Consider the following 108,069-nt stretch of genomic DNA (forward strand, 5'->3'; position numbering starts at 1 on the left):
ACACAGATGGGGAAAAGCATGACAAAATATTCAAAATAGCATCAGGGGTGAGGGGAGAATAATTTTCCTTGACATGCTACTTTTGCATTTTGTCATGCAATTCCTTCACCTAAATTTATAACTGGAAAATTCCCAAGATAATTGAACCATGTGGTTTTTCTGATCATGTAGATCAATGCTTAGTGTGTTTCTATGACAGCGATGCCATTTTGAAACGTATATACTTACATTTAAGCTCACCAATGTAACCCTGAAAGAAAAGCACTAGAAATCAAAGAGAACAGTCCAAGCCAAACAAAAAAAGAGAACAGTCCAAGCCAAACAATATCCAGCTTTATTAAAGGTACTTTTCATAAAACAATCAATCAATGGTATTCAGGCAGGACATGGTCTACAATCTGCAATGTTTTACAACAAATTCCAACTCCCCTTTCTTCTTGGACTACCAAAATGTAAAGTTACTATATAAAACCCAATGAAATCTTCAATTCTTACTTGGAACAGGGAAAGTTTAGAGTGAGGGTGGACACTTTCACATTTAGTATGTTGTTTAACAACTTTTCACAAGCCTACCCTGACTTTTAGAGGAAAACAAAACCGTAGAATTCTTAATTTGAAGATTCACAATATAAGAAATGTGGCTCATCTGAGAGCCATCCTTCCCCCACCCCATAGTATTTGACACCAGAAGTCTGGATTGCCTGACACTGTGAGTACGAATCTGATTTATGAGAGCAAGTATCAAAAGACCCTATGCCACACTCAAAGGAGTGGTAAATGCAATGCAAATGACAATGTGAAAGAACAGACAGAGGAAGTCTAAGTACTGTTTTAAATGTACCTTCTCCTCAGACACAAGCGTTTTGGGAACTTCAGTGTTCACTCAAGTATTTCAGAAACCAAAGATGAACAATATCAGGGAATCCCCCTTTCTTGTGTCCATGTAGACCCCCTCTTGTAAAATTGAAGGGGGGCTTTTAAAAGCCCAGGTTCTAAGTAACAGAGTCAATGGCATTTGTCCCCTCTCCTTCCCCCAAAACACAACAACGAAGCGTTCTGTGTGCTAACAACATAGCTTTAAAAAAAAAGTAAAACAAAATTCTGCATTGTTATAAAACTTGATAAAAAATAGTATTTCAAACTGTACAGTCACCAGAAGTACACAGTTATCAAAAATTCACACAATTCACTTGGCATCCCCAGCACCTTCAGCTTTCTGTGCCTGAAAGACAAAGGCAGTCCCGTCAGTTTTCTTTATGCTAACGCAAGCTTACTGCCCACATAGGCCACTGTCTGCATGAATCTATGTAAATTATATGAAACAGACACACACCCATTAACACAATGCAAGCTATTATGAGAAAGTATTGATGTTAGACTTGAGCAGAAGAACGAAGACAAATATTTCTTACATAATTTTTAAAGCTGTAATCTCATATACAATCGGGAGCATATTATTCCATTCATACACAATCCTTTCACAACAAATTAACAAAGGAGTTTGGAGGAAACATGTTGGTCCATATCACTAAATATATAGTTTAGCAAAGTAAAGAAATCTACTATATTGCTATTATACCTGGTCTGTTTTGGCATCTCCATTTTCTGCAGGATTGTTTCCATCCTTGCCTGCATCAGCTTTCCCCTTCTTCCCCTTAGGTACCTTCTCAGCCTTCTGCCAATCAATGGAAATAATTAATAGTTCACAAACCATAAACATCTGCTGATATAAAGGACTTCACACAATTTAAAACAATTGTTTGAACATAAGTATCTCAGACCAGAGAACAAAGATGTATTCGAGTTCAAATTGCATACAATTTGAATTTTACCTTTGGAGCTGCTTTTTTAGGTTTAGGTTCTGGCTTTGGAGGAGCAGGTTTCTAGAAAAGACAGAACAATTCAAAAGTAGTTCTGAAACAATAAGGTGTTTGTTCACTTTAGTATATGATGTCATGCTTAACAGCCAACTTAATCCCTTTCAGGGTGTCAATGAGTTGACTATCAGTAGTTCTTTAGAAGTTACTACTGCTAACAACCCTAAAGGACATTCCATCATACAACATACTTACAGCAGATAACCTTGCTGATCTCCGCTGTGGCTGTTTTAAAAAAGAAAAGTTAACCATTAGAATGAGTTGTTTCTTTTAGAATAGAGACCTAAAATCCAGCATTCAAATACACACATTACATTCTACTGATACAATTTTCAAGATCAGAAAGCTAACATACTTCTAGTAGCATATCTCCATCTGACAAGTAAGGTTAAAATGAGAACAATGTGGTAAGAAAGCTAGATACATACAAATCTTTGCAAATTACACCACAAGCTTAACCATCTCTACTCAGAAGTAAGCTCAACTGAATTCAATGGGGTTTAGTGGCAAGTGAATACATTTGGGATTTCAGTTTTAGTCTATAACGTAAAAATATATTAATGCTCTTACCTCATCCTTTGCTTTGGCCTTGTCACCCTTGGTATCTCCTTCAGCCTATAAGGAATTTAAAAAGTGAAACAGCTGGAGAAACCCTACGCCATCAATCTAATTTCTTCGGAGGTTTTAAAAACTTGGATAAGCTAATGTTACTTATATAAAGAAAAATATTTAATGCATTGCAAAGCTGACAATCTCATCTTTGTCCGATTCCTTTTCCACAAATTTGAAAATAGCACACACTCTCACAACTACTTAATATTATTTTTCCTCCCTGTATGCAGTACAGAAAGCTGCCATATATAGAATCAAACCATTAGTCAATCTAGCTCAGTATTGTCTAAATTGACTGGCAGCACTTTCCAGGGTTTCAGGCAAGTCTTTCCCAGCCTTATCTGGAGAAGCATGGATTGAACCTGGAACCTTATGTGTGCAAGGCAGATGCTTTACTACTAAGCTATGGCCTTTATATTTTAAATCAAGATGTTGGCATTTTAAATCCTATGCTCAGAAAACCAAGAAACTGCTTGTGAAAAATCAAATACATTTTCTGGTTGCATAAAGAAAATATGCGGCATAGAAGATGCTCCCTGGGGCCATATAGTGTTGTCAGAAGCATCAACTATTGCAATATTCCAATTTATGTTCCTACAGAACCAAGTTTTACTCAATGCAAGTTCCCATAGTTTTTGACAATTATCATTTCAATAAATTTGATATATTACTAGTATCTTCTAATTTTAAAAAATGGCTATATTGTATGCACTTCTGCATCTTTAGTGACCATATGTTCTCCCAATGAGAGATGTGTTTGTGGGAGGGTTGTGTGGATAACAGCATTGCCAGATGCCCCTAATTTTGATGCATTATTCTTTATTCCCCAACACTGCAGCTCTAGGCAACATAATGGCTCCTTTTATTTCAGAACACTATGACCTCTATTGAGTCCGTGTAACAGACCCAAGATCTCACTTATTTCTGGAATTTTGATCTTGCAATTTGAACCTTGCTTGCCTGCCTACCCCTAGTGCCTCTTCAGACCTATGAAACCACTCACTGTGCGACATTTAAGGCTGTACAGACTCTCTTGTCGCTTTAAGCCTTAAGGGATCATCCCTAGATTCAGAGCTCAGGCAACTCCCCTGGGCCCAACATACCCCCTCCTTCAAAGACACAATTGGGAAAACAATCCCGAATGCCTCTTTAAAGTGAAAGGTGGATTTGGCAACCTAAAGGGCTCCAGAGAAGCAAGCCACAACGTGTACGTGTGTGGGCAACTCTAACCCTCCTTCGCCTCTCAACACTTAAGATGGTCACTTTCCCCCTTAGAGAGAAGGCAGGGGGCGGGAAAGATTCGCTAAGGAGCGCATGTAGGGCGGGAGGCGGGGCCTCTCCAACATCTTCACTGACAGGGGAAACCTCCATCCCCCGCGCAAACAACTGACAAGTCTCTCGCCAGGACTCCATAGGGCTGATCTTTCCCCTCCCCCAGGGCTTTCAAAACTACCGCTTTTTTTTTGCCTTCCCGCCTTTTCGGCAGCGCGGGGGATGGCGGGGGAGAAAAGCCTGCGGCCCCCCCCGCCCCCATTACTGTATTTATTTGTGAAGGAAGCGGGGGGGGGGGGAGGCGGATGACAGAACGCGAGTGGGAGTGCGCGCACGCGCCCATTTTTCCAACGTACCCCGCTTTATGTTTGCACGGGCGCGCACGCGCGCGCCCAAACACCTACAACCAGCCACGCACGTGCCTCTCTCCAGCCAACCACCCTCCCGCCAAAAAAAAACAGCCAGCTCGCTCCGGCTAAGCTTAGTCTCTTATCTTCCATATCTTGCTCTTCTGCCCACCCGCTGGCGGGCGCGTGCCCCTTCCCTATTGGTGGGGACTTAAGTGAGCGCGCGGGCGAGAAACTGCCAATGATTAATATTCTCGCGCCCATTCGAGTGCGCGCGCGCGCGCCGTCTCTCTCGCTCTCTCTTCTTCCTTATAGTTCCCCCCCCTCCCTACCCCCGGCGATCAAGAATGCGCGACGGTTAACGGTCGTTCTCGCTCCGCTCCGCCCACTCCTCCTCCTCACTTTTAAGTCCTCAGAAGCACCGTCGAGCCGCCTCGCGCGCCCGCGCTCTTCCCCCGCCTCACAACCGTTAACCGCTCGTGGAGGAGGAAGGAAAGGAGAACCGGGGAGGGTGGGGGGGAGAGGGAGAAAGAGGAGGAGAAAGGAAAGAAAATGGCGGCTGATCTAAATCTCATCCCCGCATAAGCACCGCTCCTTCTGCAAACTACCATGTCTCTTCCCCACTTCCTCCTTCCCCGTCTCCCGTCCGAGCCATTAGGTTCTCTCGCCGCAGCCACGTACCTTTCTCTTGGGCATGTCGGCGGCGCGTGACAGAGGGGGAGAGAAAGAGAAAAAGGAGGCTGGGTTGGAAATATAAAAGCGCGGTCTCTGTAGGAGGGAAGGGAGAAACTCAACCGCCTGTAAAATAAAAAAAAGGAGGGGGGTGCAGAGAAGCCGCGCAGTAAGGTAGAGCAGAAGAGGAAAAGAGAGAAAGGGGGGCTCCGTTTGTTGGGTTCGCTCGTGTCGCTCACGACCCCACTAATTTGAATCGGGTGTTTATAAAGTTTTATATAGAGCCGGACGCGGCCCAACCGGTTCCAGCCGGATCCCCACCGCCCCGGCTGCCTATTGGACAGAGCGCGTCACGTGGCAAGGGCCAGCCAGGGCGGGCGCTGCGAGGGGAGGCGAGGAGCGAAGGGGGCGCGCGCGCAACTAGTAAATCCTCCCTGCAAGAGCTGTTGCTCGGTCTTTCGACCACGGCGCGAATTTGTTTTAATGACAACAATAAATGGCAATACTAAGACCGACCCTCGGCGCCGTATAGAATTTTATTTTTTTAAAATAATAACCCGGACCTCTTTTTCGTTACGTATGTACGCAAGAAAGAAAAATGCATTTCGTAGATTCTCATACCACTCTTGCTGCCTCCCCCCTCCATTAAAAATAATTAAAAAACAGTAATTTCTCTTGGGTTTTAAAAAAACGCACTGCAAAATTAAATAATTAAATAAATAAATAAATCCTCTTGGCTGAGAAGGAGCTCTCTGCGTAATCTTTACAACTCCTCTGGCGCGGTGACTGGACTTGCGCCCAGGTAAGCGTATATAAAGCTTGCGGTCGAAAGTTACCGCTGAGAAGCCAGTGCAGTGTCTCTCTCTCGCTGCAGGAGGGCGAAAGACCGACCTGCGTGGCGCACCTGCACAAGCCATGGCGCGCCTCTCCTGCGAAGGCGCAGGCAGGGAGAAAATGTTTCCGAGAAAGGGCCTTTCCCCTGTTCTTCCTGGCCCTCCAAGCCAATAACAACAACAACAACAAGAAATCTGGGTGGAAGCTTGGGTAGAAGAAGATGGTGGCCTCTTCTAGCGCTCGAAGGGAAAGGAAGGTGCGGTCATTGCCTAGCTGAGGAGGGCAGAACGCAACCCACAGCGCCCTCTTCCTTTTCAACCTTGACTACGAACTGGCAGGGTCTCCCTCAAGAGCGAGCAGCAAAGGGCCTCAGGTGCAGCAGCCACCTCGCCTTCCCCCTCTCCAAAGGGAGAAAGAGGGGAAACGGAAGCATTCTTGTGGCGCGGGGACACTTTTACCGAAGACGTTTCCTTGGCAGGGGCCAGGTGAGGAGCTGTCCTTTTCAGCACCATTCTGTCCTGCTGCTGGTAGAATACCCACCCCAAACCCCAGCAGTTAGAAAGAGGCAGGGACAGATATGGAATACCTGCAAAAAAAGGCATGTTGCCCACATTGGATCTGTCATCGTATGTAGTGTTTCCCTTAACATAACTTGCCTTGCAATGGACACACCATGCAACATCATTACAGCTTGCACTATTAAGTGGTAAAGGTTACATTCAGGGTGAAGTTAAATGAGAGAGTTGCAGTGATGTCTTCACTCGTATGAATAATTTCATGTGGCTTATATAGCATTAGAACACATTCGTCAATTGCACATGAACAGCTAATAATGGAGGATCTTATCGTCTTTGTTCAGAGGCACCGTGCCACCAACTAGGCAATTGCTGAAGGGGCTACTTTTGGAAGCAGAATGCTGAACTAGACACAACTATGTTCACAGGATGTAGTGATGGCTACCAACTTGGGTGACTTAAAAAGAGCATTAGACAAATGTATGGGGGTTGAGGCTATCAGTGGTTACTCCACGGCAGAACACCAAATGGATTTCCAGCAGACATCTGGTCGTGCACTGTGAGAACAGGATGATGGATTACATGGACCATTGGCCTGATTCAGCAGGGATTGTCTTCTTATGACATCCTTCTTCACCGCATTTCACTTGGGAGGTGCTCCTGCCAAGGCACCCAGAGGAGCCTGCATGCTTCACCTGACTGCTGTCCAGAGCAGCAGAGCAACAGTCTGGGGAGCATGTAGGTGGGCAGGTGGGCTCCTAGCCACTCCAAGCCAGAGTGGAAAGGCGTGATTTTTGTGTCCTGCTGTGCCTGCACCCTCAGCAGGGCCAACTTCACAAACTCCTAGATACGCTCCTGAGTTCAGGGATGGGGAACCTTTTTCAGTCTTAGGGCAAAATTCCTTTGTTGGCAACCATCCAAGGCTGCATGGGTGACCAGACACAAGGGTGGGTGGAGCAAAGAGAGAGATTTACTTTTGTACATTAAGCTTCCTCCAGCGATGCAAAGGTTTATAAAATGTATGTGCTTCCCTCCAACCAGGCAAGCAAGAGGCATTATCACAATTCAAGGTCACATTCTAACCAGGAAAAAGTACTCTAGCATGGGCATGAGACTGAAGGAGCCCAGAAGGCCAGACAAAACAGTCATGGAGGACCACGTTTGGTACCCAGGCTCAAGGTTTCCCATCCTTGCTTTAGAATTTTAAACAGGCTGGAAGCAATATTGGTAACTACACGAAGCACTTTTAAGATTTAACATTTCATATGCCAGTTGCCAAATCTAACAATCTTCAACTTTTTTAAATTCCATCAGGATTCTAGTTATATTTCACTATGAACACAGTTACTACAGTAGAGCTAAACAACTTCGCACTCTTAAAAATAACTCAAGTTGGCCTCTTACTCTCATTCTCCAGGAATAGAAATACCCCTTAACAGTAGGTGCAATGAACCACATAACGGCAACACAGCCGCCATTCATTCCAATTGTTCTCAGTGTGATCTACAAGCCATTTAAACAGGCAAGCATGTACTATAAGCCTGTTTAGTCAGATTAAAGTCATTGACATTAAGCACACAGAAGCAAGTTCCACTGAAAACCTACTGGACACCCTGAAAATCTGCTAGAGGGTGATTGAATGCCTTTTTCATTCATAATTTGAGCCACCCAAGGCAGCTTTAAAAAGGCAAAGAATTAAAATCACAAAGCACAAATGTATGCGGGGGGTGAGGCTGGGGTGCAGAACAAGCAAGCAGCAGAGAGTTAGTACAAAACCGGAATCCAGCAAAATGACCCACCATCCAGTCCAAAAGCCTGCCTGCCAGAACTGAGTACGCTCCACCAAGGAGTTCCCAAACACCCAAACATTTTGGTCACTGGAAAGAATCATATGACAGCAGACTGTATTTTAGGTATACTGGTCCCACACAGTTGAGAACTATGAAGGCAAGTGTCCAGCACTTTCAATTGCTCCTGAAATTAGACCAGGCGCTAGTGCAAATGATGTAAAGCAAGAGCAAAAAGCTCCAAAAACACTATGCAGTAGTCTGGCTGCTGCATCTTGTACATCAGGTCTCAGAAGATTCAGAGACACAACATCCCACCACCAGCACATTTAACAGTAATCTAGTTTTGATGTGTGACCAATGCAACCGGCAGCTAGCATGCTTGCCAGCATAGGATGCCACAGTGGCTACACTGATGCAAACTGTTCTGTATACACCCAGTGAGCCAGGTCATTATCTCCCCCACCCCACTGACCAACTTTTGGCAGGTAAGTGGGAATCACCCATCCATCTGTTATCATGATGGAAGTGATATGTTGGTAGGCAGTCCCACTCCCTTATCAAAAATTGACCCATGAGATGAGGTGGGGTGGTGAAGCACCAAGTAGGATTGAACTCTCTGCTCACCTACTCAGGGTTCAGTCAGGCTTCCTGCAGGAGTCTGCTATGGAAGCATGTTCCCCATAGGGAATGCACTGGTGAAGTAACACCCAGCAGGATTTTAAAAAGCCCATCAGCTGATGGACACGTGGTTGTGATTTTGGGGGGAAATGGCACCACAAACCAAATTGGATTCCCTGAAGCACCAAAACTGACCCATGCACTGGAGGCTGCCACCCCTGAGGGGGTTTGGACTGGTGTGCCAACATCTACTTCTAAACCATGTAGACAAAGAAACACCTTTATTAAGGATGTTGGACCTCTTGTTTCCCACAGAACCAACCATTCACGTTTTTCAACTTATTGATTGTAAGTTTTTAATGCAGAAGAAACATTTACTAACAAATATTCTTTCCCACCTCTGAAAAGATAACACATGGCTGGGAGGTTATGTGCATGCCCTGTTCAAGAAACAGGAGAGACATTCCCTTTAGAATTTGAGGTCTTTCTTAAAACAGCTGTTTCAGACATCATAAAAGCTATAAAGATTCAGCTTCTAACAGTAGGTAAAGCCACTGTATGAGAACAAAGTTCCCATAATTTATTGGTCACCATGTATTTCTGTATATATCCTTAACTACTTGCATCGAAAAAGGACACAATTCTTAAATGGTTTGATGATTTACTGTATCAGTTCTCTGACAATTGGCTCATCCTCACCATTTTTTAAAAAGATAATTAAACTGCACATTTCTTCTTTGGATTCACATAGCTTTAGAATTGAAACTTTTAATAATATTCAGCTTATTTTTAAAATCTGTTGTCTCCCCCCAAAAATTGCTTTATTCATGGCTTGATGCCTTAATCAGCCTCTTCACAGCTGTATCCAGCATGCTGAATCTGCAAGTTTTTTATTTTTAAAAAATGACATTTTCTGGTGCCATCTGAAAGTAAAACACTTAAAAAAACCACACACAGAGAGACAGCAGAGTATGCTGTATTAGATACACCTCCAGCAAACTGGAGTGCCCAAAGCTCTGTAGCACATACAGAGCCAAGCAGAAAGAACATTCTCCCAATCTAGTTTTTATTAATTTATGTACCACAATGCCAAAATAATTCTGGGGCAGGCAATGTATGTTTCCTTGTAGAGCCTCACAAGTATGCAGATTCACCAAATTAGGGCAATTCTATTGTTTCTGGCCACACACAGAAAATTGAGACGAGAATTTTTATTTTTATTTAATGGGATAGCCAGTCTTCTAATTAGGCATCAAAAAGCCCATCTAGAACTAGACACCCATTTGTCTGTGTGCATGCAAACAGGGTCCTTGTCCACTTTCCCCAACTGCACCCCTCCCTGCACGGCAAGCAACTTTTCAGAATTCGAAGAAGTTTAAGGAAATTTGTTTAGCTGAGGCACCGAAACACTGCAGTTTGGGAAGAGGGAGTGAAACATGGACAGACCTTCCCAAGAACATCTACTCAAGCTTGTCCTCTTTGTTTGGTTACCTTTATAAACCCACATGGAATTTAGGAAGCATAAACTTATTTCAGACACCGTCATCCCCAACCAAAGCTTGAATAACCAGTAACACAGAGGTGGTAAAGTCTTGTATATGTCTACTGAGAACACAAAGGGAAACAAAACTTTACATTCCCATTAACAAGTGAAGACCACTGGCAGCAGCTGGACTGTTTGTAACTTGATTCATGTCCTTCCTCTCCTGCACTTGACTCCTGGCCCTACAAGTTCCTTTTGGTCATGCTGATGCCATACTCAGTTTTTCCAGGAAGTCCATGTGCTTATTCTCCAGGGCTTGCAAAAAACTCTGGATTCTCTCTTCCCGTTTAGCTCTGCATTCCTGGAGGAGAGTCCGCCGTCTCTGCGCATCTGTACAGGATGCAGAACCTTCCTCTTTCAGCTTCTCCAGCACACAGATCTTGTCATTTTCCATCTGCTGCCACTTCCTTTCTTCCATGTACAAATCCCTGGCTTTCTGAAAAGAAATGGCATATGAGTTGATGAAAATGAAGCAAGCCTAATAGTCAATAGGGGGAGAGTCAATGTGGTGCCGTCCAGATGTTTGCGGGACTACAACTCCCATCAGCCCCAGCCAGCATGGCCACTTGGTCAAGGTTGATGAGAGTGGTGTGCCTTAACATCTTCAAAGCACCTCACTGGCTTCCCTGGAATAGAGAAGCAAAAATTGCTGGAGAAATTTGCTTCTGTTTGGTTCCCAAATGCCTCTCCATCCACCATGCAACAGCTCCCAACAAACAAACAAAGAACACTCAATCCCTGATGCTTCTCAAAGTTAGAGTTTGCTCCCTCTTCCTAAAATTATTTTTCTTCCATACACACTCTCACCAAGCAATTGCATTCCGTTCTACGGCAATGCATTTGTCTTGCTACATGCAAAAATTCAGTGTATTTGGTCACTATCAAATATTTCTGCACTTCTGATTTTTGACTAGTATTTAACTAGTCTAGTATTTTTGACTAGTATTTAACTGAAACAGAAGAAGACATCTGACCCACTTTAAAATCTACCCACAATGGAAAAGCTATCAGAAACATTTCAATAGGTCTGTTCTGCATATGATGAACACTGAACATCACCCAATGTCTAAATCTGTTTCTAGATCACCTAATACCATTTTCACTAGGGGCACATTTGGGCTTAGTTACCTTTTATGATGATGTCATATATTTAACCATTTTGGTATTAGGAAACTTATTTTTACCAGCTTTGAACTAATTCTACGGTCTATCCATAAAACAAACTAGGAGGACCTCACCAAATCCTACTCAAAATTTGATCTCCAGAAATTGGGATCTATTATTATATTATTATTATACAGTATTTTAATATTTTTTTGGAAGCTGCCCAGAGTGGCTGGGGAAGCCCAGCCAGATGGGCGGAGTATAAATAAATAAATAAATTATTATTATTATTATTATTATTATTATTATTATTATTATTATAAAATCTTGTGTTCAGCCCATGAATATATAAATGACATGAGGCAAATAATTTTTGCTCAAGTGTTACAGTTGAGATGGGGAATGCTTGCTTTTAAAGCAATAAGTCTTTAAAAAAACAAAAAAAAACAAAAACTGGCACAGTTCCCAGTCTTTTAAGTCTTGAGAAAGTCAGTTAATATTCATAATATGTCGATGGGGAGTTCTGGGTTTGCCAGATTTGCCTCAGATTTGTGCCCTCCGGGTGTTACCTGCAAAGCATTGTAGTTCATCTGGAACTGAAGGACAGCTTCCCACAAGTTCCAGAAGGAGTAATCTGGCCACAACACAGACTGGAAAACCAAGCATGTATGAGATGTCTGCAGAAAGAAAAACAAGGAGTTTAACAGGCAGCCTGCAGAGGGAAGACCACCACAGAATCAAGCAACGTTGGCCAGTGAAATTATTCTAGCACAAACCCACAAAAGGCCTTTCATCCATATGCTACATACATTCCTATTCATTGATTGCATGGGCTATGTGCAGATACTTTGGACCATGCTGGAATCCTGTAACCTCAAAATTCCACTATAAGAATGTGAAAACAGGGCAGAGAGGTGTTTAGCTTTGCACTATGACCTTTGCAGTAATGAAAAGTGACTTCCCCATTGCCCCACTGCTGCTAATAGAAAGGACTGAGGCTGTGAGGACTCACTCTAGAGTGTGCACATCCAATACCAATTGCCATTCCACCTCAGTATCCTTTTGGCAGTGAAAGGAGCATGATCAGTCCAACACTACAGCTCTAAAAAGTTTTCTGGGTTTTTTTGGGTGGGGGTTGGGGGTAGGAGAAGGAAGGGAATTGAGCTCTAAGGATGTATGCCTGAGGTGACAACCTGTGGTCTACTCTAACACTCTCTCTCTGTCTCTCTCTCTCTGTCACACACACACACACACACACACACACACACACACACACACTCCAGTGGCTCCCTGCTGTGATACCAAAAGCTATTTGTGGCTCCCCCCAAATTTCTCCATAAAAAAAGAAATTAAAAAATCCTCTCCTCTCCCCATCCCAACAGCTCATGTAGGTCCCTCACTGTACTATTGTGATGCCAAATGGCTTGTATCTCTCCAAGCCACCCCACTCCAAGTCATTTTAAAACAATGACTTTAACACTTACTTATAACAATGGTTTTGAATAGTCTCAAGTTTATCAAGAAATATCTAAAATAATTAAATCACCCATACAGGCTTCCCCAGAATTGTCTTTACTGAACATGATGACTGTTCATGTGAAGGCTTGTTTCTCTAAACAACCTTTGGCATGGATGCTAACTGCAGCCAGGATGGTTTAAGAACATATGGACTTCAGCTATTGCAGGGGGTGGGGATAACACTGTTTATCCAGAGGGATGAATGATCCAGATTGCTGGTGGGATTTTATTTCTGGTGGGATTTTATTTCTCATGCTTTGGACTTCGATGACCAACATTCACCATCCACGCCAGCTCAGGAAATATGGATGCCTCAATTTAGACTGGTGTGTTGCCATTTCTTCCTCTTATCCTTTTTTTGTTTGTTTGCTTGCTTGTTTTCTGTATAGTATGATGTGATACCCTGCTACTGAACTTTTATTTGCTAGTAACACTTTTTATGTTACAATAAAAATAACAAAACAACATTATGGGGAAAATGTTTTGGAAGGCAGCCTTGAGAACTACAGTTCTTGTTGTGCACATTTTCCCACTTTGGCCATACCTCCTGGACAACCATGGGGTCCACGTGGCCCTCTGCCTGGAAAAGGTTAGCCAACTCTAATGCAGGCCAAAGAGCACAGATTCTTGCAGGCCTGCTTCTTGCAGTCCTTTTTGTAGCAAAGCACACCCCTCCTTTTCTGCTGGGAAACGGATCATGTTGCAGGAAACCAGCAGGTAGAATGACCCTGGCATTTGCAAAGCAGGGTGAGAGCTGCACTCGCTTCACATTCAACCTACACAATTCACTAGCCTCCTAAACATCAAAATGATAGGTGCCTGTTCAATCTCAGCTGATAACCGATCCCAGAAGGCTGTAGCTGCAAGACTCAAAGCCCAGGTTCTAGGTACAGGCTAAGTGCACCTCTGGGACATGTGGTACTCCCAGAATTCTCCAGCTGAGGGGGGCAGTTGCCAGCTAGGGATATATGGGGTGAAGAGGTCCCTTAGCAAATGGGACATGGAAATCAAAGGGGGAATCCTGAAAGGAAATTTCCCCATTTATAGTTCATGCTTTAGCATAAAACGAAAAGCTGTAATTCAGGGGCAGCTAACCTGCGGCCTTCCAGACACTGCTGGGGTATAGTGCCATTGTCCTTGACCACTCAAGGTGGGGCTGTTGGGAGCTGGTCTTCAGTGGCATCTGGAGGGCCATAGGCTGGCCACTCCTGCTGTAATGTTAGCAGTATGGGAAGTAGAGCTCTGTTGGATCAGACCAAAAGTCCATCTAGTTTAGCATCTTGTTCTCAGAGTGGCCAACCAGGAAGTCCACAAACCTCCCAGCAACAGATATTCAGAGGCATATCCATGGCTTAGGACTGGCACCTGCATGCAGCTTAATCCAGAAGCTGCAGCTAGTGCAGAATGCAGCAGCTAGGTTGGTTGTTGAGGTATTCTATTGACACCATTTGTTGAGGTATTCTATTGACACCATAAAACACCTCTGCTGAGGGAGCTGCACTAGCTAGTGGTACAGTTCAAGGTTTTGCTTTTAGCATTCTAAGGCCTAAAAAACTTGATCTGGAAGGGTGACCCTTGCCCAATATAGCCCTACCAAGCTACTGCTCTGCTCAGATGCAATAGTGTTGAGAGTACCATATGCCTTAACTTGCACTAGAAACCAGACTTTTGGTTCTGCAGTTCCATTTCTCTGGAATCAGTTCCCAGCCGAAATCAGTCACCAGCAACAAGCTGCCTAGGTGCCTACTAAGTACATTTTTGTTTCAGAAGACTTTCTTTGAGGCATGACCCAGTCATTTATGCAACATCAGTTTTATATCTGAACAAGATTTTTGGAGCCCGTAGGAGTGGCTTTATTGTTTTTAAAGCTTGACATTGACTCTCAACATTTAGCCCTGATCTGACAGCTCCTTTGTTCACGCTGGAATTCCAGTACGTGATGCAGGACTGAATATCTTCAAATGTATTTTTATTCTAATGGTTTAATGAAGAGAGATTTAGATTCCACCCCCAAAGCTGAAATGAAAAAATCTTTCCTGAAACCGTACAACAAAATCCCCAGAGCCAAATTATTTCTAAACAAGACCAAGCAGAGCAGGAGAGGTGGATCTCACTCTTCCAACCTCATGGGTAATTTCAGTTCACTGTTACCTGCCAGAGCATGAAATCGCTAAGTCTGACTTCTCCGGAAGTCCTTATTAGGATGTCTGGATGAGGAGATTTACAGGTATACAGGCACTTGTCGATCAGCGACTCTGATACATCACTAAGAGACACAAAACTTAAATTAGGGAGGCAATGTTTATCTACAAAATGGAATGCACATTAGGTGGACCATGAAGACCATCTGGATCAGGCAAAGAAGAAGAGGCCCACTTATTCCAGCATCCTCCTCCACACACTGCAGCCATGCAGATGCCTATGGCAAAACCCATAAGTGGTACATGTGGGTATCAACCCTCACCTGCTGTCGCTCCTCCAACTGGTATCCAGAGGTTTACTGTCTCTGAATTCAGGGGTAGCCTACACTCATCATCATGGCTAGGAGGCAGTGGTGAGGCTCCTAGCCATGAAGACTAGAAAGACGGCACCATGTGCTTATTTCTGCACCTCTGGATCTTAACTTTAAATTATTCCAACCGAGTGCCAATCTCCTTAAAGAAGAAAAGGAGGGCACAGAGAGCAGCATGGCCTACCCACTTAGGAAACTGCCTTCCCCAAGAAGCAAATTCCAAGCATTTTTCTGAAAGCACTGAGGACTTTGTTTGAACTTGCTTTGGGTGGTAAGGAGTAAACTGGCACCAGATACATTTGATAAACATGTTTCATATACAATCAGACTCATTTTATTATTGTTTCTAAAGTGTGGAGCAGATTCTAAAGGGCACAAGGGAGATGTGCCCTTTATTTGGAGTTTCTAAACTCCAAATAAAAAAACAAACAACTCTTGAATCTATACTAGCACTATGCCTAATTGCCCATTCTTTGTTTATGGCACTTATTTTTCTTTTTCATTTCAATACTACTTTTCCGCCAGAGAAGAATGCACCAAGTAGGTGAAGAAGAAATGCAACACAGTTACAACCACAAACACAAAAAGGCAATACAAAGTGTACCAGCATTTAAGACCATGACATCTGTAAGATCATAAACCTAAAATAAATCCACTTGTGTTTTGTCCTCACGCCCTCCAGAGACTTGAAAGAACAGGGAAGTTCTAAAGAACCAGCTCAGTGCATGGAAAAACCTTGTGAAAAAGAGTAACTAGCATGCAGAATGTCTCACCAGCCTCCTGGGGGCTGGCAGAGAGAGATAGAGAATTCTGCTCATCCTCTTTCAGCCTGATTTGGTTTCTTGGGTTTCTGTGCCAGGTGTGGAGCTGCTCCTCCTCCTTCCCCAGTCCACATCTGCCTAAATGGAACTCCATGTGCTTGCACTTGTATGGCTCAGGAAAGGGTGCAGCCTGGGACATGTCACCAGCACTGCTTAGCAACCTCCTATTGAGTACCCAGCGGTCTGTTTCATGCTGTTTGTTGTAGCATTTGCTTGCTGTGTGTTTCTTTTGTTTCTCAAATAGTTTTGCTTGGTTTCAAAAAAGCTATATGGGTAGGTATTTGAGACAGAAAGGTGGCACACTGAGTTTTAGTACACGTGACTTCTCTCAAGAGGTTTGGTCGCACTGGCGCGGGCCTCAGGCCCCGGCAACTATGATTTAGAATGGAGTGTGAGAGGTGGAGGGTTGCCGAAATTTGGCATCACCCAGGGCACTGCTGAAATTTGAGACCCCAAGATCCACCACTGCTTCTCTAAGACATTTAAGGGGTTTCAGAATGGCATTGGACTTCTGTGGGAAGGCCCAGACAGTTGCAGTGGAGAATGTAGACGAGGAGGTGGTGTAGGACACTGGGAGCAAGTCAGCGTGATGCTGGTGGACTACAATCCCATTATCTCTGACCGCTGGCCATGCTGGCAGGGACTGATGGGAGTTGAAGTCCAGAAACACCTGGAGGGCACCATGTAGGCTAGCCTTGCAAAAGTATTATTATGGCTGTGTACAAACAGACTGGAAAACTGTAACCGGCATGAGCTTTCCTCCTGCAGCCTGAGCTTTGCTTTCCCCAACCTTTCCCTAAGCAGCACAGGTAGAGCCTGCGACTCAAGTCCTGACTGCCAGCTTGCCCTTCCGCTGAGGCTTCGGATTTCATGACTGATTTGTTTGCATTTTCAAGAGCCTTGCATATTTATGCCCTCCAATGTTTGCTTAGTGCTTTAAGGTTGCTGGTGTTTTTTGGTTTATTTTATTTTTTGTTTTTTTTAAAAAAAGGTTTTCATGCTTTGAAAACTGCTCTTCATGATTGACACAATGGCCAGCCAATCAGTGTACAGGAATGTGCTCCAAGGAGTGGCGGCGGCAGCAGTATGGGGGTGGGGGATGGGAAAATCTGGTTTCATGTGGGCACAAGGGCCCGATAGTCAGCACTATGATGATCCAGCTCCTTCTGCCAAGCCTAAGGAACAGAGTTCAACCTGGGTCTGAAGATGGTATGCCACAGAGTGGATGCTTCCACTGCAGCCCCATTGCAGAAATCAAACATGCAAGGTTACCTGGGTTGAAGCAGTCCTTCTTCGACTCCCCAAGCCAGCTCTTTCACCGCATTGCTAATCTCTTGTCTTGATGTGTATGCAATACCAATGTTCAAAAAACACCTTTTAAAAATAAAGAGAGAAGAAAAATGATGCACGGTGTTAAGAAAGTTTTCCTCCCTCATCATACCTGAACTTAAACATCCAATTAAACTGGTAGTCTATTCTGAATCTCCTCCTAAAAGGAAGCTGAAAGGAAGTTTTTAATGTTTGATGCTTTATTGTATTTTATATATTCTGTAAGCCGCTCAGAGTAGCTGAGGAAACTCAGCCAGATGGGTGGGGTATAAATAATAAAATTATTATTACTATTACTATTACTATTATTACTACTACTACTACTACTACTACTACACAATTAAAGGCAGCACAAAGGGTTCATAATCCACACAAAGCCAAGATATGGATGGGCCCAGGGTTTCTGATACAATTGCAGAGAGGTTATGTACAGGGAGTGGCCTGACTTAATACCTCCCTGCCCCATTTTGACATTAAATACAGACATGCACAATGAGAGTAATGAATGATCACTTGGTTTTTGTTCAAACATCTGACAAACATGCCCCTACTGATGTTCTGTTTGCTTTTATGGTCTTGTGACGACTCCAATAAAAACCATGTTTTAAAATGGCAAGACTTTGCAACAGGACTCACGTGTTGTAGTGCCTCGTTGCCAGCACAACTTTGGCAATTAGTTCCTGGATATCTTTCGGCAGGAGGGGCAGGTCCCCGAGGATACGAACACACACACCGTGTCTCTCCAAGTTCTCCCTAAAAGGGAGAAGAGGAAGAGGATGGAGGAATTTGACTCACACAACAGACAAGACAAACCCCAGCAATGCCAGCACATACAGTATACAGTCATTATTAACCGACACTCAGTTATTCAGAGATTCTGCTTACATCTTGCAACAAGACACATGGAGGAGTGGGGGAGAGAAGAATACAAGTCACAAGGGTTTTCCACGCAAGCAAGAGTTGGATCTGGGGCCACGTGAACAATGACAAGACAGCAACACATTTGAAACTGTCCTGCCAAAAGCTCCAAAGATGTTTACTATATCATCCAGCAGCCATGATTTCAGCTTACAGTGGTACCTTGGTTCTCAAACGCCTCGGTACGCAAACAAATTGGAACCCAAACACTACAAACCTGGAAGTAAGTGTTTCAGTTTGCGAACTTTATTCGGAAGCCGAACATGCTCCGTTTTGAGTGTTACGCCTCCGTTTTGAGTGTTATGCTGACGATTTGAGTGCCACACTTCTTTTTTGAGTGTTACGATTCTGATTTGAGTGCCACACTTCTGTTTTGAGTGTTACACTGAGGTCTGTCTGTTCTTGCTATTTATTTTGCGTTTTTGTGGCTCTTTTTTGTTTTGTTTTTGTGACTGTGTGGAACCCAGTTCAGCTGATTGATTGACTGATTGATTGTGTGACTGCAGTACATTGTTTATTGCTTTCATTTTATGGATCAATGGTCTCGTTAGATAGTAAAATTCATGTTAAATTGCTGTTTCAGGGGTTGTTTTTAAAAGCCAGGAACGGATTAATCCATTCTGCATTACTTTCTACAGGAAAGCGCGCCTTGGTTTTGGAACGCTTTGGTTTTGGAATGGACTTCCAGAATGGATTAAGTTTAAGAACCAAGGTTCCACTGTACTTTAATGAGCTGTGAATGAACATCAATGAAGTGTATTGTGTGGGTGTTGGTTTTTCAAACCCATTGCATGGGGAAACATTAATTAATTTAGTCTACTGACTTTTACAAGAGGGGACCAGAGTATCTACACAGTTGCACTTTGCTTCAGCCTAGGGTGGAAGGCAAAGGTGCTCAATCCTGCCATCGCCAGGCTCCACTGGCTAAGAGCCCCAATAAAAATTATTGCCTTCAGGGTCCCAACTGAATGCCCCCTCTTCTTAGACGTAACCTGAGAAAAAAATCATATAATCAGGTTTATGCTACAGTAGGAAGAATGCTGTTCATACCCACCCTAGACTAGAATTATATTTACTTTCATCTTGGTCTAAATTGGAGCAGCTCCCCCAAGATTCTAGACAATTTAATATACAAATTAAGCACCTTAATTGTTTCACTTCAGAGGAAGGACACACACTGAAGCTCCAAGAGTGCTGTTTGGGTCTCTGTTTACTTCCTTTACTGGCTGTCCCTCTTATCAGTGTTATGGTATCATTTGAAATGAGTTTTGGTTGTGAGCAGATCTTAGCTCTAGGAGAGCAGTGGAGGGAAAGATATAACTGCTCCAATTAATAAAGTTTGCTTTATACCAACAGATAATTTGAAAATATAAAAATTCCCAATAAATAAATAATAATAATAATAATTTATTATTCCCAATAAATAATAATTATTCCCAATAAATAATAAAAATAATTTATTATTTATACCCCGCCCATCTGGCTGGGTTTCCCCAGCCACTTTTCCCAATGTAAATTATATACCAGCTAGCAGGTTACAGCCAGTTGGGTTAATAATTCCAGTCCAAACAACCTTTTTTCCCATAGTTAACCAGTCAGCTATTGGCAAACCCTGAAGTTTCACTTCAAGTACAGGACAGGACAGTATGAAACATACTTTATAATTAATGTAATAGCTATCATATGACACTTTTCTTTTCTTTTCTTACATTCCACATACAATTATTCTGTAATCCTTATGCACAATCTTGTGGAGTAGGTTACAGCGATTATCCCTATATAAACAGCAGTGGGAATGGGGTTTGGAGCTTGCCCCCAAACCACCCACTGAATTCATGACAGCTGACTAATCTGGGGATATCCTTGTTCACAGCTCATTCTCTTAGCCATCATGCTACCCTCATCTCAATGATAAATAACTTTGGTTTAATTATTTACTTGTGTTTTATTTTGTATTTTATTATGTGATGAAGGACAGTATATAAATTTTATTATTAAATGATGATGATAATGATAATGATAATAACAATAATAGGTAGGAAAGCCTGTGCCCCTCCAGATTTAGTTAAACCCCAACTTTCTTTTCTCATGGCATACATGAGATTCTCAGGTGGTTATCCATCCAGGCCTTGCTCACAATCTGCAAGATGGTGGTCCTCATGTATTTTCAGACCATACCCAGAGGCCCTGTGGGCACCAATGGTTGGGACTGAGGGAACTGAGAGTCCAGCATCATCTCTAGAGAGACCTTCTATCAAGTATAGTCATACCTCGGGTTAAATATGCTTCGAGTTGAGCGTGTTCGAGTTGTGCTCCTCGGCAACCCAGAAGTAACGGAGTGCGTTACTTCCGGGTTTCGCCGCATGTGCAGACGCTCGAAATGACATCATGCGCATGCACAGAAGCAGCGAAAAGTGACGCATGCGTGCGCAGACGTGCCGTCGCTAGTTACATTTACCTCTAGATGCAAATGGGGCTCCGGAACAGATCCCGTTCGTATCTAGAGGTACCACTGTATTTCTTCAGGTCAACTGTGTGCTTGAGAAAGCAGGCATTGTTGCAGCCTGTGGAAACTTGATTCCTAATGGCCATTTTCATCCCGATAATAGCACAAGGATGTGGAATAATCCTCCAAACTCTCCATAGTCCAGCACAGAACTGAAAAGAACCCAGTAAGTACCCACTATTCTAGTTTCTTTCTGCTGCTCTGTCAATATACACTAATGGTCTATTTGACCCTGTAAAATTCAAAACACAACTACATTTCTCTTTTTATCCTGGTACCACTAACAGCTGTAATACAGTCAAGCAGCAGCTATTCACAGGAAGACCTCTAAAAACTCAGGCTGGTTTTATTTTATTTTGTAGTGCAAAAATATGCAGAAACATGAATAATATACCTATAAATATTATACCTCCAGGTTTCTTAGCTTAATTTGTTGCAGGAAGTTAACAATGGGACAACGAAAATAGATTTTCTGTGATTTAATGGTAGCCAAGAGACTGATATGGATACATGATCTCCTTTTGATAATATGATAACACTTGCAACTGATGAACAGACATGTTTACAGACGTAGACTCTGCTTGGATAAATGATAATATTAGGAATGCATTTATATAAAATGTGGTAGGCTATTAATATTTACATTAGTGTTAGAACAGTATCAAATTTATAAAAGAATGTATGGGTTAGGGTATTGTTGTATGTATTCATATATCCCCCCTCCCTTACAGAGTTTTGTGCCTTTTTTTGTTTGTATCACTTTATTGCTTTATAATTTAAAACAGTTCAATAAAATATCATTTTTAAAAAAAGATTTGCTGGTAAACATCCCCTTGGTTTGTTGCAAGAGAATGGTATGTAAATAATTTTATAATTATGAATTAATAAATGTTAGAAATGATCACAAAATTGTAATAATTTTATGCAGGTCTCTTTCTTGCTCTCATATTATCACCACAGGGGTTAATTAGCCTACTAATGTTTATGTGATCAGCACTGCTTTGTAACTGGCCCATGCATGTACATTTAAGCTTTTAATTGTCACAGTCTCTATTTTTTCCATTTCAATTCCCTCCAACATCACTGTTGACCAGATTTTCTTTACCTCCATCCACCATCACCCCACACATGTGCCTCCTATGGCACTTCACAAAGTAGACACTAATCTGCTAAAGCTTAGGCCCTTGAAATTATATACTGAAAATAAAATAAATGGATGAAACTTTGGGAAGGTATTGTTCCAAAAATAAGTTAAAGAACAGCAATATTCCATATCCTCAGTTACTAATCTGTCAGTTCACAGAAACCTCAGCCATTTCCCTGTAGAATTATACAAAAATTTTAGTCACTAAGGAGACTGACAACTAGTGTGACATTTGTTTCCATATGTACCTACCAAGACTCTAAAGATCTTCACCTGAGGTCTTTCTCCAAATTACTAGGTGAAATGTGGCAGGCAGGTAATGAAGATGGGGCCTTTTCAGTGGTGGCACCTCAATTATGGAATAATTTCCCAATATGTTTACCTGGCAACCACCTTGATGTCTTTTTTTGGCAGCAGCCAAGACCTCTATTTCCCCAGGCCTGTTAATTTGTTTAAACTGCTAAACTGTCTTTCTCTCTCCACCAAATGATTTTATGCTGCTTATATAGGTTATTATTGCTTTTATTCAGCGGTATCTTTTTTTATTTTAATAAAAGGAATATTTTGCTTAGGTAAACTGGCTTGGGAACATTTGTGGGAATGGCAAATAAATATGTAAAACAAATAACCAAACCCTGCTTCCAACAGTTTGCCTTTGAGACAATACAAAAAAGCTACTTTAGAATCAAGTATATTTACTGCAATTTCCCCCACCAGGGCAAAAATCATGTTCTAATGCAGGATTAATTCATGGGTTCTTTCCAACTGACTTTTACTCAGAATGGACCCACTGAAATGAACGGCTTTGACTCACTTAGGTCCATTAATTTAAATCGGTTTGTTCTGAGTAAAAGTCAGTTGAATACAATTCAATGTTTCCTGCTGGTGACAGAAGTGATGACTCAAGTCAGGCCTAACTTTTAAATGCATGCAGAAATACATCATGTTCCTTAACAGCAAATGAGGGCAACCTGTGGCCCTCCAGATCTTGCTAGACTACAACTCCCATCATCCCTGACCATTAGCCATGCTAGCTGGGGCTGATGGAAGTGACAACTGGAAGGTCTCAGGTTCCCGGCCCTGGACTTGCAGGTTGCGGCGGAAGGTTAGAACGAAGGAGCTTACTGTTCTTCTAGAAGACGGGTAAATTTTTGCCTTGCCATCTCCATCAGGCCTTCCACTTCTTCCTGGGATCGCTTGAAGTTCTCAATACTAAAGGCATAGACTGTGACTTCCCGGATACCCAGACTCAAGCACCACTGCAGTGTCTGTAGAAAATGAGTTATTTATTCAAAGTGACAACAAACTAATCACTAAAACTAAATTTTTGTTTTTGGGTCGCCCTTCATCAAATAGCTCTAGAGTGGGTTACAGAAACACACGCAAACCTCTCTCCCCATTTGATTTACGGATATCTGCTAAACAGGTAGTTTTTGCTCCCTTTGTGCTCATCAAATAATCTCTCCAATGACCACTGGGGTGCCACCACTGGAAAAGCCCTCTCCCTGGAGGTTACCCACCTCAAGTCATCCAGAGAACCCAAAACAAACCCCTTGAAGCTTTTAAGATTCAGGTAAGTACAGAGGGGAGAAAATTGTATATAAAGTAACTTGGTCCCAAGCCATTTAAGGCTGTAAAGATTAAAGCCAGCAATTTTAATCTGGACCTCAAAAGGAAGAAATTGAGCCCAGGCAGACAGAAAAAAGAACAGGGAACAGGGTGATTAGACACACACATTTTGACCTAGCCAAGGCAAATGTGAACTAAATCTTGAAGCCACCATCTCAGACTTTGCATCCTAAACAGCCACTTGTCTAGAAAAGGTCCTCCTCACCTGTGCTAGTTTTGCAAATCCCTGTGAATGTCCTTCTATTTTTTTCACTTTGTGTTTTTGAGCATAACGGCGGTTGCCATCCATGATGAAGGCGATGTGCTTGGGCATTGGGCCTGCCTAAATGCAAAGGGGGGGGGGAGAAAGCAGAGAAATGATAAGCTGTCAGAAAAATGATAATCAAACTCAATTTCAGCCTAAGCATGTATCATGAGCCAGGGCAGAGATCAAAGGTCAGCGGAATCAGGCACCTGCTGATAGCCCACATTCAAACAAGAGCCACCTGGACCCGATCCTCCTAGTCTTGCTTGTTCACCTGTGCCTCATTCTGGCCCAGAAGGGATGAGCAAATAAAGACCTGCTGCCCACTGCTTGTCTGCCCACTGGTTCTGTCTGGCAAGCAAGCGGGTGGTAGCAATAATAGGTCACAGCAATAGAAGTGAGTGGGTAGACTTGCTAAGGGAGGGAGCGCAATGAGAATGTATTGCTAATGGCCTCCCAAACCAGGACAAGGCATGAACTCAGGCTTGCCCTCCCTAAAGGTGAGACAAAGTGGGGGCGGGGGGGGAAATGGCCCGAAAATAACAGTTGTGTGCAGAGTGCAGGAGCAAAAGCGACACAGATTAAGTCAGCAGTACACCTCTACCCCCCAAATTACAGGGTTTTTTAAAATAATAACTGCTGAGCTTTAGAAGAAAAACACAAACTGAAAGGTGGTCCAGAGCCTAATCCTAGCAGATCTACGAGCACCATAGGAAAGCCTTGTTCATATACTCATAAAGGTTGGCAACCTGCAAATATACCATATTTTTCGTTCCATTGGGCATACCTGACCATAGGGCGCACCTAGTTTTCAGAGGGGGAAATCAAAGAAAAAAATATGATTTCCCCCCCTCCCCAGCTCTGGGAGCAGCGGACAGGCTGCACGCAGCCTGTGCGCTGCTCCCAGACCTTCTCCCTGCTTTTGCGGGAGGTGGGGGAATTCCCCCATCTCCTGCAAAAGCCCACAGGAGCCGCGCACCCTTTAAGGAGTGCAAAGCTCCTGCAGGCTTTTCGACCAGGAGAGAGAAGGGACTGACACAGCCAGTCAGTCTCTTCTCCCTCCTCGGGGAAAAGCCTCAAAGAGGTTGAGGAGCAGCGCAGAGGCGGCACGCCGCCTTCCCACTGCCCCCCGAGCTTGTGGGGCTGGCGGTGGGGGGAAGCACTGCTTTCCTCCACCACCAGCTTCCAAACCAGGTCGGGGAGCAGCGCAAAGGCAGCCCGCCGCCTTCCCACTGCCCCCCGAGCTTGTGGGGCTGGCGGTGGGGGGAAGCACTGCTTTCCCCCACCACCAGCTTCCAAACCAGGTCGGGGAGCAGCGCAAAGGCAGTGCGCCACCTTCCTGCTGCCTGAGCTTGTGGGGCTGGCGGTGGGGGGAAGCGCTGCTTTCCCCCACCGCCAGCTTCCAAACCAGGTCGGGGAGCAGCGCAAAGGCAGCGCGCCACCTTCCCGCTGCCTGAGCTTGTGGGGCTGGCGGTGGGGGGAAGCTCTGCTTTCCCGCACCGCCAGCCTCAAAGATCCCTGAAGCCTTTGGAGCGCAGCAGGACCTCGCGCTGCGCTCCAAAGGCTTCGGGTTCCTTTCGCTGACCCAAAGCCTTTGGAGTGCAGCGCTAGTTCCCGCTGCACTCCAAAGGGTTGAGGCTTCTGGGACAGCCTTTGTAGCCTCCGGAGGTCAGCGGGGTGAAGGCACCCCGCTGCGCTGCAGAGGCTTTGCGCAGCTAACCCCAAGCTAGAAGAACGAGACGGAGTGCTCCGTCTCCCTGTTCTGGTTTTGGGGTTAGCTGCGCAGTGGGGGGAAGCACAGTGGGGGGAAATCTTGAAGGTCTACCAGGCTTGCATTCGCTCTATAGGACGCACACACATTTCCCCTTAATTTTTGGAGGGGAAAAAGTGTGTCCTATAGAGCAAAAAATACGGTACATACATACATACATACATACACACACACACACACACACAGACACAGACACAGACACACACACACACACACACACACCAACCTGCTGAGGAATAGTGGAGGAGGAACAGGGAGTTCTGTCCTCCTTGCAGGAGCCCACATTGTTTCTGGGCTGGGTGCAGAGGACAGGCAGAGCCAGCCAACCCTTCTCCACCATCCCACTCACTTATCTGCCTGAAATTCCTTCCTGCCTATGGCCAAAAGAGCTATCCTCTACGGCAGGGCTGTGGAACCTGCAGCTCTTGGTCAGGCAATACCTGGCCCTTAGCCTAATGCCATGTCAGGTGGGAAGCCTGAAGGGAGGAAACATACGGAGTTCTGAAAGTGATCACTACAGAACTTAGAGAATAGTAATTTGTCTGTCCCCTCGGCAGTACACTATTGGGTGGGGGGGGGAGAGAGAGGTGGGTGCCCCTGCCTATATTTAGCTCTGGCCCATGAGAGATCACTGGCAAGAGAAGGAATGCCACTGCAGAAAGAGGGTTCTCCAGGAGAGACTCTAGGACCAAAATTTCCAGAGGTGTTCCCCTATAGCAGAGGTGGGAATCTATGGCTCATGGGCTTAATGAGACCTGCCAGGCCTCCCCATTTGGCCCATAAGGCTGTTCTGGCCAAGCATGCCCACCTAAATGTCATATATGACATCGCGATGTGCGGTGCTTTGCAAGGTCTCATGGCCTACAAGATAGGGGATCTGGGTTGCCGGCAGGATTCAGCTCTTCACCCTTCAAGCCCTATAGCATCATACATGCAGCAATACTTCTAACACTCACATGCAAGCATCCAAGTCAAATAACTTGTGATAGCATCAGCGTAACACTTACCTTTATCACACTGGCACAGAATCTCTCCAAGATGGACAAATCTCCTTCTTTTATCCAAGACATGGTCTTCCCTTTTCAAGCAAACTTTTTTAAGTTGAAGAGAAAGGAGAGCCTGAAAGTTATGGGAAGGAAAAAAAAGTTTTATTCATCCTTATTAATTAAATTTCTATCCTGCCCTTCATCCCAAAGAAGCCCAGGATTTGGGGGGTGGGGAGGGGTGGGAAACAAAGCAGTGAAACAAAATAGTAAAACAAAAACATCAGTAACATCTAAAAACAGTCACATATCCTTCGAGTTAATACTGAAGGTCTACCAGGCTTGCATGTTGAGCACACTGCTTTGTGGAAGTGAGTTGTGGACAACTTACACTTGCCAGGAGTGATGCTTCAACACCTTCTACATGAACTGCATCAGGAAGTTTTGGGTATCACTTGATAGGACAGAGACTCAAACAAAGATGTGCTCTCCCAAGCCCACATTCCCAGCATGTCAGCACTCTGGTCTCAGTGACATCTACGCTAGCTTGGTCACGTCTACAGAATGGAAGACGGCAGAATCCCCCAGGGCCTGCTCTATGGGGAGCTGGCTTTAGGCACCAGGTCAGTTGGCAGACCATCTCTGTGTTACAAAGATGACTGCAAAGGTGACATGGAGGCTGGCAACATTAATCCCGCCATATGGGAATCCCTTGCAGACAATTGCACTATTAGGAAACAGTCAGGTCGTGTATCCATAGCAATGACCAGAGGAAGAATTACTGCTGGGAGGAATAGAGAGAAGAAATGTTGTGGTGCACCTGCAGCAGCACAACCGGACAATTTTATCTGTCTCTGCTCAACAAAACATGTCTCTCCCATATTGGTCTGTACAGCCACAGCAAGTGCTGTAAGTCTCCAATGGTTTGACTTTACTCACAAAGGTGCACTTTTCCATTGTCTCCCAAGACAGGCGGATGCCAGCTGGAACAACTAACTGCTGGGAACAGTTATCTTTCAGCCATCAAATGCCTTTTTGAACAGGTATGTTTTAAAATACAATCTGAAGACACCGGAATTTTGGGACACAGGGTCGTCTTTGGATGAACATGCATCTTACTGATCCATAACAGAAGGAATGAAGGTTCTCTGGTTCTCCAGCTGTTGCTAGACTACAACTCTCATCATGGCCAACTCCTCACTATACCGGCTGGCGCTGATGGGGAGTCCAGCATCTGGAGGCCCCCAGGGTCACCATGCCTTGTTTCACAGCAGTTATGGAGGAACCTTTGCAGTTTTATTGATTGTAATATGATAGAATATTGGCCCAGTGTATAACCACAGAGCCTAGGGCTTGCCGATCAGAAGGTCAGTGGTTCGAATCCCCGCGATGGGGTGAGCTCCCGTTGCTCGGTCCCTGCTCCTGCCAACCTAGCAGTTCGAAAGCATGTCAAAGTGCAAGTAGATAAATAGGTACCACTCTGGAAGGTAAACGGCGTTTCCGTGCGCTGCTCTGGTTCGCCAGATGCGGCTTAGTCATGCTGGCCACATGACCTGGAAGCTGTACGCCGGCTCCCTTGGCCAATAAAGCAAGATGAGCACTGCAACCCCAGAGTCAGTCATGACTGGACCTAATGGTCAGGGGTCCCTTTACCTTTTACTAACCTGGCTTTTAAAATCCACCTGCCTCTATGTTCTTTCAGGTTTGTTTGGATTTCTGTTTCAATTGCGTATTCTTACGCAAGGCAATTTTCATGGAAGAGCAATATATTTTAAAACCCTATAATAAAATTAATCTCTGCAGAGGATGGCCCTGCCATACTAGCATTGCTAATTGTGCAAGAGTCCATGGGCATGTACAAGGTTCATGGGCTCCTATACAGTACTGCCCACAAAGCTTTTGCCACCCTTTATGTGCAAATAAAGAAGAATTCAGAACTAACTCCTGCAGCAAAGCAGCAATTCCTCATGTAGCCAGCAAGGCTGAAGCAAAAGACGGTTCAATTGACTATTGTTGCTCCAACCAGTTGCTGTGGAAAAGAAAGTTTCAGGGTGCAATTCTGCAGTACTTACCTGGGAAAGTCCCACTGAACTCAATGGAGCTGAATAGACATGTACTGGACTGTAGTGTCAGTTACATATCTCCTCCCTCAGTTACAGCAACCCCTCTAGCAGTACTGGGGCAAAGGGGAAGAAGGCTCTGCCTTCTCTCTTAGCAATTGTTTCAGTGGTTTGAAGGCTGTTTCTCTTCTCTTGGACAGTGCCTTGTCTTTATACATTTGCCCAGCAGCCATAGGAGACCTGGAACTCCACATGAAGTAGGAGGAGGAATGCAGTGCCCCCCGTCCCTCCTCTGCACTCAGCAAAGAAATGTAGTAGGTTGCTGCAAGAGGGACAAAGCTATTCATCCTTCTTCTGCCAACCCCCAGCAAGGTAATAGGGTGTGCATTTGGTTTTTGGGCAGACTAATAACTTTAGTGGGGTTATTTGGAAGGCTGCTACTGGGGCAGTGGAAGGAAAAGGCTGAGGTGGGGTTAGAACACAGCAGAAAAGGAGGGAATGCTGTACTCCATAAAATAAATAATGGCAGCTTCCTGTTTGTGGAATGCTCACCCCAGAGAGGCATGTTAGCACCATCACTATCTGTTTTAGGTGCCTAGCAAATACATTTTTATTCACCCAGACCTGTGGACTTTAATTTTTTGCTTCTTTTAGTAGAGCGGGGTTGAGTTGGATCTTCTGTTTTATACATAATACAGTGGTACCTCAGGTTAAGCACTTAATTGGTTCTGGAGGTCCATACTTAACCTGAAACTGTTCTTAACCTGAAGTACCACTTTAGCTAATGGGGCCTCCTGCTGCTGCTGCGCCGCCGGAGCCGGATTTCTGTTCTCATCCTGAAGCAAGGTTCTTAACCTGAAGAACTATTTCTGGGTTAGTGGAGTCTGTAACCTGAAGCGTATGTAACCTGAAACGTATGTAACCTGAAACGTATGTAACCTGAGGTACACTAGCTTTTAATTTTGTAGGTCAATTCATGTTCTCCTTTCTGAGAAAAAGTGACTAATACTAATAAAAGTGACATAATGATAATTATGACTATACAGTAGTAATATAATATGAAGACTATATACACCTGTAACTCAGGATAATACTTTGTGCATCTGATAAAACAAACTGTGGTCTGTGAAGGCTTACGCCATCATAAACTTTGTTTAAGGTGCCACATGACTTTGTTGTTCTTGCTGCAACAAGATTAACACAGCTGGAAATATGATGGAGGTGTTAGTCATCAATATATCAGCGTTTCTGCTTTATTTTTTTAACTCTGTTTACTGCTCTTGAAAGCCACTTTGAGAATCATTTGGAAAAGATGTCTAAAAAAAACTTGAAGAAATGTAGCCTAGTTTTCACTGAAGTGGCAAACCTAGGAGTGTTCCACTTCAGATTACAAGGCAAGATCTTTCGCATTATTGACTGCTCCTCCCCACAAATAATGATGATACAAAACTCCTTGCCTGCAGAAAAGTAGCACATCAGAAAGAAGCATTCTAGCCTAGCCCTCTTTCAAAATATATATTTTTGGAGTTTCTCTAGCCATTCCTTGTATGAGTTTCTGAACACACCCAGGAAGTTCCTGGTCTATCCATATGGATTATTTGGCAATATGAAAAAGGTAATGGGAGGAACTTCTCTAAAGATGTCAGTAAACTCCCCCGTCCTTCTCATAATTACTGAGGGTGTTGGGAAAAACAAGGTATTTCATCAAAAGAGGAAGATGTAATTATTGTCACCTCTCCCATGACAGGAGGAGGAGGAGAAGGGGGAACCCTACCTTTAAAAACAGAAATCATAAAGCAGGTTCATTTTCATGGCCCAACTAAATGAAGAGAGTGGAAGCAAGACATTCCCACTTAGGCCGTACTTCCTAGCGCTCTCTCTGTGTATAGGTAAACAAATATACATATAACCACCACACATGAATGACCATACTTATCATCAATATTTATATCCTTCCTATAAAGTATCTCAAAGATGAAACCCTTTACAGTTGGAACAGATTCTTCCTTATTCCCTAGTATGTTCCAGGGTTTCTGAAAAAGTGCTTAACAGTTCAACCCTATGCATATCTACTTAGAAGTAGGATATGCTGTAATCCTAGGAACTTACCTGTAAATTCCAGTTAAATGGAGCTTACTTCTGAGTAATGTAGGATCATGTTATTTTTTCATGGGTTTTTTTTTACATATAGTTGGACTGTTGGGGGGCGGGCGGGTTACGGAGGTAGAAAAACTGCAACCTTATACCCACTTATCTCAGAGTGAGACCCAGAATGGGGATTACTTTCCATATAGAGTTGTTCTATAAATCTCCAGCGGTAGCATCAACGAAAGAGTAAAAACAATAGGATTATGTCCTGTAAGAGACTTCAGCTGTCAGCCTAACCCCACTTACCTGGGAGAAAGGTCCATTGAATTCAACAGGACTTACTTCTGAGTAGGCATGCTTAGGACTGCAGAGTGACCAATCAATTACAGCACAACCTGTTGTAGGTTCATAGGAACCCAGAAAACTGCCTCATACCAAGTCAGACCACTGAGCCACCTAGCTCAGCTCGTCTACACTTGGCTGGCAGTGGGTTTCAGGGGAGTCAGTCTCTCCCAGCTCCACCTGAGGATATCTGGGGTTGAACCCATGCAAGGCAGATGCTCTATCCCTGAGCTATGATTCTCCCACTTCACCAGATTCATCAAGAGTCAAACCCATCCCAGGGATTAGCGCTGTAGACCACAAAACCTCACACCGCAGTTTATTCGTTCATCTTTTAAGGCACCACCAAAACTCTTTTGGCACTGCAACAGGCGAATCCTTTTCCAAAAGATGAACATACGGTTCACCATGTCACCCACGGAAACAAACTAAGAAAAGCCATTCGACCTGGAAGAGGGGCCCTCTCTCTTCCCTCCACCTTGAAAAGGGTCCCTCCCAAGACGGAGGGGGCACTGGAACCCCCAAAACCACCGCAGGGAGCAGAAAGAGCCCCGATCCCTCTTCCCGCCTAAGAAGGGCTCCTGCGTGTTTGTCTCTACAGGGCAGTCGCTCCAAAGGAAGCCCCGCTGAGCCTGACCAGTAATGCGCTCCTCTCACTCACCCGCCTGCCGGGTCTGAAGTTGCACCTCTTGGAGCCTCGGCGACTGTTCTGCAAAGGAGCGTGACGTGCCCTTCCGTATATGTCACTGCGACTCGACCCGCCTTCCGAGTTACGTCACCGTCTCGGAAGTGCGCGGCGAGCGCGCGCCCCTTCGCAGGAGGGGAGGAGGATTCCAAGGCCCGGCCCCTCAGAGAAAGAGGGAGTGCGCGTGCGCGCGTTTGGCGTTCTCCTGGCCGAGCGTTGAAAGATTCGAATTGGAACGCTCGCGTTGCAGCTGCAACGGATGGTGCTCGAAGAGGCTCGCGATATTCTGACAACAGCAACGGCGCTGGCATACAATATAAATTTAGCCTAGCATATGTGTATGCATCTTATATCTATCGCGAGCTCTGTGTGTGTGTGACACGAAAATCAATTCTAAATACTGCAGTGCAAAACATTTAAATTCTGATCGTAAAAATAATAGTGATGATAATAATATTCTGCTTGATCTCAAAACAGCATTAACACTTAGCATCGATAATAACTGGAAGTGCAGGCAGAGGTGAAACGATAGGTATAAATGGCGGATAAATGGCAAGCTGATCTTTGTTCACCAGCCTTGAAGTACAGTACAGGCGAATCGCGTGGCACTGTCTAGCAGCGACTGCCAGTGCCACCCGAAGCCTGGCTAGATCGTCGGTGGTTTTAGAAAAAGAGTATCGGGAACAGACAATCCGTCGATCCCACAGTTTGCTCGAAGTAAGTCTCATGGAGTTTAATGGTGAAAACTTGCATAGGGTTGTAGCCAGCAATATTATCACCGCTATCGTTATTATTTACTCTGTCTTTTAGGTTGACTTCTTACTGAAGGTGAGGCTATATTACAAGTCAATATGCAAAATTCAAAATCAGTAATAAAAACATGATCAGTTACAGTGTAATGAAATAATATTAAACAGTGCTGCTAAACAAAAGTTATCTTAAAACATGCCAGGATACACATAAAAACTACAAACAAACCCTAAAACCAAACCAAGATATAACAAAGCAAATGTTTTGTGTGTGTGTGATTATTATTAAGGCATTGTTATGTACTGAGTTGAATAGGATCCAAACTGTAGCAGTCTGATTGGTCCTAGAACAATAGGATCCAAAAGGCAGCAGTCTGATTGGTCCTAGAACAATAGGATTCAGAATGCAGCAGTCTGATTGGTCCTAGAACAATGCAGCAGTATGATTGGTTGGCAGGAACCACCCAATCCTGCTCCAGATAGAAGTGAATCCACAACCTGATTGGCTTACAGTAGAATTCCAGAATTAGCCAATCATGTGCAGCCCATTGTGTAAATAATGTATATAAAGCAGATACTGTGAGGGGACATTTATTCATTCCTCCTCACCACTATGAGCTGAAGAAAGAGCATGAAATCACTTTGCGACTCTGAGTATATTTCACTGGCGATGAAGGTGGGATCCCGCTGAGCTGACTGCCACACACAGCACCGCAGCACCGCCAACTGCCGCACCGCTGCCTCGCACCGTGTATCCAGGCTTCAGCTCCGGGGCACAAGGAACTCAGAATGGCAGCCAACAGCAGCTTCTCGCCATTCAACCCAGCATCTGGAGACTGGGAAGCGTACGCCTCCCGTTTCACCTTCCTCCTAGAAGCCAAAGGGGTCACCGACGAAGAAGACGCCAAGAAGAGGGCGATATTCTTCAGCGTCTGCGGAGAGGAGACGTTTGAAATCGCCCGGGCTCTCCTTGCGCCTGAAGACGTCGCTACTGTTCCATACAAAACAATAATGGAACAGCTGAAGGGGCACTTTTCGCCGCAGCCCTCAGTGGTGGCTCGTCGAAATGCCTTCTACGCAAAGCGGCAAGCCCCTGGGGAAACCATAACTGGGTTTGTGACCTCTCTCCGCCAAGCCGCCCGGTTCTGCAACTTCTCAGAGCTGGAGAACATGCTTCGTGACCGCCTCGTCGGTGGCCTGAAGGATGAGAAGCTGCAACGACGCCTCTACGCTAAGAAGGACCTAACGTTCCAGGTCGCTCTGGAGGAGGCCCTGGCAACAGAAGCTGCCGAGAGGTCGACCCAAGAGGCACGGCCGAGCCTGCCATCCCAACCGAGGGTCCACCATGAAGACCTCACCGACGACTCAGGATCCGACAGGGAGGAGGTGCACCGAGTACAGCAGCGCACTCAAGCAGCGCACAGACCACAGCTGCCTCGACGAGAAGGAGGGAACTGCGCAAGCTGCGGGGAGAGTCACGAGAGGAGGACCTGCCGTTTCCGCAACGCAGAGTGCAGGCAGTGCAGAAAATCGGGACACATCGCCCGGGTGTGTCGGGCTCGGCCCACCCGACACCAGGCATCAGATGACCAATCCAAGAGCCCCAGGTCCCGGGGCCCAACGCACCAAGGCAACTCGACGGAGCTCACGGACTTCCAGGTATACCAGTTGCCCCACCCCAACGTAGAGAAAATTTATGTAGAGGTACAGATAGAGGGGGCCCCATGCCGCATGGAGCTTGACACGGGTTCAACTCTATCCATAATCTCGGCAAGGACCTTAAGGAAACTGTGTCCCACTGGGGGTCCCAAACTCAGGCCGGCCCCATTCACCCTCCGGGACTTCCAGAAACGTAAGGTCCCCACAATGGGGGTGGGGACCTTCAGGGTGCAATACCGAGGGCGGACGCGGCAACTGGACTTGCTTGTGGTCAAGGGCCCCTACATTAGCTTACTGGGATTGGCATGGTTTGGACCACTGGGGCTAGCTGTCACCGGGGTGAACCACACTAGCTTACAAGTGGACGTGGACGCCATATGCAAGGAATTTCCAGGGGTTTTCGATGGGAAATTGGGACAGTATACGGGCCCCCCCATTGCGCTACAGCTTGACCCCGCAGTACGACCGGTCAGGCTCAAGGCCCGCCGGGTCCCGTTCGCCTTGAAACCCCGTATAGACGAGGAATTGGACCGACTCGTAGAGCAAGGAGTGCTGGAGCCGGTGCCTAATGCTCCCTGGGAAACCCCAATCGTCACACCCGTCAAGCCTAATGGTTCGGTCCGCATCTGCGCAGACTACAAATGTACCATAAACAAGGCCCTCACGGCCCACGCATACCCAGTGCCAGTGGTCAGCCATGTCCTTGCCACCCTGGCTGGGTCGAAAATTTTTGGCAAGCTGGACTTGGCCCAAGCATATCAACAGCTGCCAGTAGATGAGGCCACAGCAGAGGCACAGACGATTGTGACGCACAGAGGAGCGTTCAGGGTAAAGCGGCTGCAATTCGGTGTCAGCGTGGCACCAGGCATATTCCAGAATATAATGGACTCTCTCCTTAAAGGGATTCCTGGCGTCACCCCCTTCTTCGATGATGTGTTGATTGCCGGCCCCACACCAGAGGAGTTTGAGGACCGCCTCCGCACCGTTCTGCACCGTTTCCAGACGGCGGGTCTCAAGGTGAAGCGGGAAAAATGTCTACTAGGAGTGCCTCAGGTGGACTTTCTGGGATTTATGGTGGACGCAGAAGGGGTCCACCCGACTGGGGACAAGGTACGGGCCATTTGTGATGCCCCAGCGCCCAAGAGCAAGACTGAACTTCAGGCCTTCTTGGGACTATTGAACTTTTACCATTCCTTCCTTCCCCACAAGGCGGCGGTAGCGGAGCCCCTACACAGACTCCTGGACAAGCGGGCCCCTTGGGTGTGGGGCCAGCGCCAGGAGGCCGCATTCCAGGCAGTCAAGGACTTGCTTGTCTCAAACTCGGTCTTGGCACACTTCGACGAGAGGCTGCCGGTGGTGCTAGCATGCGACGCCTCACCCTATGGCATTGGAGCTGTCCTGGGGCACCAACTCCCGGATGGAAGAGAGGTACCGGTGGCGTACTTTTCCCAGACACTCAACACAACCGAGCGGAACTACTCGCAAATCGACAAGGAGGGTCTGGCAATCGTAAAGGGAGTAAAAAAATTCCATGATTTCTTGTACGGGCGGCCCTTCACCGTGGTGACTGACCACAAGCCGTTGCTTGGCTTGTTTGCCCCCGAAAAGCAGACCCCCCAAGTGCTGTCTCCTCGCGTCCTCAGGTGGTCAATTTTCCTTGCCAGCTACCAGTATGCACTGATTCACCGACCTGGGAAGGCGATGGGCCATGCGGACGCCCTCAGCAGGCTACCACTACCGGAAACAGGCCCTGACCCAGCACCTGCACAAGAGGTTATGAGCCTGGAGCTGCTTCCCGACCGCCCCATTCAGGCACAAGAAGTTGCACACCATTCCAAGAAAGATAGGGTCATCTCCCGGGTCCTGGACTGGGTGTGGAGGGGATGGCCCAGCAGCAGCCCCGGGCCAGAATTCGCCGGCTACACAACCCGCAAACATGAACTGTCGGCCCACAAGGGGTGCCTGTTATGGGGAAGCAGAGTCGTTGTTCCCCAGCCCCTCTGCAAAAGGGTCCTCACAGCCCTACACGAGACACATCCAGGGGTAGTAAGAATGAAGGCCCTTGCCAGGAGTTATGTGTGGTGGCCGGGGATCGATGGAGAGATAGAGGCCTGGGTCAAACACTGCCAGGCCTGCCAAGAATCCCGCCCAGATCCCCCAAGGGCCCCAGTCCAGTCCTGGGAGTCCGCCCGAGCACCATGGTCACGCCTGCATGTGGATTTCGCTGGCCCCTTTCAGGGGAAAACATTCTTCATAGTGGTGGACTCCTACACCAAATGGCTGGAAGTCGCACTGGTACCGTCCACTTCCACGTCCGCAGCCATCCGGGTACTACGCAGGCTGTTTGCAACCCACGGGCTCCCTGACACTCTCGTCTCAGACAACGGGACTGCATTTACGTCAGGAGAATTCCAAACCTTCACAGCGCAGAACGCCATCCGCCACATCCGTTCGGCGCCGTTCCACCCTGCCACCAATGGCCAAGCAGAACGCATGGTGCGGACCACCAAGGACACCCTTCGCCGCATGACGCAAGGGGACTGGGAGTACCGCCTTGCCACATTCCTTCTAGCACAGCACAGCACCCCCAGCTCAACGACTGGCCGGAGCCCCGCTGAACTACTAATGGGTCGGCGCCTTGCAATCAGATTGGACCGCCTTCACCCCGATAGAGCTCAGGATGAGGTAGTGGTGGGGGAAGGCAGGAACCCCCGGACCTTCGAGGCCCAGGACCCAGTGTACGCAAAGAATTTTGGGGCAGGCCCAGCATGGGTACCCGCCACAATCACCAGGGTCACTGGCCCCGTGTCGTACGAGGTGCTAACGGATGGGGGGCAATGCTGGCGCCGCCACTGCGACCAGATACGGCGACGATTCCCGGGAGAAAACCAGGAGGAGGACAGGTCAGAGGAGTCCCAAGGGAACAGCGGGGCAGTGAGGCCCATAGAGCAGGAGGGGCCAGCAGGAGAGGCAGAATCAGTAAATACAGAGAGGACCCGTGAGGCCGAAAGGACACCGGAACCAGAACCACGACTGAGCGAGCCGGTTGCACCAGACCAAACAGCCGCATCACAGCCAGCATCCTTGGAACACGAGCCAGAACCCGGAGCCCGGACCAGGGAACACCCCAGGCCACAACGCACACGTAGGCCGCCGGCATACCTTGAGGACTATGAATGCGACCTCCCGGGCAGGACTGGAACTTAGAGGGGAGGGGTGTTATGTACTGAGTTGAATAGGATCCAAACTGTAGCAGTCTGATTGGTCCTAGAACAATAGGATCCAAAAGGCAGCAGTCTGATTGGTCCTAGAACAATAGGATTCAGAATGCAGCAGTCTGATTGGTCCTAGAACAATGCAGCAGTATGATTGGTTGGCAGGAACCACCCAATCCTGCTCCAGATAGAAGTGAATCCACAACCTGATTGGCTTACAGTAGAATTCCAGAATTAGCCAATCATGTGCAGCCCATTGTGTAAATAATGTATATAAAGCAGATACTGTGAGGGGACATTTATTCATTCCTCCTCACCACTATGAGCTGAAGAAAGAGCATGAAATCACTTTGCGACTCTGAGTATATTTCAGGCATCATTTATTTATTTTTAAAAAAGATTATTTACTATGAATAATTAGTTCTTCAATTTGCTTGTTTTCCTGTTCATGCCCAATATTTTCTCCCTTTTTTATCAGATTCATTCAGGAGTCTTTTTACACCCATCGGCACACCGGGATTTTTCAATGAGTCTTGTGGGCACCAACGCCTCTGGTCATTTCTTTCCCCCCACCACCATATGAGGCACGAAAAGAGCATGCACACCACACACTTCACTTTTCAAAGGATCTGAATAAAAGGCAGATCTAGTATAATTAATCTGAGCACATGGAGCTGAAAGAAAAAGAAGTGACTCTTCCAACTCTTTTCTTCAACTCTGTTCTTTTTGAGGAATAAAAGGGTGACTATCCTTGAAGAGTGATTAGATGGGGCGGTTCAGAGGCTTCATGGGCAATAGGGAAGACCTCAGCAGTGGTGGACTTTGGGCTCTTAAATTTCAGTGTCGCCCTGCGTGATGCTAAAATTTGGTGTCCCCTGCCTCTTGCGCTCTGTTTTACAGCATTGTTGTGCTGCTTGGCAGCACGGTGCCCAGTGCAGCCACACCGGTTGTGCTACCCTAAAACCACCTCTGACCTCAGTATCTTGAAACCCACACTTGCCATGTTGGCAACCCCCTATATCTGATAGCAAGCATATGTGCAGTGACTGTGGTTTTCTTAACGTTTGTACAGGGCCCTAGAAAATTTGGCATTTTATAACGATCGGTATTTCCTGAAGTAACCCTGCTGTCAGTCTGCGTTAAGAACACTGATAAGTGATAGCCTGAATTTGGCAAGCATGAAAGAAAGGATGTAAAATGTTTGCTTTACCTTCAATGAAACTTCACGTTTCTGTCAGTCTAGAAGACATCTGAAGGCAGCCCTGTTTAGGGAAGCTTTTAATGTTTGATGTATCGCAGTATTTTAATATTCTTTTGGAAGCCGCCCAGGGTGGCTGGGGAAACCCAGCCAGATGGGCGGGGTATAAATAATAAATTATTATTATTATTATTATTATTATTATTATTATTATTATATAGTCTCTGTCTTCGAAAAAGAGCTTCCAGCGGCTCCTTCTGAATACCACAGGGCTCTGGAATAGGGCTAGAGAGCCTTTGACCCTTCAGACATTTTTGAACTCCAACTCCCATCAGCCCCAGCCTAGATAGCCAATGATCAGATGATAGGAGTTGTAGTCCAACAGCTTCAGGAGGTTCATTACCTCTAGAAAAGTATCAAAGTTCAGATTTAAGGCTGCTGGCAAGAAGGGCTATCCACTGCCCACTCTTCTTCTGGTAGGGCTCCTGTGCTTTAAACAGCCAGTAGGCAAGTAGAATTTCAACAGGGATAGCTTTTTTTTTCAGCATGGAGAGGCTGTCCTATGGGGAAAACTTTATCCGCTAAAATCTGTCTGCCATGTAGTTGCTAATGCACAGGAGCCTTGCCAAGGGGGGAAATGTAAGAACTCTATTATTATTTTAATTATCACCTATTGTTTGATTAATGTGTACTTCATTCATTAGCATTTTCAAATAACCTGCAATTATGCTTTACAATTCTTGTTATCTTGCATCCTCTTCCAGTGAAATCGATTTACAGGCTGGATCATAAGACCAAATTCCAGAGCAGTAACTGTCGTATCCTTGTTATGATCAAAGCAACAGATAAAGCTAAGATACAGTGAGTGACTTCTTCAAACCACCACTCCCCTTTCCTTCCAGTCTAAAACCAAATCATTCTGAAACACTCACTCCCCCTAACAACCTTGAGTAGAACTTAAGATGTTTCCCATTCAAGCCTTGACCTCTCCAAAACAAAGTGTTGTATATGATGCTAGTCCACAGAGCAGACCCATTGAAGTTAATGGGCCTGACTAAATTAGATTCAGTCATTTTAGTGGATTTACACTGAGTTGAACTTAGTTGGATACAACCTTAAAACTGAATAAATTCTTGCCTCTATCACACTTATTTTATTTATCTGCTACATGAAATAATGGCATTTCATCTAAGACATGGTAGGGATGGAATGAGGGATTAGAAGGGAAATGGAAAGCAAGTAAATTCAGATATTAATTCTTCATAATGTTCAGGGCTTGCATTCCAATTAAAGCAATTTTAATTGATTTATCATAGCAGTTTCCATTGGTTGATAAAATGGGGGGGGGGGGGACAGAGACCAAAACAGTACATATTCCAATTGTTCAATGCCAGTTAAACTTTAAAGAAAAAATATATATGTGAAGTTAAACATGATGTTGAGGTTGGCTTTTCATTTTCATCATCATTATTAATTGTGTCACAGACAGGAAGTTCAAGGAACTGAAGTTACAGCGGTGCATTTAAAGTAACTGTGTATAAGCAAAATTGTACGCAAAAATATTATATTAGGACAAATTCACACTAAAACGTAGGTGAATGTTCACGAGGACTTTTTAAAAAAACAAACAACCCTGCAGATTAACGTGGAGAATTGAATTTAGAAATCAAAAGAAACTGAAATAGACAGATTTGCCCATCGTTACATAGAACCTTCTATATCAGGTGCACAAAGTGGTAACCTCAATGGATAGGAATATACAGAGAGATGATGTGGGGGAGGGAATATTTTTACACAGCCCATAGGTGTGTCCCATTATGATGCAGAGCACCAGTAAAAGTATAAGCCACTCAGAAGAGTAAAAGATCCAATCCGAATGGGTGTGTGACCTGCTGTCATCCAGCAATGAATTGGGAAAGCATCTCATAAGCACCTAGAGAAGAACAATTATTTTCCGTAGTGAGTCGGCCACTCCTAGATCCTATTAAACCTCAGTCTGATTATTTCAAATGTGGGTGATCGTGTGCGTCACCAATATGAGCAGTGAAACCAGTGATTTAAATGGAATAGAATGTGAGAGCCAGTTAGCATTTTAGATTAGGACTGGGGAGGCCCAGGTTCAACTCACGAAGCTTGCTGGGTAGCATTGGGTCAGTAATTCGCTTTTTCAACCTATGTACCACACCATGTTTTGAGCAGGCATCGAAAACAGTACAGTGGAACCTCGGTTTTTGAACGTAATCCATTCCGGAAGACCGTTTGACTTCCGAAATGTTTGAAAACCGAAAACTGAAAGCGGAAGGCTCAATACAATAGGGAAACTCAAAACGGAAGCTGTGTAGCATTTTCGGCTTCTGAAAATCGTTCGGAAACCGGAGCAGTTACTTCCAGGTTTTCGGCATTTGAAAGCCGAAATGTACGATTACAGAGGCGTTCAACAACTGAGGTTCCACTGTACAATGAAGGTGCCTGAACAACATTAACAGGCAGTGAGTTCCAGAGAACAGGTGCTGGGGTTGCCATATTTCAGAAAGTAATGTTCCTGACACACACAAAGTGCATTGCCATACATCTGGCTTGCCATAACTCCTCCCTGACACCATTTTAGGCAAGCCTAACAGGTGCTGCCCCACTATAAACGTTCCAAGTGCAACAACAGGGATAATTCAGTGTTGAGCATAAGGGTTAAATATGTTAATGTTAAAATCCACTAGCCAAGGCCAGGGGATGGGTGGGTTGCTTAGAGACCAAAGAGACATGGTCTCTGCCGAGGTAACACATGCTTTAATTGGATGTGTAGTTCTGATGCAATTTCCCCCGTATGTTTAAGCTGAATGGCTCACTGAACTAAGAAATATAAAATCTTTCTATTCCTTTATCTTAATATTTTACAGTACTTTTGCTGTTTCCTCAGTAAAGTGTTTGCATAGCCCTTGGAATGTAACCCTCACATAAGATGTGATTCCCCTTTACTTGTGGGGTGGGGCTCCTGCACACCATTTACTGCTCTGCCAAAGGTAGCAAAATCCTATATTATTATTGCTATGCTTTTGAATTGCTTCATATGAAACATCTCAGAGACATTTAACATTTAAAAAAAAAATCAGCAATAGCAACCCATATGAAACACTTTCTTGTATACAAATAATTAAAACCATTTACGGTAATATATAAAAAATACAATTACAGCAATTTCAGATATAAAAGCACAATTAAAACAATTTGGTATATAAGAACCATTTCAAATCCAATACAGATACAGACTTGAGCTGGCCCTGAGCATGAGAGTTTGGTGACAAACGTAATTAAAGCAACATCACTGCCACACAGACAGTGTGGTTTCTGTCCTTCTGGAGCTGTTTTAATAGATGCAATCTGTTTTGTAGCTGGAGCTCTTAGAGGTGTCGTCAGCCCATTGGGTGATGGAAGGGGCGGGTTTGTCCTCGCAGTTTTGCAAGATGAGTTGCTTGGCAGCTGGGACTGCTTGGGGAAGTATTTACTCGAGGGTTATGTCCTATAAAACTGGCACATACCCCACCAGCAGAGTGAAGGAAACCTCAAGCACCAAATTATATACAGGTCAAAACTACACCAGAAGGCTGCTGTTGGTGAGCACTCCCACATCATATACCCAAGGGTGCCAGATGGCTGTCTGCCAGTGTTGGCTCCAGGCTCTGGGGCGTCCTTGAGCAAGGTGTTCTCAATAACCCTAGCCTGCTTTTCTTCCTCACGACTGTTGGTGCTGCCCATTTGCTTGACTGTAATGCAACCCAAAGCTGTTGATCTTGTTAGAATTCTGCTCCTTGATTGCAGTCATTGGATTTTTGTCTATCACATGACGGTATATGTTTTGACTCCACAGAGTGGGAAGTGATGGAGACAGGATGTTTGTGTTACTGTGTTCCGTGAAGTGGGACTATTGTCCTTTGTTCTTTTTCTCTTTGCTGTCTGATGCTAGAAAGAGAGGGAGCCATGTTGCAGTGCTCTGTGTGTGTTTATATGTAAATAAAGTAGATTAGTCAAAATGCTGAGTTGCTGAGGTCTGTTACGCATGATGCACAAACTCTGCGGATCCTTAAGTGTGCCGGTGTCAGTTGGCATCGGTTGCTGTGATGTTCGGGCTGAAGAAAGCTTTTGAAGCTTCTGAATGATTGACCAGGAGAGAGAGAATATGCCAGTCGGGCATGTGTCTCTGCCAGGGTCCTACTCGAGTGTGTGACGAGCTCCTGACAGATCTTACCGGGTGAGGCCTTGGCTTTCTAGGGCCTAGCTGATAACTAGGCTTCTTGTCACTCCCATTGCAGCAGATCAGCTCATGGGAGCCCGGGTGATGCCATCACCTCCTGGGCAGGTGACAGGAAAGAGGGCCCAGCCTAGATGGTGAGAGCAGCAGCAAGCTGATATGGCAGTTCCTCCACTATATGTCATGGTGGAAGCCATGTTTATTCTTGTGACTGCTTTATCTACATATTAAGTGGTAGGTGTGGCTAATTTTATCATCAAAATGTGCATATATGTGGGAGGAGCTGAAGACATCTTATAGGTACTGTCAGGGAACTGCCATCGGAGCTAGAGGCAGAGGGAAGGCTCCAGAGGGATGGCGGAGAGGGTCCCAGTAGGGAGAGAGGCAGCCCGTCCGCTGGGGAAGGAAATCAGCGTAACACCAGTAGAGAAGGGGGGCAGATGGGGGAATCGGAGAGGAGGCTCCAAGACTCCTCGCCAGAGACCAGCGGAGAGAGTACGGGTACTCCGCTGCCCACACCCTCCCTGCGCAGAAGACTTCCGCGCAGGGAGAGTAGGAGGAGACTTGGCGTCAAAGAACTTTTGTGCTGGAAGAAGTTTAAGAAACGCCCACTGACGGATTCTGCCAGCGACTGAGACAGTCACGATGCTGGAGGCTGTTCAGTCAGAAAGGGTTTAACCAGGTAACCTCGCCAGCAGTGGCGGCAACTTACGCACGAGCAACCCCTAAATCCATTACAGGTACTTTTCTTCCAACCTGGCTGGTTCCTTGAGCCAAACTGGGAATCTGCTGCCCCTGTGGATCTTGCAGTCTGAGGCAGTCACCTCACATGACTTCAGGTGGGCTGGCCCTACCCGCTCCCTTACCCAGAAAGCAGTCATACCTCCATGTTCTAAGTAAGGATGGGTGAATGTGTCAGTTTCAGTTTCCTCTCTGTTTCTTATTTCCCAATACTAAGTTCAGGACAGGTCTCCACATTTTTACATCAGTCTTTAAAAAAATCTAAGTCCTCATGAAAATCCTGATATACATATTTTTGTATGCACTTTTGCCTACCAGACACATTTTTACAAATAAGTTTCCCCTAATGCATATGTGTGCGTTATTTTCACTAATATATGTATTTTTATGCACATTTTACCTTATCATGTGCATTTTTGTATTAGTTAGCTGGAGAACCGCGTTGCTAAATTCACAGAAGTGCACATTTCAAAGATGGCTGTGTTTTGATCCCCATATTGTTTCAGAAAGTGTGAATTAGTTAGCTTCACCTTGAAATGCAAACTTAATCAAATTACTCTCCTCCCTACTTTTGAGACAGCCACCATTGCTGCCCTCTGCTTTTGGGGGTCTCTCATTTGCCCACTTTCCTCACTCTGATGGTCTTATTGGTGATTCTGGCCTCCTTCCCTCCAAATCCTGACAATTCCAGACCCTCCGCATCCGCCCATCCTCTTGCTTTTCTATCTTTGGAGTTCATTCTTTGGAAGCTTGTAGATGGGTTCTTAGTATTATAAACAGATCATTCAGATTTCAATACAGTGGTACCTCAGTTTAAGTACTTACTGTAATTCATTCCGGAGATTCATTCTTAACCTGAAACTGTTCTTAACCTGAAGCACCACTTTCGCTAATGGGGCCTCCTGCTGCTGCCACACCGCCAGAGCACGATTTCTGTTCTCATCCTGAAGCAAAGTTCTTAACCCGAGGTAATATTTCTGGGTTAGCGGAGTCTGTAACCTGAAGCGTAGGTAACCCGAGGTACAACTGTAAAGCAATTTTAGTGCTAAAACTGAAACCATTCGCCTTCATGTCTCTTCTCTCTCTCTCATCCTTCCACCTATGCATCTCTCTTCCTCAGTCCGGACTTAAGACTAGAAAAATGAGAATAAGCCAAATAAGCCAAGAAACTGAAATGGATCGATTCCTCCATCCCTAATCCTCAGACACTTTGCTCCCACCTTTCACTTTTCAAAGGCATCCGACTCCTTCTTTGCCACATATGTTTGGAGCAGCCTTCCAGAACACCTGTGTGATGACACCTCTCTCTTACTTCATTTAAAGCCCTACTTTGAACCCACGTTTCCCATCAAGCCTTTGGCACAACGCCTATTCTCCACACCCTATGTAACTAACCCTAATCAAGTGGAGCAGAAAAAAATTGCATATTATTTCCCCCGCCTCCAATGTTGAATTTTAAAGATTTGTAAGATCTTTAGACAGGCAACTAGCCTCTTGCATTCTGTGAAGCACTGCACACTAAATACTATGGAACAACAACAACAACAACAATAATAATAGGGTATCAAATTGATGCATCTCATCAGAACAAAGATTTCTTGCTGAACAGGACGTTGACCAGCAAAGCTCTGGTGAAGAAATACAAAACTCCATCTGTGTGAGGAAAACAAGGTCACAGCCACACCATACATTTAAAGCTCTCTTATACCACTTGAGTGGGACGCAGGTGGCGCTGTGGGTTAAACCACAGAGCCTAGGACTTGCTGATCAGAAGGTTGGCGGTTCGAATCCCCGTGACAGGGTGAGCTCCCGTTGCTCGGTCCCTGCTCCTGCTAAGCTAGCAGTTCAAAAGCACATCAAAGTGCAAGTAGATAAATAGGTATTGCTCCGGTGGGAAGGTAAACGGCGTTTCCGTGTGCTGCTCTGGTTTGCCAGAAGCGGCTTAGTCATGCTGGCCACATGACCCGGAAGCTGTACACCGGTTCCCTCAGCCAATAAAACGAGATGAGCCCACCCCACCCCACAACCCAACCCAACCCAACAACTCAACCCAACCCACAACCCAACCCAACCAACAACTCAACCCAACCCAACCCAACACCCAACCACTCAGCCCAACCACTCAGCCGCAACCCCAGAGTCGGTCATGACTGGACCTAATGGTCGGGGTTCCTTTACCTTTACCTTTATACCACTCGAACAGCCATGGCTTCCCTCAAATTGTTTATTTATTTGGTTGTAAGTTTCTTTGGGTTGCCCTGGGCAAGATAAAGTGACTAACAAATATAATAATAATAATAATAATAATAATAATAATAATAATACAACAATGGAACTGTAATTTGTTTATTGGGCTGGGCTGGGAATTGTAGCTCTGTGAGAAGTCTCCTTCCAGCACCCTTAAACTACAATTCTCAGGATTCTTTGCAGGGGGGATGCCATGACTGTTAAAGTGATATGTGAGTTTTTTAAATGCATGACATGGATGTGAACATACAGGATTTTTTTTGGAAATTAGAGCTTGTTTGGTGACAGATATTTTCAGAGGGGGAAGTGTGTGGGGGTAGTAGTAAGAGTCCTTTCTGAAGAGGACACACAAAAGCAAAGGAAGCTGTGTTGGTCTATGGGGCGGGCAGGGGGAAAGAATCTAAAATTCATTCATGGTCAGGCAACATTTTAGGACTAGCCAAAGTGTCACAGAACAATGAGCTGCATTTTCCAGAAAACTTAATCTGGCTGGATGTTGAGCAAAGCAGGGCTGAGAGAGGAGGGGAAACAGTTTAATGAAAAACAGAGCAAGTAGAATGAGGGCTGAATTTCACACACCCCTCCACAAATGCTGCTGATCCAGTTTGCCTCCCTGCCTCACCGTAGTTGCTTTAAAAGCAGTTGAGAGGTGCAATCATGGATTTAATTTATTTTGCATTTATTTTGACTCTTGGCTACTTCTCAACACCAGGGGGCAGGTGTGGATGATTAGTCATCTATATGTGTATTTATTTAGCAGACGTTAGAAGCTACTTTATTGTATAAACTTACAGGCAGTTTACATGAAATATACATTAAAATTATCAATAAAAGTCCAGAGTTAAAATGAAGCTAACCTAAAGAAACGAACAAAAATCAAAATATCAATAAAACCAACAGTTAAAAACATGCATTATAAAATAAAACTGCATGTTAAAATACACACTGACCTTACGTATCTGTGTAGATTTGCCTAAATAACAAAAAAAATTAGCAGTTAAAAAAGTCAGAACTTTTCCTATAAAGCAAGGCATAAGCTCCTTGTGCCATGCTACCCATGCCTCAGTACCAGAGAAATTAAAGCATTTTTAGAAGTGTGGGTTAAAGTCCTAGGCTTGTATATCCTTTAATTCAGGGGGTGGGACCATTTCCCAGCACAAATGGTTTCCTCATGGGGAACCAGGGAGGAGGTGCATGCCAGTCGTGGGTGGGGCAAAATGTCTTGGATCAACTCAATTCTTTCATTTATTTGGGCTATTTATAGCCCACTTTTCAGCAAAGACTCTCAGAGTAGCATACAATAGGAGAATAATCACAATTTATAAGCAATAAAACATGGAAATAATAAAAACTGAAATAAAACAAGACACAGCTGAGCGATACAATAAGGTAAAACGGCAACATTAAAAACCCCAAACACGTAAAAGGCCTGGGAAAAGAAAAAAGGGTTTCAATGGCATCATCACTAACAAGAACCACCAAGGCTGGTTCAAGGCACGCCTCTTGGGAGTTATTTCCAGAGTTAGTGGCTACGTAGACACCATACATTTAAAGCACATTTTCATCAAAGAACCCTGGAAACAGTAGTTGCCATTTACAGAGTTGCCATTCCCAGTGCCCTTTTTTAAAAAAACAAACTACAATTCCCAGAATTCTTTGGGGGAAGTCAAGTCATGTGCTTTAAATGTGTCTTAAATACGTACAGTAATACCTCTGGTTACGAACTGTCCTCCTTGCGAATGCTTCGGGTTATGAGCTCCGCTAACCCAGAAGTAGATCTCCTGGTTGCAAACTTTGCCCTGGGATGTGCATGTGCAGCAGGAGGCCCCATTAGCAAAAGCTCAGGTTAAGAACAGTTTCAGGATAAGAACAGACCTCCGGAACGAATTAAGTTCGTAACCCGAGGTACTACTGTATATGGCACGTGCACAGTCAGCAGGCTTCCATCCTGCCTCTTACAGACTGGCGGGGCAGCCGTGAGCCCAACATTTAGGCTGGTTGTGTTGGCAAAGACTCTCTCTTAAAACAAAGGGTGTAGCTCATCGCTGGGAAGAACGCAAACTGCCTGTGGGGGCTTGGTGAGCAGAGGGCGTTGTGCTGACCAGCTGCCACCATTTCCCTCAGGATGATGGCCTCCACTAGCACAGCAGCCCTGACAGGATCAGGCTCTCCCTCCTCCAGCTGGTCGGCATGCGGGCTGAAGTCAAAGCGGTCAATCATGTCGTTGAAATGGCAGAGCTGGGCAGGCGAGCAGTTGGCACACGGGTTAAGCGGGCAATACCCCCGCCGGTGCACCTCCAGGCTAACCCAGTGGATGTAGGTCTTGCGGCAGCGGGGGCAGTGGTGTAGGCGCTGGTGATCATGGAGGCGCTGGTGGAGTTTGAGGTGGATGTGCTGGGTGAAACGGCTGTGGCATAGGCAGCATGCGTAAGCCTTTATCCCAGAGTGCAGGCGGAGATGGGTTTTGAGGTTGCTGGTACTGCTGAAGCGTTTGGGGCAGACCTAGGGGAGAGATTGGTTTCTTGTTAGCCCAGGCACCAGTGCATTATGGGAAGGAGAAAGCCCTAGACTGGCTCATCTGTGCCTAATTTCCAGAATGATGCGGTTCATATTAAACCTTGAGCTTGCTCCTTTACTTGTCAAACATTAGTTCAGAAATCTCTGAACTATACCTGAAAGTACTGCCCACATGCTAGGTGAACTGAATTTCAGTTTTGGCTAGAACTATGAATGATTTCTAGTTTATTCTCTTACATGTGGTTTCCCCCTCTCTCTCGTTAGACTCTTTGGGCCTTTAAACTTAAAGAACATAATCATCGGGAAAAGGAGATTAAACCATCTACATTCCACTGTATGTATATTTTGATGTTCCCTTAGTCTTTTTAAGCATACAGTGGTACAAATGCTTCAGGTTACAGACTCTGCTAACCTGGAAGTAGTTCCTCAGGTTAAGAACTTTACTTCAGGATGAGCACAGAAATCGTGTGGCGGTGGTGCGGCAGCAGCGGGAGGCCCCATTAGCTAAAGTGGTACCTCAGGTTAAGAACAGTTTCAGGTTAAGAATGGACCTCTAGAACAAATTAAGTTCTTAACCAGAGGTACCACTGTATTTTATAGTTCAGTGCAGCGACTTATAACATTCTGAATGCAGGAAAAAAATGAGCAAGGATTATTTGGATCAACTTGAATTGACCTGTGAATTGAACTGGTTTGTTTTGTAAAGGGATGTTCATGAACGTTCTCTTTTGGACATGTTGATTTTGAACTAGTTTCTTTTTAAAGTTTCCAAGCTCTGAGTATAGTGTAATTCAGCAGTGCTTTTCCTTGTGGCCATACGAAGAAATAAGGCCCACATGACTTTAATTAGAAGCTTTCTCCTTTTGGTTTCTAGTCCTAATTGCTTACAAATTCAGTGTGGCCCCAATGAATCACTGGTGAATTGCATGATAATTTGTAGGTTTCTGTCGCCTGCTGAGACTTTTATTTCCTGCTGCACTGTAATGCAACCAAAGCCGTGTACAAATATAGAACTTTAAAAAAAGCCATGGATACAGTAAATCAAATTTAAATGCAACACACAAATACAACAATCATATATGATAAAAGAATTAAGGAAGTCTGAAATGTGAAGAAAGATTTGGCATCCATTTCTTACACTTAGATATTGAAATATTAATATGCCTAATAAGCTAATGATAAAATTAAGTACAGTGGTGCCTCGCAAGACAAAATTAATTCGTTCCGCAAGTTTTTTCTTCTTGCGAGTTTTTCGTCTTGCGAAGCACGGTTTCCCATAGGAATGCATTGAAAATCAATTAATGCGTTCCTAGGGAAACCGCTTGCCAGGCTGGCGGTGCGGAGAAGGGCTTTTCTCCCCACCGCAAGCCTTCAGGACAGGTACGGGAACAGAGGGGAAGGCGCGCAGCGCTTTCCCTCTGTTCCCGGGGCTTGCGTGGGAGGAGGGTTTTTCCTCCCCACCGCCAACATTCAGAACAGCATTCTGAATGTTGGCGGTGGGAAGGAAAACCCTCCTCCCACCCCAAGTCTTCAGGAAAGCCATCCGAAGCTGGGCGGCGGGAGAAGGTGTCCCCGCCCCCCCGCCCGGCATCGGAGCTTCGTTCCGATGCCGGGCGGCGGGAGGAGGCGTTCCCCCCCCGCCCGGCATCGGAGATTCGTTCCGATGCCGGGCGGCGGGAGGAGGCGTTCCCCCCCCCGGCATCGGAGCTTCGTTCCGATGCCGGGCGGCGGGAGGAGGCGTTCCCCCCCCCCGCCCGGCATCGGAGATTCGTTCCGATGCCGGGCGGCGGGAGGAGGCGTCCCCCCGCCCGCCCGGCATCGGAGATTCGTTCCGATGCCGGGCGGCGGGAGGAGGCGTTCCCCCCCGCCCGGCATCGGAGATTCGTTCCGATGCCGGGCGGCGGGAGGAGGCGTTCCCCCCCCCGCCCGGCATCGGAGATTCGTTCCAAAGCTGGGCGGCGGGAGGAGGTCCGAGGACAGTGGGGAAGATGCGCTGCGCTTCCCCGCTGTCCCGGAGATTTCCCTATGGGCTGTCGTCTTGCGAAGCAAGCCCATAGGGAAATTCGTTTTGCGAAGCGCCTCCAAAACGGAAAACCCTTTCGTCTAGCGGGTTTTCCGTCTTGCGAGGCGTTCGTCTTGCGGGGTACCACTGTATGATTTGATGGCCTGTGTAAAAGTGAACCAGCTGGACAGACACTATCCCAGGCCCTGGCCCTAGAATCTACCAACTGTGTTTCCAGTATTGAGGGACCAGAGAACAGCTTCCCGCTCCATATTTCCAGTCTTATGGTTTGGACAAATTCATATTGACTATTGGGAGAAGGAGAAAAAACTTCTCCCGCTCCACTCCATGTATAATTTTATATCACTATCACTTTCCTCCTTAAACACCATTTCCCCCCAAAGCCCCAAACGCTGTAACCTTTCCATACACACATATCTCCAAGGGGCCATCTCCAATGGTCTCCTTTCCCCACCCCCCACTTCACCTGGCCTTTTAATGAGGAAAGAAAAGTGTCACCTACCAGGCACTTGTGTGGCTTCTCGCCTGTGTGCACCAGATGGTGTTTCTGCAGGTGAGCCAGCTGAGTGAAACGTTTTTTACAGACCTGGCACTGAAAAGGCTTCTCGCCACTGTGCACTCTCAGGTGGACCTGTAGGAGAAAGAAGATTCCACCTAAACATTAGGAAGAACTTCCTGACAGTAAGAGCTGTTCGACAGTGGAATTTGCTGCCAAGGAGTGTGGTGGAGTCTCCTTCTTTGGAGGTCTTTAAGCAGAGGCTTGACAACCATATGTCAGGAATGCTCTGATGGTGTTTCCTGCTTGGCAGGGGGTTGGACTCGATGGCCCTTGTGGTCTCTTCCAACTCTATGATTCTATGATTCTCTATGAGAAGGACAGTTCAGTGTGAGCTTGGAAGGGATGGGAAAAGGGGTGCCTTTAAGAAAGAGAGACATAGAGAAGGGAACAAAAGGGTTCAGTTGTAGTTCGGAACAGAGGAAGCTGCTTTAAAACTGAATTGGACCAGTGGCCCATCTAGCTGACAGGGAGTAGCTGGCCAGGGTTTTAGGCAGGGAACATTCCCAGCCCTACCTAGCAATGCCTTGGATTGAACCTGGGATCTTGCGCAAACAGGGCAGATCCCCTGCTACTGAGTTATGTGTCTTCCCCTAAAAGAAGAGCAACGTTGAAGACAAAGAATCTCCATCTGCAATGGAGGGTATGCCACATCCAGTGCATCAGGAAGGAGTGCAAATAAAGAAAAGTGCTATTATTCCACACCATTTTGAAGTTCCCCTCCTTTTTTCAGCCAAAACCCATCTACCAAGCTGGTCTCCACTAACAGAGAATCTAAGGGTAGTCACAATGTGAACTTCAATAAGGTATACTCAGGGCCGGATTTAAGTTTGATGAGGCCCTAAGCTACTGAAGTTAATGGGGCCCTTTATATGTCCAGCTGTCCTTTGTCAACAACAAATTGTCACTGTTTTTTGTGTTGAATATATGCTATATGGTAACTAAATGGACCTAATAGGTATCTAAAGCCATTTGAACATAATTTTATTTGTTTTTTATCTTATATTTTGGAAATGTACATCCAGGTTTTTTCCCTTTAATATTTTTTTGGGGCTCCCAAGAGAGTGGGGCCCTAAGCTATAGCTTGTTTAACTTATACGTAAATCCGGCACTGGGTATACTGAGCACACACCTGAGTGAACCCTTAGTACACCCACCCACACCCCTAGCATATTACTGGGCTATGTCTGCAACCCCATCTCATAATTCTGATCCCAAAATAAAATTCTGCAGCCATAATCAAACACAATGTCACAATGGAAAGTCCAGTGTTAACACAGGTACAGACACCTAGACTGCAACTGCACGTGGGTGGAGCAAGTGTTTAGGGCGGGTGCGCAGCTGGGTACAAACTGTACAAACTGGTACTTGCCAGCTGTTTGCAAATGCTATTTAGTCACCATGCCCAGACCTTCAGGAAACAGATCTAGGCCATCATGTAAGATGTGGAGAGAGGATTAGACAATTCTGGATGGGGAGGATAATTGGTATGAATTTGTTCTCAACTGGATGTCTCCAGATGTACCTTGAGATTAGAAAGCTGCCCAAAGCTCTTGGAGCAGATATGGCACTCGTATTTGATTTTGCCATTCTTCTTCCCCAGAGGGTACGTCGCAGACTTGCTGCTTTCCTGGGAATCTGGTGGGTTGGTCTTTGGCGTACTGAGGTTGATGGTCTCATCCTGGCAGGCAAGCTGGGAGGGAGTTTTCAGCTGCTGAACTACGGAGCCACATGAAATGGCAGGGTGCCCTTGGTCAGAGTCCAGAAATGAGAAGATTCTGGTGTGGAGGGAAGAGAAATGATTTGGTGGTTTCTGGTCCACTTGTTTTCCATGTGGCAAGATGGGAGGGAAGACAGCTTGAGACATCCCTGGAGAGGGAGGTTGCCTTTTCCCCAGGGAAGACAACTTTAGGGATGTGATTTCTCTAGGACCTGTTAGCGGCAATTCAAATGGAAATGAGAAGGTCTGAGGGGCCAGTAGAGATGTGGGGTGGTGGGCAGCTGAAGTGTTGCAGGCATAGTGATAAGCCTGGGGTAGGTTGCTCCTTGACTGGCACTCTGAGCAGGAGGAAGACGGGTTACTGAGATGGAGTGGAATTTCCTTCCAGAGCGAGGTAGTTGCGTTGTATGGGTAGCAACTGGGGCCATACTGTCTCTCTGGGCCCATGTCTCTTTGGCTTGGAAGACCAGGCTTCTCAGAAGCAACTTCTTCCTTGGATGCATTGTGGGGAAAGTTAAGCTTTGTGGCCTGTTCTTGCATGCTCCCAGGGGTCTGTGCCTTTGAATCCACTTTTTGGTTTTCTGCTGTCTTCCTTGGCGGCATGTCTTGTTCTAGCTCTTCAACATCAATTATCTCTTCCTCATCCTTGTCTATCTTTGTGTAAATAGCTGTGCATTTTTGGTCATCTTTGGAGGCATTCTGTGGTGGTCTACTGACTTTCTCAGGGAAGGGCTGCACCAGGAAATCCCTTGAGATTAGATACTCTGCAAAGTAAGAAGCAAATCTACTTTTAATTGTTGCTCTTTATCTTGAAACACATTAATTTTTACTTAGAGAAATGAAATACAACAGTAACAAAAAAAAACTGACAAACTTTAAATATATCTTCCACAATCATCACCTCTTTTTTTAAAAAAAGGAAAGAAATGAAGAATGCCAAATATATATTTTTAAAACCTCTTTTCAGATTCTATGAGACAAACTAGTTCTGAGTAAAGATGGATTAATAGTTTCCCCAATCTTAAATCCAGTGCTTCACATTGCCACATCAGATTGCAATATAAAAAGTCCTTTTGAAAATCCATCAGCAGTTTGGTTCCAGTTCCTCAGACATTTTTGTTTGCAATTTTTCCAAAGGCACACATTTTTGCAAAGCAATTTATCCTAATAGAATGCATTTTGCATGTTCTTTTCTCTAACCTATGTATTTTTTATGCACACTTTACCCTAGTATATGCACTTTTGTACACATCACTTGGCTGGGGAAAAGTGAATTACAAAATTCAGAGAAGTGCACAGAGAAGGAAAACTACATTTCAGCTGACATACTGAGAACTGCAAATCAAAAATGCACATAAAATTGATTTTCTCCTCTGTCGCTATATCTGAGTCTGTTTCTCAAAAATGAACTTTTTCCATCTCAGCATATGTAGCTGGGTGATGGGGAGTAGGAGGAGATTTATGTGTTTCTGCTGCTGGTCCTGGAACAAAATGGCCCTTGCCTGAATTGTTGCTGTTCAAACTATTGACAAGTGTGGTGTTCAGACCTACAGTGCCCTCACCTGGTTTAGTTGCCAGCTCCCCTGAGAGCAAGCTTTGGAATTCTCTAGGTACCCCATGCATATACCAAACCAAAAGTTCAGCTCCAGCCAAGATGGGTGTTATGGTATAGAAATAGATCTCCAGGTTGCACTGACAAGCCATTAAGTTCTGGGCTGGGTGGGTGGGAGCCGGATTCACATAGCACATCCAGTTACTGCAGTTGGGGTCATTCACGTCAAGGATGTGGTAGAGCTCTCCTTTTGCAGAGAGAACCTGGAGGAGGGGAAAGAGAAAGAAGATCTGGGTAATTGCTGGCATACATATATTTTAACGGGGGACCAATTATTCTGTGTTCCTCTCTCCCAACAGTCTTAATACTTCCTTGAGCCTCATCCATTTAAGGCTGCCGTCTCCTCCTAGACTCCATCTTGCAACTGATTAAAAGCAAACTTCTGTGGCTTAAACATCAAGCCAGCTTTTCTCTTTCTCCCCACACCCCTGCTTTTCACCAAGCAGCTTAATAAAGAGAACTCAGAAGCTTACTCCCCATTTTGTGATGTTTTGCTTCTTCCTAACCAAAGTGTTGCCCATCCAAGTACAGAAAGGGGTTGCTCCTTGAACAAAATTGGATTACAATATCTTAAGTGTCCAGATACGTAGCAAACAGACAAACAAATAACTTTTAAAAATACATTGTAGATTTTATCTGGCCAAACGGGGCCATTGTGTCTTTTGCAGCTGTTACTCACCCTCCAGTAGTGCTTCTGATCCATGTTTTTGGGGATATTCTCTCTGGTGTAGATCTTCCCAACCAGCGGCCCAAAGCGTGTTCCTTGTGGGATATACTCTCTGCTGATCACAGCTATTACCTACAGAAGCACCAAAACTATGTCAGTTCAAGTTAGGCCTGAGTCTTCATGTCCTTCATTTGTACCTGCTAATATTTGGCTGATTTTATAAACACATATTTTATGGCAGGAGAGACTCATGCACATGAGCACACACAGAGAAACCAGGAACATAATATTTTAGACTTGTAATGTAATGCTCCAGAAACCTAAATTGATTAACACCTCTGCATGGTGGAAGAAGAGTTCCCTTGTAAGAAAAGTAAAGGTAAAGGACCCCTGGACTGTTAAGTCCAGTCAAAGGCGACTCTGGGGTTGCAGCGTTCATCTCACTTTCAGGCCAAGGGAGCCGGCGTTTGTCCACAGACAGCTTTCCAAGTCATGTGGCCAGCATGTCTTCCCACCACAGTGGTACCTATTTATCTACTTGCACTGGGATACAAGTATCTACTCTGCATGGGACATGGGTGGCACTGTGGTCTAAACCACTGAGCCTCTTGGGGTGAGCTCCCATTGCTCTGTCTCAGTTCCTGCCAATCTAGCAGTTTGAAAGTTCCCTTGTACAATTGATTGTACTGGTCTCCCAGGTCCTGTGCTATCACTGTAACCACTGCACCATGCTGGCTCTCTTTTTGTCAACCTCCCTGACCTGACCGAGACAGAAGAAGCAAAGCTGATGGAGGGGTCATGGCTAAGTGGTAAAGCACCCCTGCTCTGCGTGCAGAAAGCCCCAGTTTCAAACCCCAGGCAGAGCTGGGAAAAGACCCTTGTGTTGAAACTACAGAGAGCCACTGCCAATCAGCGTTGACAATAAGCCGACTCATTATAATGTCGGGTTTTGTTGTGCATACCTACTTCTAATCCCACTTCCTTTCCACAGCACATCTATGCTATAGGTCCCATCTGCACTATACAATTAAAGCAGTACCGTACAACTTTTAACAGTAACGGCTTCTCAAAAAAAAACAACCTCTTGGGAACTGTAGTCTCTTAAGGGTGCTTAGAGATGTGAGGAAACTCCTATTCCTTCCCAGAGCTATGATTCCCTGGGAAGAGGGACTTCCAGTTAAGCCACTTCAAAAAAGAAATTTGCACCCTGTATGGATTCTAAAAATCCATGTATTACCCTCTGCATAGATTGCTTAACCAATATAAAACCTGCCCTCTTTTTTTCTCCAGCTTATGCTTCCCCCTAGTGGCTTCTTAAGGTTGTGAACATAGCCAAATGCCTTTTCTCTGTGTTTGGAGACAATGCGGTTGGGGTTGGTCGGTTTTAAGAATCACAGGCGGGAAAACACACGCCTCTGCATTGCAGCCTTGGCAGGGGTGGGGACAGGGAGGGCTCCATGTTTCCTTTTGCCCAGCCTTCGCTGACAGGGTGCCCTCTAAATGCTTTGGACTACAACTCCCATCAGCTCTAGACAGCATGTGCTGGTTGGCCAAGGCTGCTCTTGTGAGGGTTTTTTTTAAAAATCAGCAAACCGCAGCATCACAAAGAGCAGCAAGTATGCAGGGAAGGCAAGACAAAATCCTGAGAAAGATTTCCATGCCTTCCTGGTTGGGCACCTGAATTCAGGTTCAAGACAGGTGTAATATCTGCAGAGCTCTGAGGAGCCCTCACAGCCTTCAGTAAAAAGAAGCAGTCTACTGTATCCACAAATACAGTGGGGAATTGTGGGGGGTGATTTATGAAAACCCCATTTGACAAATTGTTGGCATGCATGGATCAGGAAAAGCAGGCTTTGGAGGAGGCCAGTTGGCCAGTGTCCTGTGTTGTCACCAACACACCTCTCCTCAATCCCCAGAAAACATTTGCAACCATTTAAAAACTGTTTGAAGCTCCTTCTAATATGGAGGAAAACACAGGCATATAAATCTGATAGTGCTTGCAAAAAAACCCCCAGTGTATTTGAAAGCATAGCAATAAAATCATCACCTTCATAATTACCAGTGCTTGCAAGAATATAGGTTATTGCAAGCACCAATGACAAGCTGTGCTGTGTCTTGGCCTGTGTGGTTGGATTTTAAACCACGTGGGCAGGGGAAAATGGGTCACCCAAGATCATTGCAATGTCAGGTGATTAACAGGTAAGTTGCGCACCCCTGGTGTAAATGGAAAAGTGTGGTAATATGAAAGAAAGAAAAGGGTGTGCTGGGCCCGGGTGTAACCCGTGAAACGCAGTCCAGGACTGGTCCAGAATCCAAAGGTTCCACTGGGAGTCAGTCCGACAGGGCCGAGGCAGGACACGAGGCAGGAAACCAGGCAAGGACAGGTACAGGATCTCAGGCAGGATCTAGTATACAGCAATGTTGCTTCCGCAACTTGGGGTGGGGTCCGACAGCCTTTTATCTTTGTTGGGGTAGCGGCCGGTCCTGATCCCCCGGCGACTCACCTCCCTGTTTCACCCAAAGGCGAGCACTCCTCCTGCGAGTACTCAGGTCTCTCCTTCTCTCAGACCTTAGTCTCTGCAGCTCGGGAGACGTCGGTGGGTTACTAGACCCAGGGGCCGCCTCAGCCTCCCCTGACCAAACCAGTAGTGGAGCAGCTGTGATGGCCCAGCTGAAGACAACGAGGTAATCCCCGCATCTGGAGCCAGAGCAGGCTCAGGCCCCTGACTCGGCCCAGCTGGTGCTTGTTGCAGGGGAACCTGTGCAGACTGGGACTCTTCAGGTTCAGGCCCCAAACTTGGTTCAGATGATGCCTGAGGCAAAGGATCCGGTGCAGACTGAGTCACCTCTGGTTCCGAGTCCGAGCCTGAGTCCCAGGCCATCACAAAAGGCACCTTATACATAGACCATTTGTCCATCTAACTTGGTGTTGTCTACACTGACTGGCAGCAGCTCTCCAGGGCTTCAGACAGGGAGGAGCACAGAAAGAAGAAACACAATGGTGCACCTTCATCAGCACAACCGAACGCCTTCATCTGCCCCAGCTGCAAAAAACATGTCTCTCCCGTATCAGTCTTTACAGCCACTGCAGGAGCTGTAACTCCTGTTTGACTTCACCCCCAAAGGCACATTCCTCCATTGTCTCCTGAGAGAGGCGGATGCCAGCCAACCAGGAGATGTCAGGGAGTGGACCTGGGACCTTCTGCATGCAACGCACTTGCTCTGCTACTGAGCTCTGGCTCTCCCGAAGGGGTAGCTTGCCTGGAGCATGCAGACTGAAGTGAGACTCACACTGCCTGATATGCTGCTAGCATGCAAAGCTGGGCTCAAGCTGCGGGTGAGGAACCCACTTGTGACCCCTCCTTAAATACTACACCACCCTTCCCCTCTCACATACTTTGGCGAGAGGAAGCTGGGTGTGCAGAGAGGCTGTTAACTCTGCATCTCATATGCCTACAGTCAATTCCACAACGCTTGGAGCCCTCTTTCCTTTCCAGCAGTCATAGTCAGAAAAAGATGACAACTGTGCAAGGAGCACCTGCTAAAGATTCGGAAACCTAGGCGAAGGGATTTTCAGACACGGTTCTTCTGCCAGTCCTGTGAAGACCTGCCACAGTCTGTACCCATTCAGGGCTGGGGCTGGGGAAATGGTAGAGGCTGGCAGTAGTGCAGACCAGGTCACAGAGGATGGTCAGACCGTAGCTGGCCAGGTGGGTGGGCGGGAGGGAGGCCGGGATGTAGCTGGAAGAGAATGAGGAGGGATTGCTTTGTCTCTTGCAAGGATGGGTGAATATGTCAGTTATGATTTCTCTCAGTTGCTCATTTGTATAAGTTCAGTTCTCCAAATTTCCACATCAGTTTGTGATGTGTGTGTGTGTGTGTGTATTTAAAAAAGTTATTGTGAAAATTCATCAGCATTTTTTTGCGAGTTTCCCCTATTATATGCATTTTATATGCAATTTTACACAATACACACATTTTTGCAAAACAAGCTCCCTTAATATGATGCGTTTTTGGATGCTGTTTTCACTAATCAGCATTTTTACTTTGTACACTGGTTCCTATACTTCTCTCTCCCCTACCCCACAGACAATCTGAAAATCCCTGAGGGTCTAGGCAGGCCACTTAATGATCTTTCTGCCTGTTGTAGCAATTGTAGGGGTGCTGTATGATTTCTCATTGTATTTTTACAAAGATGCCATGGAACTACCTGAATGAAGCAGTCATCCATGGAACACAGTTTGGGAACCCCTACTCTGGTATTTGCATTTTTGCATACATTATTTGGCAGGAGAACTGCCCTTGCACAGTTTGAAAAAGTGTGCATTGCAAAGGATGGCTGCATTTCAGTTTGCAGATTGTTTTGGAATTAGGTAGGTTTGCGAACTGAATCGAATTCCATCTCCATCCCGTGTCGCTTGGGGTGTGCGGACAGAGGAAGGGGTGCAAATCAGTCCGGGAGACCATACAATGAAAGGTCCGTCCTGCTGGGCTGGCCACTGGCATTACCTCATTGTTGCTGTTGCGCTGGAAGGCCAGGTTCCGGGGCAAAGAGGCCTGTGCTCGCGGAAGGTTGGCGTGTGGTTCGTACAGTTGGTCCTTCACAATGTAGGTACATTGATCCTCAAAACCCTCCTCTCTCCATGGAATGCTGGTATCTTCCTTCATCCTTCTCCTCTCAATCCAGCCACGGGATGGGGAACAGAACCTGGCACAAGAGTGAAGGATTTTATTTGTTTGTTGGTTTCACAGGGATACATAGCTAAGTCTAGGTACCAGGGGGATCTGTGACAATTCCTGGAATCACTTATTCCCGGAGGCGTACCTAGGGTCCCTTGTACCCTTGGTAAGGAGCTGTACTGGGGAAACTCCTGCCCCCCAAAAAGAATCTGAGAAACAGGCGAGGTTGTCTGAACAGGAGGAACGAGCCTCCTTGGGGCTAGATGGGGACATCCATGCTGCTATCTGCCTGGAAGATGCTCCAAAGACCCCTTTCCATCATCATCATCAGCAGCAGCAGCTGGAAATCCTGGCAGATTCCCTATTCAGGCAAAGCAGGTGCTGGCAAGGTGGCTGCAGGTTCAGGAGGACTCCAATGCCTGAGAGGTGATTTTTGTGGCTCCCCCTGGGCTTGTACCCTGGGGAGATCAGTTTCGCCAATCCCTAACTATGCTTCTGCACATTCTGCCCACCAGTGGGTTTTTTCTGGGGGGACGCAGGGGTACGCATACACCTAAACATTTTGTGAATCTAAGTTTGGTCTCATTGAGGGGCAGTAGTTCAATATGAGTAGGAAAATGAGAGTCCCCCTAAACATTTTTTTGGGGGGGGGAAGCACTGCTGCCCACTAATATCTCACCCCTTTCTCAAATTATTTGTTATTTAAAGTGTTTTTTAAGTAAAAAAATAAAATAAAAGCCCATAGGAAATGAAAATAACATCAATAAATATTTTTATAGCTAATTTGGAATTTCAGAGGTAGAAATAAAGGGAACAAGAGAAGCGGAAAACAGTTTGTTCATATTTATTGTCTGTGGGCACTTCCACTTCACTGTTTTCTGGTGGGATTCAGTCACGCACCAGCAAATTCAGGTAGTGCAATTAAAGTTGCTTTGGTGCTCTTGTGCATTAAACCTGCTCTCCCCACCCACCCCGACTTCCAATTGGAGCTTTTAGTGACCAGAAAAGTGATGAGTAAATGCACTGGAAAGTGTGGGGTAACATTTGCTTGATGTCACATCGTGAACAAGTCGGAACAAATGCTAAATAAGTGGCCAGCATTGTCTATTCTCCCTGCAACCCTACACCAGTGTGGTGTAGTGGTTAAGAGCGGCAGACTCGTAATCTGGTGAACCGGGTTCACGTCTCTGCTCCTCCACATGCAGCTGCTGGGTGACCTTGGGCTAGTCACACTTCTCTGAAGTCTATTAGCCCCACTCACCCCACAGAGTGTTTGTTTTGAGGGAGGAAGGGAAAGGAGAATGTTAGCGGCTTTGAGACTCCTTCGGGTAGTGATAAAGCGGGATATCAAATCCAAACTCTTCCTCTTCTTCCTCTGTGCAAGCAAAATCAGGATGAATTTCCTAAGTCAGCAGGTCGGCTGGGAGTGACCCACCTTCACAAATGGATATCTGTTGCTTGCTCTGCCTTTTGCAGGTTCTGAAGGTATATCTGTCCAAGTGGCGCTGAGCTACTGATCCCCCGTGTTTACATAGGAAGAGCATATGAACAGGTAAGTTGCGTCCATCCTAACTGCAGGTGCACTTCTGTACTGTTGTGATAAATGCAACCCAAGAACTGCTGCTTTATCTAATTAAATCTTGCTCTCATTCATGATTTTGGACCGGTTGCATGAGCAGTTTTGGAAACTAGGGCTGGGCCGGCGCTATTATTTAGGCAGAGAAAGGCAGCTGCCTCAGGTGGCAGATGCTGGTGTCTGTGGACTCTGGCAATGAGGTGCTGGAGGGGACAGAGTTTTGGCTGCTCCACAGCCGGCTCAGCACCCCCTAGGCCAGCCTGCTGATTTCAGGTACTGTACAGTGGAGGACACTGTGCCATTTTGGGGTCCACCTCAGGTGCCAAAATGTCTGGGGCTGGCTTTGTTTAAAGGCACAGTGTGTACAACACCCAGTTCCCACTCCTACTACACATGTGGGGAGCTCCTGCTGCTGGTGTAATTTGGGGCAGGGTGGCTGAGTGACAAACCACTGGACGGGCTCCAGTGCTGAGGCCCAGGCCCACTGATGGTCCCTGGTCCGCAGTTTGATAAACACTGTTTCAATTCATAAACCAGTAACAAAAAATAGGGGGGAATCTTATCCTATCCTAGAGGCAGACTACAATTATACCCCTTCTGCAAGGATTTTTTTTCTTTAGTAACTTTTTTTAACCAACTCCTGTTCTTATGCCTCTAACAAACTGGTCTACTGCTATTAGCAGGTGCTTATATTTATTGCCATGCCCTGAAAAGCTTATTCTGCTGATTTTTCCTCCTCAGGGTTACTTTTAAAGGAACAGGAGCAGTCCATGCCATTTATTTATTTATTTGGGTCACTTGGCAATCTTAACCTTACATCTAGTTTAGCATGTGCTTAGAGGCATGCTTGCAGTTCCCTAGTGATAAAAGTAGCAGTTTTCCCCATAGTACAACAACAAAAATTTGTTAGCCAGTTCATTTATTACAAAACTGGATTTTGTTTTCAGTTCATTTCTTACACAAGGACTTCCATTTCTATAGCCCTACTATTACTAGGAAGCAGAGTGTAGCTGAATCTCATCCATTCTGACAAAAGCTCTGTGAGAAGGGCAGGCCATCTAACAATTCCCATTTCACAGATTGGAGGACTGAGGCAGAGAGACTGCGGTTTGCCCCAGGACAGTGTGAGTTACAAGCTAAGCTGGCATATCAGCTCTGCTGTTCTATGAAAGTGGAGGCAAAGTGTTGTCCACTGGGCTGCTTTGGTCCTCATTTACAGTGGGAGTGCGCAGATTGCTAAACATGCACACCTCCTGCCTCCCAAGACACAGATGAAAAATGTGCACTTACTTTGATTTGCCTTTTTCTGGTGTGGCTGCAGGGAGTCCATGGTGGCCCTGCCTGGCCTCCCGCTCTCACCATTCCATTCCCATCACTTCCCAGGACCACCACCAGCAGATGATTCTGACAGTATGTTTTTGCAAACGCACTTTGCAAGGATATCACGTGGCAGGGGATTACAGGGGATTAGCTGGAGATGGTTCCTGTTTCTCCCAGCAGAAAAAGCGGGTCCAGATGGAGGATTTGGTAGCCCCTCTACTTAGAAGGCTAAGATAATGTTAACGGCAGCAGCCTCAGCAGGAGGGATGCCCTGACCCCGGCATGAACCAGGAGGTGGCCTGTTGAGGTTTTGTCTGACCCACTTGGTGGAAATTAGCATTGCCCATCAGCCAACTCATCCAAGAATGAAACGTTTTCAGTTTGAATGAAAATCAAGATGAAATTAAAGCTTCCTGACCAACCAAAGCTTGCTCGGAGCTACTGGTCATGGCTATATTTTCTAACAGTAGTAAATATGCTTAGCATTTTTAGAGATCCGCAGGAGGAGGAATTGATTGTTAAATCACTGAGAATTGTAGCTCTGTGATGAGAATAGAGGCCTCCTAACAACTCGGACACGACTAAACGACTAAACAACAACAAAACAACTCTCAGCAGTTTTAACAAACTAGACTTCCCAGGATTATATAGGGTAAGCAGTGACTGTTCAAAGTGGCATGATACTGCTTGGAATGCACTGTTTCCCATTTCCTCTATGAGTGGTAGGTGCTTTTCAAAACTCAGATTACTGGATCCAACTTTTACCCAGATCCCTTGGGAGAGTGAAGTTTTTAGGCAGGTCTTTTCTCTCTTTCTGTCTCTCTGTTTGGGGTGGAGTGGGAAACTGATCTGAGGGAGGGGGGAGAAAAGTGCCCACTTGAAATTCCAAATGTGCCCACAGGCCAACATCATCATCATCATCATCATATTATGAAGATTAGTATACATTTGCTGGCACTTGGGGTTGAGAGATAGGTTCAAACATTTTCAAGCAGACAGTGTCCCCCAGAGAACCTTGGGTACTGCTGTTTGTTAAGGGTACTGGGAATTGTAGCTCTGTGAGGGGTAAACTACAGTCCCCAGGATTGTTTTGGAGGAAGCTGTGTGCTTTAAAATTTGATTTAAATGTATGCTGAGGGTGTGGCAAGAGTGACTGGCCCAAGATCCACTTGGTAGGCTCTGTGGTTAGGTAGAGATCCGCACCCAGGTCTCCCTTATCCTAGCTTGACGCTATAACCCAGGCATAGGCAAACTTGGCTCTCCAGATGTTTTGGGACTACAACTCCCATCATCCCTAGCTAACAGGACCAGTGGTCAGGGATGATGGGAACTGCAGTCTCAAAACATCTGGAGGGCCGAGTTTGCCTATGCCTGCTATAACCAATATGTTTAATTCCTGGTGCAGAAGTACCTAGAAATCACTGGTCTCTCTGTGGGTGCTGAGAAAGAGACAGAACAGTATAACTACCCTCGAAGGAATTGCTCTTTTGATGTGGGAATTGCTAGAGAACCCCACAGCAAAGAACATCTACAAACTCTGAGGCCGTCAAGTGTTTTCATGCCTAAAATGTTATACAACAACAAAAGAGAGTCCTCATCATTTCCCACTCCCCATCTGTGGTGTCAGCTAAGAGGTCTGAGGTAGTTTCTTTTTTACTACTCAGGAGTCAGCCAACCCTTCAGCACTTTCGTTGAAAATGGCTAAGCAGCAGCAGCAGCAAGGTTTGCATTCAACAGAAAGCATGATGAGGACTAAATAAATATGTAACATTTCCAGTAAAAGATTGGGGCAGAGGGGTGGGGGTACGAGGTGGAGAAAAGTGTGACAGTAGCTTGCAGGCCTCTGGGCAGTGTTGAGCGAAGTGTTGAGGAAAAGCTTAACAGAGAAAGTAATTACTCACCAGGACAGTGCCTCAAATGTTCCTAGAATAAAAATAATACTGTTTAGCAGACTTCAAACATTCAAAATCATCTCACATACATGGTCTCAGTCATTTTAGGCCTACTGTTAAACAGAGTGAGGCAGCCCTCTCAGGCAACTGATTTGTGGGTGCTATAAAGGGGCAGCAAATTGTTATCTGTTTGATGGACTATTATTACAATTATTATTTTGTGAGATTTCCTGTCTGAGGTGCCAAATTAACTTGACTAGCTTTGCATACTATTAGGGATGGGGCAGAAATGTTACTTTGTTTGCATTTTAATGAGAAACTACCTAATTTGCATTCTCAAACAAGTACACGAACCAAAGAACCGCTATCCAATGAAATTCTTTGTTTTCCAAATCTTGTGGTGCAGTTCTCCAACCAATCAATGTGTGCAACAATCCATATAACTGGGGGATATTGTACATAAAAATGTATATATGTGTGGAAATAACATTCAAAGCTGCATTATATTAGGGGAAATTGCTTGCCAGAATGTGTGTATTAGTCAAGACTGCATACAAAAATGTGGTTTTTAAAAAGAGAAATCAACAATAAAATGCTGATAGCCAGTGTGGTGTAGTGGTTAAGAGCGGTAGTCTCGTAATCTAGGGAACTGGGTTCGTGTCTCCGCTCCTCCACATGCAGCTGCTGGGTGACCTTGGGCCAGTCACACTTCTCTGAAGTCTCTCAGCCCCACTCACCTCACAGAGTGTTGTGGGGGAGGAAGGGAAAGGAGAATGTTAGCCGCTTTGGGACTCCTTAAAGGGAGTGAAAGGCGGGATATCAAATCCAAACTCTTCTTCTTCTTCTGATAGATGTTCCTGATCTTTTTTTCTTCTTAAAAAAACCCATTCTTGCAAATAGCTGCAGAAACGAATTTAAGATTAAAAAAATGGGAAACGGAGAGAAACTGCCCTATACCTGGAGGTCTCGGGGTGCTTCACAGAATAAAATCAAAATATAAAATCAAAAATACATAATCAAAATAAAAATACCAACCCAATAACGCCCCCCCAACCCACATTTTAAAAGGGCATAGGATGTCAATCAAATCAACCAAAGGCCTGGTTAAGAAGGAACGTTTTTGCCTGGCTCCTAAAGGTGTATGATGATGGCACCAGGCAAACTTCCCTGGGGAAAGCATTCCACAGACAGGGAGCCACTGCAGAGAAGGCCCGTTCTCGTGTTGCCACCCTCCAGACCTCTCGAGCTGGAGGCACACGAAGGAGGGTCTCAGAAGATGATCTCATGGTCTGGGTAGGTTCATATGGAAAGAGGCAGCCCTTGAGATATAGCGGTTCTGAGCCATTTAAGACTTTATAGGTCAAAACCAGCACTTTGAATTGGGCCCGGAAACTAACTGGTAGCCAGTGCAGTCGGACCAGGATTGGGGTAATATGCTCAAACCGTCTTGTTCCAGTGAGCAGCCTGGCCGCTGAATTCTGCCCTAGCTAAAGTTTCTGAACCGTCTTCAGAGACAGCCCTACGTATAACACATTGCAGTAATCTAACCTTCAGGTTACTAGAGCATAGACAGTAGTTAGACTATCCCTGTCCAGATAGGGGTGTAGCTGGGCCACCAACCAAAGCTGATGGAAGGCACTCCGGGCCACTGAGGCCACCTGAACCACAATTAACAGCAAAGGATCCAGGAGTACCCCCAAGCTACGAACCTCCTCCTTCCTTCAGAGGATGTGTAACCCCATCAAGAGCAGGCGATCTCCCATCCATCCAGTCTAGAGAACCAGCCACTAACAGTGCCTCAGTCTTATCTGGATTGGGCTTCAGTTTGTTGTCTCTCATCCAGTCTATTACTGAGGCAAGACACTGGTCCAGCACTTCCACTGCCTCAACTGCAGATGTAAAGGAGAAATAGAGCTGACTGTCATCAGCATACAGTGGTGCCTCGCAAGACGAAATTAATTCGTTCCGCAAGTCTCTTCGTCTTGTGAGTTTTTCGTCTTGCGATGCACGGTTTCCCATAGGAATGCATTGAAAATCAATTAATGCGTTCCTAGGGAAACCGCCTTCAGACCAGGTCCGGGGACAGTCTGTCCCCGGACCTCTTCTGAAGGCTGGGGGGGGGGCAAGGGCTTTTCTTCCCACCCCCAGCATTTTAAAAAACCCCGGGACAGCGGAGGACTTCTCCGCTGTCCGGGCGATCTTAAAATGCTGGCAGGCGGCATTTTAAAATCGCCCCGGGACAGCGGAGGACTTCTCCGCTGTCCGGGGCGATTTAAAAGCCCTCCGGGACAGGCAGGCAGGGGGGAGCAAAGACTTTCGCCCCCCGCCCGCCTTCAGAAGGTGTTCCCTCCCCACCGCCCGGCTTCGGAGCACCGTTCCGAAGCCGGGCGGCGGCGGGAGGTCTTCCCTCCCCCCCGCCCGGCTTCGGAGCACCGTTCCGAAGCCGGGCGGCGGGGGGAGGTGTTCCCTCCCCCCCGCCTGGCTTCGGAGCACCGTTCCGAAGCCGGGCGGCGGCGGCAGGTGTTCCCTCCCCCCCGCCCGGCTTCGGAGCACCGTTCCGAAGCCGGGCGGCGGCGGCAGGTGTTCCCTCCCCCCCGCCCGGCTTCGGAGCACCGTTCCGAAGCCGGGCGGCGGGGGGAGGTGTTCCCTCCCCCCCGCCCGGCTTCGGAGGAGCCTTCCGAAGCCCGGCGGCGGCGGCAGGTGTTCCCTCCCCCCCGCCCGGCTTCGGAGCACCGTTCCGAAGCCGGGAGGCGGCGGCAGGTGTTCCCTCCCCCCCCGCCCGGCTTCGGAGGAGCCTTCCGAAGCCCGGCGGCGGCGGGAGGTGTTCCCTCCCCCCCGCCCGGCTTCGGAGCACCGTTCCGAAGCCGGGCAGCGGCGGCAGGTGTTCCCTCCCCCCCGCCCGGCTTCGTAGGAGCCTTCCGAAGCCCGGCGGCGGCGGGAGGTGTTCCCGCCCCACCGCCCGGCTTCGGAGGAGCCTTCCGAAGCCCGGCGGCGGCGGGAGGAGGTGTCCCCGCCCCGCCGCCAGGCTTCGGAGGAGGTCCGAGGACAGTGGGGAAGACGCGCTGCGCTTCCCCGCTGTCCCTGAGATTTCCCTATGGGCTGTCGTCTTGCGAAGCAAGCCCATAGGGAAATTCGTTTTGCGAAGCGCCTCCAAAACGGAAAACCCTTTCGTCTAGCGGGTTTTCCGTCTTGCGAGGCGTTCATCTTGCGGGGTACCACTGTACTGCTGACAATGTACTCCAAACCTCTGGATAACCCCACCCAGCAGTTTCATGTAGATGTTAAACAACATAGGGAATAGGATTGAGTCCTGTTGAACCCCACATTGAAGGTTCCACAGGGTTGAAACGCATTCCCCAAGCAACACCGTCTGGAAACAGCCATCCAAGTAGGACTGGAACCACCACAAAGTGATGCCAGCCACCCCTAGTTTGGACAGTCGCTCCCAAAGGATACCATGGTCAATGGTACTGAAAGCTGCTGAGAGGTCGGGGAGAATTAACAGGGACATGTTTCCCTTGTCTCTCTCTTGACAGAGGTCATCATACACCAAAGCAAATTTTTTTTTTTTGCCAAAACCAGGCCTAAATCCTGACTGAAATGGATCCAGAAAATCAGTTCCTTCCAAAAGTGCCTGGACCTGGTCTGTGACCATTCGCTCTAGAACCTTGCTTAGGAAAGGGAGATTAGCAACTGGCCGGTAGTTAGTTAGGTTTTCTGAATGCAGGGAAGGTTTCTTAAGGAGTGGTTTTACCACTGCCTCCTTCAAACAGACGGGGACCACCCCCTCCCATAAAGAGGCATTGATCACCTCCCTGGCCCAGCCAGCTGTTCCCTCCCTGCTGGTTTTTATCAGCCAAGAGGGACAAGGGTCTAGAGTGCAAGTGGTCGCCCTGACCAATCCGAGCACCTTGTCCATATCCTCGAGCCTTACCAACCGAAACTCATCCAACACAACAGGACTAGACTGTGCGCTGAACACCCCATGAGATTCATCTGCTATAACAGCAGAATCAATGTCTTGGTGGATGCGAGCGATTTTGTCCTCAAAATGCTTTGCAAACAAGTCACAGTGAGCTACCATTGGTTCTACCACCTCCTTTGGGCCAGCCTGTAAAAGGCCCCATACAACCCGGAAAAGGTCTACTCTATACCAATTCAAATGTCTTGGGGTGGCAAGATGACCCCAAACAAAGCAACGTGCATTGTGCCGTGTCAGTAAAAAGACACTTGCCTGCTTCCCTGGGTTGGTATTTGTTTGAAAAACCACGTGGGGCATTTTTCTACCTAAAGAGGCTAAAACTGGCTGGGACAAGAAAACACTCCAACTGCAAAAATCAATAGATTTATCCCCTCCCCACTGTATTTTTCATTTACCGAATCAAAAATCTAAGTGGTAAGTGGCTGCAGTTTGGGGGAATTGAGGAAAACGGTGCAGGAAACAATAAATTAAGAGAACTATGTTGTGGGTCTACTTCTGTGTAAATGCTACAGTGTGAACTGAGTGAATTCCATCCGCGTTTTCCTGGAAGGTGGTTTAAGATTGATTGTAACGGAGCAGAGATGGGGGAGAGATTTTTCCTATCTATTATGTTTATGGTATAGCAAATGAATTATTTTATATCAGTAGTTGAGGTAGATTTTCTTCCTAGTTTCAGAAATATCATTACTCGTGTGATCATTATAGATTCCTAGAACCTCCATAATATTTACAGAACAAGATAGCTCCCACATCAGATGTCCTTTTTATTGTGCATTCATGACAATTTGTGCTTATGTTGGTATCGGGGTGGTAATATGTGATCCTTTCAACCCTGTTTGTCCCTGCAAATGCTTTGGGGTGGGCCTACTGCTTCCTGATCTTTCCTCTCTGGGGATTTTTCCACTAAAACTCCTCCCCAACTGCTTCTCTCTGTGCTGGGAAAAGATGCAGGTAGCCACATCTCACAAGGTTTGATGTCTCGTATTTGTAAGCGCTGTTTTAATTTTAACATGTCAATATATTTAAAACTAATCCCAAAGGAAATACTACAGATACTACATTTCTCAAAAAGTCTAATTATATACTGTAAAGTTAAAAGGGAACTTACACTCTTTTATATCTCTTATCATGTCAGTAGATAAATTCCATACTGCATTCCCACCAACAATTAAAGCATTAAGAAAACTATATTTTCTGCATTATATATTTGTGTTTAGTTTGCTTTATTTCTCTGGCTACCTGTGTTCTCCTCACACCAGGAACGAATAGTAACTTTGAGGGTGTAGGGAACAATTTCCGTTAGGGAAATTGGGGGGGGGGGGGAGTACAGGGAATGCTTTTAGGTCAGGGGTGGGTGACTTGCACCACTCCAAATGTTGCTGGACTCCAGTTCCTATCAGCACCAGTTGAAAAAGGTGTTGTGTGGACCAGTCAGTGCTGGGTTCAAATTCTGCTTCAGCTGTTCCATTGGGGGCTCTAGATAAGCCGCTGCCTCTTATACTACAATCTTATACCTTTCTACTCAGAAGTAAGTCCCACTGAGTTCAGTGGGGCTTACTCCCAGATGCTTGCTCCTTCGTTGCTCCAGATGCTCTCTCATTCTATAAAAACTGTGATTTTCACCTGCCTTTGCTGAGGGCTTATTGTGACAAATAATATTTTGCAAGATGAAGCCTTTTACACAAATTGTCACTCATCCCAACAGTTACGGATTAAAAAATTAAAGCAACCCCCCCCGCCCCGCCGCCGCCCAAGAATCCTGGAAACTGTAGTTTGTTAAAGGTGCTGAGAATTGTGACACAATGGGGAGTAAGATGCAGCTCCCAGGATTGTTAAATATGGGGGTGCACTTTAAATGTATGGTGTATATACACAGCCTTGAAGTGTATGTTATGCCTTCAGAGAGTGTGGAATGGAAAGGGCTATGTGTGCAATACTGGCCATTTTTTGCCTGATTTGCTGCATTCCATTCCGTGCAAAAGTTGTGCATTCTGTTCTATTCATATGTCTTTGTTTGATGTTCGGAGCTTTCTCCTGTGACAATGTGTCCCTCTCCCAACAGCAAGAAATTTCCCCAGTACTACACCATTGCCCTAGTGCGAGGTACCATCATTTCCCAACATGTCTTCACAGGTGATTGGTATCACTTTTTTAAAAGTTTTGAGTGTCTTTTTAACTCATCCAGCCTTGTTCTAGGAACCCAGGAATATGCCTTATACAGAGTCAGGACATTGGTCCTTCTAGCTCAGCTCTCGGTCCACCATAAATTGCCCTTTGGAAGCACCCTTTGTTCCTTATTTACTTATTTTTTTATTGCCATGCTTGCTTTAATATGTGTATTCTTAGCTGCCATGGATTGGTATTTATTTACAAAACAAAAGAGTTATGTCCAAAGTGGATCTTACTCAGAGTAAACCCACTGAAATTAATGGACATGACTAACTTCGGTCCAATAATTTTAAAAGGTCTACTCTGAGTAGAAATTGGTTGCCTACAGCCCATTATTTTTAAAATATTGTCTGCAGATCAAGCTGTTAATAAAGCCACAGGGAAACAGTTGGCAATCTATTTCTGAGCAATTAAAACAAATGAACTATCCCACCCATTTTATTTCAATTGTCCTGTTTCCATCTCCTTTACCTCCCCTCCCACCTTGCTCCTGGCCTGCAATTCCACATTTTTCTATTGCTACATGCAGTTTTTCTCTTTTTAAAATTGTTTCTATTTCCTTTCTTTTCAGTTTTGCAATTGGGGTGTTTGAACAATTTCAGTTACCCATGGCACTACTGTTTGGAGAAGACACCTATATATTTGGGGACAACAAAAAGTCTCAGCAACTCTTGAGGACACACCATAACATCTGAGGTGCTTCCACATGGCAGTTTATTGTAGACTGGATATTGGTCATAGGATACTGGTGGGCAAAGATATCAGTTCTAATTCTCTGAGTTTCTAATTTTTCCGATCTTAAATGCAGTTCTCCACATTTTCACAACAATTTGCATTAAAAAAAACAAGACAAAAAACCTTCATGAAGTTTCACCAGGATTTTTGTACAAATTTCTCCTAATAAACTTATTTCCATATGCAATTTTGACTAATGTACACATTTTCACAAGGCTTTCCCCCCAATACAATGCATTTTATAATTTTATTTTTGTTGTGTATACATTTTTGTACACTTTACTTGGCAAGAGAACTGCACTGCAAAATTTGCAGAAGTGCGGGTTTTGAAGCACTGCTGTGTTACGGGTTGCATACTGTTTCTGAAAGCACAAATTAGGCAGGTTCACTTTTAAATGCAAAATGATGTGACCTTCTCCCTGATTCCTAACTGCTCGTGCATGCAAGGTTTTTGTGGCAATGTTTTAGGATTTTCCATGGAAATCGTCAAATGGGAAAATAATGCAGGGCAGAATTTTGAAGAGGATATCATTGTGATCACTGCGCACAACATGCATGTGCACAGCACCAGGTCTGCAATAAATTGCCACCTACAAGGCCCCCACGACTCTTCAAATTCCGCCGAAACAAATGGCAAAGTGTGCCTATGATACCTTTGCCAAATGATACCTTGCCAAAGTACCCTTGTACCACAGCTGTTACAGCCCCTGGGCTTGTGAAGAGGTCATTCGGAAATCCAAACTTCCTATTGCTAAGAATATAAAATATGGCTATTTCTAATGGGATACCTGGATATAAAGGGAGAGCAAAGGAATGTTGCAAAACGACCCACCGAAAGAGTGAGGTAGGCACCAGAATGGAAAAGCCCTTTGCTTCCGGGGAGCTGGCAGGAGGACCAAAGATTGCCTACCTGGGTTTGGACTGCTGCTTCTTTATCTCTCAAGCCAAGAACCAGTTGTGAGAATGAAAGGGAATCCACTCTGATCTCCTTTTGGGCACGTTATGAATGATTCAGCTGAAGCAACAGGAAGTGTCCTTAATTCTTCGGCTCTTGCTATATGCTGAGAGGAAAGTCAAAGCCACTATACCACAAGGAGGAGGAGGAAGAAGAGAATATTCTCTGAGGTGCTTAGTTTCTAAGAAGAGAGGTGCCAGGGTTCAAGATGGGTTGGAAGCTACCCTGTATGACACAGACACCCAGATGAGACACAGCTGCCCCTGATGATTCACTGGTCCAAAGACATTCTTGCATACTTGGGGGCACTCTTTTCTTCTTCTTCACATTTGCATCCTATGCTTCAGTTCAGCACCTGGGCAGAAAACAGCTTCCAGGGGCTGGTTTGGACCCTGCCCTGATAATAAAATGCAAAAGACCAGCTCCGCTCCCCTTAAAACAAACACAAAAAGCTGCCCACTGTCCCTGGGCATCTCACTCACAGCAAGCACCATGCTGTTTCACATCTTTACACTTCCAATGTGCGTAATTGTATCACAAGTCAACTTGTTAAAGAATCCAATGTACTCTTGGTCACTTACAGAGCTTTGGTTAAACTTTGCCAGGGGCAAACTAAGTCTTAGGTTAATCCTCAATTTGGGTTTGATGGGCACGGGATTGCTGCTTGTGGACACAAAATGAGGTAGTCACATTTTGGTGGCAGGTAGAATTTACCCTGAGACACAGAGCAGGCTCCAGGGATGGTCTCTGGATATTTGTTGGAGATCCAAGACTTCTAAAGGCTGTCGCCCCAGCCATGCTGTTATGTTCACTTTGAATGGAGCAGCCAAGATCATTAGGAGCAGTGTGGGAGAAATTTTAATTCATCTGTCTACTCCTGTGTGGATTTGCCTGACTCTACAGGTCAGCACTGGAGGCCATCTGCTCTATCTCTGTGTGGTTAGGTGAGTAAGAGAGACAGGTCCTGTTTGGTGGTAGTGCCTAAATATGGAATGCCCTCTCAGTGGAGATCTGCCAGGCTCCCTCTTTGACTCCTCCAGACAACCTGTTTATTAAGAATTCATCCTGATTTGCTTGCATAAAACTTGCATCAAGGTTATAGGATCAAGGAGCTGTTGTGGAAAGAGGGAGAGGGGATGGGGAGAAAGTAATCTAAAAGTGGGAGAGAGGTGGGTGGGAGAGATCCGAATGCCAGGCAATCCCACTTTCACATCTTCATCTTCTTATTCCATGGCTGGAAATAAAGTCTTGGGTTATTGCAGGTCCAAAGCGGGACATGCGCAGCCCCATCTGCATTACAGGGCATGCAAGCTTCCTTTCTCCCCCTTGAATCTCCTCTACTTTTGTGAAATGTGATATGGGCAATAAATGCCACACACACTTAACTCAGAGTAATTCCCACTGAACTTTGGTGCACCGTTAGGTCGCTTCCAGACAACCTGTTCAATGAACATCCAGCCTGGTTTGTTCATGGAGAGATTAGACAACATCTTGCCCAACAACTGTTACACCTTCCAGTGCCTTTTCCTAATGCTTTCTGTACCTGAAAATGTATTTGTTTCAGAAGAGCTCCAAACCCACTTTAATGGCGCAACCAGAATGTGCTGGGGAAGTAATTGAATCCCACACAAAAATATTGATAGGCTGGAAGATACCTTTAGCATGCAAAACCTTAGAAGCAGAGCCTTGCTACTTATCTTTGGAGTGAAGCTTTTTGTCTGAGGCTCACAGGAATCCCACAAGTGAGCAAGACATCATCTAAGGATCTCTGAGTTGAGGAACACCACAAAGAAAGTGTGGCACTGCTGAGGGGAGGGCGAGGGAGAGAAGGGAGAGAACAATTGATCAGCTTGAACTGGGGCATCTTTTTAAGGGAAGAGAGAATTCTTGGGAATGACATCAGTAAAAGAGCCCCCAACCCTGTCCCCAAGGGAAGACAAACCATTTACTAGGGGACTGAAAGTCAAGGGCTGATGCATAGAATCCTGGAGCTGGTTTCAAATTCCTGGAATCACAGATGACACTGGGCACCTTCTGAGTTTTTCAGCCTTGATTCCAGTGCTTGCCAATAACATCTTGCTTACAGTGTGAAGCATGCGTCATCATAATAATTAGTAATAATATATATTTTTTATTTATACCCCACCCATGTGGCTGGGTTTCCCCAGCCACTCTGGGACAGAACATATAAACACATAGTAATACAGTCTTGCTGCATCATTCTGATGCCAATTTTTGCGTTCATCTGTCTCTTCTTTCCACCCACTTTCATGGTGCTCTCTGCAACAGGTCATTTTGTTGTGTGTTAGGGCCTGCCCCACTTGTAAAATGCTCCTCCTGTAAAATGGGAGCAAATGCTCATTTCTCCAGCCAGGTAGAGGTTTGTTTTCTGAGCAACCAGCAAAGTGCTGGTTTGGACCTTTATGAACCTATCTAGACCCTTAAGCCTTCCTCTGAGGACTTCTCCATGTTCCTTTTCTGAAGGAGGGCTCAGAGGATGGTGACAAGCGAGAGGGCCTTTTCAGTTGTGGCTCCCCACCTGTCAAAGATCTCCCCAGTAAGGTTCGCTTGGCACAGTCATGAACTGGCAGGACAACGGGGGGAGGAAGAGGATCCCAGCAAGGGGTGTAGCCAGGACTGAGATACACTGGGGCAAGCAGTGGGTGGGGAAGGAGAGGTTGGTGCCCCATGTAGGGCATTCTAGGAGGCAGAGACAGGCAAGGGCCCACAACCCAGCTCCCTAGTTGGCCAGGTAGAGCAGGGGTAGGCAACCTAAGGCCTGGGGGCTGGATGTGGCCTAATCACCTTCTAAATCCGGCCCGCAGACGGTGCGGGAATCAGCGTGTTTTTACATGAGTAGAATGTGTCCTTTTCTTTAAGATGCATCTCTGGGGCATAGGAATTTGTTCATTATTCTCCCCCAAAAAATACAGTCTGGACCACCACATGGTCTGAGGGACGGTGGACCAGCCCACAGCTGAAAAAGGTTTCTGACCCCTGACGTAGAGCTTGCAATCTCTGGGAGGAGGGGTGTGATTCCTCAGATGGAGCTGGCTTGGAACAGGTGTGGGTCACCTGCCTCATCAAGCCCAGATGCTGCAATCAGCGTGCAAAGTACCAAAGGGAAGCGGTGCTATGTCTGCTCAACTGCCTACCTTGACTTAGATGCTCCTGGACCTCCACGGGACTGTGCTTCAGGGTTGACTCTGGACTGTATCCTGACTGCTGGACTTCAGACTTGACTACTTGAATTGACCTTGAACCTCATTTTCTGGCCTTTGGACTTTGCTTATGTGGATTGACCCTTAGACTTGGCCTACTGATTTACTGCCAGGTAGGCCAGCGGTCCAGGGCAGGCACCCTCATTGACACTGCCAGCTAAAGTTTTACTGTTTTACCAAGGCTTTTGATAGACTGAAATTATATTTTCTTATTAGCGTGCTTCCAATCTTGCTGTGGTTGTTATGAGAGTATTGTTCTGTTTTTACAATACAATGTTTTATATTGTTACTGTGGTGTAAATCACTGGGAAACTGTCAGGTAACAAATGAATAGCAAGTCTAATTAATAATAATGGTAATAGTGCTTGTGATAGTACTGGTATATCTGAAAACTACAATGCATGTAGGAGTTGTGCCAATCTCATGATTCATTTCTGCATTTAGGGGCAAAGGAGCATAGCTTGAACTACCCCATATACTTGCCACTTCCTTGCAAGAGGCAGAAAATTTGTCTGGTTCTGCATATAATTTTACTGTCTGTCAATTGCCTGTTAATCATTTGAAATCCATAAACCAAGCCTCCCTTCTCCTCCTGAAATTCCCTTCCATTTATGTCATTAAGCAATAACAGTACTCCTTTTACTCTCAGGTGTTGGGATCCCTCCCATCACATCCTAGGGTTGCTGTATGTCTGAAATTTCCTGGACACATCTGGAATACTGTAGTCAGCAGCAGTTTGAAATATGGCAACCCCTATCACACCAGTGCCTTTTCCTGTTCCTCTTCTGTAGAGCAAAGCAAGACACTATTCTCAGGTGACGTTCTTCGTGGAAGGTGGGTGTACGAATTCATTTGATATAATGCATTTATTCCAGGTGTAGGGATGAGAGAAAAAAACAAAGTCGGTTCACATTTAAAGCCGAACCTATCAAAGCCACACCTTCTGAAACTATATGAGAACCGAAACACAACCACCCTTCAAAATTCACACTTCTCTGAATTTTGTGATGCAGCTCCCCAACCAGGGGAAAGTGTGCATAAGGATGAATATATTAGTGAAAATAAACAAAAATGGAACATATTAGGAGACATTGCTTGCAAAAATGAGTACATGAGTCAAACTCCATACAAAAAATGTGTTTATTAGGAGAAATCAGCACTAAAATGCTGGAGAATTTTCATGGGGATTTTTGTTTTTTTATTTTAAATCGGATTCCTCAAGAAATATGGACAACCAAATTTAAGATTGGAAAAGCACAAAACAAAGAGATCCGATAGTGACAGATCTTAACCAGGAGTGAGCAACTTCCAGACCATTTGGCTCACAAGGCTGTTTTAGCCAAGCCACACACACCTGCCCTACCCCTGATGTCAGCTGTGGGGCAAGAAAAGACATGGTTGGACTGACGGAGGGTTTACTGTCACCACTGGTCAGCTGGTACAAATTTCATACCATGTCCTTCAATACGTTCCATTTTCAGGGTCGCTTGCTTGATTTCAATAGAACAGAAAAGTTCAAACAACAACCTAAATGAGAAACCTCAAAACCTCAATGGTGGAAACATCAAGGAGCGGAACAATTTAGGCAGCGAAATTATACGGTGGATTAAAAAACCTGAGAAAAATTATTTTTAAAAAGCATTGGTGCGGAAACTACCTGGGTAAACTATGCTACGACTTTCCATAGAGCAAGCTTTTGGGCAGGCTGAATGTAGGTGATTTTTGTTTGTTTAATTGAACTGTTAAATACTGCTTAATCATTGGAATATCTAAGCGACATGCAGGAAAATGTCAGAAACAATCAGGGTCTCAGGTATCAGCACTTTGAATTAGGCTCAGCAACACACTTGAGAATGAAGGTAATCATAAATTGCTGCTGGTCAAGCAACTGTTGGAAGAAAAGTTGGCAACCCTGTTACTATTGATTGCATTATTTCCTTTTTTTAAATGTAACCTCTCGGCCTCCAAAAAGTACTGGGTCCCTTTTGAATGAACTACTCTGCTCCAGGCCTAATGTGACCAAATGGGATGGTTTCTGACCAAGACAGAAAGCTTGCTGGATCAAATGAAAGGAGTTTCTGCTGGAGCATTTTCTTTCACATAGTGTCCAACCAGATGCCTCTGCCAAGCCCATAAGCAGGTGAGGAGGGTAATAAGCCCTGCCCCATTGGTGTACCCTGGTGACTCAGGCATATACTGCCTCTGAGCCTGGAGGTACAGCCATAATGACTATGGACGCTGTGGCACGCTTTATCCTCCATTAATTTGGCGACCGCATCTTTTGGCAACCCATTCCATATACATTATACATTTAAAGCACCCTTTCCCCACCCCCGCCCAAATCATGGGAACTGTAATTTGCCACAATTCCCAGCACCCTTTGCAAACTATCATTCCCAGGATTCTTTGGGGGTGTGTGTGGATACATTGTAGCTCTGCAATGTGGGTAAGTGTATCCTTTTGTGTGTCCTGAATCTGTCATCATTCAGCTTCATTGGATTTCTCCCCAGTTCAAGTATTATGAAAGTAGAAGGGGAAACGGCTCTTTCTTCATTTTCTACAGCCATGTAGCATTTTATAAACTCAAACACGACTCCCCTTAGACCTTCAGTCAATCTCTAGAAGATGCTTACTTCATGCCAGATCATAAGAGTTACGAGCAGACTTTTCACAGCTTAAACCCTCTGAGTTCAAAACAACAGCTGCTGATTTCATGGGTGAGTGGGCTTCTGGGTTATCTGCCCCATCTAGAGACCTTCCTTGGTAGGATCCCAGTTTCATTACAGTAATAAATTAAAGAGTGGAGCTCCTTACATTGTGATTAGATCAATCATAGGATTGTGGAACTGGGTAGGGAGACCATTCTGAGACCCTTGTTTTGATTTTTTTGGGGTCTGTCACTGTAGTCCAGAAATAATGAAATCCAACAGTAGAGCAACTGTGTTATGGTCCTGGCCACTTTGGGTCTCTTTTGAGCTGAAGTCTGGTGATTGTGTGAGGCACAACCTGATACAGCAAGAGAACATCTATAGGCTGCACTAGGCCTCATGCTGGCAAGGGTGAAGACCTCTGGTTCAACAGCATACCTTCCAAATTCCCTGGGGAAAATGGGACATCCCATTTTTCCACGCAAGATTTTGGGGGCCATGTTTTCGGGGCAAGAGTGTCACACGGGGAAGGTCACGTGAGTTGCCCAGGAGTGCTTCCCAGCAGACGTGCATCCCGGTTTTAGGTTGGAGAAAGTTGGACAGTATGGGACAGAGGACTGGTGATATCCCTGAAATGCACCAGCCTTTGGGTCTGTCAGGCCTTGACAGACTCTTAACAGGCTCAGTAGCTGGTGCTTTGTCAAAAGCGCCAAGTTCCCAGGCAGCAGTCATGGCAAGGGACAACACATTTAGTGTCCTCACACTGTTGTTCAGACTTTGAAACAAATTGTGAAGTTGGGGCTTTATAAGACCTGAGGGGAAGAGATAGGACCTTGAAAATCAGCTGACTGTTTACACCAGCTCCATTCCTGGTTGAGATTTCACCAGTACTTTTTGTCGTGAAATAAGCTGTGTGTGCTTAGCCAGCTGCATAACAGGCAGAAATCCAACAGGGCAAGTTTCTTCAGTACCTGACATCTATACCAGGAAAGCTTGCACCAACTTTTGCTAAGGGCTGCAACTTCGTGTCAGCTGTGTGAGCGAGGGAGTGCCCTGAGCCTTTTTCTTATAAACTGCATAGTCGATCTTCACAAGTAATAGATTTGTTTCCGCCACCCCTAGCTGCCTATTCCCCCACAGCCCAAGTGCATTGCGGGAAGGGGAGAAGCGATAAGCTCCCAGTGGCAAGGGAAACCATAGTGAGAAACCACAATAATTCGGAGCATAGTGGGGTTGTAGTGAAAGCTCAGGCTGCAAGTAACACCTTGAGAGCAGGTGTTCATAGAATCATAGAATCATAGAGTTGGAAGAGACCACAAGGGCCATCGAGTCCAACCCCCTGCCAAGCAGGAAACAGGTGTTGGCTGTGACAGCCTGCTGTCCTCTGTCCCTCGCAAGCACAAATGCAAGGGAAGATGAGACACCAATTTCATACATGCTGCTTTTCACATGTGCCTCTCCCCTAGAATATCATTGGCTATGAAAGAAGGTGTGTTCACAACTGCATTGTCAACTTTCCTTGTTGGGTCACCTTAGAATAGATGTGTTTTGTCTGAAGGTGCAAATATTTGGGCAGGGCTTCTCACACGTTTTAAGCTCTCCACCCTGCACTGAAGGGTTTCTTCACATTTTAACATATATTCCGTGTACTTAGGGTGTTGTCAGCAATGAGCACAGTCTGGTACCTGTGGAGGAACGAACCCACAGGCAGGCCCTGGTGGTATGATGATGCATCCATCCATCCATCCATCGCTCGCTCTCTCTCTTGCAGAGGGAATACAGAGTAAAAGAAATGAGATTTTAGGGCTGGGGCGGCAGCGGCAGCACCTCCTTGCGGCTGGCAAAGGGATGCCCGTGCATAGCCTACCCCTGGGCCAGCGTAGAGGGGATGAGGCCGTCGCAGCCGCCCACCAAGGAGGGGGGGAGGAAGAGGGAGACGAAAAAACACTGCAGGAGCCACGTGCGTTGCCCAGAGTGCCTTGCTGCAAGGGCAGGAGGGCGAGGTGACACAGTAGTGTTCCTGGCTCCATGTTTCTCTACCTTATCTCTGTTCCCAGGTTGGGGCTGATTTTCAAGGAGAGACCCCCTTGATTAGACGCTGGCCGACAAAGGGATTGACCACTGCAGGGTCCACACTTGCCCTGCCCTGGGAGCCAGCAACCCACGCTACGCCCTTGGTGCTCAGGTCCTGATTGCAGGCTTCTCATAGGCATCTGGTTGGCCACTGTGAGAACAGGATGCCTGGCGAGATGCACCACTTACCTGATCCAGCAGAGCTATTCTTATATTCTTAACAGTACTGGCAGGGTCAAAAGGAGCGAGAGTCGCACCCTACTTCCTCCCTCTCGCCACTGTGGTTTCCATCTCCTCTGCCTCGGCCCCCTTTTGTGGTGTAGGTGATATTTTTAAAGAAGCCCTGACAGCAGAGGTGAAACTGACAAGAATCTAGAGAAGCCCCTACTCTGTTCACATGAAATTAACTAGTAACTACTCTGACAAGAAATGCAGAGGAACGGAAAGGAATTGTTTGCTTAAACATTTATGATCTATGCTCTCGTAAAGTATATCAAGGCAGCTTGCAACATAAAAATATATATACAATATAATCAGACCCTAAATATCCATAAAACAATACAGTGGTACCTCGAGTTAAGTACTTAATTCGTTCCGGAGGTCTGTTCTTAACCTGAAACTGTTCTTAACCTGAAGCACCACTTTAGCTAATGGGGCCTCCTGCTGCTGCCGCGCCGCCGGAGCATGATTTCTGTTCTCATCCTGAAGCAAAGTACTTAACGCAAGGTACTATTTCTGGGTTAGCGGAGTCTGTAACCTGAAGCGTATGTAACCCGAGGTACCACTGTAATTAAAAGCATCCATAAAACACCAGTGAATATTGGCTGGTCCAAAAGGAAATTCATATTGTGAAGGCCTGTCTAAGCAGTGGTTTTTCAGAAGACATCTCGGGGAAGGCAGAGATGGCTCCTGCCGAAGCTCTACTGGCAGGGAGTTCCACAGGGGAGAGCCTGCTGCATTAAATGCTTGGCCCCTAGTGATGGCCAACTGAATCAAAGGGGAACTACCAGAAGTACCCAGTCGGAGGACCTCAGTGCTCAAGGGGCAGTCTAAGTTATCAGATGGTCCTCGTGGTACTTTGGACCCAAGTTGCTTGAGGCTTTGTGAATTAACGCAAGTACAGTGGTACCTTGGGTTACATACGCTTCAGGTTACATACGCTTCAGGTTACAGACTCCGCTAACCCAGAAATAGTACCTCGGGTTAAGAACTTTGCTCCAGGATGAGAACAGAAATTGTGCTCTGGTGGCACAGTGGCAGCAGAAGGCCCCATTAGCTAAAGTGGTGCTTCAGGTTAAGAACAGTTTCAGATTAAGAACGGACCTCTGGAATGAATTAAGTACTTAACCCGAGGTACCACTTTACCTTGAACCTGCACCAGTAGCGAACTGACAACGAGTGCAAATCTGTCAGTAGCAGAGTAACATGTTACCAGTAAGCTGCTCTTGTGAGCAGTCTGGCTGTGGCATTCTGCATCAGTTGCAACATCCAGGCCGGATACAACATACTCTGCGACATTCCTCAGATGAAAATAGGGACATTTCTCACTAACTGACCCTCCTCAATGCCCCCATTTTTGGTTGCCCCCCGCCCCCAGAGCATTTCTACCACCACTTCACTAATGAAACACAGCATACATACCAGGGCCGGATTTAGGTTTGATGAAGCCCTAAGCTACTGAAGGTAATGGGGCCCTTTGTATGTCCAGCTGTCCTTTGTCAACAACAAATTGTCACTGTTTTCTGTGTTGAATATATCCCATATGGTAATTTATGGACCTAATAGGTGTCTAAAGCCATTTGCACATAACAAAATATGTATTTTATCAAAGTAATATCAAAGAACTGAAATGCATCCAGTCCATGCAGAATGTTGGCACCCTATATATAGAAATGAGCAAACCAGTGATATTTTAGGGAGCAGGCTAGAAGGCAGGGCCCATTACTTACATCAGGGGTCCTCAACCTTTTTAAACAGGGGGCCGGTTCACTGTCCCTCATTCACTGTTGGGGGCCAGACTATAATTTGAAAAGAATATAAACAAATTCCTATGCACACTGCACATATTTTATTTGTAGTGCACAAAAAACAGGAAAAACAATACAATATTTAAAATGAAGAATGATTTTAATCAACATAAACTTATAATTATTTCAATGGGAAGTATGGGCCAACTTTTGGCTAATGAGATGGTCAATATTCGGTTCTATATTTGTCACCGATAGCCGTAGCAAGTGATGCAAGTGTTCATCTGTTAGTCTGGATCTGGTTGGAGATTTCAGATGTTTCATTCGGGAAAAAGTCTGTTCACAGATATAGGTGCTGCGAAAGATGATTGCAATGTTGAGTACATGGCATCATTCCCGCTGGTTCGTGAGGGCTCCCCTATTCTTCTCCTGCAAGACTTACCCAAAACAAAAGAACAAGTTCCAGCCTGGGCTGCAGCCACACACCCCCCCCCAAGCATTGTGCCCATGCCTGTTCCCTCTCCGTTCCCCCACAAACACAAAAGCCCAGCCATGCTCTGAAAGCCGTGCCGCGCCAATGCAAAGAAGTGAGGCAGCTTTCAAAATCCAAATGGCAAAGCCACATTGGAGGAGCCACTGTTGTAGAAGCCACTGCTGCCCAGCCCAGTCCAGGTCGCCCTCACGAAATCCTCGTACGCAACTTGCTGGCCGGGCCTCCTTCCTCCTCCCAGCTGCTGCCAACCGGGCCAGAGCTGGGCCAAGGAGCAGCCTTTCAGCCTTTCAGCCTTTCAGGCTCTGGTGTGCATTTGCCAAGGCAGTGGCTGCTTCCCACAGAACACCGCCCATTGAGGGGGGCTGTAAGCAGCGGCTGGCACCGGAGAAAGGGCAACATGGTGCTGGCTCTCCCGGTCTGAGGAAGGGCTCTTGCTGAGCGGCCTCACCTCCCCCTACCCTCAAATCTCCCCCTTCCTCTTGCCACCCCTCCACCTCCCCACAAAACAAACCCGTGCACTGGCTGTTGCCAGGTGCTTTTTCCAGCTCAGCATCCTTGCTGCACTCACCTTCCATGGCGGTGGTCAGGCGCAGCAGCAGTGGCAATAGCAGGAGCCCAAGCCGAAACAGGAGCGTGCACAGGCCCGGCCGCGGCTCCATTGCATAGCACTCTTGGGGGCTCTAGGCGGTCATGGAACTCTGAGGAGAGCAGCGAGGCTGGGGGGGGGAGAGAAGGAGGAGGATTGGGGGCTGGAGTGGGGTATGGGATAGGGAGGAGGAGGGGGAGGGGCGTTGCCTGGCTCCCCGCTTGGGCGCTCGCTCGCTCGCTTTGTCCGCGACCGTGTCCGCTTGGCACTCTGGGAGAGGGAGCGAGAGCCACAGCTTCTGGCCAGGAGTCTGGTGAGCATGAGGACTTGGGCACTTCACTGGCCTTTGTGCCCCTGCACACACTTGTGGATTCTGCTCTCCCCGGGGGAAAGGGCTTGCTCAGCTGAGGTAAACCCGGTGCGGTGGCTTCACGGTGGGGTTCTGCAATGGCTGGGCGGGCCAGATCTAGGACCATGGCAGGCTGGATGCAGTCCGCGGACCGTAGTTTGAGGACCCCTGACTTACCTCATAGGAACCTACACAACACAAAATACTGTTGCTGTATGTAGGTTTTATTTTATTTGTTTTTTATCTTATATTTTGGAAATGTACATCCAGTCTTTTTTTCCTTTAATTTTTTGGGGGCCCCATGAGAGTGGGGCGCTAAGCTGTAGCTTGTTTAGCTTATACGTGAATCCAGCACTGATACATACTCTCCACCATCCTGAGAAAATCCCTTAATCCCAATTTTGTTTTGTTTTATTCAAAAAGGAAAAACACACATCAATAAACAAATTTTAGAAAGGGGCAATGGGTTGTAGTTAATGCAGTGCTAATTTAAATATATTGAGTGGAGTACTTGTGCTGGCGGAACGTTGTCACGCAAGGGAAAGCACATTACCAAATAATAAAAAATAATAGCAGTAATAAAAAGACCCCTGTCCTTCCTTTGCAGATTCTGCCCCTCAGATCTGCTGCTGAGCGAGTGCAGCTACCTTTGGGCGCCTTGCTGTTTCCTCGTTATTAAAGGTGTGAAGTTTCAGAATGAATATTGTTCTTGCCTCTCACATTTTATTTTCTTATTTCCCGCCTGATTTTGCCTTTTCTGCTGACACCTCGGAGCCCAATCTGGTCAAGAAGAGAAGATGTGGGCTCCAGATGAAAGATGAATCATAGATCAGACCCGATGGCAGCAGAGGAGAGACTGATTGTGAGGGGTGGGTGAGGGTTTGAAAGGAGGGAATACAATGCCTTGTAGCTCTACTGTAACGAACTTTCAGCAGCTCAAGTTCAGAGTTCTGTCTTCTTTGCTTCTGGTTTGCTGGGGCTGTGCGCTTAGATTAGCTTGTGGCCAACAAAAAAGCTCCGTGTTCAAATATTGCCTCAGCCACAGGCAGATTAGGTGAACTGATTAGTGGACACTGCCTCAGCTTCAGCCTTCCCATCTGTAAGATCGGGTGCCATAATATTGGCCTACCTTATATGGCTATTGTAAGGATATCTGAGTTAATGTAATAAGTGAGGTGCTTTAAACATTCTAAAATGCGCTGTAAATGCAAAGCATTATGTCGCCACCTGCAAGCAATGTAAGAATTGCCCCCTAGCAACTCCCTAACCGAGTCTCTCGATGCAAGTGTGTGGCATGTTCTTTGTGAGTGGTGTAGATTGGCTTTCAGCCGCAGCTGGTGCCCAGTCAGGCTGGCAGGACGAAAGGCAGGGAAGTCCGCAGTAGGTGAAGCCAATGGCAGGCAAAGTCAGCTGGTTCTAGCTTTGTCCCCACCTTCCTCCCTGCTGCGTTCTGCAAGGGCAACAACTGAGGCAAGGGAGGAGGAAGTTGGCAGCCAGGGCCACCTCATTGGTGTGGTTGTAAGTAAGAAGGCAGGCAACTGGAGGGAGACTGAGCTTGGTGGAGCAGCGCTGCTTTCCCCCAGATGAACCAGCCTTCATGGATTGGCTTGTTCATGGGGTAAAGGGCCCAACCTGACATGAATTTGCATGTTTCTTGACATTTTTTTTTAATGAAAGGAAAAGAAGGCTTGGAAGCTTCTACTGAGAGCAGAAGAGCAGGCTGGTGGAGGGAAGATGAGCTGCTTTAACATCCTCTAGCTGTTGCAGCGCATAGTTAAAATATGCAGTGACGTATGTGAGGGGTCCACAGGGGCAGTTGCGCCGGGCACAAAATTGTTAGGGGGTGCAACATTTCACCCCCTGCCTCTATACGGCTGCACGCTTCTGTTGCTGAGCTCCGTTGAAAATGGCTACTCCATACGAACCAGGAAGTGACTTCTCCAGATGATGGAACAACTCCTTTTATTATCTCTGTGGTTGCAGTCTCCTGGTTGACACACAGTGCTTCCCCCCCCCCAGGGGGGTATGTAAGGGTAGATAGTACCGGTACCTCTTGTTCTTCTTGTTGTTAAAAAGTGTGGCACTTACTGTAACATGATGAGTACCGGTACTTATTTTTCTAGAAAAAAATCACTTGTGACACAGATGTTGTTCGGCAATTGAATACGCATGCGTACGCCATCCGTTTCCCTTCCTTCCCTCCCCCCATAACCCCTGTGCTGCCCAGGGTGCTGGCAACCCATGTTACGCCACTGAAACTATGGAACTCACTCCCATAGGAGGCAGTGATGGCCACCAACTTGGATGGCTTAAAGGGGGATTGGATAAATTCATGGAGGATTGGTATGTAATAATAAATGTTCCATCAAGTCCCTTGGGCACAGCAGGTTGTGTTTGTCTTGGTGGGTTGCTAGTTGTCCAGGCCTGCGGGCAATTGTTTATCTTCTTAAGACAGGGGTGGGGAGCCTTATGTATCTCTGCATTGTCCTCATAACTCTCACCAGGCAACATCCCCTCTTCCTTTTAGGAGTAAAGCAACAGCGCTTGCAAGAAGTTACCTGAACCGGGGGTGGGGGGTGGGAAGTAATAGAAAGGCAACCAATTCTTCCCTCACTGATTCTTTCAAGAGTAACTACCTGTAGATTTTGTTTTGTTTTGTTTTGCTCAGGCTTTACTTCCTTCCTGCTGCTTCTTCAGTGTTCATGTTGGGCCTTCCTTTCATTAGCCTCATAACTCCATGATGGCTGCATGGAAGCTTGTACAGTGGTACCTCTGGTTAAGAACTTAATTCGTTCTGGAGCTCCGTTCTTAACCCGAAACTATTCTTAACCTGGGGTACCACTTTAGCCAATAGGGTCTCCTGCTGCTGCTGCACTGTCGCGCCACAACTGCACAATTTCTGTTCTCATCCTGAAGCAAAGTTCTTAACCCGAGGTACTATTTCTGGGTTAGCGGAGTCTGTAACCTGAAGTGTCTGTAACCCAAGATACCACTGTACTCAGAATGACTTTGCTTGTCAGGTGTAATAGACCTTAGCTTTCTTTGTTCTTTCGACCAACAGTCATGCCAGGCTACATGTTTCTGCACTCTGCTGCAACATGTATATCAGATTCGATCTTTTTTGCCTGGCTGGAATGTGCCCTGAAATTCTGTCTCTTGGGTGCTTCAATGCAGTATACAGAGTGGTGTGTGTTGAGGTAAACTTTACATTTGTTGCTCTGTCCCATTTTCCCTTTGGCCCCGCCCACTACTGTTATGTGGCCCTTGGAAGACAAATGCGGCCCTCAGGCTGAAAAAGATCCTCCACTTCTGTCTTAAGACTTCACTTCACTGTTTACTTGCCTGAAAAAGGACGGCAATTAAACCACCACCGTCTTGCCCTAGGCAGCTAACTTCAGCTGGAGAACTATCTTATAGTTAAGCTATTTCTCGCCTCCCTTCTGACTTAAATGTTAGGGTTAAATGGCTTTAATTTAAATAAGAAGCTTCTTGCCATTGTAAGCATGACTGTATTGTCATATCTGGTGCCATCTATTGGCTAAAAGAGGCAGCAGTTTATGGTTAGATTTCCATGTTATTTTAATTAGGCATTCACTGGATTTACTTTCTTTTGCTGCCTGCCATCGCAGGGACTCTGCCCAAAAACAAACCTTGCAGATCAATGACAGTGTCCCTTATCCCTGCACTGTTGGGCCTGCCAGCTGCACTGAGCTGCAGGCAGATCAAATAGAGACATTTCCCCCTCAGACCAGAATTTTCCTGGTCCAGGAAACTGAGGGACACAAGCAAAGGTGTAGTTGTTTGGGGTTGCAGGGAGTCAGAGACCCATTAATGCAGGGTGGTCTCAACTGACCTGGTGGTTTTGTTCTGGGGATGGTGCATAAAGCCAAAATCGTGTATAGTTAAAACACATTCTCCGTGCACCTCCAAGCACTCTCAAGGTGAGTGCAATGGTGGGTGGAATTGCTAAAGGTTTTTTTTTTTCCCCAGGGGATGCCCACACCCTTTTTCTTTTTCTTTAATTTATTTGTTTGCCAAACATGTAAAGCTGAACCTTCATAAGTTACATATGCAACAAGTCCCAAGTTTTGCAGCAGGGTCCCTGTCTCCAGCGTCTTACAGCCACCCAATCAACATGGAAGGGGAGCTTTTCAGATGCTGAAAAGAAGTATTCTCACACTTTGTGTTGATTGGAGTCAATCAGAGTGAACAGAGGAGGATGGCATTCCCTTCTGGGTAATTGGTAGGGTAAGAAGTAAAAGTGAGCAGAGCAACAAATGCACATTTTACCAGTACGCCACTAGGCTAGTACACCCCCATCCCTTTCTGTCTTCCATCCAGGCAACTGAGAGGCATTTATGAGAGTTCAAGGACTCATTCCAGGTAGGCAAAAACACGGAAGGAAGGTGCATAGCAGGGCTGGTGTGGGCTGTGGCTGAGGGGGTATGTGATCTGGGGAGAGTCTTGAGGTCCAGCTGGAGAGGTCCCTTCCTCTCCAGCTTTTATCTGTGGGGTGGGGCAGCTAAAATTCCTATCGTTTAAAAATTGGGTGTATTAAAAGAAAAACACTGTCCCCAAGCTGGTCCCCAAAGCCTGAGGTTCCTTGTGCCTGCCTTGTGTCCCTTAACAGAGTGAACCACGGCCACATGTGACCCTAATTCATTGTGGGAAAGAGAGAGATAAGGAAGGAAATGAAAGGAGGGGATGGATGACGCTGATAAATACAGGGTGGATGTTTGTGTGTGAGAGAAAGCAATGGATGAATGAGGAGGGAGAATGAATGCAGAGGGGAGAATAGGGCTGGGGGAGAGAAGTGGTGCCCCCCCACCTTGTGCCTTCATGCTGCCCACCCTCACTTGTCCGAGGCCTCCGAATAGTTTGTCCCTTGTTTGAGCCTGGTTTCTCAAAGGCAAACTCTTAGCAATGAAGCCATGAATGGAGCTTCCATATTCAGAGGCAGTATATCTCTGCATACCACCCGCATCCTCTTCTGATGGCTTTTGGAAGCAGGTTACAAAATGCTGTTGTTTATATGGGACTTTGGCAGGGTTTAATATCCCCTGAGAATACCTTTCTGCTGGTGGTTTTCAACACCATCTGCAACCCTATACCCACTGACTTGGGAGTAATTGAACAAGACTTTCTTCTGGGAAGACACTTCCGGGCTCATGTTGTCAAGTCTGCTTTTGTTGCTGCTGCCATTGTTCCTTCCTTGTTCGGATTTTTAAAAATTGGATCATATGTGTGCTGTTGTGAGCCACCCTGAGAAAAGATTTGAAAGGCATAGGGAAAAAGATTTTAAATGAGTATGTACGGAAGGGTCTGCTGTCTTCATGCCCTGGTTGTGGGTTCCTAGAGTCATCCAACTGGGCTGGGCTGGATTTCCACTCTTGGACTAGATGGTTCATTCAAACTGGATTATTCTCATAATCTTGTATAGCAGCCAAGGCCCTTAGGTCAGGGACTGGGACCCCTGGGGAAAGTCAGATGGGGGGCTGCATCCTATGGTGGGTGGTGTTTGCAGTGCTGCATAGCAAGTTCTGTCTCTCTCTTCCACCTTCTCTTTCTCTCCCCTCTGCACCCTTCTTTTTCTCTCTGTGCTCCATCTCTCTTGCTGCACCCCTCTCTGTGTGTCCAGATTTCTTTCTGCAATCTCTCTCTCTCTCTCTCTCATCTCCCCCTGCCTCTGTTAACACCAGCCTGAATTAACAGCAGGGTGCATGGAATTAGGCCAAGGGCTGTAGCATCCCCATCCCCCAGCCATATTGGTGCCCCCAAAGTCAGAGCATCTTGGTGAATAAAAAAAAAAGGTAAGAGGCCCTGAACAGTTTGCAGGTGATGATCAAAGTCACCTACAAAAACATTGCCAGATTTGATGTTAAGAATAGATCCCACATGGTTAGTACTAGGTGAAAAGCACTCCTTCGTAAATGAGTGTGTTTGGTTGCAATAAGCTGCTGTCCGAGTGCCATATTCAGGAGACTCATGGCAGCACACCTGTGACTCTTTTGGATCAATACATCCACTCCAAGCCATTTCCCCGGTGATGGGAACAGACAGCTGCCTGACAGCTCTTCAATCACTTTTGAGATTCATTATAGATACTGACCGATGCACTGGTCACTCGGGGACTCCAGGAGATGGGGAGTGGTGGACCCTGGCCTCCAATATTGATTTTTGCTTGTAGCCAAAGGTCACTGACATGCAAACAAAGATCAGGGCAGGCAGGGAGCATGGAGGAACTGGGCTCGAGGAGTGAGTGTCCCAGAGTTTAAACTTTCTACATTGTACATTATAAGATGGAAGATAGGTTTTTAGAGTGATGGCGGTGTTCAGTGGCACCTAAAGAGGGCATTTACCTGAAAGGTAGTATGCAAATATCAGGATCAGATGAATCCATTGAACTAATTCAGACCTGTTTTTGAGCAGGCATCTATAGGATTGTGCAGTTACCCTTTTCCATGTCTTGTTTGGTTTCTAAAGAACTTTTAAAAGCCATCAGAACCAGTGGCCATCATTGCATGTCATGGTCCTGAATTCCATAAAGCAGAACTGTGCAATGTCCTGCCCTCCAAAGGTCCTGGAGTCCGACTCCTATGCAGCTCAGGACCTCAGGACATCAAGGACCACCTCTCCTCACATGAACCAACCTGGTCCCTGCGATCGTTCCTGAGGCCTTTCTTTGGAAGGTGCAGAGGGTGGCAACACAAGATTAGGCCTTTTCAGTGGTGGGCCCCTGCTTGTGGAATTCTTTCCCCAGGGAGGCACACCTGGCACCATTTCTATCTATTTTTTCTGCACTTTTCTTTTAAACCAGGCTTTTGACCCATAATTTGTATGGTGGCATTGTGACCTCTTGTAGTGGCATGGGATCTGTAAGTCCTGCCTTTTAGCTGTATAGCTGCATTTTTAGATTTCTATTGGATGTTCTTAACTGGTTTTTATGTACGTCACTTTGGGTCACTCTGAGAAAAGTTACTAGCAAATATAACAAACAAGCAAAGATCTGAAGGACACCTCATTAACTACCCCTGCCTTGTGCTGGACAGATCTGTCAATCTGTGTTTCTAAAGTTTCTAAAGTTGTCAACAGTTTGCAATCTTTCTTTTTAAAAATAATAATTTGTCATAGTGTGCATTTCCCCTAATATGCACATATATAAGTCCTAATTATACATTACTGCAAGCATTTTTCTCTAACAAAATACTTTTTGTATGCTTTGCTTTTTGCTAATTCATGCATTTTAATCCTCATTCCTCCCTTAATATATGCGTTTTCATACATACTTTTTGGGGAGCTGGGGAGCTGCGTTGCAAAATTCAGAGAAGCATGAATTTCAAAGGCTTGCTGCATTTTGGTTCAAGCAATGTTTTTGGAACTGCAAAGTGCCATCAAAAGACTAACATTAATATGTGAACTACACTGGATTTCTCCCTTCATTCTCCCCCTGCCGTAAAGTAACTTTGTGCTGTGTGAAGAAGGACCTTCTTTTTGTGTGTCCTGAATCCCACTGCCCATTTACATTGGCTGATCCTTGAATTCTGGTGTTCTAAGAGAGCGGGTGAGGGAAATGGATTCCTGTCCATTTTCTTTGCACCATTAAGGGGGAAGGAACAGGAGACAGATCTGACCTATGGGCCAGTATCCATCAGAACACTCTCGTGAGCCAGCAAGCAAGCAGGATCTCTACAATATAGCCACAGAGACATACCCTTTGGTGCTAAGCTGCTGCTGCTGGAAACTGCAGTGCCCTAAGGTAGCACAGCACAGCTTTCTTCTGTGGTTACAGACTGGATGTCTGCTTGGCCCTGAGCCTTGGTTGCATTGCAGCGGTTACCTGGGAGTGGGGAGTCCCGAGGCAGAAGATTTACAGGCTGTCAGCAGGAGGGCGAAAGGTCACCGAGGGTCAGGAAGTCCATTTCAAAGAGGTCACCACCCACTTCTTCCAATCTAATGAAGCCATTATTTGAGAACGTGACCAGTGGGGTTGGCCAACCCCTTGAAGCAAGGCGGCCCCGAGTGACCACACCATCGCTGAAAGAACAGGAAGGAGCCACCTTCCTTTTACATCACTCAGACAAGACGGAGAAGCATCCCACCGCCCTTGGTGCCAAACTCTATCACACCCACATGCGCGCCTGCACTTGCGCACGGAGGAAGGTTGCGCTGGAGGAGGCGCTGGCGTTGCTATTCATGGCAGAGCTTGGCTTGCCTGCTTTGCAAAACCAGGGTGGCTTCTATTGGCAAAAAAACTATAGGGCAAAGAAGACAATAAAACAGCAAATCTCAATTCCATGAAATACAGCCAGGGAAATGAAGGGGTGTGCATAGCGCAAGGACAGCAATGTGGTGCCCTTCAGATATTGTTGGACTACAACTCCCATCATCCCTGCTGCACTGCTGGTTGGGACTGTTGGGGGTTGTAGTCCAACAACTTTTGGAGGGCACCAAATTAGCTACCTCCCCTCACTACTACTTCCTCCTCCTCCTTTTATTGTTATTATTATTGTTTTTAAAAAATTACTCTGCTGCTTCAGAGTCACCACTTGTCAGACGCCTCCTGAAGACTTCTTGGCAGGCTGGAGGAGAAGGAGAAATGGGATGAGAGTCTTGGGGAGAGGCCCAGCAGTTTGGGAAGTACTGATCTGGATCCTGGGGAGGAGTCAAGTGAGTAGTTGGGAGAAAGCTCCACCTCAGTGACAACAGATGTCACAAGTGCTGAGGGACAGGTGTCCGAATTGGCCGCTGTCCCATCTCCTGCTAGCAAAGCACTCTTCTCCCCAAGAGAGGTGCATGAGCCTAGGTTGGACAGTGTGCTGGCACCATCAAATCCCCCTCCACCTCCAAGGATGCAGGGCCAGGTGAGGTGGCTTGAGCAAACCCAGCCTGCACACAGGAGTGTCTCCTTGCTCTCTTGGTCCCAGGGTTCAGGACAAGACCCATGCAAATCTCTGTGCCCACCCTAATCTTCAAAAGGAGAGCACAGGGGGCATGTCAAGTGTTGGGACAACATCTTAGCTCATGCCATCTACCTTAAAGCCCTATATTACCCTGCCAAGTGCCCACCTTGTAACCTGTTCTATGTTTAGGAGAACCACCCGAAAGAGTCTCCTGCTGCTGTTTTCTGCAGATGCAATAGAGGCGGTGAAGAAAGTCTTCTTCGCCGTCACTATCGCCACTTGGTAGGCTTGACATTGAGCTCTAACCCGTGTCCGGTCAGCTTCAGAATGAGTTATCTGTCACCGGCGCTCTAGCCATCTCAGTGATTGTTTCATTGCTCTCAGATCCGTGGAAAACAATTAATTCCCAAATTATACAATTATCAAAATGCCAATCAACTTGCAATTAATACATGGCTCCCTGCATGGTGGTTTGGGTGCATTTCCGATCTCATATCACCAGCGTTTCATAATCTTGATTAATGTCAGTTACATTTCAGTTATAATAATAATCCCTTAGTCAACAGCTACATAATTAATTATTTCCATTCATGATGTTACAATATGTAAATTTATAAAGCTTCAAGTGAGGAACTCAAACTATTACCTTTATTCTTCCCTGTGTGTGAAAGCTGTTATGTCAATGGAGAGTCCTTCTGCCCATATATGGTGTTGTCTCTTTCACTTCCCAGCTGTTGTTTCCCCCCATCATGGCTTGGGGCGGAACTGAATCTCCAAGTTTCTCAGAGGTCTTATCTCTCCATCCCTTGTTTCAGTATCTCGGAACAGGCGACAGTCTGCTAGAAACCATTCTGTCTCACTAGTAAAACACGTCTCAGATCTTCGCCATTTCCCCCTCAGACTAGGAAAAGGTAGGCAATTTTCAAATGCATTGAAGATTTTATACTCCTTTCCAACTCCCAGAATCTCTGCAGTGTTCTTATCACAGCTCCCAAATTCTTTTCCTTTCAGCAAGAGATTTATGGCCCAATTAAACTTTATCTTAGATTACATTCTGTCAGTAGCACACACAAATCTCAGTCTCTTTTTTTCTTGTCTGTTGTTTTTAAATGGAGGTGAGGGGAATTACTCTTTCTTTCCAACACAGTCATACTTGAGCTTCCCTTCCCCCTTCTTTATTCATTTCAGATCACACAAAGTTTCTATTTTTGCTTGTTAATATCAATATTACTCCAACGTCCCTTCCTCACTTGTAAATATATTTGTATCTTGTTTTCTGGAGACAGTTGCCAAATCATAAATATATAAAAAAAACCTTAGAATAAACAAACTGTGGGCTTTCCTCTCCCCAACCAACTCTCACGCTGAAGAAAATCTTATCTCAATTCAAACTTTTGATCCATGCAGCTGGTATATTCTGCAGTATGTTGTTGCAACCATTTCCCATCATGGGCTGGTACTTTAAAGCCAATTAAGGATCCAATTAAACGGAGAACATCTGCTTCTTAATGGGGGTTAAGGGTTTAGGAAGTTTTCAACAGGCGAAGTGCTTTTGCATTCAGCGCCTCCCTGCCTCCCACATACCATGCTGGAGCGAGAGCTAGGTTCCGAGACAAACTGCAAGTGAAGATCATTCTCCCTGTACCTGGGGGGAATTTGCAAGGCTGATTTACCCTCTGTCTTCCTGTTTTTCATTCACCGATGATCCCCTGCTATCATGGGGGCTGCCTCCATTAAGGCAGGTGGGACCGGAAGCCTTCTTGACTGGTTTTCCAAGGAAACTGAAGGCAGCTAACAGAATAAGTGTGACCTTTCCTGTGCTTCTTTTCTGCTAGATATTTCTCAAGCTGAATTTCAAAGTGATGCATTTATTGATTTCTTTAGTAGTATTTACATCCTGCCTACTAACTGAAATTCTCAAGGCGGCCAACAATAGATTTAAACAACAAAGATCCCCTGTGTTGCAAACAGAACAATCTGACCATCCAAAAGCAACACGGTAGGCTAATAATATGATTACAGTGGTACCTCAGGTTACATACGCTTCAGGTTACATATGCTTCAGGTTACAGACTCTGCTAATTCAGAAATAGTACCTTGGGTTAAGAACTTTGCTTCAGGATGAGAACAGAAATTGTGCTCCGGCGGCCTGGTGGCAGCGGGAGGCCCCATTAGCTAAAGTGGTCCTTCAGGTTAAGAACAGTTTCAGGTTAAGAACGGACCTCTGGAACGAATTAAGTACTTAACCCGAGGTACCACTGTACAACACTTTTATATCACTACTGAATTGTATCTTAATTTACAGTCAGATAGCATTCAATATATACGTGGTGACACCAACTAATATGAGTTAAGAAAATGTCCCAAAGTAAGGGATATTTTTGGCTAGTACAACATCACAAAGAATCACTCAAGCTTGAGGCAACATGCCTTCCAAGGTAAGTGTAAGCACAAATTATGCAGTGTTTTGCAGGGAATAAGTTGAAGGATGTTGGTGCTCCAAAAACAGCAGCAGGACAGTCCTTCCAGGATAACCAACTGTTTCAAATGTTCTTCCTCAGCTGCTAATAATACCAATATAATACCAAATAAAGTCAATTACATTAAAATACAATAAATAAGTTGATATACCAGAACATTCTACAAACGGTAATTACACAATATGGCTGCATTTGATTTACATCAGTTCCACTCAGGGCTGTCTTAAGTATATCCGGTGCTGTGTTGCAAAGCTCCCTCCAGCGTCTGTCCCCCCCCCCCCCGTTTCCCAGAGTTTTTTAGGGAGGACGGCACTGCTGGCAGGGCTAGAGGAGGTGGGCAGCGGCTGGAGGGCGGCTCCTCTGGCGGGGAAGAGGTGGAGGCTGGACATGATACCTCCTGGCTCAGCTGGCCACTTTGTGCCACGGTGGCCACAGCAGATGGAGGCTCCGGGCACGGCGCTGCTTCGGCGCGGCATGGGAGAGGTGGGCGAGGGCGGTGAGCTGATGCTGGGAGGCACGGTGTCCAGCCTCCACTTCTTCCCTGGTGCCCTTCAGAACATGGCACCCTGGCGCCCCGTGCCGCTAGCCTCTATGGGTAAGACGCCCCTGGTTCCACTATACGTGCCATCAGCACCCACATTAGAAAGTGATGGAGGCACCTTTGGTGGATCACTCTGTGCAGCATAACCATTCTGACGCAGACTTACTTTATACAGTTTTATGGGACATTAAAAAAACAAACAAACCGGTGTGAGGAGGGATTATGTCAAACTGTTACACCAGCAAGAAGCTAGGTTGATTTTCCTTTTTAAATCCCTATATCCAGGAGGATTAAACACTGAATTATACCTAAATTGTTTTGTTTTAATTTTCATGTTAATGTGGCTGTTATCTGTATTCTCATTTCTGTATATATTGGATGCTGTACCTTTAAATTTCATGTTATCCCATTCACCTGCTGGTGGTCTTTATAATGCAACCATGTTTTAGCTAACAGTGTCAGCCAATTACACTGGGCAAAGGTGTATCTAAATGCCCACGCCCACCCCATTCTCCAATGTTCTAACAAATGTTATTCTGCAGCTGGAATTCCTGGCTGTTGAAGCAGCTAGAAATAAGTCCCACACAGGCCAGGATCTTACAAGGGGTAAAATAATCCTGATACTGATGCTATAGCTAGCTCTCTTCCCACTAACCCCAATTATTGGATCTCATAGCTGATGTGTTTGAATTACTTTTAAACCAGCAACGCAACATAGCTTTCCTTCTCCATCCTGCATGCATGGGCACCTGCAGGTGGGCCCCATATTGCAGCTTATGGGCTGCCTCCAGTGTTCTCTGTCCTGTAGTGCAATGGCTCTTGCACTAGCAGACAGGTGTATTTTAATGTTGTGAAACAGAAGAATCTAATGCAACAGTCGCAAAAGCAAAATTGTAAAATATGCTGCACAACAGTGTTACCAGCAACCTGCTTATGCATTCTCTGGTGCAAACCATGTTACACTTGTGCAAAATATTTAGCCAGTGGAACAAACACTCCTCTTAGTGTCTCCAATTTAGTGCTACATTTGATACAACTCAATAGTTCTAGGTGGCTCCAAGCAATTTGGTGTGTTTTAGAAAGATTCTTAACATGTTTAGCAAGTTGCTTTGAAAACTGTGTGTGCGTGCACTGTAAAGTGAATACAAAATTTACTGAATCTTATTCACTAATAGCATTCTTTGAGTGTGAGACCTTAAGTAGCCAAAACTCTATTTGCTCCTCTGAAATGTCGAGGATACACAGACATCATCCCTATAGGGTAGACACAGGGGGAAGGAGGCATTTCTGGAAATACTCATGCAACTTCCCTCTTATCATTCCCTCTGTTTCTGGTGTTCAGGCTGTGAGTGCCATTGCTTATGTTGCCAAAAAACCATCCATGCAGAAGAGGGAGGTATCAGCAGGCTTGGAGGAATACCCTAAATGAGTGTGCAAGGATCCAAATGGCTCAGGACCACAATACCTCAAGGGCCGCCTCTTCCCATATGAACCTACCCAGACCCTGAGATCATCTTCTGAGGCCCTCCTTCGTGTGCCTCCTCCTCGAGAGGTCTGGAGGGTGGCAACACGAGAACGGGCCTTCTCTGCAGTGGCTCCCCGTCTGTGGAATGCTCTCCCCAGGGAAGTTCACCTGGTGCCTTCACTATACACCTTTAGGCACCAGGCAAAAATGTTCCTTTTCAACCAGGCCTTTGCTTGACTTGATCTATATCCTATACATTTTTTTTAAATTGCTGGCTCTTTTGGGGTTTTTTTTTATTGGGTTGTTGGTTTTGTTTTGATTTTATATATTTGAAATTTTATTTTATGTTAACCACCCTGAGACCTTCGGGTATAGGGCGGTATAGAAGATAAAGAAGTAGGTAAAGGTAAAGGGACCCCTGACCATTAGGTCCAGTCGCGGATGACTCTGGGGCTGCGGTGCTCATCTCACTTTACTGGCCGAGGGAGCCAGCGTACAGCTTCCGGGTCATAAATAAATAAGCAAGCAGCAAATCAGAACTGCGGTTTGCAGGAGTATGATGAAAATAAAAACTCTAAGCAAGGTGGGGTACAGGACTCCAAAACAGCTGAGTGAGGAGTGAACATACTTGGCTGTTGTGAGTGGATGTGGGCGGGGGAGAAAACAGGGGAGAATGGGAATGGAATGGTGTGCCCTGAGAGAGGGCATGGCTGGTTGGCTAGGACTCCAAACAGGAGCAGTCCATACTGTAACATTTTGCTGCAAGTCCCACTTGTAAACAAATGCTGCAATCTTAAATGAAGCAGTCCTCAAAGGGCTTAATGAGGAAAAAAGGGAGGGAAGCATTCCCCCTTGTTTTCTGCTTGTCCATAGCTTCAGTCCCAGAACACATTTAAAGTGAAGTAGGTCTCCATGAAATCAGTAGGACCTTCCTTTGATCAAGCATGCATAGAACTAGGCTGTAAGATGCCAGGGGTGGAAACAAATCCTTAAGAGACTTGTAGTGTCATTGTATACATGCCACTGAGTCCCAGGGAAGTTCATAATAGAATTGCAACTATATACTTGCAAAAGAGTGAGAATGAAAAAGGTTTTTTCTTCCACATTTCTCCATATGACCACAAGAGGGTGCTGTATCCAACACAGTTCTCATTTTGGAATCATCCCGCTGTGATGCTTAAGAACCTAGAAATTGTAATCTAGTGGATCTCTGCAGTTCATAACGCAAACATCAGTTTTGTGTTTTTAAGAAGGGAAAGACCAGCTGTTGTAAAGTGGAAACAACTGACAAACAGTTGCCTTCCTACAATAGTTGCTGCCTTGAGTCCTTTAAATGCTTTACCAAAGCAAGCCCCCCCCCCCAAATCCTGTGAGTAAAATGTGGCCCTCAGCTCTCCGTTTGGCCTACTGAACTCTCCCTAGGCCACACCCCCCAGCAACCCTACGACAGACACCATCATTCAGGGCTTTTGCTTGGCTGGAATTGATGCTTGAACTATGATAATGTGGCATAATGGGAAGAGAGTTGGACTGGGACCTGGGAGACCAGGGTTCAAATCCCCATTTGGCCATGAAGCTCTCTGGGTGACTTTGGGCCAATCACTGCCTCTTAGGTTAACCTACCTTACAGGGTTGTTGTGGGGATTCGATGTGGAGGAGGAGAACCATTATGCCACCTCAAGCTCCTTGGAGAAAAAGCTGTGATATACAGTGGTACCTCGGGTTAAGTATTTAATTTGTTCCGGAGGTCCGTTCTCAACCTGAAACTGTTCTTAACCTGAAGCACCACTTTAGCTAATGGGGCCTCCCGCTTCCGTGCCGCCACACAATTTCTGTTCTCATCCTGAAGCAAAGTTCTTAACCCGAGGTACTATTTCTGGGTAGTGGAGTCTGTAACCTGAAGTGTATGTAGCCTGAGGTACCACTGTAACTTCATTTAGAAATATTCCTTGCCAAGATAGTGAAGGAAAAGTCTCTCTCTCTCTCTCTCTCTCTCTCTGTGTGTGTGTGTGTGTGTCTGTGTCTGTGTCTGTGTCTGTGTCTGTGTCTGTGTCTGTGTGTAAAAATATCTGATTTCTGTGCAGCTGGCATGTAGCCTACCCCACCCATTTTTGCTTCTGGCTCTGTCAACCAATGGTATGTGGCCCTTGGAATGTTTCCCATCATGCAATGTGACCCTCGGGCTAACAAAAGGCTTCCCACCCTATCCTAGAGCAGATTACAGAGCTGCTCATCCTGTGATTCTGTTGTCAACACCTTCCTCCCCATATCAGCTAGGTAATACACCTGGAGGCCTGCTAAGAAGTGGAGGTTGACAGCAGGACCAAAGCAGGACCAGGCACAAGGAGCTTTGACGATGGGCTGCAGCTCAGGCCTTGCATGCAGAAAGCCCCATGTTCGATTCCTGGCATCTCCTGGTAGGCTGGGAATGTCCCCTGCCATGAACATAGGAAGATGCCTTATATTGAGTCCATCTAGCACACTATCATCTACGTTGACTGGCAGCGGCTCTCCAGGTTTCAGATAGGGGACTCTCAGCCCTACCTGGAAAGGCACAGAGACCTGTTCTCTTGTACCGTCCAACATGCTGTGGACACTTAGGAAATGGTGTAATAATACCAGCAACAACAGCAACTCAGTATTGTTATCCACCTGTTGCAGATGGAAAGGAGCAAGTGATTTTCAGACAAATTAAAGGTGCTGGTATTAATCTTGAAAGCACTAAATGGCCTGCATCCAGGACACGTAAAGGACCTCCTTATACCACATAGGTCTACTTGTCATTTAAGTTCTTCCTCAAATGCCCTGCTTCAGGTTTTTATTTTATTCAAATGATTGCACTTGTTGCTATTTATTAAAAGCATTTTTATCCTGATTTTCTGCCCCAAAATGTCCCTGTAGCAAATAGCCAAACAACAGTCCCTGGCCTCAGGCTTACCATTGAAAAGACATGACACAAAAGGAAAAGGAATTGGTCAGGAGGAGGGAAAAAAGAACACTCAAGCACTGTTTCTTAGTTTTAGACTTTTTGTAATGAACAGCTGGTGTGTTCTTCTTAACTACACTATTGCTGACAAAGGATGAGAGCCCATGCATTATGTGGAGAGAGAAAAACTAGGATTGTGTGACTCAGCTGCAAGGCACACGTGGCCATTTGGCACCCGCTGCCACAGCTGAGCCAGCACCTCCCCAATGATGCTCAGGCGGTAGCCCTTGTCAGGCCACACTGACCTAAGGGTTATGCTTGTGGTCTCATTAAAGCAGTATTGAGCTGAGAGGAAAGAGGTGGTGACAGGATGCCTCCACAGGCGTTTCTGATGAATTGCACCAAACACATAATAAGCTGCAGTGAGGAGGACCACATGGGTGATGCAGTAAAGCTGGGGCTGGCAACTCACAGAGAAACTGACAGCCCCCCTTCACATGGAATGTGTGTATTTAACAGGGCAGTTTTGCTGACAAAGTTATTGGAATGTGATGGGAGCCGGGCAGTGGAGTGTCACCATTGCAGGTGGAGGACCAGCTGTCTCAGACATTCCCCTGTATTATGACAATAACAAGACTCCATGCAAATAGAAAACCATCACAGAAAGTAAAGGCTGGCCTGGAATCTCTCTCTCTCTCTCTCTCTCTCTCTCTCTCTCTCTCTCCCTCTCTCTCTCTCTCTCTCTCTCTCTCTCTCTCTCTCTCTGGCATGTTAATTCTCTATTTTCAGAGACTGCTTTTGTTCTGTTTTTCTGTAGAAGAGCATTCAGAGGATAATTTGTCACCTGTTGTCTGAAGTGTACAGCCCATTCTACCGCCTCAGCCTGTTTCCTCTGGAGACTCAGCCACTATTGTCCAAAAACACCTCAAACACAGCACTTTCCCACTTTTTCATATGTTCTGCAGGGACTCGTCAAGTAATCAAGCAACGCCACACCTGCATGAACTGGCTTCTGCTAGTGCTGAAATTATTTTGTTCTTGGGAAGCTTTCTTATAAAATCCAAATCTGCTTAAGTTCTCGCCTGCTGGTCTCTGCTTTCCAAGTTGATTTACTGAAGAATCAATTGAACTGGTTCATTGTAATCACCTCATTATTATGTACTGTAAAATAATACATTTTCTATTTACCCCCTAGTGACCCATTTTTTTGTTAGCCTTGTCATGTTTTATTATTTATGTTTGTAGAAATAATAATAATTATTATTTTGTGAATTCTTTGCTACTGATTTTGTAACAGAAATTTAATTAAAAAACCCAGATCTGCTATTTTTAGTTTACACCAGTTGCTTTCTGACCTGTCCTTAGTAGGTAAGACAACCAATAGTTCTTTCTTTCTTTTCATTTTTTTCCATGCCCACCTTCTTCCCTTGCATCAAAAATATACCCTTTACCATGCAATATTCTGTTAAAAACAATTTTAAAAAATAATAAGCAGTTTAACTGTTTTTGTGTGTTGGGGGAGGGTTATTTGGCTGTTTCTGTTTATATTTTGATTGTGTATTTTGTGTTTAATGTTGCAATTTTATCGTGAACCACCCTGAGACCTGCAGGTATAGGGTGGTTAATTAATTAATTAGTTGATTAATTAAAAATAATAACAACCCTCAGAGGGTTAGCTATGGGTTGCTTGGCCCCCAAACATTTAGCTACCCCTGCTCCAGCTAAATGATTAATTTTGAGTTATTATTTCCCTCCTCACCTTCCAACCTTTTAAGCACATCTCTGTTCATGTTTGCCTCTGAAATCATGAGACCTAGAAACTTGTTTGCTGTATAGGAATTAAGATTTTAGAGAGCACGCAGGCACCTGTCATTTGATGCTCACTGCAGCATTACTCTAAGGCATAGTTGCCTTGATGATCCCACAGAGTGAAAAGAACAGGAGAAGATTATTCACTAAAACGGGGGGGGGGGGGGGCTTAAAAATCATTATATTATTTTAAAGTCTCAGGGCCATATTCCCGTCTTGGAAACTTTATGAGGAGATGCATGCCAGTGGTAGGCAGGGTCAGGGCAGAGGAACAAACACAAATTTTACCTTCATACACTTAACACACACACACTTAACACTCCCTCTCTGTTCTCTGCCCAAACAAGCAATTGACATTATCAGAGTCCAAGGACACATTACAGCCAGGCAAAAAGACTTGGGTGTGAGGCAGGGCCAGTGAGGGGTCTAGTCTGGGGAGAATTCTAAGGGCCAGACAGAGAGGCCTAGGGGCCACATTCAGACCTGCAGCTCCCCAGCCCTGCAATAAAAGCTAGTGACTTACTTGGTAACCCTTTACACCTTGTGAAGTTCTCATACAAGCTTTATTCATTAATTCATTAGTGTATTTTTTAATACTGCTTTTCAATAATTTTTTAAAAGCAGTATTAGGCACCAATAGCAAATATTAAAGGATGATGACTTGACACTGGTGGCCACTCTGAGAATGGGGGGTGGGGGTGGGCTTTAAAATAGACAGTAGTTCTAAACCTTTAATTAATCAGATCAGATTTATTTATCACTCTATTCTGCATGAGCCTGCAACAGGGCTGTAACCATCTATAAGCCTGTGGGGTCTGCTCCCCTTATGACTTGGGAGTATTTTCAGGCCCCCTCTTAGAGCAATGAGCTCTGATTGTTAAAAAGGACATCTCTGGTCCTTTTACTTGTACAGTAGTACCTCAGGTTAAGTACTTAATTTGTTGTCAGTTCCCTACTGGTGCAGGTTCAAGGCACAGTGGTACCTCGGGTTAAGTACTTAATTCGTTCCGGAGGTCCGTTCTTAACCTGAAACTGTTCTTAACCTGAAGACCACTTTAGCTAATGGGGCCTCCTGCTGCTACCGCGCCGCCAGAGCCCGATTTCTGTTCTCATCCTGAAGCAAAGTTCTTAACCTGAAGCACTATTTCTGGGTTAGCGGAGTCTGTATCCTGAAGCGTATGTAACCTGAAGCGTATGTAACCTGAGGTACCACTGTATGTAAAAAAGCACGTGTGCAGCATTTCCCCCCAATAGTTTACCAAGACTGAGAATGCAACACTAACATCCATTGAGTTCAATGGGGCATATATCTGAGTAGAGATGTATTGTATTTCAAACTTTACCCATAATTGGCTACCTGTGGCTTTGCTGCAAAGATTATGTGCTCCTTTGGCTCATCACTGCTATAGGCAATTTCTGACTGTAGCCTCACAATTTCAGCAATTAAAGGATATGGGGCATAAAAGAGACTAACTGGTTTTTTTATAGACATAAAAAGTAAACAATGGAAAATGTTCTGCTGAGTGAAATTGGCTGGACAGGGAGCACAGCCCAGTCCTAGGCAGAGTGGCAGTGGTGTGCTTGCAGCTGTGCCCAGAATGTAGGCAGATCTTCATCTGCATGTCCTAAGTCCTCCTTCTCTTTTAATGGCTGCAATGACAGAAAGAAACCAACAGGTAAAGACGGGCAAGAACAGCTTAGCCTGTTGATTTTGGCATGCCATGGGCCTACTTAAAGTTCCAGAACCTTTCTCCATCCAACAGGTGTGACAGCACTGTCAAGAATAAAGGGCATTACCAGTTACAACCCACATCAGTTGGACCTGCAGCAAAATGTTGCAGTATGGAATGTTGCTGTTCCGGTCTCCAGCATTCTCCCAACAGTTAGTCAGCATTGTGTGACTGAATATGCTCAGTCCCCAATGGCTGTTCTGGGGTTCCCTTGTCTTGCATTTTTCTCCACCTGCAAATTCGTTCTACTTCTGCAGGTTCCTCTCTATCTGGCTGATATCTCCCTCTTGAGCATGGGCGGTGCAGTTTTGGCTACTTCAGCACTCAATGCCTGAACACTGGAAACAGAGGGAATGATACTCTGAAAAGTCTTAACCATATTAGTTTCCCACTGGAGCGGGGGGTTGGGATGAGTCAACAGTGGGGAAAATTGCCTTTTGGACTCTGATCTGTGTGGAGCAATCTGGGCAGGTTTCCCCTCCAATGTAGTAAGGCAAAGGACAGGATGGAGTCTGGCCAGTGAGCTCTTCAAGCTTCATTCTACTCTGGTTTAGATGTTAGGTAGCTGGCTCCCTTTCCCCCTTCCTTCTTGCACAGAGTGACTAACCCTACCACATCCTTACAATGTTTCCAAAATAGAATCTAAGCTGGTTCAATCTTGCCAAATCATTGATTGCATTTTTTCAGACATTGAGAGGTGATAATAGCAGCCTACCTTACAGGGCTTTTGTGACCGTTACTGGGACAACAAATATGAAGTCCTTTGGACATTCATAAAGTGGGATATGTCAGTGATGAATATGATGAGCATGCTCAGTGCCCCCCCCCCAGGCTTTGCAGGTCACATGACAGGAGTGTTCAGCCCCTTATGATCCACTCCCTGACCAGATCAGCAGATGGTAATAGGCAGGGCTCCCCACCCCCCAGCTAGAACACACCAGAACTCAGTTCTGGCACCTCTCATGTGGGGGCCATTGCCATTCTAAGAGAACAAGGAAGGTGATCATGGTGAGTTTCAGCACCTCTTTTTGTAGAAAAATAGCACTGGTAATAGGGTTCCTGTGGGGCTACCTATAAGTTTGATCTGGAAGTTACCGCTAAGTTGCTCTGTGGGGCAACTAACTGTCAACATCTGACACCTTGGTTGAAAAAAATTGCACAGGCTGTTTCTATTCCAATGGGCCAAGCTTAAGGTATTTTAGTTTATAAAGCCCTAAACAACTCACAACCTTTCAACCAGGGTTGGAGAACCTTTTTCAGCCTGAGAGCTTCATTCCATTCTGGACAACCTTCCAAGGGTCACATGCCAGCTATTTGCAAAACTGGGTGGAGCAGCAAATGTAAATTTGACCTTTAGTACAGTAGGTTATTTTCTATATACACTACCCTACATCTAGGCAAGCAAGAGGCATTATCAGAGTTCAAGGATACATTCCAGCCAGGGTGCAAAGCTGGGGCAATTAGGGATGTGGCCTGGAAAGAGTTCCGAGGGCCATATTTGAAGTTCAGGAGGGCCATTTGGCTCCTGGGCCTGAGGCCCTCCACCCCTGGTTTACTGAGACAGTGTGAAGTTTGGAAGACTGCCCAAAGGCCTGTATAAGTGCTAATCGTTGTTATACAAATCACAGTGCTTCCACCAAATGAGCTAGTAAAGGGAATATTGGTATGCTGTCTTTCCATTCTGTCTTCCCTCCACCCCTGCTTGAAATTACTTTTGCCAAAGGACTCCCTGCCTCACCCTCCAGGAACTGATTTATTCCTCGATGGGGGTGTAGAATTCATTAGGAAAAGTGAGTGTCAGTTGACTGCTAATGAGAGATGGAGTGTTTCACCTCTAGGTCGCTGGTTCACACTGAGCCTAGGTCAGAAGTCGCAAGCAACCTGCTGGCCTTGGCATAACGAGTCCCGGAGCTCGCCAAGGTTCTTGATGAGCAGGACTTCATGTCACACGCAGAAAGCCATCATTGCAATTGTTGTTAATTGGCATCCTTGCTGGTGGCTGCAACAGTAAGGCCAATGAGTGAAATCGTTTGGAGGCAAACCTCTTCTCTTCACCCACACTGTTGCATAAGGTGCCTTTGCTCTTGGTCAGCATTCATCTTTCCAAATGGCACGAAAGGGGTGGATCCTTGTAGACTGTCATGGACTAGTTGGGTGCAGAGGAGTGGTGGGAGGCACCAGCTTGGGGAACCTCCAAGCGATGAAGGCGCAGAGCCAGGGGACTGGTGGTGGGATGACAATGAGTGGTCAGAGGGGGAAGACTGAAGAGAGAACATGGCTAAGTGAGTGGAGGGAGTTAGTGGCAGCAGTCCGGAAATAGAGGCTGGAGAGGAGGGACACCAAGAGACAGAAAGAGGCAGGCTCCTGAAGAAGCCAGAGGGTCTCCTCCTGCTACTGTGACTGCCTCCCCTCCCCACTGGTCTCTCAGAACCTGCAGAGGTATGAAGAGGGCAAAGCAGAGACAGACAAGGTGACAGAGTCTCAGATTGCTTGGAAGGGTCCAGGAGAGGAGGAGATTTAGAGAGCTGTGGGAAAGTGGGCACCTTCAGACCTTGCAACCAATTGGGGCAGAATCTACTGGGAAGAGTTGCTGTGCTCAGTAGGCTTGAGCCATTTTGTTTCTTTGTATAAAGAGTCAATTTCAGTGATACCGTGTGAGTTATTGCTGACCTGCTCTTGACATCCGTCCTGACTTTCTTTCTTTTTAAACATCCCCAAGTCTTTTAATCTAAGCTGCTTCATCTGCATTAGCCTCTTACACAGCTCTTTCTAGGTTTCAGATCCTGCGGCATTTAGTCTGTAGTGTTTGTGTGCTCTTAAAATTCTTCTTATTAGTCCTTTGATTTTCTATTCTAAGCTGCCCTGGGAATTTATAGGAAGGGCAGGGCATATATGCTGATCAATTGATCAATCAATCAATAGCTCCTGCTTTCAAAAGGCAGCTATTGTTTTGATGGAGGATGGTGTGGTTTTAGGGAAGCAGCGGTTGTGACGGATCCTTCTCCTTTCTCCTCTCCCCAAACAGAAATGAGGCAACAGTCCTAATTCTGTTCATACATTAACTATATGTATAGAGTAGTGGGATTTGGGTTGCCCTGGATGGTCCCACTCCATTTCAGCACCATATATAGTGTCTGCATAGCAGCTGGGTGTGTGGCCTCCAGTGATAATCATTATCATAGCAATGGCAATCTCAGTTCTCTAAGGCCACAGCCATACCATACATTTAAAGCACTATTTTGCCACTGTTAGTCATGACTCCCCATAAATAGTCATGGGGACTGTTGTTTGTTAAGGGTGCTGAGAATTGTTAGGCAACCCCCATTCCCTTCACAAAGCTATAATTTCCAGAGTGGTTTAGCAATCAATCACTCTTCCCAGGGACCTCTGAGAATTGTAGCTCTCTGACATGAATAGGCGTCTCAGCACCCTTAACAAACAACAGTTTCCAATATATATATATTTGGGGGGGGGGTCATGTCTAATAAAAAAAGAAAAAAAATGGTCCTTTAAAGTAAGTAAGAGAGCTTTATTCAGACTAACAATAGTACAAACAAAGCAGCAGACATAGAAGACATGATTCAGGAGTTCAGGAACAAGGCAAGATGTTCAGAACAAAGATATCTCAACTCAACAAGTTCCCGTACCCTGCCCACCAAGCTTTTAAAAATGAGATATACCACATTCACTCACAAGACTTGTTTGCCTTACAGGAATGCTGGGATTGCAATTGTGTGATCTTATGGGGTGGGTGGCTCTGTTCTGATCTGCAAAAGCAGTGGCTGGTTCTAGATGACAACACTACACTCCCCTGTTCAGGTTCCTGTTCAGTCACTGCTGCCTCCTGCCTTGGTTGCCCCGAGCCCCTCCCCCAGCTTCCATTGGGATTCTCTGCTCTGCAGGAACTTGGGGGGGAGAACTGGCATCTGCTCTCCCCTTCCAAAGTGGCTGAAGCTGGGACAGAAGGGGGAGACCCCCGTTCAACTCAGATTCACACCATTCAGGTCCCCATCTTCTTCTAGTGTGATGGGGCTTGCCAGTCAAAACCCAATCACTACAGCACTTTGGTGCACATGACGCCTTCCATTTTGAGCCCCAACTGTGCTATCTCCTGCCCTAAGATCCAATGTTCAAGGACAGACATAACATTCAACATTTGATATTCTCCTGTAGGGAACATATGAGTCAGGGACTTAGAAGGTTTTTTTTTTACTGGAAGTTCATTGCATCAAAGTGTACCAGAACACTTTCAGATAATTGCTGGGAAGGCCAGGAGAGCTTCCTGAGATTGTTAATATCAGACGATTCTGGAAACGTATTTAGCTAAAGGGAGGAACAAGTCCTGCCAAATATGGTTTTACTTTAATTTATGTTTATTCTCCGCTCAGAATCCTGGACGGTGTGTAACCATGGTGTCTTTCAGCACCCTGGAGAGTTACAGAGAGTCATTGAGCGGCGCAGATCAGCACCTTGGACAGAGCGTGCAGCTCCGCGCTGTTCTTTAATATAACCTTTCTCTTCCTTCAGTGTTTCTCAGAATGTGACACTGTTTACTGATACACACGCAGAAGGAGAGATACACCCCGCCCGATCTAGGGAAAAGGAGTATAGAGCCAGGGATGTGTCATACAAAGTGGCTGGACATTCTGGAGACAAGTGCAATTTAAATCACTTTCCAATATTAACTGACT

General features: G+C 45.8%; 4 protein-coding genes and 1 long non-coding RNA gene across 25 annotated transcripts; 1 reads left to right on the forward strand and 4 right to left on the reverse strand.

Moving 5' to 3' along the window:
- Positions 1 to 311: 311 nt before the first annotated feature.
- HMGN2 (high mobility group nucleosomal binding domain 2) lies at positions 312 to 5,117 on the reverse strand. 3 transcript variants are annotated; one of them, XM_081015925.1, is made up of 6 exons: positions 4,790 to 5,117; positions 2,448 to 2,492; positions 2,073 to 2,102; positions 1,833 to 1,883; positions 1,580 to 1,675; positions 312 to 1,222 (listed from the first exon to the last, which is right to left on the reverse strand). In XM_081015925.1, exons 1-6 carry the CDS (start codon positions 4,802 to 4,804, stop codon positions 1,187 to 1,189), a joined length of 273 nt encoding a protein of 90 aa, XP_080872051.1. In that variant the 5' UTR covers positions 4,805 to 5,117; the 3' UTR covers positions 312 to 1,186. The 3 variants fall into 3 exon arrangements, with proteins under 3 accessions (XP_080872051.1, XP_080872049.1, XP_080872050.1); XM_081015923.1 differs by lacking the exon at positions 4,790 to 5,117 and adding an exon at positions 3,943 to 4,038; XM_081015924.1 differs by lacking the exon at positions 4,790 to 5,117 and adding an exon at positions 3,846 to 3,875.
- Positions 5,118 to 9,083: 3,966 nt separating this feature from the next.
- Positions 9,084 to 31,808, reverse strand: DHDDS (dehydrodolichyl diphosphate synthase subunit). Its single transcript, XM_081015914.1, has 9 exons — positions 31,711 to 31,808; positions 26,584 to 26,695; positions 23,767 to 23,883; positions 23,058 to 23,200; positions 18,001 to 18,117; positions 17,308 to 17,409; positions 14,854 to 14,968; positions 11,754 to 11,861; positions 9,084 to 10,516 (listed from the first exon to the last, which is right to left on the reverse strand). Exons 2-9 carry the CDS (start codon positions 26,644 to 26,646, stop codon positions 10,280 to 10,282), a joined length of 1,002 nt encoding a protein of 333 aa, XP_080872040.1. The 5' UTR covers positions 26,647 to 26,695; positions 31,711 to 31,808; the 3' UTR covers positions 9,084 to 10,279.
- LOC308482648 lies at positions 12,318 to 14,132 on the reverse strand. The gene is made up of 2 exons (XR_013989386.1): positions 12,487 to 14,132; positions 12,318 to 12,377 (listed from the first exon to the last, which is right to left on the reverse strand). It is a non-coding gene; the product is annotated as an uncharacterized lncRNA (long non-coding RNA).
- On the forward strand, positions 26,702 to 101,074 carry LOC308482644 (uncharacterized protein). 18 transcript variants are annotated; one of them, XR_013989372.1, is made up of 7 exons: positions 31,938 to 32,451; positions 39,320 to 39,416; positions 61,038 to 61,113; positions 70,394 to 70,464; positions 71,072 to 71,196; positions 76,061 to 76,245; positions 100,629 to 101,074. XR_013989372.1 is itself a non-coding variant. In XM_081015920.1 (6 exons), coding segments are annotated over exons 1-6 (474 nt in total). In that variant the 5' UTR covers positions 31,957 to 32,450; the 3' UTR covers positions 100,695 to 101,074. The 18 variants fall into 18 exon arrangements, 4 of the variants coding, with proteins under 4 accessions (XP_080872046.1, XP_080872047.1, XP_080872048.1 ...); XR_013989371.1 differs by lacking the exons at positions 76,061 to 76,245; positions 100,629 to 101,074 and adding an exon at positions 48,568 to 48,637 and having other exon boundaries at positions 31,935 to 32,451; positions 71,072 to 71,422; XM_081015920.1 differs by lacking the exons at positions 61,038 to 61,113; positions 70,394 to 70,464; positions 71,072 to 71,196 and adding exons at positions 48,568 to 48,637; positions 93,256 to 93,338 and having other exon boundaries at positions 31,957 to 32,451; positions 100,657 to 101,074.
- Positions 46,521 to 75,708, reverse strand: ZNF683 (zinc finger protein 683). Of its 2 annotated transcripts, XM_081015905.1 has the most exons (8): positions 72,146 to 75,708; positions 64,359 to 64,380; positions 59,391 to 59,589; positions 54,894 to 55,013; positions 54,165 to 54,417; positions 52,408 to 53,366; positions 50,829 to 50,957; positions 46,521 to 48,288 (listed from the first exon to the last, which is right to left on the reverse strand). In XM_081015905.1, exons 3-8 carry the CDS (start codon positions 59,547 to 59,549, stop codon positions 47,776 to 47,778), a joined length of 2,133 nt encoding a protein of 710 aa, XP_080872031.1. In that variant the 5' UTR covers positions 59,550 to 59,589; positions 64,359 to 64,380; positions 72,146 to 75,708; the 3' UTR covers positions 46,521 to 47,775. The 2 variants fall into 2 exon arrangements, with proteins under 2 accessions (XP_080872031.1, XP_080872032.1); XM_081015906.1 differs by lacking the exons at positions 64,359 to 64,380; positions 72,146 to 75,708 and adding an exon at positions 62,428 to 62,930.
- Positions 101,075 to 108,069: the final 6,995 nt, after the last annotated feature.

Source organism: Podarcis pityusensis (assembly GCF_964106645.2).
Source record: "Podarcis pityusensis genome assembly, chromosome: 8".
NCBI classification, from domain to species: Eukaryota; Metazoa; Chordata; class Lepidosauria; order Squamata; family Lacertidae; genus Podarcis; species Podarcis pityusensis.

Bases quoted from the DNA above. Each gene is read 5' to 3' on its own strand.
- HMGN2 (XM_081015923.1), bottom strand. From the start codon at position 4,023: ATGGGGGCGGGGGGGGCCGCAGGCTTTTCTCCCCCGCCATCCCCCGCG. The intron at 1,884-2,072 runs GTAAGTATGTTG...TGTCTTTTCTAG, and splicing joins GATCAGCAAGGTTATCTGCT to AAACCTGCTCCTCCAAAGCC. The intron at 1,676-1,832 runs GTAAAATTCAAA...ATTGATTGGCAG, and splicing joins CTAAAAAAGCAGCTCCAAAG to AAGGCTGAGAAGGTACCTAA.
- DHDDS (XM_081015914.1), bottom strand. From the start codon at position 26,646: ATGTCTTGGATAAAAGAAGGAGATTTGTCCATCTTGGAGAGATTCTGT. The intron at 17,410-18,000 runs GTGAGTCCTGTT...TATTTTTAAAAG, and splicing joins GCAACGAGGCACTACAACAC to GTGTTTTTTGAACATTGGTA. The intron at 14,969-17,307 runs GTAACCTTGCAT...TGTGTCTCTTAG, and splicing joins GAAGGACTGCTTCAACCCAG to TGATGTATCAGAGTCGCTGA.
- ZNF683 (XM_081015905.1), bottom strand. From the start codon at position 59,549: ATGAAGGAAGATACCAGCATTCCATGGAGAGAGGAGGGTTTTGAGGAT. The intron at 55,014-59,390 runs GTAATGCCAGTG...GTGCTTCTGTAG, and splicing joins AGCGCAACAGCAACAATGAG to GTAATAGCTGTGATCAGCAG. The intron at 53,367-54,164 runs GTGAGGGCACTG...CTTACTTTGCAG, and splicing joins GGAGCTGGCAACTAAACCAG to AGTATCTAATCTCAAGGGAT.
- LOC308482644 (XM_081015919.1), top strand. The intron at 48,638-76,060 runs GTATGTATATTT...TTTTACTCTCAG, and splicing joins TAAACCATCTACATTCCACT to GTGTTGGGATCCCTCCCATC. The intron at 76,246-84,134 runs GTGGGTGTACGA...CTTCCTTTGCAG, and splicing joins GGTGACGTTCTTCGTGGAAG to ATTCTGCCCCTCAGATCTGC.